General features: G+C 43.3%; 6 protein-coding genes, 1 long non-coding RNA gene and 2 pseudogenes across 13 annotated transcripts; 4 read left to right on the top strand and 5 right to left on the bottom strand.

The window, feature by feature from the left end:
• The first annotated feature begins 4,929 nt into the window (after window positions 1-4,929).
• Window positions 4,930-14,744, top strand: tbp (TATA box binding protein). 2 transcript variants are annotated; one of them, XM_035760722.2, is made up of 8 exons: window positions 4,930-5,096; window positions 5,579-5,786; window positions 5,902-6,224; window positions 6,408-6,495; window positions 10,967-11,058; window positions 11,147-11,314; window positions 11,492-11,586; window positions 13,358-14,744. In XM_035760722.2, exons 2-8 carry the CDS (start codon window positions 5,736-5,738, stop codon window positions 13,435-13,437), a joined length of 897 nt encoding a protein of 298 aa, XP_035616615.1. In that variant the 5' UTR covers window positions 4,930-5,096; window positions 5,579-5,735; the 3' UTR covers window positions 13,438-14,744. The 2 variants fall into 2 exon arrangements, with proteins under 2 accessions (XP_035616615.1, XP_035616616.1); XM_035760723.2 differs by having other exon boundaries at window positions 4,986-5,096; window positions 5,669-5,786.
• On the bottom strand, window positions 14,588-18,670 carry pdcd2 (programmed cell death 2). Its single transcript, XM_035760721.2, has 6 exons — window positions 18,248-18,670; window positions 16,387-16,626; window positions 16,144-16,281; window positions 15,887-15,987; window positions 15,342-15,455; window positions 14,588-15,070 (listed from the first exon to the last, which is right to left on the bottom strand). Exons 1-6 carry the CDS (start codon window positions 18,534-18,536, stop codon window positions 14,912-14,914), a joined length of 1,041 nt encoding a protein of 346 aa, XP_035616614.1. The 5' UTR covers window positions 18,537-18,670; the 3' UTR covers window positions 14,588-14,911.
• A 114-nt stretch (window positions 18,671-18,784) lies between these two features.
• LOC118374346 (rho-related GTP-binding protein RhoU-like) lies at window positions 18,785-45,083 on the top strand. Of its 2 annotated transcripts, none has more exons than XM_052471220.1 (3): window positions 18,785-20,597; window positions 20,967-21,025; window positions 44,278-45,083. In XM_052471220.1, exons 1-3 carry the CDS (start codon window positions 20,348-20,350, stop codon window positions 45,070-45,072), a joined length of 1,104 nt encoding a protein of 367 aa, XP_052327180.1. In that variant the 5' UTR covers window positions 18,785-20,347; the 3' UTR covers window positions 45,073-45,083. The 2 variants fall into 2 exon arrangements, with proteins under 2 accessions (XP_052327180.1, XP_035616617.1); XM_035760724.2 differs by lacking the exon at window positions 44,278-45,083 and adding an exon at window positions 28,499-29,217 and having other exon boundaries at window positions 19,576-20,597.
• LOC127909468 (uncharacterized) lies at window positions 30,238-30,843 on the bottom strand. Of its 2 annotated transcripts, none has more exons than XR_008071310.1 (3): window positions 30,694-30,843; window positions 30,434-30,537; window positions 30,238-30,381 (listed from the first exon to the last, which is right to left on the bottom strand). It is a non-coding gene; the product is annotated as an uncharacterized LOC127909468 (long non-coding RNA). The 2 variants fall into 2 exon arrangements; XR_008071311.1 differs by having other exon boundaries at window positions 30,590-30,735.
• Window positions 45,084-69,580: 24,497 nt separating the features above from the next.
• Window positions 69,581-76,636, top strand: LOC118371005 (ras-related protein Rab-4A-like). 2 transcript variants are annotated; one of them, XM_052471218.1, is made up of 8 exons: window positions 69,581-69,751; window positions 70,270-70,350; window positions 70,531-70,645; window positions 71,102-71,164; window positions 72,297-72,451; window positions 73,308-73,403; window positions 73,968-74,112; window positions 75,337-76,636. In XM_052471218.1, exons 1-7 carry the CDS (start codon window positions 69,736-69,738, stop codon window positions 74,081-74,083), a joined length of 642 nt encoding a protein of 213 aa, XP_052327178.1. In that variant the 5' UTR covers window positions 69,581-69,735; the 3' UTR covers window positions 74,084-74,112; window positions 75,337-76,636. The 2 variants fall into 2 exon arrangements, with proteins under 2 accessions (XP_052327178.1, XP_052327177.1); XM_052471217.1 differs by having other exon boundaries at window positions 69,582-69,751; window positions 75,333-76,636.
• Window positions 76,637-78,690: 2,054 nt separating this feature from the next.
• On the bottom strand, window positions 78,691-86,253 carry ccsapb (centriole, cilia and spindle-associated protein b). Of its 3 annotated transcripts, XM_052471174.1 has the most exons (5): window positions 85,452-86,253; window positions 84,418-84,774; window positions 83,729-84,003; window positions 83,376-83,539; window positions 78,691-80,584 (listed from the first exon to the last, which is right to left on the bottom strand). In XM_052471174.1, the coding sequence occupies exons 1-5, from the start codon at window positions 85,639-85,641 to the stop codon at window positions 80,380-80,382; spliced, it is 1,191 nt and encodes a 396-aa protein (XP_052327134.1). In that variant the 5' UTR covers window positions 85,642-86,253; the 3' UTR covers window positions 78,691-80,379. The 3 variants fall into 3 exon arrangements, with proteins under 3 accessions (XP_052327134.1, XP_052327156.1, XP_052327145.1); XM_052471196.1 differs by having other exon boundaries at window positions 84,418-86,253; XM_052471185.1 differs by having other exon boundaries at window positions 80,445-83,539.
• A 142-nt stretch (window positions 86,254-86,395) lies between these two features.
• On the bottom strand, window positions 86,396-89,584 carry LOC118371006 (actin, alpha skeletal muscle 2). Its single transcript, XM_035756293.2, has 7 exons — window positions 89,418-89,584; window positions 88,316-88,452; window positions 87,821-88,145; window positions 87,531-87,692; window positions 87,188-87,379; window positions 86,908-87,089; window positions 86,396-86,769 (listed from the first exon to the last, which is right to left on the bottom strand). Exons 2-7 carry the CDS (start codon window positions 88,442-88,444, stop codon window positions 86,626-86,628), a joined length of 1,134 nt encoding a protein of 377 aa, XP_035612186.1. The 5' UTR covers window positions 88,445-88,452; window positions 89,418-89,584; the 3' UTR covers window positions 86,396-86,625.
• Window positions 89,585-90,083: 499 nt separating this feature from the next.
• Window positions 90,084-99,097, bottom strand: LOC118371007 (ATP-binding cassette sub-family B member 10, mitochondrial-like; annotated as a pseudogene).
• A 903-nt stretch (window positions 99,098-100,000) lies between these two features.
• LOC118371018 (unhealthy ribosome biogenesis protein 2 homolog) lies at window positions 100,001-142,546 on the top strand (annotated as a pseudogene).
• Window positions 142,547-142,781: the final 235 nt, after the last annotated feature.

Raw genomic sequence — 142,781 nt, 5'->3', positions numbered from 1 at the left:
ACACTTGGGGCTCCCAAGTGGGGCAAGACGCTGCATCTCAGTGCTAGAGCTGTGACTAGTGAGAAACTGGTTCAAATCACAACCAGCTGTGTCACAACCAGCTGGGATTGGGAGTCTCATAGGGTGGTGCACAATTGTCCGAATTCGGCTGGTATAGGCCATCATTGTAAATAAGAATTTGTCCTTACCTGACTTTTTAAAATTAAATCAAGGGTGATGCACCTTGATCTTGTATACCTCGATGACATCCTGGCCCATGGCAGCTCCTTCCAGTCAGCCCTGGGGGCGCTACGGCGTGTGCTGGATAGGGTGGCTGCCGCAGGTCTGAAGCTCCACCCTGAGAAGTGCCACTTCATGAGGAGAGAGTTGTCCTTCTTGGGCCACCGAGTGGGGAAGGAGGGGATCAGCACCATGGAGGACAAGGTGGGGGATGTCAGAGACTGGCCCACCCCCACCGACCAGCGTCAGCTGAAGAGCTTGCTGGGCCTGGCCTCGTACTACAGGAGGTTTGTACGGGGCTTCGCAAGCTTCGCTGCGCCCTTGAACCTCATGCTGGCTAAGGACAAACATGAGCACCACTACTGTGTCACCCGGCGGGAGCTCTTGGCTGTTGTGGCCTCCGTCAAACACTGCAAGTACTACCTGGGTGGCCTGCCCTTTACTGTAAGGACTGACCACTCTGCTCTCCAGTGGCTCATGTCGTTCAGAGAGCCAGAGGGGCAGGTGGCACGCTGGTTGGAGGAGCTTCAGCCGTATGACTTCGCAGTGGTGCACAGGGCAGGGGCACGCCACTCCAACGCCATGTCCCGTCAGCCCTATACTGCAGACGGCTGCCGCCACTGTGAGCAGAGAGGAGGGACGGGAGAGAGCGCTGTGTGCAGAGGAGGGGGTCTATGCCACAGTGTGTCGGGCGAGCGGGCCTGTCTGCTGTGAGCTGCAGACTGTCGACTGTGGCTGAATGGGGGCAGCAGCAGGGACGGGACACAGACCTACAGCCAGTGCTACAGTGGGTAGAAGCGCAGGTGAGGCCACCATGGGAAGAGGTGACAGCGCTCTCACTCGCGACCAAAGGGTTGTGGTCAAAGTTTGAGAGACTGCGACTGGCTGATAGCGTGCTACAGCGGGCATGGAAGGAGTCAGCTACGGGAGAGGAGAGGTGGCGGGTGGTGGTCCCAAAAGCATTGCGGGAGGCTGTGCTCCAGAGTACTCATTGGGGGGTGGGGACTGGACACTTTGGGGTCACAAAAACACTCCGCGAGGGCTTTTACTGGGGGCAGCACAAGAGGGATGTGGAGGACTTTTGTCACCGCTGTGACAACTGCACTGCGAGAAAGGGCCCCCCAGGCCGCTCTCATGCTCAGCTCCAACAGTTCCCAGTGGGGTCTCCCATGGAGAGGGTGGGAGTGGATGTAGTTGGGCCGTTCCCCACCACAGACAGTGGAAACCACTGGGTGCTCATGGTCATGGACTATTTCACAAAATGGCCCGAGGCCTATGCTCTGCCTGACCAGGAGGCAGAGACCATCGTCGGCGCCCTGACAGCGGGGATGTTCAGCAGGTTTGGAGCTGCAGAGTCCATCCACAGCGACCAAGGCAGAAACTTTGAGTCCTGTGTGTTTGCCACCATGTGTGAGAGGCTGGGTATGCACAAGACCTGCACTACCCCTCTCCATCCTCAAAGTGACGACCTTGTGGAGCGCTTCAACAAAACGCTTGGACAGCAACTGGCCATCGTCTCTTCCAAACACCAGCGTGACTGGGACAAGCACCTGCCTATGGTCCTCATAGCATGCCGCTCCGCTGTCCAAGACTCCACCTCCTGCACGCCTGCCCTCCTCATGCTGGGGAGAGAGATCCGCTCCCCTACGGAGATGGCGTTTGGTCGGCCCCTGGATAGCCCTCATGTTCCCCCGGGGCCGGAGTATGCCCGGAGAATCCAGGACCGCCTGGAGACAGCCCACACCTTCGCCAGAGAGCAGCTGGTGAATGCAGGTGTGAGGCAGAAGAGGAACTATGACATGCACACCCGGGGAAGGCACTTTGTGGCTGGGGAGCTGGTCTGGGTCTACAGCCCCCTAAGAAAAAAAGGCAGATGCCCCAAGTTGGACAGTCACTGGGTGGGACCCTGCAGTGTCCTGGAGAGGGTAGGGGAGGTTGTTTACCAGGTGCCCCTTCCTCCCAGGGGGAGAAAGGTGACACTGCACCGGGACAGGTTAGCCCCATACAGAGGGGCCTCTTCTCCCCAAACCCCAGGAACCCCCACAATTCCCCTGTCTGGCAATGACATTCTCCAGGCACCCATCCCCAGGTGCCGCAGACAAGGCTCCAGACAGCCCACTCCCCCTGTCTCCCCCCCTGTGTCACCGCGTGGTTTACGCATTCCCGCTTCCTTGTCCCCCATATCCCTGCCTTCATCCCCTGGTTCCCAGAGGGGCACTCTGCGACCATCACGGCCACGCAGGCAAAGGAGACCTCCTGGTCGCTTCAGAGAGGGTGGTCCAGCGAACCGCACAGACAGCTGTGTGTTATGTGTTAGGCTAGTAGGTGGTTGTGTTGTACTTACCAGTACCCAGTGTTCGCGGGGTCCGACATGCCAATCAACCTGCTATCTGACAATCACAGTAATCCCTTGAAAGTTATGATGCTTGGCATCCTGGCGGTTGGCGGAGTGGAGGGGGGTTGGGGAGGGGGATGGAGCATTGGAAGTTAAGACCAGGTTTAGCCTTTGTTCTCTCTCTTACGTCTGGGCTTCACACGAGAAGGTCACGATTGGCTTGTGGGTTATCTTTCATTTATTTGGCATGGGCTACAGCCAAACAGTAGCCTGTGTAAAGTTGGTTTAATAAACCGTCAATTCGTAAACTCAAACCTCTGTCTGGACAATTGTTACTTTGTGATCTAGTCAGGTCATTACAATATAGACAAGAAAAATACAATAATTTGTGTGTTATTAGTTTAAGCACACTGTTTGTCAATTGTTGTGAGTTAGATGAAGATCCGATCAAATTTTGATGACTCATTAATGCTGAAATCCAGGTAATTCCAAAGAGTTCACATACTTTTGCCACTGTATATGCCATCTTTCCAAACATTGGAAGTGTCTCCTTAGACGATAATTGGGTAAGGCTTGTTGATAAAAGGATATTAGAAGGGTGAGCCGGTTAAGGATCGATTCAGACAAGGTGTTAAAATTGTACGACAAGCGACAGTTTATTCAGAGTGAGAATATCTGGTACACGTAAATACGGCTCTCCCATTCGCTCGCACAGAACAGCAGGAAAAAGAGAGAACCGGTACAATACAATTTATACAAAACAGAAAGTAGGTTGATTCTGGAAGTTCGATTCTTCGGATTGGTTCACACTGGAGGTAGTCTTCTTGCATTGGCTCAGCTGGGCCGTCCGTCACTCTAGAATCCCGCCGTCACACAATGTTCAGCTAAAGGGGGAAATTTGGTGTGTGCGCTGGCCTAGCAGTTATGGGTGTGTGTGCGTGAGTTATCCTGTAGAGGGCCCCACAGGCTTTACTGTGAGTTGTAGCCATGTATTTAGCAGTAGGCTGATCACTTGCATAAGAAAATAGCAATTCTTTACAGGCTTGCAACAATACTTTTAGCCAAATAGGGGTGTTCAGAGAATGAGCTTGGAAAGCCGGGACTGAATCTACTACCACTTGTGCCATAACTGACCAAGGGGCGGTTGTCGATAGTAATGGAATTTAGGTTTACGAGCTTTTTAACTATGCATCTTTCCTTCACCCGCCGAAGCTGTAATGCCGCATTCAGATCCTAGTCAGAACTAGGAAACTGACATTTCAGATTTGCAAACTGGTTGTTGTTATACACGTGCCGCGTTTAATTAATCAGCAAGTTGGACATTTCCTAGTTCCAACTAGTTTTTGAACGCAGCACAACATATATGTTCCAAAAACAACAAGCAGAGAAAACGAACGTTTGCTAAGCGCGTTTTTGAAGCATGTGTCGATACTGATAGGATCGATAGAACGACAATGCTGCTCTCGGATCAGCTTTCTCCATTCAGATCTTACCAATTACCATACCACTAGAATTATTCCACAATACTGAGGAGGGATCAGCTCCAATAAAGATATCACCTATGGCTGCAAATATGGAGTCGGCTTATTCTAACGCTCAACCTAAAATAATGCACTAAATCAAGATCATTGCTCTGAGACCTTGAAGTAGTGGTTCCCCTTGCTCTGCAAGTGCCGGTGGAGCGATGGGTAACGATGCTTCGTGGGTGACTGTTGTTGACATAGCATCATGTGGTTTATTAGCCCCTGTTCCCGCCGATAACTTCAGAACAATTCACTACAAATAAAATTGCCAATGTCTTTATAAATAAAACAAGCCAGTGACGTATAAAAAATGCTTCAAATTAAAACCGAGATGAGTGCAATAAAATAATACAATAGGTTATAGACATACTTACATTAAATTGACAAATTTCATGCTCAATAAATTGAGTTATATTTTGCTACTTGTATACTCTGTTGGCTAATGTGTCTATATTTCATGTGTAGCCTAGTGTAACAGTATAACTTTATACCGTCCCCTCGCCCATACCCTGGTTCGCGCCCGGGTATGGGCGCGAACCAGGCTAATAAACCACATGATGCTATGTTCAGTGAATATATTGTGTATAAAATTACACGGGAGGGCGAAAAATAATCGACCAATAATCGACCAAGATGTACATGCTAAAATCGGTACTGCCCCTATGCAACCGGGGGTAACGCTTCTGACAAAGGCCAGAAACCAGGGATTATTTTTCTGCTGCCACATATGTAAGGGTTGAGGGGTACTGCTGAAACAGGGATTGAATCAAAGAAAATCACGAAAGAAAATGCATAATGCCAACCGTTTTTTCTTGAACAGCAATTTCTGTTTTGAATTTTGGATAACCTTTGCCTTTGCTCCTGCCAGATAAAATAACCCAAAATGTTATGTGAACTTTGACACCGGAAGTGTTTAAGTACCATACCGGATATAACTTTTGAGCGAGTGAGCGCATGAACCAGTGAAAGCAGCGGCTAGGTTTTTAATGTGACATTTTAAGTGCCGTTTTAGGGACCTGGTGAGTATTTGAAAATGTTGACCCATCTCAACTTCACTACTTAGTGTGCAAAACACTTATGACTACATGAGTGTTGACATGGAAGTAGCTAGCTAGCGTAAATACTACGCTAACGTTAGACTGGCCAGCTCTGCCAATCATCAATTCAGTTGCGATTTTTGCGCCAAACAATTTGTACGCGTTCTGTGAACATTGGATTTAATCATTCCAGTGTGTAATGTTAGTGCTAGCTATATTAAGAGGGATTTCGTGCGCCACTATTGCTGTCTGTAGCTAGCTGAAGGTTTGCAAAGGCTACGTTTGTTAACTAGCGTGCTAACGTTAGCGGTCGTTAGTTTTTCGCTAGCTACTGCTGCATAATATGGTCTAGTTGAGTCATGATCAAGTTTCTTGACAGCAGGGTTACTTGGTAGCAATTTCACCGGGCTCGATGCTTAGCTAACTTTATGTATGCTTTTTTTTTTCTTCTAATATTCTTTCAGGTCAAAATTATTTAGCTAAGGGGTTCCCTGCTACGCCCTGTTCCAACACATGACTTTTGTCGGCATTTTCAAATACAGAATTGCTCCTAGTCCTAGGTCTCTGAATTTATTTCCTTTGAGACGGTCAACAAACTGGCCACCTTCATAATTTGAGGACATGGAGCAGAACAACAGTGTGCCTCCTTTCCAGGGTCTTGCCTCCCCTCAGGTAACTAATTTGACTAATACATGTCAGTGAGATGTTTTTGTTGACAACACAGCTTTGCTCACATGTTCTAGATTCAACTAGCCTAATGCAGGGCTTGTTCTCACGTCTTTTACAGGGGGCAATGACACCTGGAATGCCCATCTTCAGCCCCATGATGCCCTATGGCAGTGGTCTGACTCCCCAACCTGTGACGAACACCAACAGCCTGTCTCTCCTGGAGGAGCAGCATCGGCAACAGCAGCAGCAGGCTTCGACTCAGCAGGGTGGGGTGTCAGGGGGCTCAGGACAGACGCCACAGCTTTATCACTCCCAAACGGTCACCACCACCACACTGCCAGGAAACACCCCTCTCTACACCACTACACCGCTAACCCCCATGACACCCATCACACCTGCCACACCTGCCTCTGAGAGCTCTGGGATTGTCCCACAACTACAGTAAGTGTTCTTGAATAATGTGTTAGTCTCAACCACTATGTAGGTACTGCTATAAATCTGCAACACAAGAAGCTAAAAGATTAAGGTGAATAGTGACTGTTTAAATATGATTTTTATAGTGATGTGACCATATCAACAAGGAGAATCTCCCATCCTGATTGCATGGTTTATTTCCTTCTCTAGGAATATCGTATCCACTGTGAACTTGGGCTGTAAACTTGACTTAAAAACAATAGCACTCCGAGCTAGAAATGCTGAGTACAATCCAAAGGTAAGCATATTGTTATTATTAATATGTTGCATACACAGCTTAGCAGATGCTAACCATTTACCGTCGTGTGAATTGACCATGGTAGCAATGGAATGGGAACAGTTTAGAGGTTATTGGAATTTTGGCAACAGTTCATCTGACTCATGACTGAATCCAAACATTTCACTGTTGATTTGATGTCTATTTTACATTTGCTGTACTATAACTAAATCTGAAAATACTCTGAATACATTCAGTAACATAAAAGTTTTTTTTTGAGAGGACTAACTGGTGTCTCCAAGTGGCCACGCACCTCTCCAATGTGCACAATTCCTAAGTAATTTCAATGCACTTTTGACTCAAAGAATCTTCAAATATAAGGTGCTTTTTTAAAATATATTTTGTAGCTCTCCTGGCTGTGCCGTTGAGGAACTAGAGCAGCACACTTGTGGTTGTTTTGTTTGGAACACATTCCCGCCATCACACAATTACTGTTTATGCAATCCAAAAGTGGTCCATTATAAATTGCATTCGGGGTCAGATGGGCATCATTTGAAAACCTGTTCTCTTGTCAATATGACTAGCTAAGTTATAATATAGGACACAATAGTGTTCGGCTTTCACAATGCAATTCAGGGAAACTGATCATTTTGGTGCGCATAGGGATCATGAGTGCATTCAGGTGGGTGTGCCGCGGTGAATTTTCTTCAACAGACATCAAACATGGTGATCATAAACCTTGACACTGTATGAGTTTTTTGATCTGGAAATGTGAAGTGCACATTTGGACTCACAGGTGTTTGGCTTGCTTGTTTCAAATTATATTGGTCACAATACACATGGTTAGCAGATGTTATTGCAAGTGTAGCGAAATGCTTGTGCTTCTAGTTTCAACAGTGCAGTAATATCTAACAATTCCACAACAAAAATCGAATGCATAGCTGTTTATCAGTGCGCAAATCTCCTGTTTTCAACCCGCATATGGGTACGAGTGTAAAGTTAAAGCAGGTGCAGCGAAATGCTTGATTCTAACTCCAGCAGGGTGTGTCCAAAAGTACAATGCTAATACACAAATAATCCCCCCACGGCCTTGACAAAAAAGAATCAAGAAATATCTGAAGAAGCAGTGTCAGTCCGTAATATAAATATGCAGTGTGTGTATGGACAATATATAAGTAATGGTTATGCACATCAGTAGTCAGGTAGCCTAGTGGTTAAGAGTGTTGGGCCAGTAACTGAAAGGTTGCTGGTTCAAATCCGAGAGCTGACTAGATGAAAAATCTGTCTGTGCCCTTCAGCAAGGCACTTAACCCTAATTGCTCCTGTAAGTCACTCGGGATAAGTTTGTCTGCTAAATTATTAAAATGTAGTTAGTGCATTCATAAAGTATTCAGACCCCTTCACTTTATACACATTTTGTTACAGCCTTATTCTAAAATGGGTTATATTATATTTTTTTCCTCATCTACACAATCTTTTATCAAGTTTTATTTCAAGCAAATGTATTACAAATAAAAAAAGATACCGTATTTATGAGACTCAAACTTGAGCTTAGGTGCATCCTGTTACTATTGATCATCCTTGATGTTTCTCCAACTTGATTGGAGCACCTGTGGTAAATTCAATTAATTGGACATGATTTTGAAAATTTTATTTTTACCTTTATTTAACTAGGCAAGTCAGATAAGAACAAATTCTTATTTTCAATGACGGCCTAGGGACAGTGGGTTAACTGCCGCGTAACGACAGATTTGTACCTTGTCAGCTCGGGGGTTTGAACTTGCAACCTTGCGGTTGCTAGTCCAACGCTCTAACCACTAGGCTACCCTACCCCTGATTTGGAAAGGCACACACCGGTCCCAAAGTTGACCATGCATGTCGGAGCAAAAACCAAGCCATGAGGTCGAAGGAATTGTCCGTAGAGCTCAGAGACAGAATTGTGTCGAGGCACAGATCTAGGGAAGGGTACCAAAGAATTAATGCAGCATTGAAGGTCCCCAAGAATGCAGTGTCCTCCATTCTTAAATTGAAGAAGTTTGGAACCACCAAGACTTCCTGGGGCTGGCTGCCTGGCCAAACTGAGCAATCAGGGGAGAAGGACCTTGGTCAGGGAGGTGACAAAGAACTCAATGGTCACTATGACAACTCCAGAGTTCCTCTGTGGAGATGGGGAAAACCTTCCAGAATGACAACCATATCTGCAGCACTCTACCAAGCAGGCCTTTATGGTAGAGTGACCAGATTAAGAGAAGCCACTCCTCAGTAAAAGGCACATGATAGCCCACTTGGAGTTTGTCAAAAGGCACCTAAAGGACTCTGACAAGATTCTCTGGTCTGATGAAACCATGATTAAACTTTGGTCTGAATGCCAAGTGTCAAGTCTGGAGGAAACCAGACACCGCTCATCACATGGCCAATACCATCTCTACGTTAAAGCATGGTGGTGGTGGCAGCATCGTGCTGTGGGGATAATTTTCAGGGACTGGGAGACTCGTCAGGATCAAAGGAAAGATGAACGGAGCAAAGTACAGAGGTCCTTGATGAAGACCTCGGACTGGATTGAAGGTTCACCTTCCAGCAGGACAATGACCCTAAGCATGCAGCCAAGACAATATAGGAGTGGCTTCGGGACAAGTCCTTGAGTGGCCCAGCCAGAGCCCGGACCTGAACCCGATCAAATATCTCTGGAAAGACCTGAAAATAGCTGTGCAGCGACGCTCCCCTTCCAACCTGACAGAGCTTGAGAGGATCTACAGAGAAGAATGGGAGAAACTCTCCAAATACAGGTGCCCCAAGCTTGTAGCGTCATACCCTAGAAGACTCGAGGCTGTAAACGCTGCCAAACGTGCTTCAACAAAATACTGAGAAAAGGGTCTGAATACTTATGTAAATGTGACATTTCATTTTTAAATATTTGCAAACATTTCTAAAAAGCCGTTTTTGCTTTGTCAATATGGGGTATTGTGTGTAGATTGAAGAGACAATTTAATCAATTTTACGTTACAGCCTTATGTTACATTATAGCCTTATTCTGTATACTTCTGGCCCTTCTTTGGACACTGTGTTAACAACCCTCCAGGCAAGCTTCAATGCCATACAAATCTCTTTCCGTGGCCTCCAATTGCTCTTAAATACAAGTAAAACTAAACGCATGCTCTTCAACCGATCGCTGCCTGCACCTACCCGCCTGTCCAACATCACTCTGACTTAGAATACGTGGACAACTTCAAATACTTAGGTGTCTGGTTAGACTGTAAACTCTCCTTCCAGACTCACATCAAACATCTCCAATCCAAAGTTAAATCTAGAATTGTCTTCCTATTTCGCAACAAAGCATCCTTCACTCTTGCTGCCAAACATACCCTTGTAAAACTGACCATCCTACCAATCCTCGACTTTGGCGATGTCATTTACAAAATAGCCTCCAATACCCTACTCAACAAATTGGATGCAGCCTATCACGGTGCAATCCGTTTTGTCACCAAAGCCCCATATACTACCCACCATTGCGACCTGTACGCTCTCGTTGGCTGGCCCTCGCTTCATACTCGTCTCCAAACCCACTGTCTCCATGTCATCTACAAGAACCTGCTAGGTAAAGTCCCCCCTTATCTCAGCTCGCTGGTCACCATAGCATCTCCCACCTGTAGCACGCGCTCCAGCAGGTATATCTCTCTAGTCACCCCCAAAACCAATTATTTCTTTGGCCGCCTCTCCTTCCAGTTCTCTGCTGCCAATGACTGGAACGAACTACAAAAATCTCTGAAACTGGAAACAATTATCTCCCTCACTAGCTTTAAGCACCAACTGTCAGAGTAGCTCACAGATTACTGAACCTGTACATTGCCCACCTATAATTTAGCCCAAACAACTACCTCTTTCCCAACTGTATTTAATTTATTTATTTATTTTGCTCCTTTGCACCCCATTATTTTTATTTCTACTTTGCACATTCTTCCATTGCAAAATTACCATTCCAGTGTTTTACTTGCTATATTGTATTTACTTTGCCACCATGGCCTTTTTTGCCTTTACCTCCCTTCTCACCTCATTTGCTCACATTGTATATAGACTTGTTTATACTGTATTATTGACTTATTATTTGTTTTACTCCATGTGTAACTCTGTGTCGTTGTATCTGTCGAACTGCTTTGCTTTATCTTGGCCAGGTCGCAATTGTAAATGAGAACTTGTTCTCAACTTGCCTACCTGGTTAAATAAAGGTGAAATAAATAAATACAAATTCTAAACATGTGGAAAAGGGAATTTGGAAAGTATTCAGACCCCATGTCGAATACACAGCTCATCCTATATAATAACTAGTGCTGTACATACCTTTTCCAAATCATTGTCAGGGCCCAGGGAAAGGTGAAATGGGACCAAGCTAAAATGCCAACTAGAATGGGCCTGAAAGGCATGTTGCTTCTGGTCCGAGAATGTCCCACCAAGACACTGTTGTTATATTGAACAAATTCGCAACTTTGTCTTACAGCGATTTGCTGCTGTTATCATGAGAATACGAGAGCCAAGAACAACTGCACTTATCTTCAGCTCTGGGAAAATGGTGTGCACAGGAGCCAAAAGGTTAGTATCTTCTTTCAACAAAGAAAAAACACAAAACATATGAGAACATCTATTTTAAAGGCCTCATGCTCCCTCTTCCCCCTCCCAGTGAAGAGCAGTCCCGCCTGGCGGCCAGGAAATATGCCAGAGTCGTGCAGAAGTTGGGCTTCCCAGCCAAATTCCTTGATTTCAAGATACAGAACATGGTGGGCAGCTGTGATGTCAAATTCCCCATTCGGTTAGAGGGACTTGTACTAACTCACCAGCAGTTCAGCAGGTTTGTAAAATTCACTACTGCAATATTCAAGTCTGTAATAGCTGAGGAGATGCATTGTCATACTTGGAATTCTGTCATTTTGTTCATTATTTATAATACTGCGATTGGTATTCCTAAAGTGATTTAGTACTGAGAGCAAAGATCATAAGTAGGCCTAATCGTTTTCTTGTTTTTCAGTTATGAACCGGAGTTGTTCCCTGGGCTAATCTATAGAATGATCAAACCCAGAATTGTCCTGTTGATATTTGTTTCAGGCAAAGTTGTATTAACAGGTGAGTTTTTCTCCTTTTCCTAATGACATACAGTGCCTTGCAAAAGTATTCACCCCCTTGGTGTTTTTCTTTATTTTGTTGTTTTACAACCTGTAATTTAAATAGATTTGGATTTCATGTAATGGACAAACAAAGTCAATTGGTGAAGTGAAATTAAGAAACTAACTTGTTTAAAAATATATATATGGAAAAGTGGTGCATGCATATGTATTCACCCCTTTGCTATGAAGCCCCTAAATAAGAAATTGTGTAACCAATTACCTTCAGAAGTCACATAAGTTAGATTGCTCACAAGTGGACCTTATTTAAGTGTCACATGATCTCTGTTCTGAAAGGCCCCACAACCAAGCAAGTGGCACTATGAAGACCAAGGAGCTCTCCAAACCGGTCAGGGACAAAGTTGTGGACAAGTACAGATTAGGTTTGGGTTATAAAAAATATTCTAAACTTTGAACAGCCCACGGAGCACCATTAGATCCATTATTAAAAAATTGAAATAATATGGCACCAAAAACCTGCCAATAGAGCGCTGCCCACCAAACTCACAGACCAGGCAAGGAGAATAATAAGAGGATAATCAGAGGCAACAAAGATAACACTGCAGGAGCTGCAAAACTCCAGTGGAGATTGGAGTATCTGTCCATTGGACCACTTTAAGCCATACACTCCACAGAGCTGGGCTTTACGGAAGAGTGTCCAGAAAATAATCCATTGCTTAAAGAGAAAAATTAGCAAACATGTTTGGTGTTTGCTAAAAGGAATATGGGAGACTTCTGAAACATATGGAAGAAGGTACTCTGGTCAGATGAGACTAAAATTGAGCTTTTTGGCCATCAAGGAAAATGATATGTCTGGTGCAAACCCAACACCACATCACCCCGAGAACACCATCCCCACAGTGAAGCATGGTGGTGTGGATGTTTTTCATTGGCAGGGACTGGGAAACTGGTCAGAATTGAAGGATAGCGCTAAATACAGGTACCTTCTTGAGGGAAACTTATTTCAGTCTTCCAGAGATTTGAGACTGGGATCGAGGTTCACCTTCCAGCCGGACAATGACCCTAAGCATACTGCTAAAGCAACACTCGAGTGGTTTAAGGGTAAACATTTTAAATGTCTTTGAATGGCCTAGTCAAAGCCCAGACCTCAATCCAATTGAGAACCCATCCAACTTGAAGGAGCTGGAGCAGTTTCGCCTTGAAGAATGGGCAAAAATCCCAGTGGCTAGATGTGCCAAGCTTATAGACACCCCAAGAGACTTTCAGCTGTAATTGCTGCAAAAGGTGGCTCTACAAAGTATTGACTGGGGGGGTTGAATATTTAAAATTAAAAAAATGTTTTAACCTTTATTTAACCAGGCAAGTCAGTTAAGAACAAATTCTTATTTTCAATGACGGCCTGGGTTAACTGCCTGTTCAGGGGCAGAACGACAGATTTGTCAGCTCAGGGGTTTGAACTTGCAACCTTCCGGTTACTAGTCCAACGCTCTAACCACTAGGCTACCCTGCCGCCCCAGTTATGCACACAAGTTTTTTTTTTTTTTTTTGTCTGGTTTCACATTTAAAAAATATTTACTGTTGTGTAAATCAAATGATACATGAAATGATACAACCCCCCCAAAATACATTTTAATTCCAGGTTGTAAGACTACAAAATAGGAAAAATGCCAAGGGGGGTGAATACTTTGGAAAGCAACGGTAGAAAAGGGGAATTTGTCAATTTTTGTCAAATGTAACTTGCGTATTTTCCTATTGTTGCTGCTTATTTCAAGGTGCGAAGGTGAGAGGAGAAATTTATGAAGCATTTGAAAACATCTACCCAATCTTGAAAGGATTCAGGAAGACGACGTAAATATTTGTCTGACGTTATTTTTTTAAAATGTGTTTTAATAGTCACGGGGACACTTGTCCTTTGTTGTGACCCGTTCCTTTGGGACTCTGATTGGACCTGCACAGTTTAATCAACAAAGCAGGGACCATTCCTATTCACCTTAAAGGGATAATTCTGAGATTTTGGCAATGAGGCCTTTTATCTACTTAGTCAGATGACCTCGTGGATACCATTTTTATGTCTCTTTCCAGTATGAAGGAAGTTAAATGAAGTTTCTTGAGTTAATGCTAACTAGCTTTAGCATGCTAGCAGATACCCGTAAATTTCCAGTCACTGCACTAATGCTAGTTAGCATTGGCTCGTGAAAATACCTTTTAACTTCCTTCATACTGGACATGCATGGTATTTATGAGTAGATCTGAATCTGGGGGAGTAGATAAAGGTGATACTTGGAGAAATGCTGTATTTTAGCAGTTTTTTTTTTTTTTTTTTTAAGTGACTTGCTTATTGAATAAGGCAGTCTTGGCTGGCTCTTTAATTTTTCTAAAGTAGGTTTTATTGTTAACCTACAGTTTCTCAGTGCATCTTTGTCCACACATTCCCTACAGACATTTTAAGATTCATCATTTAAATGGTTTTTAGTCTTTTTCATTGTTGTATGAAGAATCTCACTTGGGATTGTATCGCAGCAAGGCTTAACTACCCAATTTGTCATTATTTTAACATTGTTTGGAAGACTGGTACTGAAGGCAAGAAAATGGAACATTAATAATGCAGCCTTAGTCTGCATCTTTGGAATGTTATTAGTCTTATCTGTATGTACCTCATGTCTTATTTCTCATTCAGTTTTTGGTCATGATTGAAGAACCCTCATGTTTTAATGCTATAATTGACTAACTAGCCTAATTCACCATGGATTTTGTTTCATTTTACACACTGTATTTTTGGTCTACCATGAAAGCCCTGTCAGTAATTTGTTTGTTTTAAATGTTATTTTGCTACCTTGTGCACATTTAAATGTTTCCTTACTAATTCTGATCTCCCTCCTTTAGTTTAAAAAGCTTTGTCTTCAGGGTATGGCAAGATTTACATCAATCCAGGGAATGACTGTACATGGATTTGAGATAGCATGACCAGTAATGAATGGACTCAATGTCACATGACATTAACATGCGTTTTAATTTGAGTTTTAATGCTCAAAAAAATGACATTGCATTACAGAAATGTTTTTTAAACCAGTTGAAGCTATGCAAACTACTAGTCCTATGGCAAAACAAATGACATGTTTTTTTGCTTATGGTGATAAAGTAAGAATGTAACAACCTGAAGTAAGATTCCTCAAAACAAAATGTATGAGCGATTTGGAACAGAGTGTGACTGTTTATGCGTAGTTTCTCTAGGAAAGGAAATAGTCACTGAGACAAAAGGACAGTATAACTACGCAAAAACCCCACTAAATATTTTCTTAACTAGGTACATTTGGATTTTAATACAATTATTTCTGTTCTGTGAAATCTTGTTTCCAGATGAATTCAGAAGAGTACTTGTTGCCTTGGTCACAGCTGTCAGCACATGTGTAGACAGCCAAGGTTCCCCAGTCTATACTGGCATCAGTGCTGTCCACTTTCAGATCATTCAGTAGCTGGGGCATGACCTGTTGCGATGCAAAACACTGTCAGCACATTGTCATTTATAAACAGCAAGCCTTAGACGTTGAAACATTAAGGTCTGGTTTTCCGGACCCAGATTAAGTTCTGTCCTGGATCAAAGATCTCCACTGAAAGTGTGGTTTAGTCCAGGATTAGGCTTACGGGGTGTATTCATTAGTTGCTGACCACTGCAAACCATTTACTCTAGGATCTAAACAAAGAAATTGAGGGACCTACCTGAATTTGTTTAATAGAAACGTTTTTTGTTGCAAATACCTGAAATTCAAAGATACGCCTGGAACCACATGAACAATGCGGGATGCTCTTCTCCACAGGAACATGTTCAGACGAAACCCAAAGAGGAGAGCCATCTCTGAAATATCGCAAAACCTACAATAACACAATATTATGGTCTTCAGTAATTTAGGAAACCCAGAACTAAAATAATAATTTAATCAGGTGCTCGATTAAATTCTGAGGGAGATGTATGAGAATATACTAATAAGTCTCCACCCGGCTAAATGGAAACTCAGCCAGAGCATTCGCCGAATGTCACCTCCCCTTATGAAATTCAAAAGCTGTGAATACCTGCGAAATCGTGATTTGTCCAAATGATCATTGACAGAAAAAAATAGTCTTTGCATCTGTCTTGACAGAAGCTACGATACCATCCTAAATGATGTGAGTCTGTCCACAAGCGATTTGTTTCAAGTAAAAAATTAAATATTAATTTCAGAGTTATCTACACGATGGCCAAATATATATTTGAGTAATTCTGATGCTCTTCATGTCTGAGGATTCTGCTTGAAGAGTTATGTTACCTGATGTGGCTCTGATGCAATCCTCCGTTTAAACTTCTGGAACACTTTGCCATCTTCGGTTTCCTGCATGGCCATGTTTTCAAGTTCTGTCTCAGCCAAATCTGTGGAATAGAAATTATGCTTTTATACAACAGAAATTGTAATCATGTATAGACTCTTATTTAGGTTGGGTCCAACGTCAACATTTTCTCTCATCCTCCTTTTGGCGTCTTAATGGATCTGAAAAGACTAGGCATGTAAACGCAATGCAGCCTTACCATCAACTGAGGAGCATTCCACATTATTCTGTGCATCCCCCACCGTTTTACTAGACTCTTCTTTCTGATGTTCCTCAGGCTCTGTGACCAGTTCCAACTCGGGGAACAGGAATGAGGAAGGCACTGCACTGGACGGCACTAAACATGTATTGAAAGTTGAATTTTTATCTTTCAGGCGAGCAGAAAACACAATTTCATCATTATTACAAATAGTGTGACAGTTTATGGTAGCTGTATAATTACCTTGCTTGCAACACTCTTTCTTGTGACAGTGTTTCCAGTCTATGGTCTGGTGTTCTTTGCTGCAGTAGGACACTGCATGGCATTTAGAGCAAACTTTTTGACCAGGACAGCCACAGAGCTTGCATAGTTTAACCCCTGAACCGTGGACACAGGGGTCACGCTCAGTCCAATTGGGGTCTTCATCAGATGGAGGATTGTAGGGATAAAAGTCATTTCTCCTTGGCAACTGGCTACGAAATACTAGAAAAGAGTAATCTCAATGTCAGCTTGAGCAGAATAAAAGCAGAGGAACATCATTAGTTTCAAGTTTGATTAGTTGTATGTACAGGATAAACGAAACGCTTAGTTGCAGGTTCCTTCTGGACAATGCAACAAGAAATAAAATAACATGAACATAAATGTCTCAATAGAATAAACATTTTAGCACAAGTATAATACAGGAAGGGACAATTTAATAGTCCAATATGTATGTGTATTGGGGAAGAGAGGGACTTGGGGGATAAGTGTTTAAATTGTGCAGTATTGGCAATAGTAAATAAGCATTTGCTAGCAGCCATTGTGGTGTGTGTGCGCAGAGTCAGAGCAGGTAGTCAGTCCAGTTCAAGTGTTCAGCAGACTCTGCTCTAATGGCTTGTAGATATAAACTGTCTCTGAGCCTGTTAGTATCAGTCCTCATGCTCCAATACTGTATGCCCAATGGTAAGGGAATGAACAACTCGTGGCTGAGGTGTGTGGGGTCCTTGATGATGCTGTGGGACTTCCTCGGGCATTGTTTCAAGTAGATGTCCTCGATGGGTGGGAACACGGCCCCAGTGATGTACTGGCCTGTCTTCACCACCTGCTGGAAGGTCGTGGACAGAGCAATGTAACCGGTCAGGACACTCTATGGTGCAGCAGTATTTGGAGAGGACCTGGGGTGGCATGCCAAATTTCATCAGCTGCCTTTGGAAATATTGACACGGGTGGTGGTGTTGGTCCATGTCAAGTCCTTGGTGATGTGGATGCCAAAGGAACTTAAAATTGCTGACTACTGCAGTCCTGTTGATGTGGATCGGGCATATTCCTGCCTCTGATTAATATAATCACTCATGTTGCACATCATAACTACACTCAAGGCTCAGCTGGATAAGGAGCTCACTATGGATCCCAGCAGCTGTTTGCAACTACCAAACCACTTCCTCTTGCCAAGAGATGGATCTGGACCTTTGGTAGTGTCAAAGATTTGTTTAACTCGCCTATGGCCAAAGCCTGGAATTTTAAAAGGGAGCAAATGAGTCAGAGCCAAGCAGGAGCTAGCGAGATCCTATTGGTGCGTTGTAGCATGTATTTGCATTTTTCTGTTAGGGAACGCCTACTCTGAAGTGCACGTGTGAAATAACTCAACGTGCACTACTTCTAAACTATTTTTTTTTTACTTTGAAAAAAGGTCAAATCTACTAAACTTAGTCCACCCTGTTTGATTATAGTTTTGAGAACAGAAAACTATTAACGTCAAACGTTTCATCGTTGAGTAAATTGGCATTATGTCGCCCAAAATCCACCTGGCTCCATCTTCCACTGCCGACCACTGGGCTTCCTCTCACTATATTTGGTAGTGAGTGGAAACGCCAACCGGATGCTTCACACATCCAATCGGTGAAATATCTGGCTCATTGCTCCATCTGTGATAATGTGCTTGCCCTCTAACAGGTTTGCAAATTCAAACCCCACTCCAACTGTTGCACCGCTGTAGCTAACTTTACACTGGTGGGAGCGGTGGATAATCCCAGCCTTTTAGTGTGCCCCTCTCCTTCCCTGACCATGTGTCTATGGGTGTGATGCTGATGGGAATGCAATAGCTAGTTTGCGAACAGCCATTTACCTTTCAGACAACGACTGTCGTTTCGTGAATAGCAGTCTGGTGTCTTGCAGCAGAATACAAAAAGAGTTCGGTGAAAACTTCTATCCTGTCCAGTTATTGGAGCGTAAACTTGCATGAGAAATGCGGTAGGAAGATGGCATTTCCCACATTCTAACTCAGGAAGACCTGGGATGTCCAACTGACTCAACCATGCAGGTTTGCCTCCAACTTTGCTGGGGAACTGATGACTCTGTAGTTGCCAGTTTTCGGCCTCCTCCAAAAAGCCAAGAGCAACCCCTGTTTCTGCCATAGTGTTAACTTTACTAATTTACCAAGTAACGTTAATTTGATCGTACTCTTTCAATCGCTGGCTAGCTGTCTGTCACGACAAATTCCAACGTGCGTCACTGTTGTCGCTTTTAAATATGTCCGGAGTGGAACAGTACTTTTGGGAGGCAAACGTTCCGTGTAATTCGCGCTCCTGCCATATCGCCCATTTGCAATTAAAACACTAGAGAGGGAACAGTGTGACGACCTTATTATAGTTGAAGAGTTCAATCGAATAAATGAACACCTTAAAAATCAGTCTCCGGGGACTGATGGTATATCTGCTGAGTTTTACAAACGTTTTATCAACAGTTAGCCCCATTTCTGTTGGAGGTCTTTTCTAAAAGCATTGCATATAATGCTCTCCCAGTTTGACTCGGAGGTCTGATTACATTAATACCTAAGCCCAAGAAATATTTGCTTCTCGATAATTGGCGTCCAATCTGTCTGCTCAATAACGACTACAAAATATGAGCCTCCATATTTGCAAAAAGAAGGAAGGCAATGTTGGGCTCAATTAAAGAAGATACCCAATCTGGCTTCATGAGGAATAGACATATATATAATAATATCCTATCCGACTGGTGTTAGACCTTATTCACTATTCTGATCTAAACTTCCATGATAGCTTCATTGTATTCTTAAACTTTTATAAAGCCTTCATACGGTGGAACTTGAGTTTCTATTTCTCTCCTTTGAGAAATTTGGTTTTGGGGAATTATTTTGTAGCACTATTAAAATTATTCATATGAATGGGACCAGTTCCATTAAATGAAAGCATGGCACTTCTAGATTTGAAAAGAGGAATTAGGCAAGGATGCCCAATTTTGATTGACCTCTTACTGCTTGCAACCCAACTTCTTACCTGTTTTTTTTTTTTTTTTAATCCAGCGATATAAAATGGATATCTATTGTTGACAGATATTATCATGTGAGTTTGCAGATGACACCACTCTATTTTTGAAAGATACCAGGGCTCGAGAGTCCCATAGGGTGGCTCACAATTGTCCCAGCGTCGCCCGGGTTAAGGGACAGTTTGCCCGGTGTAGGCCGTCATTGTAAATATGAATTTGTTCTTAGAGATTTTCAATATAGCGTCTTTCATGTCACAGTCCACAAGATGGCAGACCTGAGCTACTGTTTCATCGCTCAGCCATTTCATCCGAGAGAAGTATTGTTGGTGAGATCAAACAGGCTGAGGGATACAATTGTAAGAATTGTGCCCAATTTATGTAACAATTTAACCATCAATAGTAGAGCATTGGAAACAATTGAACAGACGAAGCCTTATAAATTAGTTCATAAAAAAAAACATTTTTGCACAAAAATAATCTAATTCTACCACCGGAGTAGGATATTTGTGCAATCTACGAGGGGCTTGCTTGTTGCTATTGGTCAATGGTGCAATGTTTTTTCTGACTCAGTGGTTTGATGATGTCATGTTGCTCACGAGTAGAAGGCTGATTTTTTTTTTTTAGAGTCATAGGGCTGAGTAGGTGAGTGGAGTGCAAACTACAACTTTCGAAAATATTCAGGAAATACATTTCTAATCCTACGGGGTGGAAACATTTTCACCTATTGGATTTATTGCTTGAGGAATTTATTTCTGTACAATGGGGGATTGACATCAAGGTGTCTACATCGTCTTTGTAGAAAGGCAAAACTTTTTCCAGCCATGGAACACTACAGAATATAAGGGACAGTTCTTGTGAAAGTCCCGTTGATGTCAAATCTAGGAAACTAATGGTATGGCGTAACTAGGATTAACTGGTTGCTGGACAGTTCCACAAGGCGATGCCACCCCAGGGCGACGGAGATTATAAACCTGTAGCGGTGTCGGCGGCGGTCCCACCGGTTCCTCCTCGGAGGGTTCGGAGCAGAGAGTCGTTTTCGGGCTCCAAGTGTCGGCCCGGTGGCGGAGAGCGCAAAGTGAAGTGTGTGCTTGTCGGTGACGGCGCAGTTGGGAAGACGAGCTTGATTGTCAGCTACACCACAAATGGATATCCAACTAAATATGTCCCAACTGCCTTTGATAATTTTTCAGGTAACTTGATAAATATGTGCCTTTTTAAATCGGGTAGACTATTAGGACCTGTTGTCGTCCTATTGGGTTAGGCAATTAATTGGTTTTATCTGGCACTTTTAACAGCATAGGTGTTACCTGAAAAACAGGTATTGTTTTCTATGAATTCTATATTTGAACTCAGCCTGATTTACAAAAATCTTTTTTTTTTTTGTCAACTGTCTGCTGCCTTACATTGGCAACAGGAACACTATGGTAATTGTTACTCAATAGTTTGTCCATAACAACACTTCTGGCCTTAAAAGTATTTAATTGCGTTGTGGTTACCAATTTATTCTTTGTTATAGTGGCTGATTTAAATGTATAATTTGTTATATTTTTTTCTTTCAGCGGTTGTGGCAGTTGATGGCAAGCCAGTGAAACTGCAGCTTTGTGACACAGCTGGGCAGGTTTGTCATTCAAATACACCTATAGGACAGTTTCATATGATCGCTACAATCCTGGAAGTGTAAAGGATTCATTAAAAATAAACAAGTTGACCTTTTTGCTGTTCCTAAATGTCTCAAACGTCTTCTAACACCCTAGGCAACTACACGTACGGAATGGGTTCAAATGGTCTACTAGTGTAAGGAAGATAAGGGATCTGTCTGTCTAAATTGATGCTCTACAGTAGTGTTTTTGTCCAGTCATGAGTCTGCACCAGAAATGAGCTTACTCAGATAAATACTGTCTTCCCCACATGTGAGGGGGTAACAGGCTTGGGGGGATTACAGAGAGGAAACTTTATAAGTGTAATGAATTGAATCTGAGCCTGGAAAGGAAACACGAGATGGATCTGTTTCTGAGGTGCAGAGCAGGCTGGAGAGAGTCCGCAGTGGAAAACAGCCCAGGAACGCAGGCAAAGAGATCCAAAGCGGTTCTGTCTAGACACAGATAGAGTCCCTGGCTGGAGGCTGAGCTCTGTGGGTTCATAGGTTTCTGCTTTGTCTCTTTGCAGAAAGAGCAGCGAGGCTCTGCGGCGATGGTCTTTTCATTAGACACCAATGATCTTTTCAATTGTTTTGAAATAATGTTTTACAAGACAATGCAAGCTATATCATAGTTATAACTTTGTTATAACATAGTTAAACCTTGGTTACATTGAAATATAATCAAGATGACATTTCCGTTTGCATTAATATTTTGCTTTCATGAAACAGCCCAAAATAATTGTGAAAGCACATGCGCCACCTGCCCGCCCAACCCCATGATGTGCTACAAATATGAGATAATGGCTGAGCCAATTCAACAAAATAATATGTATTACCTTTTCAATGCTCAATGTCACCCTGCTCCTCTGGGCATAACTGTGTCCATGTATTTAGCATACTAAGCATGCAGAAGACTGTCTGAATACCAAATACAGGATCCCTCACTGTCAATGTTTTAGTATTTTATTGGGATCCCCATTAGCTGTTGCTGAAGCAGCAGCTACTCTTCCTGGGGATGTTGTTGACCTTATTGGGTTCCTGATACCGCTAATTAACTCCCAGCCAATCAGAAATGATCTGGAGACCCTTTGCTGCTACCATCTGAGGAAGGAAATGCACTATTAAAATCTCATGAAACAATGGGTACACACAAGCTGGGTGTATCAGAGAAACAGATGAGAGAGAGAGTGATAGAATGCACTTTTGTCAATTAACAACAAAATATAATCTTAGTGGAATGCCACCGTTATCTTGCCTCCTATAGAACTAGATGTATTGGAGATATGCAAACGTAACATGAACGTTGTGTAATAAGTTTGCCAGATAAAATAGCTAAACACATATTAGCGAAGATAAGCACACACTTATACCTGATATAAATTATGTAATCACTCCACTTGGGCTCTTTAACTGGTAATGTAAATGATGTCACTGCTCCATTCAGAGGCTCTATAGCTGGTGATGTAAATTATGTCACTGCTCCATTCCGGGGCTCTTTAACTGGTGATATAAATTATGTCACTGCTCCATTCAGGGGCTCTTTAACTGGTGATATAAATTATGTCACTGCTCCATTCAGGGGCTCTTTAACTGGTGATATAAATTATGTCAGCACTCCACTCACGGGCTCTTTAACTGGTGATATAAATTATGTCACTGCTCCATTCAGGGGCTCTTTAACTGGTGATATAAATTATGTCACTGCTCCACTCAGGGGCTCTATAGCTGGTGATGTAAATTATGTCACTGCTCCACCCAGGGGCTCTATAGCTGGTGATATAAATTATGTCACCGCTCTGTTCAGGGGCTCTATAGCTGGTGATGTAAATTATGTCACTGCTCCATTCAGGGGCTCTTTAACTGGTAATGGAAATGATGTCACTGCTCCATTCAGGGCCTCTATAGCTGGTGATGTAAATTATGTCACTGCTCCATTCAGGGGCTCTTTAACTGGTAATGGAAATTATGTCACTGCTCCATTCAGGGGCTCTATAGCTGGTGATATAAATTATGTCACTGCTCCACTCAGAGGCTCTATAGCTGGTGATATAAATTATGTCACTGCTCCACTCAGGGGCTCTTTAACTGGTGATATGAAGGATGTCACCACTCCACTCAGGGACTCTTGCTGGTGACATAAATGATGTCACCACTCCACTCAGGGGCTCTATAGCTGGTGATGTAAATTATGTCACTGCTCCATTCAGGGGCTCTTTAACTGGTAATGTAAATTATGTCACCGCTCTGTTCAGGGGCTCTTTAGTTGGTGATATAAATTATGTCACTGCTCCACTCAGGGGCTCTATAGTTGGTGATATAAATTATGTCACTGCTCCACTCAGGGGCTCTTTAACTGGTAATGTAAATTATGTCACTGCTCCATTCAGGGGCTCTTTAACTGGTGATATAAATTATGTCACCGCTCCGTTCAGGGGCTCTATAGTTGGTGATTATAAATTATGTCACTGCTCCATTCAGGGGCTCTTTAACTGGTGATATAAATTATGTCACTGCTCCGTTCAGGGGCTCTTTAACTGGTAATGTAAATTATGTCACTGCTCCATTCAGGGGCTCTTTAACTGGTAATGTAAATTATGTCACTGCTCCATTCAGGGGCTCTTTAACTGGTAATGTAAATTGATTTGTAAATGATGTCACCACTCCACTCAGGGACTCTTTAACTGGTGATATAAAGGATAATACCAATCCACTCAGGGACTCTTGCTGGTGATATAAATGATGTCACCACTCCACTCAGGGACTCTTGCTGGTGATATAAATGATGTCACCACTCCACTCAGGGGCTCTTTAACTGGTGATATGAAGGATGTCACCACTCCACTCAGGGACTCTTTAACTGGTGATATAAAGGATGTCACCACTCCACTCAGGGACTCTTTAACGGGTGATATAAATGATGTCACCACTCCACTCAGGGGCTCTTTAACTGGTGATATAAATGATGTCACTGCTCCACTCAGGGGCTCTTTAACTGGTGATATAAATGATTTCACCACTCCACTCAGGGACTCTTTAACGGGTGATATAAATGATGTCACCACTCCACTCAGGGACTCTTGCTGGTGATATAAATGATGTCACCACTCCACTCAGGGGCTCTTTAACTGGTGATATGAAGGATGTCACCACTCCACTCAGGGACTCTTTAACTGGTGATATAAATGATGTCACCACTCCACTCAGGGGCTCTATAACTGGTGATATAAATGATGTCACCACTCCACTCAGGGACTCTTTAACTGGTGATATAAATTATGTCACCACTCCACTCAGGCTCTTTAACTGGTGATATAAATGATGTCACCACTCCACTCAGGGGCTCTTTAACTGGTGATATAAATGATGTCACCACTCCACTCAGGGGCTCTTTAACTGGTGATATAAATGATGTCACCACTCCACTCAGGGGCTCTTTAACTGGTGATATAAATGATGTCACGACTCCACTCAGGGGCTCTTTAACTGGTGATATAAATGATGTCACCACTCCACTCAGGGACTCTTGCTGGTGATATAAATGATGTCACCGCTCCAGGGGCAGACAAAGTGTGGACTATGGTACATGGTCTTATGTATACTAAACAAAAATATAAAGTGTTGTTTTCATGAGCTGAAATAAAAATTCCCAGATATTTCCCATATGCACAAAATGTTTGTTTCTCTCTAATTTTGTGCACTAATTTGTTTACATCCCTGTTATTGACCATTTCTCCTTTGCCAAGATAACCCACCCACCTGACAGGTGTTGCATATCATGACGCTGATTAAACAGCATGATTATTTTTTATTAATTTTATTTATTTCACCTTTATTTAACCAGGTAGGCAAGTTGAGAACAAGTTCTCATTTACAATTGCGACCTGGCCAAGATAAAGCAAAGCAGTTCGACAGATACAACAACACAGAGTTACACATGGAGTAAAACAAACATACAGTCAATAATACAGTATAAACAAGTCTATATACAATGTGAGCAAATTAGGTGAGAAGGGAGGTAAAGGCAAAAAAGGCCATGGTGGCAAAGTAAATACAATATAGCAAGTAAAACACTGGAATGGTAGTTTTGCAATGGAAGAATGTGCAAAGTAGAAATAAAAATAATGGGGTGCAAAGGAGCAAAATAAATTAATTAATTAAATACAGTTGGGAAAGAGGTAGTTGTTTGGGCTAAATTGTAGGTGGGCTATGTACAGGTGCAGTAATCTGTAAGATGCTCTAACAGTTGGTGCTTAAAGCTAGTGAGGGAGATAAGTGTTTCCAGTTTCAGAGATTTTTGTAGTTCGTTCCAGTCATTGGCAGCAGAGAACTGGAAGGAGAGGCGGCCAAAGAAAGAATTGGTTTTGGGGGTGACTAGAGAGATATACCTGCTGGAGCGTGTGCTACAGGTGGGAGATGCTATGGTGACCAGCGAGCTGAGATAAGGGGGACTTTACCAAGCAGGGTCTTGTAGATGACATGGACCCAGTGGGTTTGGCGACGAGTATGAAGCGAGGGCCAGCCAACGAGAGCGTACAGGTCGCAATGGTGGGTAGTATATGGGGCTTTGGTGACAAAACGGATTGCACTGTGATAGGCTGCATCCAATTTGTTGAGTAGGGTATTGGAGGCTATTTTGTAAATGACATCGCCAAAGTCGAGGATTAGTAGGATGGTCAGTTTTACAAGGGTATGTTTGGCAGCATGAGTGAAGGATGCTTTGTTGCAAAATAGGAAGCCAATTCTAGATTTAACTTTGGATTGGAGATGTTCGATATGGGTCTGGAAGGAGAGTTTACAGTCTAACCAGACACCTAAGTATTTGTAGTTGTCCACGTATTCTAAGTCAGAGCCGTCCAGAGTAGTGATGTTGGACAGGCGGGTAGGTGCAGGTAGTGATCGGTTGAAGAGCATGCATTTAGTTTTACTTGTATTTAAGAGCAATTGGAGGCCACGGAAGGAGAGTTGTATGGCATTGAAGCTTGCCTGGAGGGTTGTTAACACAGTGTCCAAAGAAGGGACGGAAGTATACAGAATGGTGTCGTCTGCGTAGAGGTGGATCAGGGACTCACCAGCAGCAAGAGCGACCTCATTGATGTATACAGAGAAGAGAGTCGGTCCAAGAATTGAACCCTGTGGCACCCCCATAGAGACTGCCAGAAGTCCGGACAGCAGACCCTCCGATTTGACACACTGAACTCTATCAGAGAAGTAGTTGGTGAACCAGGCGAGGCAATCATTTGAGAAACCAAGGCTGTCGAGTCTGCCGATGAGGATGTGGTGGTTGACAGAGTCGAAAGCCTTGGCCAGATCAATGAATACGGCTGCACAGTAATGTTTCTTATCGATGGCGGTTAAGATATCGTTTAGGACCTTGAGCGTGGCTGAGGTGCACCCATGACCAGCTCTGAAACCAGATTGCATAGCAGAGAAGGTATGGTGAGATTCGAAATGGTCGGTAATCTGTTTGTTGACTTGGCTTTCGAAGACCTTAGAAAGGCATGGTAGGATAGATATAGGTCTGTAGCAGTTTGGGTCAAGAGTGTCCCCCCCTTTGAAGAGGGGGATGACCGCAGCTGCTTTCCAATCTTTGGGAATCTCAGACGACACGAAAGAGAAGTTGAACAGGCTAGTAATAGGGGTGGCAACAATTTCTGCAAATAATTTTTAGAAAGAAAGGGTCCAGATTGTCTAGCCCGGCTGATTTGTAGGGGTCCAGATTTTTCAGCTCTTTCAGAACATCAGCTGAATGGATTTGGGAGAAGGAGAAATGGGGAATGCTTGGGCGAGTTGCTGTTGGGGGTGCAGTGCTGTTGACCGGGGTAGGAGTAGCCAGGTGGAAAGCATGGCCAGCCGTAGAAAAATGCTTATTGAAATTCTCAATTATGGTGGATTTATCAGTGGTGACAGTGTTTCCTATCTTCAGTGCACTGGGCAGCTGGGAGGAGGTGTTCTTATTCTCCATGGACTTTACAGTGTCCCAGAACTTTTTTGAGTTAGTGTTGCAGGAAGCAAATTTCTGCTTGAAAAAGCTAGCCTTGGCTTTTCTAACTGCCTGTGTATAACGGTTTCTAGCTTCCCTGAACAGCTGCATATCACGGGGGCTGTTCGATGCTAATGCAGAACGCCATAGGATGTTTTTGTGTTGGTTAAGGGCAGTCAGGTCTGGGGTCTTATTACACAGGTACACCTTGTGCTAGGGACAATAAAAGGCCATATGCCGTTTTGTTACACAACACAATGCCACAGATGTCTCACGTTTTGAGGGAGTGTGCAATTGGCATGATGACTGCAGGAATTTCTACCAGAGCTGTTGCCAGATATTTGAATGTTAATTTCTCTACCATAAGCTGCCTCCGTCATTTTAGAGAATTTGGCAGTCCGGCCTCACAACCACAGACCATGTGTAACCACGCCAGCCCAGTACCTCCATATCCAGCTTCTTCGCCTGCAGGGGGGTTGCTCAGGAGTATTTCTGTCTTTAATAAAGCCCTTTTGTGGGGAAAAACTTATTCTGATTGGCTGGACCTGGCTTTCTAGTTGGTTGGCCTATGCCCTCCAAGGCCCACCCATGGCTGCACCCCTTTCCAGTCAAATCCATAGATTAGGGCCTCATTTCTTCATATGAACTGTAACTCAGTCAAATCTTTGAAATTGTTGCATGTTGCGTTTATATTTTATGTTCAGAGTAATTATTTAAATCTATAATATAGTCATGTTCTAGCAATTTAACAATGCTCTTTCTCTACAATTTAGCTATTGGTAGTTTTTCTATTTAGCATTCATTCTAGTGTATTATATGCTGGTCGGCATGAACAGTACCTTCAGTACTAAATTGCATGTCAGTCAGCAACATTAGAGGAAATTCAAATCAACTGTAGGCTACGCTGAAAGAGCTGTCCCTAATCAGAACCGCTACGGCATGTCACGCTAACTGAAACTGATACAGGTGTCATGGGTTTTCAGGATGTGGACACAGATTGTGTGTTCCTGCTTGCCAGAGACACTTTGTCATGAGGCTGAGGCGCCACTAGTTACAGACATGCACATGGTGACATAGCCAATGAGGGCAGGATTTTCCTTCTCTTGGCTATGATGATGCCCTTGTCAACCCTATACACTCTTGGAAAGAAAGGGTTATTCGGCTGTCCCCATAGGAGAACCCTTTTTGGTTCCAGGTAGAACGCTTTTTGGTGTTAGGTAGAACCCTTTTGGGTTCCATGTTGAACCCTCTGTGGAAAGGGTTCTACCTGGAACCATAAAAGGTTCTTCAAAGGATTCTCCTATGGGGACAGCCAAATAACCCTTTTAGGTTCTAGATGGCACCTTTTTTTCTAAGTGTACTCAAAGACCTTTTCACAAGGAGGGCTATTGAGTTGAGCTTGCCCATTCTCGGTTCTGCTTGTTATCATGTGGTGTCATGAACCCCCCTCTCCTCTCCATTCGTCCCTGCAGGATGAGTTTGACAAGCTGCGTCCGCTCTGCTACACCAACGCAGACGTCTTCCTGCTGTGCTTCAGTGTCGTCAGCCCCTCCTCCTTCCAGAACGTAACAGAGAAATGGGTGCCGGAGATTCGCCGGCACTGCCCGCAGGCGCCGGTGGTTCTGGTGGGCACCCAGTCAGACCTGCGGGAGGATGTTAATGTTCTGATTGAGCTGGCTAAGTACAAAGAGAGGCCAGTGGAGCCCCAGGAGGCCCAGCAGTGTGCCGAGGACATGAGGGCCGTGTCATACATGGAGTGCTCCTCACTCACCCAGAAGAACCTCAAAGAGGTGTTTGACGCAGCCATCGTGGCCAGCATCCAGCACTCTGACAGTCAGCAGCAGCATCGACTGAGAAAACGGACTCCAGACAAGATGAAGAAGCTTTCTAAATCATGGTGGAAGAATTACTGTTGCGTGGTTTAGCCTCTATCTGTGTGTGTGACAGGACGGACGCATAGGTTCCAATTTTGCTTCCATGTCAGCACGTTAACAGACTTCAGGGGCAGTAAGGAAAACAGTGACTGGAATATGGATGCAGGTTTGGTCTGGAGTATCTGAGTTATGTGTAGGTTAGGCCTCAATGACCCCATGCTATTTTTGCTTTACCAAGGTGAGCTGCACTGGAGACAGAGCTGACTTCCCTCAAAGAATACTCATTGACTTTCCACTGCCTTATATCCATGATCCTAGGGGGGCAGCTTGTACATGGACGACTGTGGAAGATGAAGCCCCCTTGATAACCAGGAGGGCTTATGTTGTTATATCATTGTTTTATTAACCTGGTTTACTCTGACCTTTCCCATGGTAAGTGTACAGTATGTAAACTCAGATTAATTTAGCATATGAGATTGAGTCAACTTTCCGATGTGGGATTTACCATCTCTTTGATTTAGCAGTGTCTATGGTAAAAATAAAAACAATCTGTGCGGTAATCAGATAATGCGAGGACAGTACTGTGTAACGTTCAGTATTTGAATGCTTGTTCTTCCAGCCCATATTGGAGAGCCTCATTTGGCTTGTTGTCTAATGTACAAACCACTCAGAAACAGAATTTTTGTTTTCAAAAATAGTTTTTCAGGATTTCCAACTGCTGTTTACATTAGGACATGGGTTCGGTCTAAGCTCATATGAGGGTCACAGTCTCTAGCTATGTGCTGGAATTCTAACTAGACTTGTTGACCTTTGGTTCACTTCACCATAGCACCACCTGAGGAGTTTTAAACAAACACCTTACTCTGTACAGGGCCGACTGCAGCTGAGTCAACGTTAACCCTTAACTACCTTACTCTGTACAGGGCCGACTGCAGCTGAGTCAACGTTAACTCTTAACTACCTTACTCTGTACAGGGCTGACTGCAGCTGAGTCAACGTTAACTCTTAACTACCTTACTCTGTACAGGGCTGACTGCAGCTGAGTCAACGTTAACTCTTAACTACCTTACTCTGTACAGGGCTGACTGCAGCTGAGTCAACGTTAACTCTTAACTACCTTACTCTGTACAGGGCTGACTGCAGCTGAGTCAACGTTAACTCTTAACTACCTTACTCTGTACAGGGCTGACTGCAGCTGAGTCAACGTTAACTCTTAACTACCTTACTCTGTACAGGGCTGACTGCAGCTGAGTCAACGTTAACTCTTAACTACCTTACTCTGTACAGGGCTGACTGCAGCTGAGTCAACGTTAACTCTTAACTACCTTACTCTGTACAGGGCTGACTGCAGCTGAGTCAACGTTAACTCTTAACTACCTTACTCTGTACAGGGCTGACTGCAGCTGAGTCAACGTTAACTCTTAACTACCTTACTCTGTACAGGGCTGACTGCAGCTGAGTCAACGTTAACTCTTAACTACCTTACTCTGTACAGGGCTGACTGCAGCTGAGTCAATGTTAACTCTTAACTACCTTACTCTGTACAGGGCTGACTGCAGCTGAGTCAACGTTAACTCTTAACTACCTTACTCTGTACAGGGCTGACTGCAGCTGAGTCAACGTTAACTCTTAACTACCTTACTCTGTACAGGGCTGACTGCAGCTGAGTCAATGTTAACTCTTAACTACCTTACTCTGTACAGGGCTGACTGCAGCTGAGTCAACGTTAACTCTTAACTACCTTACTCTGTACAGGGCTGACTGCAGCTGAGTCAATGTTAACTCTTAACTACCTTACTCTGTACAGGGCTGACTGCAGCTGAGTCAACGTTAACTCTTAACTACCTTACTCTGTACAGGGCTGACTGCAGCTGAGTCAACGTTAACTCTTAACTACCTTACTCTGTACAGGGCTGACTGCAGCTGAGTCAACGTTAACTCTTAACTACCTTACTCTGTACAGGGCTGACTGCAACTGAGTCAACGTTAACTCTTTACAGCTAGCAGAGTAAGGTAGTTATTAATGACTGAGCAAATAATTCAATATGTTTCTGAAAACGAATACACTGGAAAGAGTATGTTAATTGTCCCAAGCAAGCTTAACAATACCATAATATTTTATTATGTTGAAAAAAAGTTGTCAATACCTATTTTCCTATCACTGTGGCATGTGATGTCTATCTCTATCAATACAGTGTTCTGATTTAACCTATAGAGATGAGGTTATTAGAATTTCAAAATGATAACCATAGAATTTGGAATTAGAATACTAAAATGGACATGAACATTCTTAAGATGGTCCAAAGGTCAGCCATTTTGGTCAGCGAGTTGGTCAACTATGGTTTGACAGTGCTGTGATAAGATATGGTGTGAAACAATGAATGTGTAGAATTTATCTGCACTGTGTGTTTGTTAGCTAGCTAGCCAGCCAGTTTTAGAGGAATTTTTCCATTAATTGTTCAAATTAAATGCCAATATGCCAACATTCCATTCAAACAATGCAGTCAAACTACAGCCGTACACTGGCCGAAATCAATTGATGATAGGACTGAGACAAGTTGTAAATGCAACAACTACTGATACTGTATCATAAAAGCACTCACAACTTTCCAAGAAAATAAAATCTGAGACATTTATGGTCAGTTTACATATATTTTAGAGGCTATTTATACAGGCAGTTGGTATAAAACCTGTATAAACTGTATTTATAATTATATGACAATATTATTTGTTGATTATAATTCTATTTCTGATACATGCATCTCCTATGCCTCTACTGCCATTCATTCTAATTACACTGGTTTTGTCACGACTTCCGCCGAAGTCAGTCCCTCTCCTTGTTCGGGCGGCGTTCGGTGGTCGACGTCACCGACCTTCAAGCCATCGTTGATCCATTTTTCATTTTCCATTGGTTTTGTCTTGTCTTCCTCCACACCTGGTTCCAATCCCATCAATTACATGTTGTGTATTTAACCCTCTGTTTCCCCTCATTGTCCTTGTCGGTGATTGTTTGATTGCATGTTATGTGCAAGTTATGTTCTGGTGTGTGACGGGTTTTGAACACACTTTTATTATTTTGTATATTTTGGTTTTCGGAGTTTGTGAGCATTTATTAAACGACTCCTTTTATACCAAGTTCGTTCTCCTGCGCCTGACTTCCCTGCCACCAACACGCACCCCAGTACAGGTTTTGTATTTCTCCCTGACCAATATGGCTACCATTTTGACCCCATTCTGTACCTTTGAGGTTTTATGACATAGCCCCTGTAGTAATGTAATAGGATCTCTATGGTGATAACTGTCACCTCTTTCAGAGATTTGTTTTTCAAGCATTGTAACTCAAGCTCTTCCAGTAGAATGCCAAACTAAACCTTGGGCTAAACAATAGTTTAATGTATGATCAGGTTCACCTCCTTAGATGTGTGATGGACCTCTGAAAGGGAATTATAGTGGAAGACAGACAATGGAGAAGTTAATGTTTTACTGGATCACTCTTAGTCGACCATGCTGCCTCAACGGTCAGTTCAATGTTAATCATAACCATGAATAAATAATATATACAGCTAGTGATTTTATCTCCTCCTTATGAAATACAAGATATATATTTTCAAACTTCTTCCATGTCCAGTTTCTCAGTATTGCAGGGATTACAGTACCAGTCAAAAGTGTGGACACGCCTACTCATTCAAGGGTTTTTCTTTATTTGGACTATTTTCTACATTGTAGAATAGTAGTGAAGACATCTAAACAATGAAATAACACATATGGAATCATGCAGTAACCAAAAAAATTGTTATATCAAAATATATTTTATATTTGAGATTCTTCAAAGTAGCCTTGATGACAGCTTTGTACACTTTTGGCATTTTCCCAACCAGCTTTATGAGGTAGTCATCTGGAATGCATTTAAATTACACATTTAATTTGATTTAACTAGGCAAATCAGTTAAGAACAAATTCTTATTTACAATGACGGCCTACCCCGGCCAAACCTGGACGACGCTGGGCCAATTGCGCGCCGACCTATGGGACTCCCAATCACGGCAGGATGTGACACAGGTGTGCCTTGTTAAAAGTTAATTAATGTGTTTGAGCCAATCAGTTGCTGTGACAAGGTAGGGGTGGTATACAGAATATGGCCCTATTTGGTAAAAGACCAAGTCCATATTATGGCAAGAACAGCTCAAATAAGCAAAGATAAACAACAGTCCATCATTACTTTAAGACATGAAGGTCAGTCAATCTGGAACATTTCAAGAACTTTGAAAGTTTCTTCAAGTGCAGTCGCAAAAACCATCAAGCGCTATGGTGAAACTGGCTCTCACGAGGACGGCCACAGGAAAATAAAAGTTACCTCTGCTGCAGAGAATAAGTTCAGTAGAGTTACCAGCCTCAGATATTGCAGCCAAAATAAATGCTTCACAGAAGAGTTCAACAGACACATCTCAACTGTTCAGAGGAGATCGAATTGCTGCAAAGAAACTCCTATTATAGGACACCAATAATAAGAAGAGGCTTATTTGGGCCAAGAAACACAAGCAATGGACATTAGACAGGTGGAAATCTGTCCTTTGGTCTGATGAGTGCAAATTTTTGGTTTTTGGATCCATCCGTTGTGTCTTTGTGAGATGCAGAGCAGGTGAACGGATGATCTCCGCATGTGTGGTTCCCACCGTGAAGCATGGAGGAGGAGGTGTGATGGTGTGTGGGTGCTTTTCTGGTGACACTGTTTGTGATTTATTTAGAATTCAAGGCACACTTAACCAGCATGGCTACCACAGCATTTTGAAGCGATACACCATCCCATCTGTTTTGCGTTTAGTGGGACGATCATTTTTTTTAACAGGACAATGACCCAACACACCTCCAGGCTGTGTATGGACTATTTGACCAAGAAGGAGAGTGATGGAGTGCTGTATCAGATGACCTGGCCTCCACAATCACCCGACTTCAACCAAATTGAGTTGGTGTGCCATGAGTTGGACTGCAGAGTGAAGGAAAAGCAGCCAACAAGTGCTCAGCATATGTGGGAACTCCTTCAAGACTTTTTGGAAAGCATTCCAGGTGAAGCTGGTTGAGAGAATGCCAAGGTTGTACAAAGTTGTCATCAAGGCAAATGGTGGCTACTTTGAAGAATCTAATTTTTAAAATATATTTTGGATTTGTTTAACACTTTTCTGGTTACTACATGATTCCATATGTGCTATTTCATAGTTTAGATCTCTTCACTATTATTCTGCAATGTAGAAAATAGTAAAAATAAAGAAAAACCCTTGATTGAGTAGTTGTGTCCAAACCTTTGACTGGTACTGTATATCATCAATACGAATGCATTTTACGACGATGCATTTCTTCAAATGCTTCTCTTTGTAACAGTGCAAATCACATGGTGTACTATACTCTTGTACTATACTGAGTGGACAAAACATTAATATTGAGTTGCACCCCCTTTTGCCCTCAGAACAGCCTCAATTCAATTCATCATGGCATGGACTCAACAAGTTGTCACCATGTTGACTCCAGTGCTTCCCACAGTTGTGTCTATGTCATGGAAAGAGCAGGTGTTCCTAATGTTTTGTACACTCAGTGTATTTCCAAGTAAGCTATGACTTCCAGCAAACGTGGAGGTTCAAGGATCTCTGTTCAGGGCTCTGTTGGGGATGGCGCTGTGGTGAAATAACAGCTTGTATTCAGTGTCATGTTAGGACAAAGATCCCGTTTGTCTGTAGTTTGATACCTTTGGAAAAGAAAGAATATTTGGTATACATGCTGGATTTTGTGTTTGTTACATTGGAATGGATTTGTTTCTGGTTTTGCCTCTGAAGCTCTTTTCCTTTGTGAGTTTTGTAATTACGTAGTTATTACAACTTAATGCTTGATTGATCGACCAACTATGGCTCAATAGTGGATAGTTTAATTGTACTAACAGAATCCATATACAGTTGTGCTTAGGTCAATATTGTAGAAATGTAGTTCAATAAGGAGAGTTTATGCAGTTGAAATGGAAATATGAAGAAACAAGTTGATTTGGAAAGCCCTCTTATGCTTTCACTTGTAGTCACAACTCTATGAGCCGTTAGGCCAATTCATCTGGCGTCTGTGTGAGTCACTCAAACGTTCGGTAGCCTGACAGCCTGCTCTTTTTTTCTCAGCCCGCAGCTGGCCCTGCTTAATGACTGAGACATTTTAAGGCCACTTTTTTTGTGATTGTTTCATATTGCAAAGATGTGTGTGTGTGTTGGCGGTGCAATGTGTGTGTGTTGGCGGTGCAATGTGTAGAGGTGTTGGCGGTGCAATGTGTAGAGTTGTTGGCGGTGCAATGTGTAGAGGTGTTGGCGGTGCAATGTGTAGAGGTGTTGGCGGTGCAATGTGTAGAGGTGTTGGCGGTGCAATGTGTAGAGGTGTTGGCGGTGCAATGTGTAGAGGTGTTGGCGGTGCAATGTGTAGAGGTGTTGGCGGTGCAATGTGTAGAGGTGTTGGCGGTGCAATTTGTAGAGGTCTTGCCCAAACATACAAAACCACATGACAAATAACTGCTTCAACTTAGAACAGAATAAATGATGTCTAGATGGTACAGATAACATGTTTTGACGTATGCACACTGATGCCCACAATCACCTATGAAGAAAGTCCCGCAAGACAAGTTCCATAACTTCTTAAAGAGTGGGGGAGAGATACCGGTGGCCTGATAGATTTGCTAGAGTACCTGTACAGCACACCTGCAGAAAAGCCAAACGGTATCCCAGAGTTTCAAACGTGGTGCATAGAGTTGCAAGCAGAACAGAGGGACTTGGCAGATCAAGTAAAGCTGTGACTTCTAAGAGGCTCAAGTCTGGATGGATGTTGAAAAGTAATTGGGCTGCTGGCCAGGTCGTCACTAGCCGGAAGTTATGATCCACTTGTTTCTCTTTGCGTGACAGAGAAAGGCAACAGTGAGGACTTAGTCTGAATACCCCAGACCTACTAATGCTCTTCTTTGAATACAGTGTATAAATACAAGATGGGTGAAATGAGGAAAACATCATATCAAATTGTATTAGTCACATGCGCTGAATACAACAGGTTTCACCTTACAGTGAAATGCTTACTTACGAGCTCCTAACCAACAATGCAGTTTAAAAAAATATGGATAAGAATAAGAAATAAAAGTAACAAGTAATTAAGCAGTATAATAACAATAGCGAGACTATATACAAGAGGGTACCGGTACAGAGTCAATGTGTGGGGGCACCGGGTAGTTGAGGTAATATGTACATGGAGGTAGAGTTATTAAAGTGACTATGCATAGATGATAACAAGTAGTAGCAGCGGTGTAAAAGAGGGGGGTCAATGCAAATAGTCTGGGTAGCCATTTGATTAGGTGTTCAAGAGTCTTATGGCTTGGGGTAGAAGCTGTTAAGAAGTCTCTTGGACCTAGACTTGGCGCTCCAATACCGCTTGCCGTGCGGTAGCAGAGAGAACAGTCTATGACTAGGGTGGCTGGAGTCTTTGACAATTTTTAGGGCCTTCCTCTGGCACTGCCTGGTATAGAGGTCCTGGATGGCAGGAAGCTTGGCCCCAGTGATGCACTGGGCTGTTCGCACTACCCTCTGTAGTGCCTTGCGGTCGGAGGCTGAGCAGTTGCCATACCAGGCAGCGATGCAACCAGTCAGGATGCTCTCGATGGTGCAGCTGAATAACCTTTTGAGGATCTGAGGTCCCATGCCAATACTTTTCAGTCTCCTGAGGGGGAATAGGTTTTTTCATGCCCTCTTCACGACTTGGTGTGCTTCAACCATATTAGGTTGTTGGTGATGTGGACACCAAGGAACTTGAAGCTCTCAACATCCTCAACTGCAGCCCTGTCGATGAGAATGGGGGCATGCTTGGTCCTCTTTTTCCTGTAGTCCACAATCATCTCCTTTGTCTTGATCACATTGAGGGAGAGATTGTTGTCCTGGCACCACACGGCCAGGTCTCTGACCTCCCTATAGGCTCACTCACTGTTGTGTCATCGGCAAACTTAAAGATAGTGTTGGAGTCGTGCCTGGCCGTGCAGTATTGAGTGAACAGGGAGTACATGAGAGGACAGCAGGCACCCCTGAGAGGCCCCTGGGGGCGGCCCGTCAGGAAGTCCAGGATCCAGTTGCAGAGGGAGGTGTTTAGTCACAGGGTCCTTATCTAATTGATGAGCATTGAGGGCACTATGGTTTTGAACACTGAGCTGTGATATATGAATAGCATTCTCACATAGGTGTTCCTTTTGTCCAGGTGGGAAAGAGCAGTGTGGAGTACAAAAGAGATTGCATCATCTGTGGATCTGTTGGGCCGGTATGCAAATTGGAGTGGGTCTAGGGTTTGGTGTTAATGGTGTTGATGTGAGCCATGGCAAGCCTTTCAAAGCACTTCATGACTACAGACGTGAGTGCTACGGGTCGGTAGTCATTTAGGCAGGTTACCTTAGTGTTCTTGGGAACAGGCTATAGTGGTCTGCTTAAAACATGTTGGTATTACAGACTCGGACAGAGAGAAGTTGAAAATGTTGGTGAAGACACTTGCCAGTTGGTCAGCGCATGCTCGCAGTACACGTCCTGGTAATCCATCTGGCCCTGCGGCCTTGTGAATGTTGACCTGTTTAAAGGTCTTAATCACATCGGCTGCGGAGAGCGTGATCACACAGTCTTCCGGTACAGCTGGTGCTCTCATGCATGTTTCAGTGTTATTTGCCTCGAAGCGAGCATAGAAGTAGTTTGGCTTGTCTGGTAGGCTTGTGTCACTGAGCAGCTGTGCTTCCCTTTGTAGTCTGTAATGGTTTTCAAGCCGTGCCACATCTGACGAGTGTAGTACGATTCAATCTTAGTCCTGTATTGACGCTTTGCCTGTTTGATAGTTCGTCGGAGGGCATAGCGGGATTTCTTATAAGCTTCCGGGTTAGAGTCCCGCTCTTTGAAAGCGGAAGCTCTAGCCTTTATCTTCGTGCAGTTGCCTGTAATCCATGGCTTCTGGTTGAGGTATGTACGCACTGTGGGGACAATGTCATCAATGCACTTAATGATGAAGCCAATGACTGATGTGGTGTACTCCTCAATGCCATCGGAAGAATCCCAGAACATGTTCCAGTCTGTGCTAGCAAAACAGTCCTGTAGCTTTGTATCTGCTTCATCTGACCACTTTTTAATTGATCTAGTCACTGGTGCTTCCTGCTTAAATGTTTTGCTTGTAAGCAGGAATCTGGAGGATAGAATAATGGTCAGATTTGTCAAATGGAGGGCGAGGGAGAGCTTTGTATGCATCTCTGTGTGTGGAGTAAAGGTGGTCCAGAGTTTTTTCCCCCTCTGGTTGTACATTTAACATGCAGATAGAAATTTGGTAAAACGGATTTAAGTTGCCCTGCATTAAATTTGCCGGCTCTGGGTGAGCGTTTTCTTGTTTGCTTACAGTGGAATACAGCTCATTCAATGCTATCTTAGTGCCAGCCTCTGACTGTGATGGTAAACAGCTACGAAAAATACAGATAGATAATGTGGTCTACAGCTTATCATGAGATCTCAGGCGAGCAATAGCTCGAGACTTCCTTAGATCAAATAAAATAAAATAAAATGTTATTTGTCACATACACATGGTTAGCAGATGTTAATGCGAGTGTAGCGAAATGCTTGTGCTTCTAGTTCCGACAATGCAATAATAACCAACAAGTAATCTAGCTAACAATTCCAAAACTACTACCTTATAGACACAAGTGTAAGGGGATAAAGAATATGTACATAAAGATATATGAATGGGTGATGGTACAGAGCGGCATAGGCAAGATACAGTAGATGGTATTGAGTACAGTATATACATATGAGATGAGTATGTAAACAAAGTGGCATAGTTAAAGTGGCTAGTGATACATGTGTTACATAAAGATGCAGTAGCTGATATAGAGTACAGTATATACATATACCCTCCATTATTAATCTCATATGTATGTAAACATTATATTAGGTAGCATTGTTTAAAGTGGCTAGTGATATATTTTACATCATTTCCCATCAGTTCCCATTATTAAAGTGGCTGGAGTTGAGTCAGTGTGTTGGCAGCAGCCACTCAATGTTAGTGGTGACTGTTTAACAGTCTGATGGCCTTGAGATAGAAGCTGTTTTACAGTCTCTCGGTCCCAGCTTTGATGCACCTGTACTGACCTCGCCTTCTGGATGATAGCGGGGTGAACAGGCAGTGGCTCGGGCGGTTGTTGTCCTTGATGATCTTTATGGCCTTCCTGTGACATCAGGTGGTGTAGGTGTCCTGGAGGGCAGGTAGTTTGCCCCCGGTGATGCGTTGTGCAGACCTCACTACCCTCTGGAGAGCCTTCCGGTTGTGGGCGGAGCAGTTGCCGTACCAGGCGGTGATACAGCCCGACAGGATGCTCTCGATTGTGCATCTGTAGAAGTTTGTGAGTGCTTTTGGTGACAAGCCAAATTTCTTCAGCCTCCTGAGGTTGAAGAGGCGCTGCTGCACCTTCTTCACGATGCTGTCTGTGTGGGGGGACCAATTCAGTTTGTCTGTGATGTGTACGCCGAGGAACTTAAAACTTACTACCCTCTCCACTACTGTTCCATCAATGTGGATAGGGGGGTGTTCCCTCTGCTGTTTCCAGAAGTACATCAATCATCTTCTTAGTTTTGTTGACGTTGAGTGTGAGGTTATTTTCCTGACACCACACTCAGAGGGCCCTCACCTCCTCCCTGAAGGCCGTCTCGTCATTGTTGGTAATCAAGCCTACCACTGTTGTGTCGTCCGCAAACTTGATGATTGAGTTGGAGCCGTGCGTAGCCACGCAGTCGCGGGTGAACAGGGAGTACAGGAGAGGGCTCAGAACATACCCTTGTGGGGCCCCAGTGTTGAGGATCAGCGGGGTGGAAATGTTGTTGCCTACCCTCACCACCTGGGGGCGGCCCGTCAGGAAGTCCAGTACCCAGTTGCACAGGGCGGGGTCGAGACCCAGGGTCTCGTGCTTGATGACGAGCTTGGAGGGCACTATGGTGTTAAATGCCGAGCTGTAGTCGATGAACAGCATTCTCACATAGGTATTCCTCTTGTCCAGATGGGTTAGGGCAGTGTGCAGTGTGGTTGAGATTGCATCGTCTGTGGACCTATTTGGGAGGAAAGCAAATTGGAGTGGGTCTAGGGTGTCAGGTCGGTTGGAGGTGATATGATCCTTGACTAGTCTCTCAAAGCACTTCATGATGACGGAAGTGAGTGCTACGGGGCGGGGCGGTAGTCGTTTAGCTCAGTTACCTTAGCTTTCTTGGGAACAGGAACAATGATGGCCCTCTTGAAGCATGTGGGAACAACAGACTGGGATAGGGATTGATTGAATATGTCCGTAAACACACCAGCCAGCTGGTCTGCGCATGCTCTGAGGGCGCGGTTGGGGATGCCGTCTGGGCCTGCGTTGACACGTTTAAATGTTTTCCTCACGTCGGCTGCAGTGAAAGAGAGTCTGCATGTTTTAGTTGCGGGCCGTGTCAGTGGCACTGTATTGTCCTCAAAGCAGGCAAAAAAGTTATTTAGTCTGCCTGGGAGCAAGACATCCTGGTCCGTGATGGGGCTGGTTTTCTTTTTGTAATCTGTGATTGACTGTAGACCCTGCCACATACCTCTTGTGTCTGAGCCGTTGAATTGAGATTCTACTTTGTCTCTATACTGACGCTTAGCTTGTTTGATTGCCTCGCGGAGGGAATAGTTACACTGTTTGTATTCGGTCATGTTTCCAGTCACCTTGCCCTGATTGAAAGCAGTAGTTCGGGCTTTAAGTTTCACGCGAATGCTGCCATCAATCCACGGTTTCTGGTTTGGGAATGTTTTAATCGTTGCTATGGGAACGACATCTTCAACGCACGTTCTAATGAACTTGCTCACCGAATCAGCGTATTCGTCAATGTTGTTGTCTGACGCAATACGAAACATATCCCAGTCCACGTGATGGAAGCAGTCTTGGAGTGTGGAATCAGATTGGTCGGACCAGCATTGAACAGACCTCAGCGCAGGAGCTTCTTGTTTTAGTTTCTGTCTGTAGGCAGGGATCAACAAATTTTAGTCGTGGTCAGCTTTTCCGAAAGGAGGGTGGGGCAGGGCCTTATATGCGCCGCGGAAGTTAGAATAGCAGTGATCCAAGGTTTTTCCAGCCCTGGTTGCGAAAACGATATGCTGATAAAATTTAGGGAGTATTGTTTTCAGATTAGCCTTGTTAAAATCCCCAGCTACAATGAATGCAGCCTCCTGATAAATGGATTCCAGTTTGCAAAGAGTCAAATAAAGTTTGTTCAGAGCCATCAATGTGTCTGCTTGGGGGGGAATATATACGGCTGTGATTATAATCGAAGAGAATTCTCTTGGTAGATAATGCGGTCGACATTTGATTGTGAGGAATTCTAAATCAGGTGAACAGAAGGACTTGAGTACCTGTATGTTGTTATGATCACACCACGCCACGTTAACCATGAAGCATACGCCCCTGCCCCTCTTCTTACCAGAAAGATGTTTGTTTCTGTCTGCGCGATGCGTGGAGAAACCAGTTGGCTGCACCGACTCCGATAGCGTCTCTCCAGTGAGCCATGTTTCCGTGAAGCAAAGAACGTTACAGTCTCTGATGTCCCTCTGGAATGCTACCCTTGCTCGGATTTCATCAACCTTGTTGTCAAGAGACTGGCCATTGGCGAGAAGTATGCTAGGGAGTGGTGCACGATGTGCCCGTCTCCGGAGTCTGACCAGAAGACCGCTCCGTTTCCCTCTTTTATGAAGTTGTTTTTTTGGGTCGCCGGCTGGGATCCATTCCGTTGTCCTGGGTGAAAGGCAGAACACAGGATCCGCTTCACGAAAGTCATATTCTTGGTCGTACTGATGGTGAGTTGACGCTGCTCTTATGTTCAGTAGTTCTTCTCGACTGTATGCAATGAAACCTAAGATGACCTGGGGTACTAATGTAAGAAATTACACGTAAAAAAAAACAAAAAACTGCATAGTTTCCCAGGAACGCGTAGCGAGGCGGCCATCTCTGTCGGCGCCGGAAGTCACTCAACTCTCAGATATCGTGCACCAGCTGTTATTTACAAAAATAGATATCTCTTGAGTCCACTCTCAGATCACTCTGGTAGAAGTCTACATAAGAGCAAACAAGACACCCCATGACGTCTTTAACTGGGCCCACATCAGACATTTCTGGTTATCCTCAAAACCCGACCCTGAAATTCTGCATATACACAGTGTGTGCTGTTCAAGAGACTGGACCCATAGTTGTGGCAAACAATTTCAGTATATGTGATTGTTTATGGGGAGTTAGCACAGCTAGTTATTGGATCTGAGAGGCAATGTTTGGGCTGTTAAAGTTACTAGTGGTTGGAATAACCACAAAACAGGTTGTGTGTGTGTGCTCCTTTAATCAATTCCAAATGTTGGATGAGAAAAAGGCCCTGTTCATCATTTCCCTGAGGATTGTAACAGATGGCTGTTCATCATTCCCCTGAGGAGAGTAACAGATGGCTGTTCATCATTCCCCTGAGGAGAGTAACAGATGGCTGTTCATCATTTCCCTGAGGATTGTAACAGATGGCTGTTCATCATTTCCCTGAGGATTGTAACAGATGGATGTTCATCATTTCCCTGAGGAGTGTAACAGATGGATGTTCATCATTTCCCTGAGGAGAGTAACAGATGGATGTTCATCATTTCCCTTAGGAGAGTAACAGATGGCTGTTCATCATTCCCATGAGGAGAGTAACAGATGGCTGCTCATCATTTCCCTTAGGAGAGTAACAGATGGCTGTTCATCATTCCCATGAGGAGAGTAACAGATGGCTGTTCATCATTTCCCTTAGGAGAGTAACAGATGGTTGTTCATCATTCCCATGAGGAGAGTAACAGATGGCTGCTCATCATTCCGCTGAGTAGGAGAGTAACATATGGCTGTTCATCCTTTCCATGAGGAGGAGAGTAACAGAGTAACATATGGCTGTTCATCCTTTCCATGAGGAGGAGAGTAACAGAGTAACATATGGCTGTTCATCCTTTCCATGAGGAGGAGAGTAACAGAGTAACATATGGCTGTTCATCCTTTCCATGAGGAGGAGAGTAACAGAGTAACATATGGCTGTTCATCCTTTCCATGAGGAGGAGAGTAACAGAGTAACATATGGCTGTTCATCCTTTCCATGAGGAGGAGAGTAACAGAGTAACATATGGCTGTTCATCCTTTCCATGAGGAAGAGAGTAACAGAGTAACATATGGCTGTTCATCCTTTCCATGAGGAAGAGAGTAACAGAGTAACATATGGCTGTTCATCCTTTCCATGAGGAGGAGAGTAACAGAGTAACATATGGCTGTTCATCCTTTCCATGAGGAAGAGAGTAACAGAGTAACATATGGCTGTTCATCCTTTCCATGAGGAAGAGAGTAATAGAGTAACATATGGCTGTTCATCCTTTCCACGAGGAAGAGAGTAACAGAGTAACATATGGCTGTTCATCCTTTCCATGAGGAGGAGAGTAACAGAGTAACATATGGCTGTTCATCCTTTCCATGAGGAGGAGAGTAATAGAGTAACATATGGCTGTTCATCCTTTCCATGAGGAGGAGAGTAACAGAGTAACATATGGCTGTTCATCCTTTCCATGAGGAGGAGAGTAACAGAGTAACATATGGCTGTTCATCCTTTCCATGAGGAAGAGAGTAACAGAGTAACATATGGCTGTTCATCCTTTCCATGAGGAAGAGAGTAATAGAGTAACATATGGCTGTTCATCCTTTCCACGAGGAAGAGAGTAACAGAGTAACATATGGCTGTTCCTCCTTTCCATGAGGAGGAGAGTAACAGAGTAACATATGGCTGTTCATCCTTTCCATGAGGAAGAGAGTAACAGAGTAACATATGGCTGTTCCTCCTTTCCATGAGGAAGAGAGTAACAGAGTAACATATGGCTGTTCATCCTTTCCATGAGGAGGAGAGTAACAGAGTAACATATGGCTGTTCATCCTTTCCATGAGGAAGAGAGTAACAGGTGGCTGGACTACCCCATCTGCTAGCCTCATCTATACCGAATGTGCTGGAGATACATTTTGTATAACTGCTTAAGTAAACTCTTAATTTCCCCTCAAATCATATTTTTCTTTCCTTTTTTGTCTGTAACAGCTTTTATCTGTTAACCTTACTGTTCAGGTATGCATCATGTGTAAAGGTCATTGTGTTATTTGAATGGTCAATGCCTGCTTACTCTTGTAATACATTGCATCTGAAACACCATAGGCTCAGTAGGAAACACAAGTCCTTTAATGCAGGCATGTTTTGCCTCTAAACTCCTATCATTGCTATGCAGACGACACACAATTAATCTTCTCCTTTCCCCCTTCTGATGACCAGGTGGCGAATCGCATCTCTGCATGTCTGGCAGACATATCAGTGTGGATGACGGATCACCACCTCAAGCTGAACCTCGGCAAGACGGAGCTGCTCTTCCTCCCGGGGAAGGACTGCCCGTTCCATGATCTCGCCATCACGGTTGACAACTCCATTGTGTCCTCCTCCCAGAGCGCTAAGAACCTTGGCGTGATCCTGGACAGCACCCTGTCGTTCTCAACTAACATCAAGGCGGTGGCCCGTTCCTGTAGGTTCATGCTCTACAACATCCGCAGAGTACGACCCTGCCTCACACAGGAAGCGGCGCAGGTCCTAATCCAGGCACTTGTCATCTCCCGTCTGGATTACTGCAACTCGCTGTTGGCTGGGCTCCCTGCCTGTGCCATTAAACCCCTACAAGTCATCCAGAACGCCGCAGCCCGTCTGGTGTTCAACCTTCCCAAGTTCTCTCACCTCACCCCGCTCCTCCGCTCTCTCCACTGGCTTCCAGTTGAAGCTCGCATCCGCTACAAGACCATGGTGCTTGCCTACGGAGCTGTGAGGGGAACGGCACCTCAGTACCTCCAGGCTCTGATCAGGCCCTACACCCAAACAAGGGCACTGCGTTCATCCACCTCTGGCCTGCTCGCCTCCCTACCACTGAGGAAGTACAGTTCCCGCTCAGCCCAGTCAAAACTGTTTGCTGCTCTGGCTCCCCAATGGTGGAACACACTCCCTCACGACGCTAGGACAGCGGAGTCAATCACCACCTTCCGGAGACACCTGAAACCCCACCTCTTTAAGGAATACCTAGGATAGGATAAAGTAATCCTTCTCACCCCCCTTAAAATATTTAGATGCACTATTGTAAAGTGGCCGTTCCACTGGATGTCATAAGGTGAATGCACCAATTTGTAAGTCACTCTGGATAAGAGCGTCTGCTAAATGACTTAAATGTAAAATGTAAATGTAAACTAAGCCACAGTAACAAGTAGTCTAGATAAAGACCCATTCCCATGTAGAGAAAGGGTATTTTCAGAAAATCTCCAACTGCTCTCTTTCTCCCTCCTAGAATTACAGAATGAATTTGCTCGGTACTCTGTAAACTGTAATGACACAGCACGGCCAGGGCAACATGCATTCTGACACAGGCCAAAAAGGAGGGCATTGCAGACCATTATGGTTTCAGGCACAATTACAACTCAACCAGTTATATGATGTTATATAACCAAGGGAGGAACCAGGATCTTCACAGAAATGTTTTTTTTTTATGGCCGAGGAACTAAAAAAATGATATCGGCCAGACATAACTCACATTGCAAGGCCCCCTAGTTTTGAAGATAGTGTAATACATGTGTTTGCCATGTCATTTGGATGGAGTAAAAAGAACACTGAAGATGTAATAGCTTATTTAACAATTTTTTATTGTTTTGGTTTAGTGTGTGTGTGTGTGTGTGTGTGTGTGTGTGTGTGTGTGTGTGTGTGTGTGTGTGTGTGTGTGTGTGTGTGTGTGTGTGTGTGTGTGTGTGTGTGTGTGTGTGTGTGTGTGTGTGTGTGTGTGTGTGTGTGTGTGTGTGTGTGTGTGTGTGTGTGTGTTAAATGAACAGGTCAAAAGACCTAGCCCAGGGAGACTGGCAGCAGATCATTTGTACTGGCCTTGGCAAACTGCCATCTCTTTCAACCACCACCAACATAATTGGGTCCAGGCTTTTCAATTGTGTGGACAGTGTCCACTTGAAATCATGAAAGAAAGCCTTTAGAATTGCCCTGTCCTCCTTGAGTTCACTGTCCTTAATAATTCCATTTAACAAACAATTAACCACACAAAAATAATGTATTTATTAAGTTATTCTACAGAAGGGAGGCTAATGTAGAGAGCCAATGGCTCTCACGCACTACAATATCGTGTAGGCTATTGTCAACCCTTTGTGATGATGAAAGGAGCTTTACTAACTGCGCTGTTGATCAAACTTCACACTGTTTGAACAGTTTGTTATGCTTTGAGGCCTACAGCTGTGCCTAAATGTGGTAGGAATTACTGTAAGATAGTAAACAAGTACGAGCACCTTGCATGTTTCAAAAGGCAAACATTTCATGTTTACAGCAGGCGGAAAAATAAAAGGCGATTCAAATTCCTTGAACAAACTCAGTATGCTTGTAAACTTCATACCGGTCATTTAAAATCAGTATGTTTGTACACTTCATACCAGTCGTTTAAACTCAGTATGCTTGTAAACTTCATACCGGTCATTTAAAATCAGTATGTTTGTACACTTCATACCAGTCGTTTAAACTCAGTATGCTTGTACACTTCATACCAGTCGTTTAAACTCAGTACGCTTGTACACTTCATACCAGTCGTTTAAACTCAGTATTCTTGTACACTTCATACCAGTCGTTTAAACTCAGTATGCTTGTACACTTCATACCAGTCGTTTAAACTCAGTATTCTTGTACACTTCATACCAGTCGTTTAAACTCAGTATTCTTGTACACTTCATACCAGTCGTTTAAACTCAGTATTCTTGTACACTTCATACCAGTCGTTTAAACTCAGTATGCTTGTACACTTCATACCAGTCGTTTAAACTCAGTATTCTTGTACACTTCATACCAGTCGTTTAAACTCAGTATTCTTGTACACTTCATACCAGTCGTTTAAACTCAGTATTCTTGTACACTTCATACCAGTCGTTTAAACTCAGTATTATTGTACACTTCATACCAGTCGTTTAAACTCAGTATTCTTGTACACTTCATACCAGTCGTTTAAACTCAGTATTCTTGTACACTTCATACCAGTCGTTTAAACTCAGTATGCTTGTACACTTCATACCAGTCGTTTAAACTCAGTATTCTTGTACACTTCATACCAGTCGTTTAAACTCAGTATTCTTGTACACTTCATACCAGTCGTTTAAACTCAGTATTCTTGTACACTTCATACCAGTCGTTTAAACTCAGTATGCTTGTACACTTCATACCAGTCGTTTAAACTCAGTATTCTTGTACACTTCATACCGGTCATTTAAAATCAGTATGCGGTACACTGTCTCAGCAGTCATCCAAAAAGAACTTCTGTAAGCTTGTTATATTATATCCTTCCCAGAAAAATGAGGTGAGGATTCTGACATATTCACTTTTTGAAATTGTAAAGCAGCAGAGTGTGTAGACACAAAGTGCTGCTGGGAAAAGAAGACCAAAAACAGCCTCCCTCTGGTTTATTAAGTTTTGGCCTAGAAACCAGATGTAGCCACCATCAGGTCCACCCCCTCCTCTATGTCCACTGTCAGAGTCATGGCACTGGACCAGAACCAGTCAGAGTCATGGCACTGGACCAGAACCAGTCAGAGTCATGGCAATGGACCAGAACCAGTCAGAGTCATGGCACTGGACCAGAACCAGTCAGAGTCATGGCACTGGACCAGAACCAGTCAGAGTCATGGCACTGGACCAGAACCAGTCAGAGTCATGGCACTGGACCAGAACCAGTCAGAGTCATGGCACTGGACCAGAACCAGTCAGAGTCATGGCAATGGACCAGAACCAGTCAGAGTCATGGCAATGGACCAGAACCAGTCAGAGTCATGGCACTGGACCAGAACCAGTCAGAGTCATGGCAATGGACCAGAACCAGTCAGAGTCATGGCACTGGACCAGAAGCAGTCAGAGTAATTTCACTGGGCCAGAACCAGTCAGAGTCATGGCACTGGACCAGAACCTTTGTCTTGTTTTCCAAATTTGTGAACTGACTCAAACGAGACAACAGGCAAGGTTTTTGAGGGAAAAACGAATCACCTACGTTTTCCTCCTGTAACTTCATAGCTTATGGCTCTCACATCCTCAAAGAATAGACTGCAGCAAACAAACAAGATGAGAAAACAATTGGCAATCTCATTTGCATCCTATAAATATAGTTTTTCCACGACATACACATTGTAAGATCACCATATCTCCATTTTAGCAGGAATTATTTTAAATGAAAGATTATTGGAGAGAGTTGACACAACTCTCACACACTGCTAGGAACTATTGGTTTAATGAAATCCCAGCCTGCATTAAACACATTGAATTACAGTATAATGCTTACTGAGACTGCAGTGTTTTGTCTTGAAAACTCTATCTGATCCTTTTACCCCATATGACCAGCAAGTGGTTTACAATCGGTTGCCCCCATGTTCTTACTGGCTAATACTTTAAGCCACTGAGCCTCCAATAAACTGTCAGTTGGGATCTGATGACCTGGTATTGAGTGACTGATCTTGTGCTGATGAAAGGCAGGTATTGTAAAGGGGTTAAGACATGATGGAACAATGTGAGTTGAATTTACAGTTTGAGCTGAATTTGACCCCAAGATTGGGAGGAATACGTTACAACCTCCTGGAGATGCCTGACATCAACATGTTTAGTTCAGTTTCTATACCGGTTAGTTCCATTTGAACACATTCAATGAACTGATGTGATCAGATGTCCAGATCAAAAGGAGCAAACCTGATAATCTGGGCCTGACCAATAGAAAATGAAGTATGAAAAACCATTTTGAATCAATGGATTACTCAAGCACATTAGTACCTGGGGTCAATAAAACAACACTGAAATGTATATGCATCAATTTCGATATTTCCATGCAGATGCAGTGCCTTCGGAAAGTATTTATATCTGTTGACTTTTCCACATTTTGTTACGTCACAGCCATTATTTTATAAAGTAATTTATTAAATGAATTTAAATTAAATATCCTCAGCAATCTCCACACAATACCCCATAACGACAAAGTGAAAACAGGTTGTTATAATTTTTCACTCATTTATAAAATGAAAATAAACTTATTTACATAAGTACTCAGAAACTTTACTCAGTACTTTGTTGAAGCGCCTTTGCCAGCTATTACAGCCCCAAGTTTTCTTGGGTAAGAATCTACAAGCTTGGCACACCTGTATTTGGGGAGATTCTCCCATTCTTCTCTGCAGATCCTCTCAATCTCTGTCGGGTTGGATGAGGAGAGTTGCTGCACAGCTACTTTCAGGTCTCTCCAAATGTTTGATCAGGCTTAAGTCCGGGCTCTAGCTGGGCTCTAGCTGGGCCACTCATTTTTACATATGGTGTATTTTGTGTAGATCGATGAGTGAAAAACATATTTAATAAATTTTAGAATAAGGCTATAACCTAACAAAATGTGGAAAAAGTCAAGGGGTCTGAATACTTTCCGAAGGCACTGTAAGTATGGTTGCATATGGATGCACACAGAAACAGACATTTGCTTAAAGCAATACCATCTTAAAAATGTTCACATCACTGGCACATTTACTGGAATTTTGAACTCTAAACCATTAATTTTTCAATTCCGGGCCTTTGATCCTATGAGTTGTCACAAGTATCATTGTTTTCCATGGTCTGCACCCAGTTCCTCTATTTTGGTGACTTTGCCCAGCACAGTGTCAGGGGAAGGGAGCTGCAGGCAGCTGTTTTCTGCATAGATAGTGCAATGACCTAACCAGGAGAACGGTGATGGGGCCACGATTGGGCGGCAGGGGCTGCTGCCAGGACACAGACAGGGGCTGCTGCCAGGACACAGACAGGGGCTGCTGCCAGGACACAGACAGGGGCTGCTGCCAGGACACAGACAGGGGCTGCTACCAGGACACAGACAGGGGCTGCTACCAGGACACAGACAGAGGCTGTGTCTGGAGGCTGCAGACAGCATGTATTCCAACACTGCTCACAGAACCCAATCTGTTATCTGCAATGAGGTGGCTAATACAGTCATTCCACTGTCTTTCCACTCTAATTTGGACATGATTATCTGGTGGTAGTTTGTTACAGCAAAATAAAGGGGTGCCTCGGAACCTGGTGGACCAATCAAATCAACAACCTGGATTGTTATGGTAGCTTGTCTATTTCCTGTTTCTGCTGTAAATATGTGTCTACATTTATTCAACAGCATTTTTTTTTAGATATACATTTTCATAAACCCTTTACACCCTTCCCTGGTTTTATGAACATTGATCCACTATGACCTGTGGGGCGAGAAACCTGCTGGGGCATCTCTTTTATGTAACTATAACAAATGTTAGACTTCAGGGTAGCCTAGTGGTTAGAGTATTGGACAAGTAACTGAAAGGTTGCAAGTTCAAATCCCCAAGCTGACAAGGTAAAAATCTGTTGTTCTGCCCCTGAACAGGCAGTTAACCCACTGTTCCAAGGCTGTCATTGAAAATAAGAATTTGTTCTTAACTGACTTGCCTAGTTAAATAAATGTAAAATAATACAATTAACCCACACTTTAAATGGAATATAGAGAGTCTCAGTGTGTGTAATGATGATGTATTGAGGTGAGCCCAGGGGTTGATATCACATGCACGAGACTGATTATACACACAGTTACCCTCTTCTACCAGATAGATGTTTGTAGAGAAAGAGCAGAGAGCACTGCTTTGTCACAGCATGTGATTGACACAATAAAGGGAAGTTTCTGCTCCATCTTGTTAGAAGTGTCACCATTGTGCATTAGACAGGCCTCTGCGTGAACAATCCCTCTGTATGACGGGTTGGGGAGTAACAGATTACATGTAACAAAGACAATAAGATTAAAAGGCCAATGTTTATACTGAGGGGTTGGTCTTTTAAATGCATTACCACAATCATGAATAGATCAGTTGGCTGAAATAAAAGGCTTTGTTGTCGGCAATACCTTAAAGATAAAGATAAATTGGCAAAAAGTTGGAGGGAATGCTAAAGTTGGCCGGTTTTCATCTCTGTTAAAAAAGGGATATTTGTCAAATGGGATTGAATTTAGGAGAGGGAGGAAAAATGTAAAACAAATTGTATGGTTTATTGAAACCATCTATATCTCAGTCAAAACCACTGGATGTAATAATACATTTTGTCTGTGATTATATTCAACGGTCTGTCTGTTAGCTAAAGGGAATTTGTAAGAACCAGGGGAATCCCACAAGTTGAATGTTCTTCATTGCCAGTGAATATTCATATTCATTCAAAACTCACTGTAGCCCCTTGTTTGTGTCATGATCAGTCTTAACAAATTGCATTGTTAAGTCATTACACTTACATCATAAAATGGAGAAATCACAAATGTTTTTGTATTAGAACAGATCACACTGTCAAAAAAAGATGTTTACCCTTGCTGCCTTGAGTCAAGACCAATCTGAATTTCATGTTGAGGTAACTTCATCTAAAGTTATCCAACATAGTATAATAAGATAAACTGACACGTTTGGATTTAATGACTTAGAGTGAACTTGAAACTTTTAGTCATAAGTAGCATTCTTGTCAAATTTGTCAATACAATTATTACAGGTGTGCCCACTTGGGAGTCATCCTCATCTGGGATTTGAACTCTTGACTTTCCTGCTATGCCACCAGCACCAGGTCTGTGGGTATGAAAGCATTTGGCCACAGATGTATTACCAAGAGTACATTAAGCACTTTGCTAAAACACTAAATGTTTGTGTTGAGTCACCTTAAAGTGTTTCCCTGCTACCTTAAAATATTAAGTCAAATCCAATCCAGATTTCATCTAGAGTTAAATTAATCTAAAATGACTTCAACCTGCTCTTACTGAAAAAACACATTTTCAGGTGATCACTTAATCTTATGTGAAGTTAATGTGATAATGTTTGGCAACATGTAAAGCAACATTTGATAACATGAAACTACACATGCAATTAAATGTAAAGTGTTCCAAAAACACATGTTCACATTAAATCATTTGATTGTTCTGCAGGTCATAAAATCATGTAATCGTTTCCAAAGAAGAAAGCTTCAGTTTCATGTTATAGAGCTGAATGCCATTAATTACAAGTCTGTCTTGGGGAATAATATCATTTCAGACTTCAAGGCTATGAAAACAAGTGAATCCACAATCAGTAGGGCACTTGAGATCTGTAAATTGACTTTTTCACCTCTAGAATTTAGATATGTTTTCATGTACCGTCTGACTCCTGCTGAACATCTTTATGATTTACGAGACATTGTTTATTACATTATCATCAAGCCACCGTCATATCTCTGGCCCACTCTTGTGTTTTGGAATGAGATTCAGATAGCGGAAAGCCTGGGACATGACGTAATCTGCCAAGCACGTCCACAACAGATCTGTCCCATGTTTTTGTTTCCACATACTGAATTTTATCTCTGAAACCTGCTCCAGTTCCTTGGTTAGACAGAAGATGAGAAACACTGTTGAAACCTGCTCCAGTTCCTTGGTTAGACAGAGGATGAGAAACACTGTTGAAACCTGCTCCAGTTCCTTGGTTAGACAGAGGACGAGAAACACTGTTGAAACCTGCTCCAGTTCCTTGGTTAGACAGAGGACGAGAAACACTGTTGAAACCTGCTCCAGTTCCTTGGTTAGACAGAGGACGAGAAACACTGTTGAAACCTGCTCCAGTTCCTTGGTTAGACAGAGGATGAGAAACACTGTTGAAACCTGCTCCAGTTCCTTGGTTAGACAGAGGATGAGAAACATTGTTGAAACCTGCTCCAGTTCCTTGGTTAGACAGAGGATGAGAAACACTGTTGAAACCTGCTCCAGTTCCTTGGTTAGACCGAGGATGAGAAACACTGTGGGGAAAGCAGAAGACAACTGAGGTTCATGAAAAAAGCAGCAGGTTATAATGACAGTATTTCAACAAATGCGTGTTCCAATGGCCAATGAGTCTACTGGAGACTAGACACACAGTTTCACATTCAACCCTAGAAATGGTAGAGGTGAGGCTGACAGCAGAGACATTCTAACTGTAATGAATCTCTTCGTCGTCTGAGGTGGAGTAGGAAGGATCGGACCAATATGCAGCGTGGTAAGTGTCCATGTGAATTTATTCAACTGAACACACAAAACAAAATAACAAAGGGAATGAAAGAAACAAAACAGTTCTGTCAGGTGACATGCACTAAACAGAAAACTACCCACAAATCATAGTGGGAACACAGGCTGCCTAAGTATGGTTCTCAATCAGAGACAACGATTGACAGCTGCCTCTGATTGGGAACCATACCAGACCAAAAGCAGAAATACAAAACCTAGAACAAAACATCCATTCTGGTAATGGGGGGTGGAGCCCATAGCATGTGCTACATTGGGACAGAGGGTGATTGACCATGAATGGAGGAAAATGAATATAGGCTGAATTTGTCAGTAAATGAACTTGTCGGTAAATGAACCTCTGATGTCGTAGACCCTCTAATCCCTTCATTTTCGTTGTCAACTGTTTCTATGTGGTCTTCATGCTCCACCAGGCACTCCCCTAATGCTCACTCAACTTTTCCCTTGTTAGATTCTAATTACAGCACACTGGGACTGTTCCCCCAGCCTCACTCCCCCTAATGCTTAATGACATCTGAAAGGTCAATGCGTTCTGCACTGTGACGCGTTTGCATGGAGGAGGCGGCGAGGACTTTGTAGTCTCAACGGCAGAGCAGCACATTTGCTGTGATTTAGGGGTGTCTTGATTCAGACATTTTTATGTGAACCCAAAGGAAGCCTCAGCCTGTTTCCCACTCTCTACAGGAATGCTTAGATAATGTACTCAAGCAGACCAAGCTGCAGTTAGACTGTTATTCTAGATGGTGGAACAAATGTTGAGGATCTGTACTACCGAATAAAGGGAAATGTTACTGTGAAGTTCTCTTTTGGTTGGAAGGTAACTTTGACCTGAGTAGATGGTCAACTCCCTAACGGTCAAGTCTTTCGTGTTTCCCATGGATGTGTGTGGGTGTGTTGGGGGGTGGTTCTATTCTCAGCAAGGGTGACAGGGTGACCTTTAAAGAGGACTCTCATTGATCTAGTAAACAAGAATCGAAAGCTACATCTCATTGAAATCACCACATCTGATGAAGAGAATTACTGGTTCTATTGTTTTCCCAAGCACATTTTGCCTGCTTGAAGCCAGAGTACTACTACAGCACTTCCCCATCTTTAATCTGCCTATCACTGAGTTATTCAGAACGTTCTAATAAGTCAATTTGAAGAGTGTCGTCATGGGGAAACTATTTCCATTGACTATCCTACCCCACTGACAGCACATACCTGTCCTCAGTACGTAAATCCTGATAAACCGTCTCCCATGAGTGTGAATGGGTGCAGGCTCTTTTCACACCGCAGATCACCCATTCTAAAAGGGCTCAATAGGGCCACCAATGAAACAATTGACTTGTGGATCAGTAGGCTGAGAGCTGCAGCTACCCCATTACATATTCACATCTCAGATGAGGGGGCCCTTGCTTGGTCACTTTTTTTGCACAGTGACCGGTGTTCAACTTAATACACATTGTCCATTGCAGGGTGTCATGGTGTCCTTGGTCCTCAGTGCCCCCAACTATCAAACATTTACCAGCCAGCATCACCCAGCTCAAAGCCACTGCCCTTTGATGCTCAAACAATTAACCAGAAAGGGTGGAAGGAGGGTGGGTGAGAGATGAGGGGTTGGTGTGGTAGGCAGACAGGGGAGAGGCCATTCCTGTTATTGTGGAAGCCTCTGCTGGACTTTGTATGAGGCTCTGTCTTGCTGACAAGGATGACACACAAAGTAGATATTCCATCCCCCAGCCCCTTCAAACACGGGGTATGACATGACAGTGACAGGATGGAAATCTACCCAGGCTGGTGTTTACGAATCAGCTCACATGACAACTTCCTGTTTCCTGTCTGACCTCTTAAGATTAGCAGTGCCAGGGTTCCCATCAGGGCCCAGAATGCTCCCAATGACCCTCAGTAGACATGCCAAGTGATCCCAGCTCCCTTTGTGTGTGTTTAGTGAACACTCAAGTCCCACCCCCTTGCCCTCCTCTTCCATGGTTGACTCTTTTGATGCGCTCTGTTCACTGCCTCCCAGGCTGTCCATCCCCCAATATTGATGTGAGGTGGAACAATAGCAAACTCTGTGTACCATTAAGGACTGTGGGGGCATCACTGCCTGAAAGAAGACACTGGGCCTTTCAGAGCAGTAGGAGGGAATGTTTCTTTGATTGTTAATTTCCTTTCTGGTAATGTAACTCTGTGCCAATTTAATGGAAAATACTGCCGGCATCGATTCAAATGGATATGTACTGTACATGTAACAGTATAGCTTCCGTCCCTCTCCTCGCTCGAACCAGGGCTCCTCTGCACACATCAACAACTGAAACCCACGAAGGATCGTTACCATCGCGCCACAAAAGCCGCAGCCCTTGCAGGGCAATGGGAACAACTACTTCAAGGCCTCAGAGCGAGTGACGTCACCGATTGAAACGCTATTAGGGCACACCACCGCTAACTAGCTAGCCATTTCACATCGGTTACACTCACCCCCCTTTTGACCTCCTCCTTTTCCGCTGCAACCAGTGATCCGGGTCAACAGCATCAATATAAAAGCTTAACTTCCGTCCCTCTCCTCACCCCAACCTGGGCTCGAACCATGGACCCTCTGCACACATCAACAACTTACACCCACGAAGCATCATTACCCATTGAGCCACAAAAGCCACGGCCCTTGCAGAGCAAGGGCAACAACTACTTCAAGAGCAAGGGGAACAACTACTTCAAGGCCTCGGAGCGAGTGACGTCACCGATTGAAACACTATTAGCACGCACCACCGCTAACTAGCTAGCCATTTCACGTCGGTTACATACAGTACATGTACTGAGTGCTAAAACTGTTTTGAACCTCTAAGCTACAAGTCTACTGGTCATCATAGCACATCTAATATGTGGGATATTTGTTGTTATGCAATACAAATATCCCACATCTCGTAAGGTCTAAAAATACCAGGCAGACAGTGTATTATAATGGACTGGGAGGTCTGCAGAATGCAGTGACTATGAACATCAAGTCTTATTTGCTTGTATCTGTCTTGAGAATATTTAGCAGACTTATATTTTAGCTGAGTAACTTGAGGAAAGCATTTCAGTCAGACTTCTCTCTAAATCTGGACTGCTGGGGGATCAAGAGGGGATGTACTTCCCTGACAAACTTGTTATGCAAGTAGTTTTCAACTAAATTAGACACTACCGGTTTGGAGTGGTCTTGACGCCAAACCATTTCAAGTCATGGTAACATTACAATATTATTGTCCAGGCATTACAAACTGTGGGCTTTTACAAGCTAGATCAGCTTATGAATACCTGCAGTGTGAGCCATTAAAGAGATGTTGTTGGCAGCAGACATTTCAAGCTGACTGTGCTCCTGTGATCCTAGGTTCCTAGTGTTCTGGGGTCCGTCTCCAGAGCAATCTGTCAAGTTTAAGGACAACTTGCAGTTTCTCTGGAGCCTGTACAAGGAGACCATTCAGGGCGTCTGCGTCACTGTTTGACACTGGTGTTAAGAGGAGTCATTCTTCTGGAGGGTAAATAAGGTTAATACCATTAGAGGTGGCCAGTTTGCCTATGGGAAAGCAGCCCATCATATCCCAGCAGGGATCAGCAATGTCTGCAGGCAGCTCAACTGAGAGCCATCATTATTCATATACTGCCAGGGGTCTTTTAAGGTCTCCCCCAGTTTAAGTAACAAGTACTGTTTTGTTCAGTGTGGTATCGAATGACCACGAGTCATATATCTTGTATGGATGGTGTCTTTCCTCAAATCACTCTCACATGTTAAACATGACCAAAGAAAGATAATTCTTTAGTTAGCTTGGTTGTTTGGAATTTCTGTCACAGTGTTGATACTGTTGACAGTCTGGTCCCTTGTGGTAATGGAGAGCTGGTTGTTTTGGAGGGGCTATTTGTTTAAAGGGACAAAGTCCATTGGTGTGTTTATTTTCACACTATTATTTCAAAAACATTTCTACAGTAACCCTAACCCTAACTACAGAGGGCTTACAGTATTATGTTACAGGACCCAAGTCACAACCAGTTCTACTCTGAAGATCATCTGAATAAGAAATTATATTAGTCAGTTATATTTGTTATATAGTTACATACATCAGACAGGTAAACACAGGTAAAGCAACATAATTTACAACTCTGTCCCATTTCTCTGTTGCTCTTCCATAGCTGGAATATATGATCATACCCACATTTAGATATTAGACCAGAAATAGATGTAACAAGTAGGAGCATATAGACAATGTCCACCATCCAGTCATTACCATGGTCTTTCCAGACCTTCAGTGTGCTCTGCCCCAGGGTCTGACCTGAACACAGATGCTAGCCTCTCACTGATTCACAGAAAGAAACTTCCCATATTTTGGAACAACATCCTGATGACATTTTTAGATTCCAAGGACAGGTCATTTCCCCTCTTCCTGGTTTCTATTGTTTTCTAGTGATACCATTGGTCCTCGGGGGGAGCAGGTTCCATGGTGTTAAACCAGCTTACAAGTTGTGAAAGAGAAGACCTCCTTTTTCATTTTCAGGCTCTACAGTAGCCCGGTCTACTGTATATTGAGACTTCAGAGGCTGTTCTCAGTACGGCAGAAAGTTTGTAGTTCAATGTTACAACATGCTGGTTGTAATAATATTATATGGTTGTACTGTAGCATGAAGTAGGAGCCAACATCATTCATTTCCCCACCTAGAAATAAATAGCATCAAACTATTTTCTGTTGCAATGGGAAAAGATTGTGAAAACATACAACACTAGAAGCTATCCAACGATAGTTTTGTCAAATTAAATACATTACAATTTCCTCAAAACCTAGAGGTGAACTAATTTAATTTTGGATATGTTCATTTTTTTTTACCCCAGTGGCATTGGTAGTCTGCATTCTCTTATCTCAACATATTCGCAGTAGCACTTATCAGATCTCATTGAAATGTCAAACAGATGACCATAACATATACAGTACATTCAGGAGAGTCTGACTAAACAGGAAATCTGACATAGTGACAGTAAGACTTCTTTACACATCCTTAGGCATGATGTAACATACCACTCCTATTCATCTGGGGATAGGCTACCTTGTTTATTGAATACTTGACAAAACAACTACTGTAGAATTAAAGAATTGAATTGGCTACCAATAAACCCATTTTAAATCTCAAAATAACACCTATTGAGGTCCTGTCCTCATCATTTTACATCTGGGTGGGGGGAGGTAAGTGGAGGCTTGGGATGTCTAGTTATAACAGACCTTCATAGGTGTCATTCAGTACATTTTCAAACCATAGGACCCAAGTCCTCAGAATTTAACACACCAACTATGTGAAATCCAAAGGCGTGAGCAGTGTCCCCATGGTGGTTGTTCAACCACTCTTTCCCCCTGCCTTAAGACATTTCTGCTTCTGTTGATTTGACAGAAAAAAGAAAAAAAATTATGGGCCTGGATGTTGCCATAGGGGTCCTTGTGAGTCTTATCTGGGAAAGACTGGGTATGGTGTACAGGAATTTGAAGCAAACTGATTCATAGAATATGAAGGATATAGCTAATCTACTAGTGCACCCTTGTGGTGGTTTGGGTGTCTGCATTAGGAGACTTTATTGCATGCAGTATTTACTTCACTCCAAATGTTGAACCATAAACATCTAAAAACATATAAATATAATAACGTTGACGCTGCCTGAAGAAGATTTTGTCGTCAAACCGTGTTGCATGCGTCCTGATGTCTTGTAAACTATAGGCTATATTTAAGCAATAAGGGCCCGAGGTGGTTTGGTATATGGCCAATATACCACAGTTAACATTCCTAGACACAGCCCTTAGCCACGGTATATTGGACATATATCACAAACTCCTGAGGTGCCTGATTGTCATTATAAACTGGTTACCAACGTAAAATACTTATTTTCCACCATAATTTGCAAATAAATTCATTAAAAAGCCTACAATGTGATTTTCTGGATTTTTTTCCTCATTTTGTCTGTCATAGTTGAAGTGTACCTATGATGAAAATTACAGGCCTCTCTCATCTTAAGTGGGAGAACTTGCACAATTGGTGGCTGACTAAATACTTTTTTGCCCCACTGTATATATATATACTGTACTCTATACCATCCACTGCATCATCAGGCGTAATGAAAGCCAAGATGTCAAAATCTTGAGAGGCCAGAGGCACCTGCCAATTCTTTCAATGCAGTCATCTAAGGGAGGTAGAGGAAAATAATCCGACTTTGTAACGGCATTTACACGACGATAGTCCGTACATAAGGGGGACGTACATAAGCGTTCACATTGCTGTAACGTATGGCGTAACTCCAATCCGTCCTCCTTATCCTCTTGGTCCCAGCCAGGCTTCAGCACCACTGCATACACACAGGAGATGGCGGGCTGGACCGGCTTACCTGAGGAGCTGTCTGGAGAGTCACGCATATGATATGCTTTCAGCATGTTAACATGACACACATGGGAAGAACACCTACATTCTGGGGTCTATATCACATAATTGGTGTCACTGAGTTTCTTTTCCACAAAATATGGCCCAGAAAAACATGCCGACAGAGATGAGCCAGGGATTGGCAAAACTATAACTTGATCCCCTGGTGCAAAAGAAAGACAACCTCATAATATAATTTCATGCATTTTTGAGACGAGGAGAGAGACTTTTTGGCTAACTCACATGCGGCGTGCAGTCTCTCCTGCATCTTACTGACATAATCTAACACATTTTTAGGGGCGCTACTTGGTGTAGGAGATAAGATATGCTCCTTCAAAACTTTTAGCGGACCCAGGGGGTGTGTCCAAACACAAGGTCAGCAGGGCTGAACCCTAAGGACTCTTGTGTTGTTTCCCTAATAGCAAATACAACAAAGGGCACCTCCTCATCCCAATCGGTACTTGTATCCATGCAATACTTACGTAGCTTCGCCTTTAGCATCTGATGCCAGCGTTCGAGGGCCCCTTGACTCTCCGGATGATACGGATTGGAGACCTGATGGGAAATACACAGAGTTTTTAATACATTAGAGAACAGTTCACATAAAGTTGGTTCCCTGATCAGTTTGGATTACTACAGGGAGTCCAAACAGAGAAGAACTTCACTTGTGCCTTCACCACAGTCGTAGCCATTATAGTACGGAGAGGGATAGCCTCTGGGTATCGAGTAGCACTGCACATTATTGTAAGTAAGAACTGGTTACCTGACCTAGTTTTCAGAAACAGACCTACACAATCAATTATCACTCGTTCAAACGGTTGCCCCACCACAGGAATCGGGCAGAGCGGTGCACAAGGAACTGTTTGATTCGCTTTCCCAGTGAGTTGACATACATGACATGTTCTAAAAATTGGACCACGTCAGACTTCAACCTGGCCAGAAAAAATGTACAAGGACTCGGTTATAGGTCTTCATGATCCCCAAATATCCTAACCACGCCTGGTCATGGGCGAGTGACAGCACTTACTGTTGGAACGGCGTAGGAACAACCACTTGACTCCAGTCACTAATGGTGTCATGAGCTGCCCATTTACGCATCAAAACTCCTGCTTCCGTAAAGTAGGCGGTCTCCCTAGTTTTAGCTTCCTCAATGGAAATTACCAAAGCAAAACTTGCGAAAGACCGGTGTCTCCCTTTTGACATTCAATCACCTTCTCGGGGGTAACAGACAAAAGAATGTAATGTAATTGGGGCGCGATTTCGCTTTTCCCTGCCTTAGTTTAAGGGGGTAAAAACCATAGGCCTTGCAGAAAGAATACTCGGTACCTTGTCTTCTAGCTCACCATTCTCAAAATTGGAACTAGACAAATCCACCACATTTCCCAGCTTGCGAGATTGTGCCCTCATTAACACACAAGCAGAAAAAACATTGGGAAATGCTTGAACCAATTTATCATCTGCAGTTTTGATTTCTGGGTTGTCTACTACTTCTAACACAGGAGTGACATTACCACCAGCGATATTGTTCCCCACTAGCAATGTGACTCTTACTGGCAGTGTAGACACTCACCAACACGGAAACGTCCTGATAACAAGTCTGACTAAGTGGACCCAGTGTAAGGGTACAGGTACAGTTTTTGTCTCTATACCCTGAAATGTGACATGCGAGCCACAATACGTTTCAGGAGACCAGGGTAAGCATCAGTAATGATTACTGACTGTGCTGCCCCAGTGTCTCGTAAGATTTGTATGGGCTTTTACATTTACATTTTACATTTAAGTCATTTAGCAGACGGTCTTATCCAGAGCGACTTACAGATTGGTGCATTCACCTTATGACATCCAGTGGAACAGCCACTTTACAATAGTGCATCTAAATCTTTTAAGGGGGGGGGGGGTGAGAAGGATTACTTTATCCTATCCTAGGTATTCCTTAAAGAGGTGGGGTTTCAGGTGTCTCCGGAAGGTGGTGATTGACTCCGCTGTCCTGGCGTCGTGAGGAAGTTTGTTCCACCATTGGGGGGCCAGAGCAGCGAACAGTTTTGACTGGGCTGAGCGGGAACTGTACTTCCTCAGTGGTAGGGAGGCGAGCAGGCCAGAGGTGGATGAACGCAGTGCCCTTGTTTGGGTGTAGGGCCTGATCAGAGCCTGGAGGTACTGAGGTGCCGTTCCCCTCACAGCTCCGTAGGCAAGCACCATGGTCTTGTAGCGGATGCGAGCTTCAACTGCAATCCAGTGGAGAGAGCGGAGGAGCGGGGTGATGTGAGAGAACTTGGGAAGGTTGAACACCAGACGGGCTGCGGCGTTCTGGATGACTTGTAGGGGTTTAATGGCACAGGCAGGGAGCCCAGCCAACAGCGAGTTGCAGTAATCCAGACGGGAGATGACAAGTGCCTGGATTAGGACCTGCGCCGCTTCCTGTGTGAGGCAGGGTCGTACTCTGCGGATGTTGTAGAGCATGAACCTACAGGAACGGGCCACCGCCTTGATGTTAGTTGAGAACGACAGGGTGTTGTCCAGGATCACGCCAAGGTTCTTAGCGCTCTGGGAGGAGGACACAATGGAGTTGTCAACCGTGATGGCGAGATCATGGAACGGGCAGTCCTTCCCCGGGAGGAAGAGCAGCTCCATCTTGCCGAGGTTCAGCTTGAGGTGGTGATCCGTCATCCACACTGATATGTCTGCCAGACATGCAGAGATGCGATTCACCACCTGGTCATCAGAAGGGGGAAAGGAGAAGATTAATTGTGTGTCGTCTGCATAGCAATGATAGGAGAGACCATGTGAGGTTATGACAGAGCCAAGTGACTTGGTGTATAGCGAGAATAGGAGAGGGCCTAGAACAGAGCCCGGGGGTCACCAGTGGTGAGAGCGCGTGGTGAGGAGACAGATTCTCGCCACGCCACCTGGTAGGAGCGACCTGTCAGGTAGGACGCAATCCAAGCGTGGGCCGCGCCGGAGATGCCCAACTCGGAGAGGGTGGAGAGGAGGATCTGATGGTTCACAGTATCGAAGGCAGCCGATAGGTCTAGAAGGATGAGAGCAGAGGAGAGAGAGTTAGCTTTAGCAGTGCGGAGCGCCTCCGTGATACAGAGAAGAGCAGTCTCAGTTGAATGACTAGTCTTGAAACCTGACTGATTTGGATCAAAAAGGTCATTCTGAGAGAGATAGCGGGAGAGCTGGCCAAGGACGGCACGTTCAAGAGTTTTGGAGAGAAAAGAAAGAAGGGATACTGGTCTGTAGTTGTTGACATCGGAGGGATCGAGTGTAGGTTTTTTCAGAAGGGGTGCAACTCTCGCTCTCTTGAAGACGGAAGGGACGTAGCCAGCGGTCAGGGATGAGTTGATGAGCGAGGTGAGGTAAGGGAGAAGGTCTCTGGAAATGGTCTGGATAAGAGAGGAGGGGATAGGGTCAAGCGGGCAGGTTGTTGGGCGGCCGGCCGTCACAAGACGCGAGATTTCATCTGGAGAGAGAGGGGAGAAAGAGGTCAGAGCACAGGGTAGGGCAGTGTGAGCAGAACCAGCGGTGTCGTTTGACTTAGCAAACGAGGATTGGATGTCGTCGACCTTCTTTTCAAAATGGTTGACGAAGTCATCTGCAGAGAGGGAGGAGGGGGGAGGGGGAGGAGGATTCAGGAGGGAGGAGAAGGTGGCAAAGAGCTTCCTAGGGTTAGAGGCAGATGCTTGGAATTTAGAGTGGTAGAAAGTGGCTTTAGCAGCAGAGACAGAGGAGGAAAATGTAGAGAGGAGGGAGTGAAAGGATGCCAGGTCCGCAGGGAGGCGAGTTTTCCTCCATTTCCGCTCGGCTGCCCGGAGCCCTGTTCTTTTGATCAGCTTGTTCTCCAGTTAAGGAAACACAACCGGCAGAGATAAAACGGAGCATAGATAGGATCCAGTTTCCCAAATGCTGAATCAATAACTCGGTCCAACGGATAAGCCAGACTGGACTAAACCCATGCTTTTTAATTTAGGGGATGGTAATAGGGACTGTTACGGGTTATTTTTCAAAACCAGGCAGTCCCAAATCACGTGACCCTTTTGGTGACAGTAAAAATATTCACGGAATTCGTGCGACGGCTTAGGGTCATTGGAGTAAAAGCCACCCGAACAAGGCACTGATGAAGTAATCGTTCGGCCTTCAAAACAAGGTGCACCAAAGACAGTCTTGCGTGTCAAAGCATACTCATCTGCCAACACTGCTGCCTGGGCCAATGTTGACACTTGGTTCATTTAAATGAACTACAATTCTATCAGGCAGGTTGCTTCTAAAATCCTCCAACAGCATCAACTCCTGAATATCAGCAAATGTGTTAGTTTTGCTGGCTGAACACCAGCAATTAAACAGACTCTTTGTCCCTTGTAAACTCAAAAGTACGATGAAAGGTTTTTTTTGTGGTTACTGAAGCGCTGCATATAAGCTTCAGGCACCAATTCATAAGCCAGCAACACAGTTGTTTTAACTATATCATAGTGTAAACTGTCTTCCAGGGAGAGAGCGGCTACTACTTCCTGGGCTTTCCCAGACAATTTACGTTGCAACAGGAGCGGCCACACGTTCAAACGTAGAGAAATAGGAATCAACTTCCGTCTCCCGGAATGGAGGGACTAAAGCAATATTTTTACTTACAACGAAGCGGGCTTGATGATGGGCAGGTTGTGGAGTCGCCCTGGAGCCAGCGTCTAGCTCCTGTTGTCGGATCCTAACCTCCTTGTCGGCTTCCATTTAAATTTTCCTAATTTCTAAATCAAACTCCATTTGTCTAACGCGCTCTTTATCTTTTTGCTCCATTTCCAAATGGGCCAGCCTCACCTTTAGCCTATCGGTCCCGTCTGAACACCCGAAGCAGAAGATAAAGGGTAGAATTGGGGCAATGTAAAAGGGGTATGAGCAACCACTTCCTCCGTGGCGTCCGCTGACTTGGCATCGAAAGGTCTACCAGTCTCCTCTCCTGAAGCCTCCCTCTCACCTTTCAATGAGAAAATTTGTTTTCTCACTAAACCCTCCCCGATTTGCACCAAAAGCTCAGACATAAGGGCTTTCTCGGGGACGAAGAGTCCATAATGGTCAGCTATAGCGCAAAGGTCTACTTTACACAATCCCACCAACCGATCAACAGGGGCGCTTCAATAAACTGGGAGACGGCTGAAGCAGCCATGGTACACAGCAGCCTATTAAACACACGCAAACAAAACAAGTCAGCCAAACTCACAGCCTACCATCACACCTCAATCATCAATCACAGGGAGCTCAGAGCAGCGGGATCCGGTGGGTTTAAAGATGCCATTGTGTTACCTACACCTCTTGGAAAGGGGAACGCAACACCCTGCTACAACTCAACTCCCCATAGAGTGAAAGAGGTATGTGATTGTAGGTGTGGGTAAGGATGACAGATGCAGAGAATATTGCCGTTAACAGGGGATTTATTTCCATAAGGTAATAAATGGAGAGCGCCAATCTGCAACGGGGCCGACCAATCAGCTGCTTGGAATCCAGGAAGCCATCCTGAAACACACACACACAAACACATTCAAACCCAAAACAGCACAGAAACTGGGGAACGTAACAATATATAATACTGGATTAAATAATGATGTAGTAATAACTGCTGACTCACTTCTCTCCACTGATCTCCACAGTGACCTGCTCAAAGGGTTCCAGGACTCTGCACACCTCCTCCACCACCTCCCATTCCTCTTGGGTTAGAGCATCAACAGCTGTATTGACAATTGTCAGGGTAGAGATGATGGCATCCTTTTACTCAATAAACCACTTCACCATATAACATGTTGAATTCCACCTTGTAGTGCAGTCTTGTTTAGGCCTCAGCTCAGGCATCCCCATCTGTCGTTGTGTAGACTTTAGTTTTTCAGCACTTACTGTGCTCCTGTGGAAGTATTCCACAGCTGCTTTCACTTAGTCCACAGTGGGCTTCATCACCTTCAGAGCATTTCTTACAATCAAGTTGATTGTGTGGGCAAGACATGGATGATGGGTCCATTTAAACATTTTCATGGCTTTGGTTATGGTAACTGCTTTGTCGCTAACACAACAGACCACTTTTCCATCTACTTGCCATTCTCTGGCCACTCTCAACAGTTCCTCTGCCAAGTTCTCTGAGGTGTGTCTGTCGCTGAACTCAAAGATGTCCAGAAGACCGCTAGACATCGAAAAATCTTCAATAGAGTGACATGTAACTGACCTGTAAGAAGTGGTTACCCTTGATGTCCAGCAGTCAGTGGTAAGGCAAACTGCAGTAGCTTTTTGAATCCTTCCCGCACTGAAGCCTGTGTGCTCTCGTACAGTTGTGGAATAAGTGATTTTGAAAGGGTTTTCCTGCTTGGAATTGTGTACATTGGATTTAGACTATTGCTTTAATTTCTAAAACCTCTCTCCTCCATGATCGAAAATGTCTGGAAATCGGTGGCAATCATTTTAGCCAATGCAATATCAATTTGGCCTTGTTTTGCTACAGACATAGACATTGGCATAAACTGGTCCATAGAAGACTGTGTTGCTGTGGGTCGTGGAGTAGGCCTACTTGACTGAGTGGATACATCTCCACGTGTGGAGGTGCTGGCTCCACCAGTATGACTAGCAGGCCTGCTAGTTTCTCGAAGCTCCGCTACAGCTAGCTTCACAGTTGGGTGCACAGTTCGCATATGCTGGTGTAGGTTGTGCGTAGAACAGGCTTTATATGAGATTTTGTTTTGGCGAATTCTACACTGTGCTCTAACATTGTCTACATTATTAAAATGCATCCAAGTGCCACAGTGCTTCCGACTCATTTTCCAGCTGTTGTTTTCACAGCTGTCCTTCCTCTCTATCCTCGGCTGCTAAGTGTGACTGTGAGTGAGTTGGCTCGGCCCTCCGTCACCTCACATATCTTTGGTTCATTGGTTGACACTGCGTGTCTGATTGACAGGGACAACAGGTGAGGCTGTTAGTCTGAGCAGACAGTCAGAACGAATGTGTGCGCATGAGCATTTATGCCTATATTAAAAAATATATATTCTTTGAATTAGTTAATTCTATTAATTTAAATCTTTTGATTATTCATATCTTAATTTGTTAAATTTTTTATAAATAGATTAGGCTCTTCTGATATGCGAGCCGGCTCCTAACGTTTACCTACAAGAGCCGGCTCTTAGAGCCGACTCGTTCGCGAACTACCCATCACTACAGCAGACTTTATTTATTCTTCAATGCGCTTCCCTTTGATGTTCAGTGTCGCTGGACTATTATTGCCCTGCCAGAAGTATTTGGGTTGACATTTTAGTTAAAGGGAGGTTGCTTGCAAGTTTATTGTGTGTTGTTATTTGAACTGTATTGACATGTGGCCGAGGAGATTTTGGACACTTTAAGGCCTCTGTTTTGTCTATGAACACCCACACACACACCCATTCATACCCTCTGCACTCCACTGGGAGGTAATACAGATTATTGCAAATCCTCCATTGTTGTTTACTGGGTCCGTTCTTGTCAATTGTTTCTATGAAGTTTCCATTAAATTGCTTTGCCATTATTATTGTATGAAGTATTATTGGTGGGGTTACCCCTGTGCTGTGATGTGTTTTCTATATGGTGTCTTTTCTCTCTACTGGCTATCTGGCAAACAGGCTACAGTCTAGGCAGTCTCTTCTGCTGATGTGTGTGTGTGTGTGTCTGGTAGTGGTGCTCTATCCTAATCTTTTCCTTTCGGCAGGGTTAATACCTGCATGGCGCCTGAACAAAGTCTTTATTTCAGTGTTTATTTCTTTCATCACATTCCCAGTGGTCAGAAATTTACATATACTCAATTAATATTTGTTAGCATTGCCTTTGAATTGTTTAACTTGGGTCAAACATTTTGGGTAGCCTTTCACAAGCTTCCCACAATAAGTTGGGTGAATTTTGGCCCATTCCTCATGACAGAGCTGATGTAACTGAGTCAGGTTTGCAGGCCTCCTTACTCGCACACGCTTTTACAGTTCTGCCCAAACATTTTCTATAAGATTGAGGTCAGGGCTTTGTGATGGCCACTCCAATACCTTGACGTTGATGCCCTTAAGCCAATTTGCCACAACTTTGGAAGTATGCTTGGGGTCATTGTCCATTTGGAAGACCCATTTGCGACCCAGCTTTAACTTCCTGACTGATGTCTTGGGATGTTGCTTCAATATATCCACATAATGTTCCTGCCTCATAATGCCATCTATTTTGTGAAGTGCACCAGTCCCTCCTGCAGCAAAGCACCCCCACAACATGATGCTGCCACCCCCGTGCTTCACAGTTGGGCTGGTGTTCTTCGGGTTGCAAGCCTCCCCCTTTTTCCTCCAAACATAACAATGGTCAGTATGGCCAAACAGTTCTATTTTTGTTTCATCAGACCAGAGGACATTTCTCAAAAAAGTACGCTCTTTGTCCCCATGTGCAGTTGCAAACCGTAGTCTGGCTTTTGTATGGCGGTTTTGGAGCAGTGGCTTCTTTCTTGCTGAGCGGCCTTTCAGGTTATGTCGATATAGCACTTGTTTTACTATGGATACAGATACCTTTGTACCCGTTTCCTCCAGCATCTTCACAAGGTGCTGAACGCGTCTCCTTCCTGAGCGGTATGATGGCTGCTTGGTCCCATGGTGTTTATACGTGCGTACTATTGTTTGCACAGATGAATGTGGTACCTTCAGGCGTTTGGAAATTGCTCCCAAGGATGAACCAGGCTTGTGGAGGTCTACAATTTTTTAAAATCTGAGGTCTTGGCTGATTTATTTTAATTTCTCCATGATGTCAAGCAAAGAGGCACTGAGTTTGAAGATAGGCCTTGAAATACAGGTACACCTCCAATTGACTCAAATTATGTCAATTAGCCTATCAGAAGCTTCTAAAGCCATGACATACTTTTCTGGATTTTTCCAAGCTGTTTGAAGGCACAGTCAACTTAGTGTATGGTAACTTCCGACTTCCACTGTACCACTATAGGCTATATATACCACTGAAGACTGAACTTCTACTTATATGTATTCTTTGCATATATTATCTGTAAATGGTTTACTATAGTTTTCTGCATCGTATTGGCAGCCTACTTGTTTTTATTTTGTAGACAATATCAATTTTATTCTGAGGCAAACATTATGCCTAGGTCTATACAGAAGCTCATGTACAATCTGATTCAATCATACGTGAACCATTAGATAGGTATAACTTGTGAAGTAATATTTATATAATTGCCTTTGCATTTCACCTTCAATGTACATGTTCTTTACTCTGTAGGAATAGGGCAAACCATACAAGAAAATGACCTATAAACAAACAAACAACCTGTTCTGCAGTATAAACTGTGTGGCATCGAGCCCTGAATGCTGATTGGCTAACAGCCGTGGTATATTAGACCACAAACAACCTGTTCTACAGTATAACATGTTTACCACCAAGCTTCTCTTCTTATGAGAAGCTGCAAGCAGCAGGTTCTTTGTGTACTGATCAATCTTCATAGCTATCCTTTATTATAGATAGGCTGAACTAGACATCTAACTATAACATAGACCGAGACTAGACAAGCTAAATATCTAAGTTCATTATATATTTAGGTCTAGGCCAACTAAATCAAACCAATCATACAAACTAGACATCTAACTTGTCTTTAGTATATCAGTATATAGACCAACATACTTGGCCTCCAGCCCTAGATCCAGACCAACTAGACTTAAGATCGTGGCTGTTGAAAGACAGTCTGTTTGTGCCATCATACCGATGCTTTGTCACTCATGTCATGCCAAACATGTGTGGCTTGACAATGATAGCAGATCTGAGACCAGGCTAGCTCTAATCAAGACAAAATGCTAACAACATGTCTAGCTAGACAATAGATCTAAAAACCAATAGTAATAGTTGAATAAAGCACATACATTTTCTGAATAAAATGTACCTATTCCAGTTTAAAATATAGGTCTGGGTGTTAGAAATATAAGTAATACACAAGTAGCCTAATCCGATTCCTCTAAAATAGTAATACATTAAGTTAAATGTCTTTCAACACAACTGTAGTTGCTATAATATATAGATATTTTTATGTTGATTGATGCTACTTTTATTTTGAAAAAGCGTTCTACGGGAAGTGAGAGTGAAAATCCAGTAGGATTCACGGATATCATTAGGGATTTTCCTTCAATTATTATTTTTATTTCGAAGCTGCTTTGCCTCAAGAAAAACAAGTGGACATAACTATTTTAACTAGATAACAAAACACAACCCTGGCCATGTCTGAGACATACGGTAGGACATCTTCACTAGTACAGTAAGGTCGCATTACAATAGATATCCAGAGGCGACGATGGAGCAGGTGTAACGTCATGGCTATGTCTCTATCAAAACAAATAGCCTATGCTAGCTAGCAAACCTTAGCGTTTCCTGTTTACTCGTTGATGGGGGTATAGCTTTAGCTAGATAGCTTGCATCTCTGTCAAATGTCATCATTAGCTAATTGGTTTCTTATCTAGACAATCCTCTACATTTCAGAGAGCGACAGTAGCTAACGTTAATTAACTAACGTTAAATGTCGGCGAAAAAGTAGCTAGCTATACATGAAGCAAAAAGAATGCGTTAGTTCAGCTAACGTAAGTTGTAGCAAGCTGATTAAGCCAGGTGCTGTGCTGCTGGATGATTGGCATTGCCAATGCGTTGTTTGTGTACACATGTTAACTAGCTAGCTATCCAACTAGCCTAATTAATATGCATGATCTAATGATTACAATGAATATGAATAAAAATGAAGTTTGTTTTCCCTCTTCTAGACTTCCTGTTCAAATTCCTAGTGATTGGGAATGCCGGAACTGGAAAATCATGTCTTCTTCACCAGTTTATTGAGAAGAGATGTAAGTCCTGTCCAATGCCTGGATTGTACTGACATGTTCTTCCGATCTAGCTAGCTTTAACATGTATTTTAGGTACAAGCTACACTTTTAGGTTTAAAGAGATTTGAATCAATAAATATGTTGTGATCAAATTACGTGTTGTGCTTTTATTAAAATGAAACAATTTAATTTAAATCACAGTCAAAGACGATTCGAATCACACCATTGGAGTGGAGTTTGGCTCAAAGATAATCAATGTGGGGAACAAATATGTCAAACTCCAAATCTGGGACACTGCAGGACAAGAAAGATTCAGGTATGATACAAGACAGCATTTCACATACCTACTCATACTGTGGCAGGGCATCAGACATTTTATTCAAACCAGATTGGACCGTTTCATCTCCAGCTGACCATTAGAGAACTGGTGCCAGATCCTTAGAACAGTAAGGGAATAAATAATGGCCGATATGGCCATTATTTATTTTAGAGCTGCTAAAATGCTGATGTCGGGGAGTTACTAATGTGGAGTGCAGCTAAAATTCTGAAGCACTCCCTACTACTGAGCACCATGTAGGATTTTGTTTTGTGACTTGGATGGCACCTGATCTTCTTTGGAGGACCGCACTAAATGCTGTTATGTATAGCTAGCGAAATTTGGAGTAGGAGATGGATAATGTCAATTTAATAAATGCAGTTCTGATGTGTAAAATGTCCCAGTTGGTACAATGATGTATTTCAAAGTGATGTTACAATTGCTATTCTCTCCCAGATCTGTGACGCGGAGTTACTACAGAGGCGCTGCAGGAGCGCTGCTTGTGTATGACATCACCAGGTAAGAGGAGAAATAATACATGCTTTATTATGGGTTACCTTCAAGGAGTATACTGTTTTGGAGCTGTCATCCATCTTTGTGAATAAACAACACATGTTTCTAAAAAGACATATTGAATTTAGTACACAAGCATGACTCACAAATATTGAATTTAGTACATGAGCACGACTCTAGGGGACCTAAACTCAGCAAAAAAATAAACATCCTCTCACTGTCAACTGCGTTTATTTTCTGCAAACTTAACGTGTAAATATTTGTATGAACATAACAAGATTCAGCAACTGAGACATAAACTGAACAAGTTCCACAGACATGTGACTAAAATAAATGGAATAATGTGTCCCTGAACAGAGGGGGGGTCAAAATCAAAAGTAACAGTCAGTATCTGGTGTGCCACCAGCTGCATTAAGTTCTGCAGTGCATCTCATTTAGGACAGTCTGAGCACTGATGGAGGGATTGTGCGTTCCTGGTGTTGCCATCCTGTACCTGTCCTGCTGGGGTGATATTCGGATGTACCGATCCTGTGCAGGTGTTGTTACACGTTGTCTGCCACTGCGAGGATGATCAGCTGTCCATCCTGTCTCCCTGTAGCGCTGTCTTTGGCATCTCACAGTACGGACAATGCAATATATTGCCCTGGCCACATCTGCAGTCCTCATGCCTCCCTGCAGCATGCCTAAGGCACGTTCACGCAGATGAGCAGGGACCCTGGGCATCTTTCTTCAGTAGAAAGGCCTCTTTAGTGTCCTAAGTTTTCATAACTGTGATAATTGCCTACCGTCTGTAAGCTGTTAGTGTCTTAACGACCGTTCCACAGGTCATTCATTGTTAATGGTTCAAGCATTGGAAACAGTGTTTAAACCCTTTACAATGAAGATCTGTGAAGTTATTTGGATTTTTACTAATTATCTTTGAAAGATCGGGTCCTGAAAAAGGGACGTTTATTTTTTTGCTGGGTTTAGATATATGACTCATTGTTAGCACATTGGCTCCTGTCATCTTTTTTTGGAAAACACCGTTCTATTCTTTCTAAAGTCAAATTTGATTCATTTAAACAGAACCATCTCATCTGTGTCTTCACTGCTCTCGTCCTCTCAATCTATTTTATCTATCTTGCCTCATCGTCCTCAGCCGGGAAACCTACAACGCCCTGACCAACTGGCTGACAGACGCCAGGATGCTGGCCAGCCAAAACATTGTCATCATCCTGTGTGGTAACAAGAAGGACTTGGATGCAGACAGGGAGGTCACCTTTCTGGAGGCGTCTCGCTTTGCTCAGGAAAATGGTGCGTTTTAGTATGAATGATGATCCCTCTTAACACTGATATCCAACGGCTGAATGTATCAAGCGTCTGACTGGGAGTGCTGATTTAGGAGCAGGTCTTCTCTGTCATTTTATTCATTGTGTTTAAGACTACTCTAAAACGCTTGTTACGTATCACCCAAAAAAGTAGCTCCTACCCTCTAGACACTGCTGTAGATCTGAACATCTTGGAATTCCACAGACACCAAGGTGAAGCGATTACCATAATTTGAGTGTTTTCCATGCCCCACTAGAGGTCACTGTAGGACATCACTGTGTGAACTAGTGCACACAGAACTTTTGCAGTTTCATGTCCTCCACTGCTAAATGCTGATTTAGGGCTCTATTCAATCCGTATTACAGAAGTTCAGTGTTGCAGCGTGATTAAAATTTAAAGGCATTATCAGTGACTGTATTCATGGTAAACACTGCCTATGTCCGCTCCAGGTAGAGTCACTTTAACTCTGCCTGCATGTACATATTACCTCGACAAACCGGTGCCCCCGCACATTGGCTCTATACCCGTATCCCCTGTATATAGCCTCGCTATTGTTGTTTTACTGCTGCTCTTTAATTATTTGTTACTTACATTTTTTATTTTTTTACTCATCTAGTTCTTACTTAACACTTATTTTTCTTAAAACTGCATTTTTGGTTAAGGGCTTGTAAGTAAGCATTTCACTGTATTTGGAGCACATGACAAATAACATTTGATTTGATTTGAATCCATTGTGCATTCCGTATCACTTCAGCTTTACTTATTGAATAGAGCACTGGGTTTAATATCCATCAAGGATAGTCAATGTTAATATTGTGTTCCCCTGTCTTGTCTGTTTCAGAGCTGATGTTTCTGGAGACCAGTGCTCTGACAGGGGAGAACGTGGAGGAGGCCTTTGTGCAGTGTGCTAGGAAAATTCTCAACAAGATAGAGTCGGGTATCTCTCGGCTATCAGTGTCTTCTCACCTTAACCAACAGCAATGAAAGCATAGTTTACCAGCTGAACTGTTTCAGCTCAGGGAATTTATTTCAACCTTCTCTCTCTCTCTCTCTCTCTCTCTCTCTCTCTCTCTCTCTCTCTCTCTCTCTCTCTCTCTCTCTCTCTCTCTCTCTCTCTCTCTCTCTCTCTCTCTCTCTCTCTCTCTCTCTCTCTCTCTCTCTCTCTCTCTCTCTCTCTCTCTCTCTCTCTCTCTCTCTCTCTCTCTCTCTCTCTCTCTCTCTCTCTCTCTCTCTCTCTCTCTCTCTCTCTCTCTCTCTCTCTCTCTCTCTCTCTCTCTCTCTCTCTCTCTCTCTCTCTCTCTCTCTCTCTCTCTCTCTCTCTCTCTCTCTCTCTCTCTCTCTCTCTCTCTCTCTCTCTCTCTCTCTCTCTCTCTCTCTCTCTCTCTCTCTCTCTCTCTCTCTCTCTCTCTCTCTCTCTCTCTCTCTCTCTCTCTCTCTCTCTCTCTCTTTGAATCTCTCTCTCTCTCTTTGAATCTCTCTCTGTCTCTCTTTTCTCTTCCAGGAGAGTTGGACCCGGAGCGGATGGGATCAGGGATCCAGTACGGAGACGCGGCGCTGCGACAGCTGCGCTCCCCTCGCAGGGGACAGGCCGAGAGCGCCCAGGAATGTGGCTGTTAGTGAACAAGCTCAGTGTGCCCAGATCCAAGGTGAGAGACTGCTGCCTACTGCAAAGGATTCTGGTCTGGGACTTGTCCTGGCGTTATCACACTAGTAACTCAATTAATAGCTCAGTTTAGTGACATCCAAACTGCCGCCTCTCAAAATAGCAGGCACAGATAAAGTTGTGATCGTAGATGTTGCTTTTCACATGTTATATAAGAGGCCATTCAAAAGTCTTCTCCATTTCACAGTTGAGGCTGTTTCATTGCATGGGGCATTTTGAGATGCAAATCCATGAGCTTTAAAGATTTGTCCATAATTCACCAAATGCTGAAAGACTGCTAGTTTGATCTCCATTATTGTTGTCGGTTTCATCTGTTAATTCAAGCTCATCACATGCCCCCTCGGAGACGGGTTCGAGCCCTTAACTACTTCATGAACCCCTCTCTATATCTGTCCGTACATTAAAATGGGGATCAGAACTCAAATAAAATAAAACATTGGCAGAATGCTGATACATGTTCTTCCCAAATGGTTACCCTGAATAGTTTGCACTGTTTTATTTTCTGTTCCTCCAAGGTGATCTCTGAAACTACTTCAGGGCTAAGTGTAAGTCTGTATCCCAAATGTAACTCCCTATGTCTGGAGCCTCTTTTTGGTACTGTGTCTCCTCCTGTGGTAATGGGGGGTTGGATTGAGGCCAGGGGGCTGTTTTTAGGTATCTCACAGAGGGAGGAGCCATCTATCTATTTCGGTCCTCCAGCTCCCAAGTGGCTAATGTGTCGGTGATACAGAACCATAGCCATCCAAACCGACTCCACCTCTTTTGGTAGAGGGGAGGGTAAAGGTCATGAGAATGACGAGCCTCCCTACTAAGAAGCTGTCTGTATGCGGCTCCACACAACTGGGGTCGATACAGTGTTCCCTCTGGGCAGATATATATTTAACCCGAGATTCTCCTGACTCCTGTTGGGTAAAGGGTCTCTGAAGTGCCTTATTTGGGTGTTGTAGTATTTCACAAAAAAATGCCAGGCATAAATAGAGGGGTACAATGTCTGCAGACAGGAATCATCAATTAGCTTGTTAATTACAGAGCGTAGAGTTGAGTAACTGCCAAGTATTGCCAGCCCGCAGTTGTAACTCTGTTAATTGCACATTGACACAGATGTGTATTAGCTAAAGGGGCTAATAAAGGGGCTACAAGATCCCTACTCACCTGTGTGCCTGGGTGTGTATTGGATTAAAAGCTCTCTGTCCTTGTTTCCAGGCAGGTTGTTGAAGACTCAGATGACAGATGTAGGGAACATGATACATCGTGGCGGAGCAACTCTTCCCTGACCTTTTTCTAACTTCCCAACTTCCGGATGTTCCATCAGTGATCCATAGAGAGTCCCGGATTTTTGGCCCCAATCTGGAATGCTGAGCTTGTTCCTGGACCCCTCAGACACAGGCAGAGATGCCCCTGTTCCAATCTCCTCTAAGAGTGGACCAAGCCCTTCAATCATCTAGGCTGTATTCGTAATGCGTCTCTAAGTCGGAGTGCTGATATTATTTATTTTTCCTCTTAGATCATAATGAATAAGACAACATGGACAAGGGGACCTGATCCTCGATCAGCACACTTAATCAGAGACGCTAAATGATTACGGGCCCTGGAATTTTACTTACACCCCTGTACTGCTGCCCTATCCCTACCCACAGCATCTTGCATTATGTACAGTACTATCTGTATAAAGAATATATCATTTAAGTACCTCAAAGCATGTTTTATGGACTGAATATCACAGTATTTCATTATTAGCTGAAGAATAATCTATCAATTATGACATCACATTTCCTTTGTCATGTTACGGTGAGAATTATCAATTAGCACTGTCTCATGCCTGCTGGTGTCATCGACCTGTTGTTTGTCATGTTACGGTGAGAATTATCAATTAGCACTGTCTCATGCCTGCTGGTTTCATCGACCTGTTGTTTGTCATGTTACGGTGAGAATTATCAATCAGCACTGTCTCATGCCTGCTGGTTTCATCGACCTGTTGTTTGTCATGTTACGGTGAGAATTATCAATCAGCACTGTCTCATGCCTGCTGGTTTCATCGACCTGTTGTTTGTCATGTTACGGTGAGAATTATCAATCAGCACTGTCTCATGCCTGCTGGTTTCATCGACCTGTTGTTTGTCATGTTACGGTGAGAATTATCAATCAGCACTGTCTCATGCCTGCTGGTGTCATCGACCTGTTGTTTGTCATGTTACGGTGAGAATTATCAATCAGCACTGTCTCATGCCTGCTGGTGTCATCGACCTGTTGTTTGTCATGTTACGGTGAGAATTATCAATCAGCACTGTCTCATGCCTGCTGGTTTCATCGACCTGTTGTTTGTCATGTTACGGTGAGAATTATCAATCAGCACTGTCTCATGCCTGCCATTCCATTGACCTGTTTGTCATGTTCTTTGTGTTGATATTATTAGTTGTTTTCCCTAATTGTTATGACTCATGCTTTTAAAAATGTATTCTCAATAATATAGCTACTCTTTTTTTTTTTAATAAAGTATATCAAAATTGTGTAAATTGTGACAAGGTGATTCCTCTTACTTTATTACGTGTGTCTGTAATATCCATTTCGAATACTTGGTAACACTAAAAATGAAGTTGATGTTCTACCTGTAATAAAACTGTAATTACTATAGTAAGTCTACCTGTGTAACACTAATTACTATAGTAATATTCTACCTGTATAATAACACTTCCTATAGTAATATTCTACCTGTGTAATAACACTAATTACTATAGTAATATTCTACCTGTGTAATAACACTTCCTATAGTAATATTCTACCTGTATAATAACACTTCCTATAGTAATATTCTACCTGTGTAATAACACTAATTACTATAGTAATATTCTACCTGTGTAATAACACTAATTACTATAGTAATATTCTACCTGTATAATAACACTTCCTATAGTAATATTCTACCTGTGTAACACTAATTACTGTAGTAATATTCTACCTGTGTAATAACACTAATTACTATAGTAATATTCTACCTGTATAATAACACTTCCTATAGTAATATTCTACCTGTATAATAACACTTCCTATAGTAATATTCTACCTGTATAATAACACTTCCTATAGTAATATTCTACCTGTATAATAACACTTCCTATAGTAATATTCTACCTGTGTAATAACACTAATTACTATAGTAATATTCTACCTGTGTAATAACACTTCCTATAGTAATATTCTACCTGTATAATAACACTTTCTATAGTAATATTCTACCTGTGTAATAACACTAATTACTATAGTAATATTCTACCTGTGTAATAACACTAATTACTATAGTAATATTCTGGCTGTGCAAAAACACCAAATACTATAGTAACATTCTACCTGTGTAATAACACTTACTAGTAATAGTAATTCATTACAGGTAGAATGTTATAGTAAGTCTACCTGTGTAGATCATGAAGGACAACAACCACCCAAGCCATTGCCTGTTCACCCCGCTATCATCCAGAAGGCGAGGTCAGTACAGGTGCATCAAAGCTGGGACCGAGAGACTGAAAAACAGCTTCTATCTCAAGGCCAGTAGACTGTTAAACAGCCATCGCTAGCATTGAGTGGCTGCTGCCAACATACTGACTCAACTTCAGCCATTTTAATAATGGACAAATTGGATGTAATAAATGTTTCAATTGTCACTTTGAACAATACCACTTTATATAATGTTTACATACCCTACATTACTCATCTCATATGTATATATTGTACTCTATACCATCTACTGCATCTTGCCTATGCCGTTCGGCCATCGCTCATCCATATATTCTTATTCATTCCTTTATACTTGTATGTGTATAAGGTAGTTGTGAAATTGTTATGATTACTTGTTAGGTATTACTGTGGTCGGAACTAGAAGCACAAGCATTTCACTACACTCGCATTAACATCTGCTCACCATGTGTATGTGACCAATAAAATTTGATTTGATTTAATAAAACTATAGTAACAGTCTAATTAGTCATATCTGTGTAATCGTATAGTTATGGAGTTGTGCAGTTTTTGTTATTAAATAGGTGGATAAGCTGGCTCACAGACAGGAAGCTAATGCACGGTGATCTACTTACCTTTTGACACCTTGCACCAAAGTTAATATTGACACGTCATTTCATTCAATGACCTTTTTCCCAATGTTCAATGACCTTTTTCCCAATGCAGATCGGGACTTTTCAGTTCCCTGTTAGAAATGGCAATCTCCAGAATGTCATTCCTCTGCTTAGATTGACCGTTTGCTGGAGCAAGATCGCGATATATTAGTATGTTTCCCAGAGAAGGCACTGACAGTTACAGTACAGAAAATGCACATCACTACTACATGATGGTATGTCCTCTCCCCACCTTCCCTCTTTGCCCCCTTAATGTAACACATGAGCATAGTAATGGATGGCATTGTCCATATTTTTGTTAATTGACATTCCAACATTAGATATAATTTGAGGCATATTTGTGGTTTTGCTGACAAATTGTTGAGTATCCAGGCGAAATATGCCTTTCAATCTCATTACTGTAACAAATATTTTCTGGTAGATGTTTTCCAAGTCACACATTTCAGTAAAAAAAAGTAGTTTATTCATTATTTTAAGCATAGCACACAATATCAAAATGCAATCTGATCTCAGTATCAGTACCATTAAATGTGTAAAAGCGTAAACATTTAAGTTTGAACATACAAAATAACACTGAAACAAGAAAATAGTGGTGAGATTTTGAATCTGTTGGAGCTGGAAATGAGCTCCCTCCTTACAGGTTGTCTGTGATCTAGACTCACGAGTCCTACTGGCTTTATTCCAAGTAATGTAGCCTCACATAAACATATTCACTTCAGCACCGACAGGTCATTATACTGACAGGAAGATGTCTCAAAGCTTTGAGTAAATCTAGACCTCCATGTAATGGCTGCAGTAAATTGTATTGTTCTATACTTCACAACATGGACATTTTGTGTACTGCAGCTTACTCACACAGATATCAGTGAATCAATTGTTATCCGGTGCTGGTAGATTATTACATTTCATGCATCCTGTGGTTATGATCACTGTAATCGAAAGCATTGACCCTGTTATAGCTATTTGAAACATAATATTAGTTATTTACAACTTATTGCATATATTTATTGCACATTATTTAATCCAAATTAGTTCTAAACGTTGTTTTATGGTCTTTTACAATAAAACCTGTGGTGTTAAAACATAATACTGACAAATAAAATGAATATATGACAACAGAAGACCATAACATAATACTGAACCACCCAAAAAAATAGATTTGACCATGAGAACATCCACATACACTAAATTTTGACCTTCATTATCTACAGTATGTACAGAACATTGTCACTGAGGTCAATGTGCTATTGAGGTCACTTTTGGGAGAGGTTTATCAATGACATCTATGCTGTGTCCAGATTTTCCTACCTTTCCAACGTACCTGTACCATACTGGGGTATACGGTATTACTTGCAGTGCACACAAGGAGCGCTATTTCTTTCCAAACTTAAAAAAGAAGGCAAAAAGCTCATTTAGGCAGCAGGGATCTTGATACAGGAGGGAATTGATTGTTTCAGTTGTAACCAATAAGAGTGATCTTGCAGGTCAGCAAATCAAATGCATAGCTGGAGTCCTGAGCTGGAAATAATTTATTTGGCACGTTAGTTAACTTTTAATTAGTTATAAGCAGTAACGTAGCACGTGCCCTCTGCTAGATGGTTTTGAAAATCATACTGTCTGTATTTCAAAATAACCCGGTATACCGCCTAAGCCTAATGCCTCCTGAGAGTAACCCTGGGGGATGGGGCCTGGCGGTGTAATAAGCTGAGACCAGGACTATCGAGTGTCATTCTGTGTATAAATACCTTTGGACGGTGATATTGGGATTTCACAAACGGAGGACTATTTACTGCACATTGTTACTGCAAGATAAACAATTCCATCATTCAGAGGATTTTGTGCATGACCGTTGTGAAACTTGAATTAAGTTAATGCATGATTTGGATGCAATACTTTACAGTACCAGTCAAAAGTTTGGACACATCTACTCATCAAGGGTTTTTCTTTATTTGTATTATTTTCTACATTCTAGAATAATAGTAAAGACATCAAAACTATGAAATAATACATATGGAATCATGTAGTAACCCAAAATGTTTTAAACAAATAAAAATATATTTTATATTTCAGATTCTTCAAAGTAGCCACCATTTGCCAAGAGTGTGCAAAGCTGTCATCAAGGCATTCTTTCAACCATCTTGAAGGAGTTCCCACATATGCTGAGCACTTGTTGGCTGCTTTTCCATAACTCTGCGGTCCAACTCATCCCAAACCATCTCAATTGGATTGAAGTCAGGTGATTGTGGAGGCCAGGTAATCTGACGCAGCGTTCCATCACTCTCCTTCCTGGTCAAATAGCCCTTACACAGCCTGGAGGTGTGTTGGGTCATTGTCCTGTTGAAAAACAAATGATAGTCCCACATCACATGGGATGGCGTATTGCTTCAGAATGCTGTGGTAGCCATGCTGGTTAAGTGTGCCTTGAATTCTAAATAAATCACTGGCAGTGTCACCAGCAAAGCACCATCACACCTCCTCCTCCATTCTTCACAGTGGGAACCACACATGCGGAAATCATCCATTCACCTACACTGTGTCTCACAAAGACACAGCGGTTGGAACCAAAAATCTCAAATTTGGACTCAGACCAAGAGAGATTTCCACCAGTCTAATGTTCATTGCTCGTGTTTCTTGGCCAAAACAAGTCTCTTCTTATTGGTGTCCTTTAGAAGTGGTTTCTTTGCAGCAATTTGACCATGTAGGCCTGATTCACGCATTCTCCTCTGACCACATGATGTTGATGTCTTACTTGAATTCTGGGAAGCATTTATTTGGGTTGCAATTTCTGAGGCTGGTAACTCTAATGAACTTATCCTCTGCAGCAGAGGTAGTAATTCTGGGTCTTCCTATCCTGTGGCGGTCCTCGTGAGAGCCAGTTTCATCATAGCGCTTGATGGTTTTTGCAATTGCACTTGAAGAAACCATTGACTGACCTTCATGTGTTAAAGTAATGATGGACTGTCGTTTCTCTTTGCTTATTTTAGCTGTTTTTGATATAATATGGACTTGGTCTTTTACCAAATAGGGCTATCTTCTGTATACCAACCCTACCTAGTCACAACACAACTGATTGGCTCAAACACATTAAGAAGGACAAATATTACACAAATGACCTTTTAAGAAGGTACACCTGTTAATTTAAATGCCTTCCAGGTAACTCCCTCATGAAGCTGGTTGAGAGAATGCAAAGCTGTCAAGGCAACTTGTGACTACTTTGAAGAATCTCAAATATAAAAGATATTTTGATTTGTTTTACACTTTTTTGGTTACAACATGATTCCATGTGTGTTATTTCAGTTTTGAAGTCTTCACTATTATTCTACAATGTAGAAAATAGTAAAGATAAAGAAAAACCCTGGAAGGAGTAGGAGTGTACAGTCGTGGCCAAAAGTTTTGAGAATGACACAAATATTAATTTTCACAAAGTTTGCTGCTTCAGTGCCTTTAGATATTTTGTAATGTGTTAATATGTTACTACAAGCATTTCATAAGTGTCAAAGGCTTTTATTGACAATTACATGAAGTTGATGCAAAGAGTCAATATTTGCAGTGTTGACCCTTGTTTTTCAAGACCTCTGCAATCCGCCCTGGCATGCTGTCAATAAACTTCTGGGCCATATCCTGACTGATGGCAGCCCATTCTTGCATAATCAATGCTTGAAGCTTGTCAGAATTTGTGGGGTTTTGTTTGTCCACCCACCTCTTGAGGATTGACCACAAGTTCTCAATGGGATTCAGGTCTGGGGAGTTTCCTGGCCATGGACCCAAAATATTGATGTTTTGTTCCCCGAGCCACTTAGTTATCACTTTTGCCTTATGGCAAGGTACTCCATCATGCTGGAAAAGGAATTTTCGTCACCAAACTGTTCCTGGATGGTTGGGAGAAGTTGCTCTCGGAGGATGTGTTGGTACCATTCTTTATTCATGGCTGTGTTCTTAGGCAAAATTGTGATTGAGCCCACTTTTGGAGGATGGCCTGGTGTCAAGAAGGGCAGCAAAGAAGCCACTTCTCTCCAGGAAAAACATCAGGGACAGGCTGAGAAGCAACCCCACATGAATGGTCTCAGGATGCTTTACTGTTGGCATGACACAGAACTGATGGTAGCGCCTTGTCTTCTCCGGACAAGCTTTTTTCCGGATGCCCCAAACAATCGGAAAGGGGATTCAAAAGAGAAAATTACTTTACCCTAGTCCTCAGCAGTCCAATCCCTGTCACTTTTGCAGGATATCAGTCTGTCCCTGATGTTTTTCCTGGAGAGAAGTGGCTTCTTTGCTGCCCTTGACACCAGGCCATCCTCCAAAAGTCTTCGCCTCACTGTGCGTGCAGTTGCACTCACACCTGCCTGCTGCCATTCCTGAGCAAGCTCTGTACTGCCCCGATCCCACAGCTGAATCAACTTTAGGAGATGGTCCTGGAGCATGCTGGACTTTCTTGAGCGCACTGAAGCCTTCTTCACAACAATTGAACAGCTCTCCTTGAAGTTCTTGATGATTCGATAAATGGTTGATTTAGGTGCAATCTTACTGGCAGCAATATCCTTGCCTGTGAAGCCCTTTTTGTGCAAAGCAATGATGATGGCACGTGTTTCCTTGCAGGTAACCATGATTGACAGAGGAAGAACAATGATTCCAAGCACCACCCTATTTTTGAAGCTTCCAGTCTGTTATTCGAACTCAATCAGCATGACAGAGTCATCTCCAGCCTTGTCCTCGTCAAAACTCACACCTGTGTTAATGAGAGAATCACTGACATGATGTCTGCTGGTCCTTTTGTGGCAGGGCTGAAATGCAGTGGACATGCTTTCTGGGGATTCAGTTCATTTGCATGGCAAAGAGGGACATTGCAATACATCTGATCTCTCTTCATAACATTCTGGAGTATATGCAAATTGCCATCATACAAACTGAGGCAGCAGACTTGGAAAATTAATATTTGTGTCATTCTCAAAACTTTTGGCCACGACTGTACTGTATGAACATTAAAAAGTTTTAAAAGCTGTGAGAAAAGCATGGTGAATGCAAACTTTGGAAACAAAATAATTCTTCATGTTTTCTATTTGATTTCAAATACCATATTCCCCGTCCTGTGTTAATCAAAAGTATTGCACTCTATATCTATCAGGACCTGGCAGAAAAGCAGCGCATGTACTCTGTCATCCAGGGGTCAAAGTCAGGTTTGGTTATGGTCACTTTCTCCAGCTCTGCAGACCGCACTCTCCACTTGTCCACTTTCTGCACCTGCTTCTCAACCTCCCGTCTGGTTTTGGCCCGTAATGCAGACTGGTGGATCTGAGGACCACAAGAGTTAGTGAAATTAAGTAAAGGAATACTATGGGCCAGTTACCAGAAATTCTCTATTGAACATTCCTTTTAGGTCTGGACTAGGCTTAATCTGGGTCTGACAAACCACCCCATTGACCTACTACACTTAAACACTTGACAGACCTTTTGGAATTTGCATTGGCTGTGAGTAATCACCTCCTTGGTTGATGCAGCTGGACCCACATTGTGAGTCTTCTTCCTAGCCATCTCAGCTGGCTTATCACCCCCTCCATACAGGGCAAATGGGTGCCTGTTTTTCTTGTCAGTCTCTTTGGGCTTCCGTAGCTGGCTCCATGCCCTGGGGTGCTTTCTGGACTGTTTGGTTTTAGTTTGGGCCTCTGGCTTCTTCCCTGACTCAGGGGCAATTAATCCTTGTCCCAGCTTCTCTTCCTCTGTCTCTCCACAGCCTACGTCCACAGAACCCTGTACATCTAGGAAGGGATGAGGAATACTCATGAGTTCAATAATTGTTTTAGTATACCTTAGTTTTTAATATGTGCAAGTGTTGTAGGAAGAAACAGTTAACAGTGTGATATAAATATTTTTTTATCTTTCCATGTTAACTTATCAGTATGAGAGTCCTATTGTTTCATTATTTATTTATTTATTTTATTTTAACATTATTTGACCAGGCAGAGACCATGTACAACAAAAACACGAGTCTTTGGTAGCTGTTAGCTACTAGATTTAGCTAACAGCTAATTCCCATCTGCATAAACATCTTTAATACATAGGTGAAATTGTGCAAGACATTGTAAGAAAATTCCTGAGGATATATGTATAACGAAACAAACATTTAAATAGTTGATAATAAAACTGTAAACATTGACCTTAAACATGTTTACCAATGGGTGGTGAGTTCTCCGGAGTTGCAACTTCTTGCAGTTCTTCTGAAATGGGGATCTTCTGTTCCAATGGTTCTTTTGGTGGAATCTTTCTCGCACATTCTCGTTGTGAATCTTCTTTTAGGACCAATGGCTCAACTTTATTCTTTTGAGGAGTGGACCTGCTGGATTCCGAGTCACTGTCATTGTTCCAAAACCACGGATTATGAGTTTGTTCCAAAAGCCTTCTCGTCAGTCTGTACTTTATCATCTCCTCATAACACTTTGCGTAGGTTTCCCATTCCGGGTCCTTGAATCTCTTCATATACTCCGTTCGGATCCTCTTTGTAACCATTCTTAATTTCCGTTTGTTAGACCCTTATCAAAAATAAAATGTTTTGAATTAATTCCTGTCTTGTTACAATGTAAAACTGTTACATAGTAGCGAGCAATACCAGACTATACCTAGCCTAATCATCCCGCGCCAGACATTTAAACCAAAACATAGGGGGTGTAGTACGAATCCTAGAGAGAAGACGCCAATGGCTGAACAGCTGTGTGATGCAAAGTTGAAGCACCCGTTAATGCGCCGCCCTCTTAAAAAACGTCGTCATACAGAGGACGTTCTTCAAACGACTCTTCTAGATTTTATGCCATAATATTTTCAGTGTAGAGAAATTGGTGTTTTTTTTATCATTAATTCTTATTTGAAGCTCTAGCCAATTAGCCATAAAGCGTGTTGTAATGTAATCGTTATTGCATTGCATTCACTATGTAATTAATTATTAAACTGGTATGACATGATTATTATTGGAAAATTAAGCTGATAATAGCATATCAATCTCCATATTCTATTGTCAGAATGCACTAAGTAGGAAAATAAAACGACTATATAATGTAGGTAATGTAGCTTACACAGCAACGAATGCAAAATGTGCAAGATAACTAGATTATGCACGCTGTAGCCTATGCGATTTAATTCTGCACAGAACTATAGAATGTCTGAAACTGTATTGCAAATCGTAGGTTTGAACATTCTAATGTATTATACTTACAGCATATAGAGTTACTGGCTCGGGTTTCACGGAAGCAAAACACAACAGATGGTGTTTCGTGTGCTGTAATCATAGGCTTGCTACGTCTAAGCCCCGCCCGGAGTTGAGATCCATTTAGAATGCAATTTCCTCCCAACAGGTGGCCGAATATATGAGAATAGGGTGAGAATGCACAGACCAAATGAAACATGGTATAACATGAGTCTGATCAGATGCATTTAAATAGGTGGTAAATGTTGCCTAGAATACAGGAATGTTGTGGCTAAAATGAATGTCTGCAGAATGCGCTGAGTAGCTCTTCTCCCGGAGTGCTGGTGCGCAGGGTTTTGCTCCAGCGCTAATATGAGCAACTGATTAGTAACCTGCAATCAGTGTGCTAGATAGCTAGAGCAATGTTTGGTCAAAATCGTGGATAGGCTGACCTGTCTTTTCAAAAGAATGGATGGGGCGGGCGCTTTGAAGAGTTTGAAATGTGTGAAAGATTTGCTCTAAAACTGTGTTCAATTATTTGCCCATGTATTCTAAATGAAGAATATGTCATTGGAATATGAGATTAGTGTCAAATCTGTGTTGCTGCGAAGTTTAAAATACCCGTGAAGGAGCAAGCATAGCACATTCAAGCGAAGGAATAGCCGAGAGTCACCTTTCACTCTCTCCAAGCCAAATCAAGAGTCTTAAGACTCCACGCAAGTCAGTTTGCATGCAGTTTTATCGCGTGCGCAAACGTCCGAATGTGTGAAATTGGATAACAATGAATGTGGTTGACCTTGATATTTCCAATAGCCTATTATCTCACAGTGCCATTGCATTCAGAATGAAAATCCTAAATTTCCCATGCAGTCTACCTGTGCATGTGCACTAGTAGGCAAGCCTATTGGTTCATTGCATGATGATCATGGTATGTCTTTTCTAACATAGGCTGTTGATTACAAAACAGAAATGTATGAAAATACCAAATAATGGACTTTAATAACTTAGTATTTATGTACATTCACGTTCACATGTTGAATAATAACATGGTATGTTTCGTTCTTGTTGATGTTGGTTGACATTTGCAGATTTTCTCCCCAGGTAACATGGTTACAAAATAAAAGCGTGGCAAAAAAAGTCCAGTAACAACATGAAGTTTCTCTTCGCGATCCAGAGAAAGCAGACACTGGAGACGATGATAGGTTTAGAAGCACTTGCGGTGGACAATGCTGGGGCCTGCCTCGTCGTATTCCTGCTTGGTGATCCACATGGCCTGGAAAGTGGACAGGGAAGCCAGGATGGAGCCACCGATCCAGACGGAGTATTTACGCTCAGGGGGGGCGATGATCTATAGAGAATGAAGTTGAGTATTAGATTTTAAATGACATGACATATTAATATTGTATTGTTGAGATCTATTTTATTTTTCCAAAAAGTTATTTTAAATGTCAGAATATTGTCATTGGGTTGTCGATTATATAATTACCTTGATTTTCATGGTGCTGGGGGCCAGGGCAGTGATCTCCTTCTGCATACGGTCAGCAATACCAGGGTACATGGTGGTACCGCCAGACAGCACGTTGTTGGCGTACAGGTCCTTACGAATGTCAATGTCGCACTTCATGATGCTGTTATAGGCGGTCTCGTGAATACCGGCAGACTCCATACCTGTTCAGATCATATCATATTAGAAACATAATCTCTTTAATTCGACCAACATAGCAGGCATATATATTACCCCTACTCGTTATACGATGATTACGTACCAATAAAGGAAGGCTGGAAGAGGGTCTCTGGGCAACGGAAACGCTCGTTACCGATGGTGATGACCTGACCATCGGGAAGTTCGTAGCTCTTCTCCAGGGAGGAGGAGGAAGCAGCAGTGGCCATCTCGTTCTCGAAGTCAAGAGCCACATAGCACAGTTTCTCCTTGATGTCACGCACGATCTCACGCTCGGCTGTAAATGAAGAAGTATTTTTGCTCAGAAAATGGAACAAATTATTGCAATTATGCACAGCCAAATGCGAACGTCTTGTGCGTCTTTTCTCATTTGACAGATTACGCATGGCATTCTCATGGTTACTAAAACAAGGCAAACGAAATCTCACCAGTTGTGACGAAGGAGTAGCCACGCTCAGTGAGGATCTTCATGAGGTAGTCAGTCAGATCGCGACCAGCCAGATCCAGACGCATGATGGCGTGGGGAAGGGCATAACCCTCATAGATGGGCACGTTGTGGGTCACACCATCACCGGAGTCCAGCACAATACCTTGAACATAAACCAAAACGTCAATATTCATCTGAATGAACTCATAATAAAGAGACATGGTTGGCTCCACGTAGCCGATATGTTGTTTCAGGTTAATTATTTAGATGCGTAAACTCTGCATTCCTTACCAGTGGTACGACCGGAGGCGTACAGGGACAGCACAGCCTGGATGGCAACATACATGGCGGGGACGTTGAAGGTCTCAAACATGATCTGGGTCATCTTTTCACGGTTAGCCTTGGGGTTCAGGGGGGCCTCAGTGAGCAGGGTGGGGTGCTCCTCGGGGGCCACACGCAGCTCGTTATAAAAGGTGTGGTGCCATATCTTCTCCATATCATCCCAGTTAGTAATGATACCGTGCTCGATGGGGTACTTCAGAGTGAGGATACCTCTCTTGCTCTGAGCTTCATCTCCTACGTAGGAGTCCTTCTGACCCATACCGACCATGACACCCTGGAGGAAAGAGGAGACTCGTTGGTTTATATGGGGACGTAGCCTATTCCAAGTCAAAACATTAAGTGTGAACGCATAGATGGACAATACAGGATTTACTGGGTGGGGTGGGGGGGGGGGGGGTGCATAATATGGGCCTGTTGCAAACATCATTGGAGAGCAGATCTTACCTGGTGACGAGGGCGACCAACGATGGAGGGGAAGACAGCCCTGGGTGCGTCATCACCGGCGAAGCCAGCCTTCACAAGGCCGGAGCCGTTGTCGCACACAAGAGCAGTAGTCTCGTCGTCGTCACACATCTTGGGTTCTTAATAATACAAGTAAAAATGTATGTTAATTTTTCTGCTTGGCGCACGCACGTCGGAGCTGTGTAACACATCACAGAACAAGATAGCGCACGATGCACACCGAAACTGTATGTCCAACTTATTATGTATTGTACAAACCACAAATGACAGCTAACACACAGGACTTGTTTAGATAATCATAACATTTACTCATGCTACTATGTCGATATTATTGTAATGAAACAGGCAGGGAGCAGGTCTCGAACCCTCCTTCTAGACCGAAGTCCAGCGCACTATCGACTGTGCCGTGCCGCAAAAGCATTCTCAAGCGACAAAGTCGATATCCGCGTTTATAAACCCAGGGTCGTTACACTACTCCCTCCTTTCAAAGAGAGCGTCCTCGCTCTAGTTTGCGACTCTTCGTCTTACAGGAACGCGCTCACCGGTCAAGCACCTGCACTGTCGTTTGACACGAATGTAATGAAACAAGCAGGGAGAAGATCTCGAACCCTCGATCTTCTAGCCCGAGAGATTCACCCATTGATGTTGTCGCCCGCTGAATTGCCTACTGGACATGTTCTCCTTATTGTATACCCATGTTATAGGCCTACACTAATTTTTTCTATGAGTGTAATGATCTCTGCAATTAGTTTTTCTCAACTCCATGAAACTCAAATTTATTTCACAACAGAAAATAAAGGTAGGCAAGTATATTAGGCTTCTACAAACAAGTGTTTACCAAATAATCTGATAGAAAGGAAAATGTGTATTTGATCACTGTTCTACCTTTCCCCATGTTGTAGCCTATACCATTCCATTAGTAATTTCTTCAGGTGAAGAGCCTGTGACATCACTATCTGTATCTTGTGTAATATTAATTGGTCCCGCAGATGTAAAATAAAAACAAATAAGAGTATTTCCATTGAAATTAATCCATAAATAGTAGATCCAGTCTTTGAGGTTTGTGTTGATTCCAGGTTCTTACCTTGTCTGTCTCAAATGAAGCTCAGAACACGGAAAACAACTGCTGCTGGATCGAGCTACAGTGGCACTTCCAAACTTATATACTCACCGCGTTCGGCCTATTTCCCTTACCCACCATTGGGAATGTCTACGTATTCCATTGGACATATACCCAGCCGTCATCCATATTAGGTTCTTCGGGGTGACAGGGGGAGACTTCGAAGGCAGGTTACAGGGCTCCCCGGTTTCGAAGTGAGCTGCAGGGCTCTCCATGTATGGGACTGTTGTCCTGATTCCAAGCCACGGTGCCAGAGCCGTATATGGAGAGCCTGTGATTTGTAAGACACCCTCATGGCATAGCAAACTTTAACTGCAAACAGGATCCCGGTTGGAAAGCCCTTCCCTTATCAAGGACCGCAACCTTATAGCCATATAGGAATGACAACACCAAGGAAAGAAGGTCGTTTACGTACTTGTTCTGTCAAACTACTGCAGGCTGATTACAAAAATGTGAATGCTCCTTTGAGAATGGAATTCCTTTCATATAATTTTAATGCAATTGCACAGCCGTTTTAACAATGGGTTGGTCTGTAATTTTTGCTAGTTTGATCTTTGGGATTTTACTCGGTTTAGAGCTCTAGATCACAGTGGGTTATCGAAACAATGACAGATGCCCCATTGACTCAGGCCTTTTGTAGCATACGTTTAATGAACTATTTCCATGATGCTATTTGCTAGTTGCATGCATACAAAGTTATCATTTTTTTAAATGTAGATTTTGTTAGAAGACCAAATAAAGGTATTATTATTCCATCAGTGTATTTATGGCCAGCATCAGACTGAAACAGATCATAACAGCTATACTAAGCATGTTATGGTAAGCAGCATAGTATGTTATTTATTGGGTTTAAAACCAGTTCTAGTAATACATTTATTATACAGTATATATATATATATTTTTTTTAAAGAAATAGTCCAGGTCACCTGCTCACAGCAACACCCCAGTCAAATCATTTGTTGACAGACCACAGGAGGCCAGGGTTAATTCCGTGTTGCCATGACGACCCTGTCTAAACCGTTAGCAGTGTAGCCAGACCACATGACACGATAAACTATCCAATAATCTCATATCTAACCTTAGAATGCTGTCTTTATGAAAATGAATAGCTGCTGAGCATGATTTTCTATTGAAATTCGGTGAAAATGAGTCATTCCATTCACTTGATCTTATATATTGTGTTGTACAAAATAAATAAAGCGTTTTTTTAGTAGCTCTACATCTGAGGCTGGTTTGGTTTGACAAGGTCTGCAATCCCAGCTGCTGCCACTCAACTGTCTGCCCCAGCAGGTGATGCCCCAGTTTAGCCACTCAGAAGACCACTCCAGCCTGATCTAGAGAACCTTACACTCTTAGAAAAAAAGTTCTAAATAAAATCAAAAGTGGTTCTATTGCTTGTTAGTATATTATGTATTATGGTACCCCTAAAGGTTTTAATACAGAAGCCCAATTAACCAATTTTCTTGAACTGCCTAGAACCTTTAGGGGTGCCATATATGAAGCAAGTGATATAAACTTTTCTATAACCTTTTTTATATGAGTGTAATAGGGCAAGGATAAACTAGGGCTGGGATTCAATCCAATCACCTCATGAGCTTAGTTCAACTGTCGTACCCCATCAAAACCCAAAATATAATATTTGTATACCTCACAGTTAGTAAACAATGTAAATGTCAACAAACAGCCTCAAAATATGATTAAACTATAGTGTTGATGTCATGGATGGCTAGTCTTTGCATCCATAGCTCTGTCTATGAATTTGAGAGTGGTTACATTTCTCCAGGGCCATCTCTCAGATTTTTACCAAAACCGAGATGGGGTGTCTGCTTTATTGTTTCAATTAAGGATTCTAGCTTTAATGAGGTTTAGAGTTCTCTTCTAGTCACATTAATTTGGTGCCTCTGTTTTCATGACAGATAGACTGCACTTCATGGCCTGACCTACATTACATGGCCAAAAGTATGTGGACATCCCTTCAAATGAGTGGATTTGGCTATTACAGCCACACCTGATGCTGACAGGTGTATAAAATAGAGCATACAGACATGCAATCCTCATAGACAAACATTGGCAGTAGAAAGGTCTGTACTGAAGAGCTCAGTCACTTTCAATGTGGCACCGTCATAGGATGCCACCTTTCCAACAAGTCAGTTTATCCCATTTCTGCCCTGCTAGAGCTGCCCCAGTCAACGGTAGGTGCTGTTATTGTGAAGTGGAAACGTCTAGGAGCAACAACAGCTAAGCCCCAAAGTGGTAGGCCACACAAGCTCACAGAACGAGACCGCAGAGTGCTGAAGCGCGTAGGGCATACAAATCGTCTGTCCTCGGTTGCAACACTCATTACTGAGTTCCAAACTGCCTCTGGAAGCAACATCAGCACAAGAACTGTTCGTCGGGAGCTTCTTGAAATGGGTTTCCATGGCCAAGCAGCAACACACAAGCCTAAGATCACCATGCGCAATGCCAACTGTAAAGTTTGGTGGAGAAGGAATAATGGTCTGGGGCTGTTTTTCATGGTTTGGGCTAGGCCCCTCAGTTCCAGCAAAGGGAAATCTTAACGCTATAGCATACAATAACATTCTAGACGATTCTGTGCTTGGGGAAGGCCCTTTCCTGTTTCAGCATGACAATGGCCCCGTGCATAAAGCGAGGTCCATACAGAAATGGTTTGTCGAGATCGGTGTGGAATAACTTGACTGGCCTGCACAGAGCCCTGACCTCAACCCCATTGAACACCTTTGGGATGAATTGGAGCCAGGTGTAATCAGCCAACTTCAGTGCCTGACCTCACTAATGCTCATGTGGATGAATGGAAGCAAGTCCCCAAAGCAATGTTCTGTTATATCAGCAAAGGGGGGACCAATTCCATATTAATGCCCATGATTTTGGAATGAGATGTTTGACCAGCAGGTGTCTACATACCTTTTATCATGTAGTGTATTAGGATTAGGCAAAAATACAAGGAATTGTTTTGGATAGCCCAGATATCCGAACTGAAATTATGCTGTACAAAAATATAAATGCAACATGCAACAATTTCATAGATTTTACTGAGTTACAGTTCATATGAGGACATCAGTCAATTTAAATAATTTCATTAGGCCCTAGTCTATGGATTTTGCATGACTGGGCAGGTACGCAGCCATGGGTGGGCCTGGCTCCCTAGTGGGTGGGCCTATGCAGTCAGCAGGCTATTTGCGGGGACTTGCTTCCATTCATCCACATGAGCATTAGTGAGGTCAGGCACTGAAGTTGGCCGATTACGCCTGGCTCCAATTCATCCCAAAGGTGTTCAATGGGGTTGAGGTCACGGCTCTGTGCAGGCCAGTCAAGTTCTTCCAGCCAATCAGAATGTGCTTTTCCCCACAAAATAACTTTAATGCAGACAGAAATACTCATCTGATGTGGAGGTCTGCGGTTGTGAGGCCGGTTGGACATAATGCCAAATTATCTAAAACGACATTGGAGGCAGCTTATGGTACAGAAATTAACATTCAAGCATCTGGCAACTGCTCTGGTGGACATTCCAGCAGTCAGCAGGCTATTTGCACGCTTCTGCATCACTTGAGACATCTGTAGCATTGTGTTGTGTGACAAAACTGCATATGGCCTTTTATTGTCCCCAGCACAAGGTGCACTTGTGTAATGATCACACTGTTTAATCAGCTTATTGATATTCAACACCTGTCAGGTGGATGGATTATATTGGCAAAGGAGAAATGCTCACCAATTAGGATGTAAACAAATTTGTGCACACAATTTGAGAAAAATGCTATTTTTGTGCATATTGGAATATTTCTGGGAATTTTTATTTGAAGTATGTGACCAACACTTTATATATTGCATTTATATTTTTGTTCAGTGTAGTTCAGGTAAAATTCTAACTTTTTAAAAACACACTACACACATGGATTGGAGAGAGAGAAAAAAATCAATAGGGTAATAGCACCCTCTTTTGGTATGAGGAAATATTTTCAGAGAATATGTGATGACTGAGTATGATATAAACCTGTCATGTAATGTCAGAACTGCATCTGCTGTATTAGTAGGGCTATTAGTGGGGGTTAATTTGAAAAAGTATTCACAGAATATCAATTAGAGATTTTATATAGATATGAGTAAAAGTGATGTAGGAACCAGGCAACTCCAGTCCACGGGGGGCCAGAGTGGTGTCACACTTTTCCCCCACCCTTAGCAAAACACAGCTGATTAAATTAATTACATTCTAAACTGAATATCATGATTAGTTGATTATTGGAGTCCGGTGTGTTAACTAGGGCAATACATAGATTTGAATTAAATTTTACCTGCTGAATGTTAGATTGTTCAGACATGTTCACCAAACTGGTAGCAAAGTCCCAAAAGCACCTTTGAATAGCAGAATATTTTCATGGATAGGCACATAATTTTCATAACTGATCAGTGGCGGTTCATTCCTTGCTTTAGCACCTAGAATATAAGATGTTATTTGGTTATCATCTACATTTATGACAATGTAGCTTGTATTTCAGTTCTCTGTATGTTTGCCGTGTCTTGGAAATAAATCTGCCTAATTGACAATATTTACGTGACATACTTCAGAGTTTTAATGTCCTTATTTTCAGGAAAAACTAACCTCTTTGAGGATCCGCAATGAGTTGGGTGTCCTCAAGAAGAGAAGCCAACCCCATTGACCATCTCAAAATGAATCCCAGCAGTTATGAGATATCTGCAGTACTCACATTCCAAAATCATCCATGATCTATTTGATATGCACATGCAGCTTCATCTGATTCACACACACTGACGTACTGAGGAGTGTAGCAGAGCACATCACCACACAGCTACTGTAAAGGCACTTTCTCTACATTTAAACAACTCCCCTGTCCTCTGCTCTTTTCAACGCTTGCTTTTGCCCCTCTTGGAAGGAGGCTAGTTTCTCCATCAGCTTCCTGAAGAGGCCTTGGTAGTTGCCGAGGAGCTGTGCGTGCTGACCACACTCCACCACACACCGTTGGCCCAGCACCGCCACGGCGTCAGCGTTCTGGATGGTGGCGAGGCGGTGGGCGATGATCAGCACCGTTCTCCCATCCATGAGCCGCTCCAGAGCCTCCTGGACCAGGAACTCATTCTCTGCATCCAGGGCACTGGAGAATAGGGGAGGAAACATTGTTATTTAAAAAAAAAAGTAAGTTAAAATTAATTGATTCGAATTAGATCAGAGGTCCATTGAGTTCTCTTTCAAATACTTGTTTCGGTCTCTCGCTATTGGGAAGCGAGAGACCTTACTTGTTATCAGATAACCAGGGTTAACGCAAGTAACCTCAAGTTATAGCTCACATGATATTGTTGGGTTGTTTGACATCACCCAGCTTATTGACCTTGCTTAACTGTACAAAATGAAGAGAAAGAGGCTGAAATAAAACATGTGATGTGATTATGCACATCGCTTACCTTGTAGCCTCATCAAGTAGAAGTATCTTGGGGTTCTGAAGGAAGACGAGGGAAGTAAACATTACTTTAGCTCATATAACTAAAAACATCCATTGTTGACACATGCAATTGGGTGTAATTAAATTACCTTGAGCAGAGCCCTTGCAATAGCAATTCTCTGTTTTTGACCACCTGTTGGTTCAAGTAAAATAAGTCATTCCATTCCAGCTGTTAAAGAAGCTGATGAAGAACTCCATAACAAAACCCATATCTGTCTGTAGTCAGATCATTCAGGGTTGAGAATGTCCAATGAAGTCCAACACCATCATTAGGAAATCTATGCATTTGTTTCACCTGACAGTAGAACACCCTTCTCTCCCACCACTGTGTCAAAGCCTTCGGGGAAACCTCAGACATACTCGTAGGCGTTGGCGATCTGTCCAGCCCGGTGGATTTCCTGAACTGTGCCCGTGTTAAAGTCGGGCGCTCCATAGGCAATGTTCTCAGCGATGGAACAGGAGAAGAGTGCAGGTTCCTGCAGACCCACAGAGTACAGGGACAGACCACACCTCACAACAACAGCTCAGCCACAACAATGGGAACATGTGGTCAACTAATAATGCCATCATGTGAGCGATTACCTGACGAACAGTTCCAATGTGACTCCTCAACCAATAAGGATTCAAATCTCTCACATCATGCCCGTCAATAGTGATCACACCTACAGAGCAAAACAGGGATCTCAAAATCAGAAGACTTGATGAAATGTAAGACACATGCACACAGTGACATCAAATCACATTTTATTGGTTACATACACATGTTTAGCAGATGCTAATGCGAATGTAGGGAAATGCGAGCAGCTTCATGCTCTTACAGCATGAAGCTGCTGTAAGAGATGGCTGCAGTCCTCACCTGAGTCATAGAGCCTGAGCAGCAGGGAGACCAGGGTGGATTTGCCCGATCCGCTGGGGCCTACCACGGCCATGACAGAGCCTGGAAGATAGGGGCATCTTTGCGGGTCGGGTAGGCAAAGGACACATGCTGGACCTACAGATTACCCTTTAGTTGCTCAATGCTGTCTCAGTGTGGTCTAGAATTAGAGGGGAATGATGCTGACCATTAAGGGGGAAATCAAGCTTCCTGTCCAGTATCTCCCACAGCCGTGGCCCTGCTCCACAACCCTTCATCAGCTCAAAGTAGAACGAGCTCATCCCTATTCAACCAAACAGACAATTAAACAAATGTTTAGATGAGCTAAGCAACTGAAAATCCGTTTTTTATGTAAGTGTGATATGTTCATTTATTAATGAGCTGGGGTTTTCCTCAGAATGCATGGATTGGAAATGAGACAATTATATGCACCCTACCTGCAATTCTAATGCCCATCCAGAAGGCGTACATGAGGAATGAAGAGAGCTTTCCCACAGTTATGTGGCGGCAGGGTAGCCTAGTGGTTAGAGTGTTGGACTAGTAACCGAATGGTTGCAAGTTTGAATCACCGAGCTGACAAAGTACAAATCTGTTGTTCTGCCCCTGAACAGGCAGTTAACCCACTGTTCCTAGGCCGTCATTGAAAATAAGAATTCTTAACTGACTTGCCTAGTAAAATAAAGGTAAAAAGATAAATGTGCTCGGTGGCCATCAATAGCCCTCCCTTATACAGCACAGAGAGGATGATGATGTTGCCACTGAGTCCTGTCTAAAAAAACAACATACAAAAGCAGTTACAACCCAATAGCCCCTGAAGGAACATAGGCCAGGGTCAGAAAAACACAAGCTTCCATCACAGATCAGACAACTGTGATTCCTGTCTTTCAAAAGACCAAAGGGGTGGAGTACACTTCAATTGACGTGATTGACAAAATGTCAACCATCTCTTTAGGGAAAATTGGGAGACATTGAATGGCTGAATGCTCACCACTCCAAAGAACCCGGCCAGCAAAACAGCTTCCTGTTTGGCCAGGTAGAGAATGTAGTTGGCCTTCTCTGTATACTTGGCCACTTCTGTCAGCTCCTTACCAAACACACAAACTGTCCTCATGTTGCTGATACGCTCTTCTGCCAACTACAAGAGGACAGAACAACAGAGTATCAGTTTTGCTTTACGAAACAAAGTCCTAGGAATACAGTAAACAAGGAAGAAACTCAAGTGACTTGCTAAATGTTAATTTCCTTGTTGTGACAGAAATAACTTTGATCAAAACAGACAGTCAACAATCTACGTAGAGTAACCAGAACAATGGAGCCGTTTAAATCGGGTGTACATGACACGATTTTGGCCATAATTTAGCGGTTCCAGTTTTCGAGATGCGTTTGAGTAGGCATGGGGCCGTCACCTACACTCGTTTAATGTTTGCAGGTCAAAGACGCAATCTGAGGGCTACCGATCTCGTCTTTAAGTAGTCACATAGGTCCCAATATTTTCAAATATATTTGATTTTATCGGCACAGGTTCGGCAATGCTCTTGCAAATCAACAAGATTTGAGAGCGGTGATCAGCAATGGCAAATGAGAGCTCACTAGAGAAACCAGTGAGATTACGTTTTGCATCACATAATGTGTACTCTCGAGCAGGAGCAATGGCTACTAATAGTATGCGTTTGTACTTGCATTTAACCAAAGCGAAAGTGTCAAATCGTTACAGGTCTGAAGTTCACAAGAAATGTTATTCAATTCAACTCTGTATGGCAAGAGTGAATGTCTGACTGAACGTTTACAAGGCTGCTTTGAGCCATAGCTCATCACTATTTTAGTGTGTGCGCTACAATGTTGGCAAGACAAACAACTACAGATAGTTATTTCATGTGAGAGGCTCAGCGATGTTAGGATTTTAAAAGTTGTGTAGTGTCCACCCGAGGAAAGCCGTACCTGAAGGGATGAAAAAAAATCACATCTTCCTCATGACAATAAACCAGTTGACTTACATTCTGATGTGACTCACAATCTTAGAACTGACACCAGTACAGAGAAAAGAAACCAGTTTACCTGTTTCTCACCACCATGCTGATCCCAGCTGCTGCCTGCGCGAGAGCGCGGAGCCCGCCGGAGAGGTTGTCAGTGAGGGAGTGCCCGATGACAGCCGTGTTGGCAGACAGGCGATTAGGTTAATAAGCTCCCCGGTACGGGTCTTATCAAAGAAACCTGCCTCAGAATCGAGGAAAATAGGGATACGCGTAGATTTCTTACAATATGTTGCCCTGCAAGAGTCATAACCTAATTGTGTAACACATTTCCTCTGTATGGCATCAAAGTGTAAACAGTCATGAAAATGTTCAGAGATAGTAGGTTTAGTTCCCTCATAGTCAGTCACCTGTGTAATCGTTATGGAAACCTCTGCATGCACTGGAAGCAAATGGTGACACACACCTGAGATTTGCATGAGGTAGACACGGGCTGCATTGGTAGCGCCCCCACAGAGAAACACCCCTAAGAGCGTGATACACCGAGAGCAGAGGGAGGCACTGAAGTCCTCCGAGGAGCTGGAGTAGATGGTGTCAATGACTTGGCCCAGAAAGAAGGGCCAGCACTGGAAACCCACAGCCGCTGTGGAGGATAGCGTAGATAAAATTACTTCATTATTGTTAAACAAGTATATACTTGTTGAACAAGTATATAAACTGTCATGACAACAAATAGGGCCTAAGTAAGGAATAAAGGTTGTAATGAAGTCAACCCTACACAGGCACAACTTAGTGATAACAGTGTTATTTCAGTGCCACGTTTGTCATTTTAGAAGTTGTCCATGTTGTACAGTGAAGCAGTGACATGCCCTACCCGACAGACGCAAGTTGGAGTTTGTTTTTCTTTCTGTTGATTGCAGATCTTTGCTGTCAACTTCTTGTGTTGCTTGTTCAGAGTCTGTGGAGGAGCTGTATTTGGCTAAGTTTACCGTGGTTGTCCATGAGCTCCTCAAATGCAAGTGGAACACAATGCACGAGAGAGGTGCATCTCCGCTGGGGTGAAAGCGAAGCGCGTGCCAAAGGTTCGAACCTTTTCCTTTTCCACTTTACCTCTCGCCCACGGGACGTCTGGCATTCTAATCAAACTAGTCTGTCTATGTGTACGGGATTGAACCTTGCGTTTGAAAAGAACAGCAACAGTCCCATTCTGCAAGACAGTTAGCGAGCGTCTAAGAGACAGAACAGCAAGAACAATGACAACTCAAGTGCGCTAGCGTTAAGGAGACCTCTTTCTGAAGCTATTTCCTGTTTCCTGGTTTTCAAACGTAAATGAACCATGTGTATGTGTTTCCAATTAAACAAAACTTAATTGATTAAAGTCAAAATAGTGGGAATGAAATGGTGTGTGTTTTATTTGCATTATCTAAAACATTTTGATGAATGGACGGAGGTCGTTCATAACTAAAACTCTGCTAATGCGATTTCCTCTTCCGAGGGGTATTCCAGTAAAATGGTTTAACAAATTCAGTATTTGGGTGATTCTACATCTTCGGGCACTTTATCCCGGCAAGCTTTCACGAATGAAAATGTATTGAACACCATTTTACCAGTGTTATAATCATCTTTGCTTTGTCTAGAAATAATATCCGATGATAGCTGCGATCGTATTATTCAGGAATGTATATATTTTCATTTTTCTCAGACAGCCATAGACAAATGTAATTTCCATCACATTATTAAACATCCATTTTAGTTTCAAATGAAATATCATACAATTATTTTACAACACATTTCTTATACATTTGTTCATTAACTTGCACTGAATATTATTTTAAGTGCTTTTTAAGGTTTTCCTAAAATTAATCATTCAACATAACGCCTGAATGTATAAACTTGCCTTTGTGACAGCTGAAAATATTTATTTATCATAAAAAAAATATATATATATTTCCACCCAAACTTTTAGTGAGATTATGAAAACAACTATATGATTTCCCTATCTAAAACAAATCAATCAATGTAAATTAGACATAGTATACTAATTTACCTAAAACATATGGGTGTGGTGGAAATGACAAGGTGTGGTGGAAAAGACATCTATGTAAAAAATAACAATATTTTATTGCAAACATTTTAAACAACAACCACTGTAAAACATGTAATTAACTTAAAGAAAAAGTAACATTCCAAAAGTGGGCAGAGCGCAAGGACATAGGCCAGTGTTTTTGAAAGATGAGCCCAGATTGCAGAGGGGTCATCCGCATAGAAGAGCTCAGTAAGCAAAGTGAAACGGTATCATTTGTGGTATGTCCAACACAGGTGTGGAGGGTCACCTGCATGTGAGAATCACCAAAGTGAACTGCCTGGATTTCACTGGTGTATTTACACAGGTAGTTCTCTCAGTGGCACAACTTTGATTTTAGAAGTGGGGGGAAAATAATAATTATAATTAGTTTCAATCCAGTCGGATAAACATTCCAAACAGCCTACCCGACCGCTCGGAGGTGTCTGCATGGTCCTAAAGCACACCGTTGCCTCATTTTGTATTAAATTCAAATGATAAAACTGAAGGGGACAAAAATGCAATTTCAGAATGTGAGGGGGACATGTCCCCCCCGTCCCCATCCCCAGTGAAAGTTGCGCCCCTGAGTTCTCTGCAAAGTCAGTATGCACAATGATCTCCTCTTTCTGCAGATTCTCTTAATTCTCTCAGTTTGGAGTATTGGTGTCGAATGTTGTACATATGTTTCCCCAACTTCTGTTTCAATCATTTGGAGAAGTCCTCCAGTAGAATATGCAGTGTGTCACACACCTTTTCTTATACTGTCAAATGTACAGTGAACTTCTCCATGTTTCCCTTCTTTGTTTTTCCTTCTCTCTCTCTTCAGCTTTGTTTTTCCACTCAAACCACCATGTCTGCTCACCAGCATCAAATTCAGATGTTATAAGCTCTTTGGCTTGGCAAAGGGAGCACTCTCTATACATACACTCTTAATTCAGGTTCTCACAGCACAAAGACTCAATAAGGTTCCCATTTTTGCTGAAACTTTGTAATTTTGTGACTTTGCAACTTTGTGACTTTGTGATACTGTAGTTTGTCCGCCATGAACTGGACATTGGCTTGGGTTTTGCATGTGGCATGTGTCCCTATCCTGGACTGTTGACTTGACAACCCAAAAATACGTCTTTTAAAGAATTCATGGTAGGACATTTTAATGTCTGAATTTTCCCTCTTAAAATCCTGATAAAGGTTCTGAATTGTGCCATTCAAGAAGCACTTCTGCTTTTTTTTTCTTGTTCCTCGTTAGTGTGTCCTTTTCCCCTGTTGTTGCTCTACTGCTCTACTGGTTGGCCTGTTTCCCTCAATGCTTTTGCTGAAAATCTAAATTCTCTGTTTGCAGCTTTGACCAGGCCATATGTAACAGTATAATTTTAAACCGTCCCCTCGCCCATACCCGGGCGCGAACCAGGGAACTTCTGCACACAACGACAACAGTCACCCTCGAAGCATCGTTACCCATCGCTCCACAAAAGCCGCGGCCCTTGCAGAGCAAGGGGAACTACTACTTCAAGGTCTCAGAGCAAGTGACGTAACGGATTGAAACGCTATTTAGCGCACACCGCTAACTAAGCTAGCCGTTTCACATCCGTTACACTCACCCCCCTTTTGACCTTCCTCCTTTTTCCGCAGCAACCAGTAATCCGGGTCAACAGCATCAATGTAACAGAATAACTTTACATCCGTCCCCTCGCCCATACCCGGGCGCGAACCAGGGACCCTCTGCACACAACGACAACAGTCACCCTCGAAGCATCGTTACCCATCGCTCCACAAAAGCCGCGGCCCTTGCAGAGCAAGGGGAACTACTACTTCAAGGTCTCAGAGCAAGTGACGTAACCGATTGAAACGCTATTTAGCGCACACCGCTAACTAAGCTAGCCGTTTCACATCCGTTACACATACTTTCTCAGGATGTTGCCTCTGAGCATTTTTGAAGCCACTTGTTTGTCCTTGGCACTGCACATTTTTTTATACTTTTGCTTTAACTCTGCAATGATGGCATTTTGAAACAATAAAATCCTTCCCAAGTTCTTCGGAGTTCCCTTCATTTTTCTGTTTTATCTTTGTCTTTAGGGAATCTTATCTCTCCATTTTCTTCATCAGTTGATTCTCCGGCTACCTGGATAAAGCACTAAATAAACTTCAGTTAGTGCTAAATACGGCTGCTAGAATCTTGACTAGAACCAAATAATGTGATCATATTACTCCGGTGCTATCCTCCCTACACTGGCTTCCTGTTATTAAGACAAGGGCAGATTTCAATGTTTTACTGCTAACCTACAAAGCATTACATGGGATTGCTCCACATACCTACACGTACGCTACGGTCACAAGACGCAGGCCTCCTAATTGTCCCTAGAATTTCTAAGCAAACAGCTGGAGGCAGGGCTTTCTCCTATAGAGCTCCATTTTTATGGAATGGTCTTCCTACCCATGTGAGAGACGCAGACTCGGTCTCAACCTTTAAGTCTTTACTGAAGACTCATCTCTTCAGTGGGTCATATGATTGAGTGTAGTCTGGCCAGGAGTGTGAAGGTGAACGGAAAGGCTCTGGAGCAACGAACCACCCTTGCTGTCTTTGCCTGGCCGGTTCCCCTCTCTCCACTGGGATTCTCTTTCTCTAACCCTATTACAGGGGCTGAGCCACTGGTTTACTGGTGCTCTTTCATGCCGTCCCTAGGAGGGGTGCGTCACTTGAGTGGGTTGAGTCACTGATGTGATCTTCCTGTCTGGGTTGGTGCCCCCCCCCTGGGTTGTGCTGTGGCAGAGATCTTTGTGGGCTATACTCGGCCTTGTCTCAGGATAGTAAGTTGTTGGTTGAAGATATCCCTCTAGTGGTGTGGGGGCTGTGCTTTGGCAAAGTGGGTGGGGTTATATCCTTCCTGTTTGGTCCTGTCCGGGGGTATCATCAGATGGGGCCACAGTGTCTTCTGACCCCTCCTGTCTCAGCCTCCAGTGTTTATGCTGCAGTAGTTTATGTGTCGGGGGCTAGGGTGAGTTTGTTATATATGGAGTACTTCTCCTGTCTTATCCGGTGTCCTGTGTGAATTTAAGTATGCTCTCTCTAATTCTCTCTTTCTCTCTTTCTCTCGGAGGACCTGAGCCCTAGGACCATGCCTCAGGACTACCTGGCATGATGACTCCTTGCTGTCCCCAGTCCACCTGGCCGTGCTGCTGCTCCAGTTTCAACTGTTCTGCCTGTGGTTATGGATTCCTGACCCTTTCACCGGACAGGCTACCTGTCCCAGACATGCTGTTTTCAACTCTCTAGAGACAGCAGGAGTGGTAGAGATACTCTAAATGATTGGCTATGAAAAGCCAACTGACATTTACTCCTGAGGTGCTGACTTGCTGCACCCTCGACAACTACTGTGATTATTATTATTTGACCATGCTGGTCATTTATGAACATTTGAGCATCTTGGCCATGTTCTGTTATAATCTCCACCCGGCACAGCCAGAAGAGGACTGGCCACCCCTCATAGCCTGGTTCCTCTCTAGGTTTCTTCTTAGGTTTTGGCCTTTCTTGGGAGTTTTTCCTAGCCACCGTGCTTCTACACCTGCATTGCTTGCTGTTTGGGGTTTTAGGCTGGGTTTCTGTACAGCACTTTGAGATATCAGCTTATGTACGAAGGGCTATATAAATGCATTTGACTTGATTTGATCATACCTTTTTTGTATTTCTCAGTTTTCCTGTTACGCTTTATCAAGTTTGGCATTTGTCATGCAAAGATCTCTATGTTTTTGAGCGACCTCTTCCAACCTTTTCCCTTCCAGCATGTATTAGACTTCTCATTCCTGTTGCAGACGATGAGGAAGGGGTATCAGGGCGTGCATCAGGGGCAGGTAAGTTAGGGGGCAGGTATGATGGCCTCGTGTTCTGGCTGCAGGTCATCTGGTGACTAAGGTGTTGTGTTGCCTGATGGGTAGGTCTCTATTGCAACTGTTCTCTTTAAAGTCTGTCTTCTATTCCGTTGGTTGGATTTCTATAGCCATGTCTTGCTTCTTTGTACTCTCTTTGTAAGCTCGAAGATAGATATCACTTCTCCCTTTTTTTTCTTCCAGTATCTCTTCCTGTCTTTTTGCAGATGTTCCTGGTATCGTATAGGATCATTTTTAAAATGTTGTTTCTATATCTGTGACCTCTGTGCTGTTTTATGTGGCATCTTCTAAAAACAAAGAATAATACTCAAGTTTTCCAATTGTGCACACCTTGGATAATTTTCTATATTAAAGTAATTTATAACATGATTAAATAAGCCTAAAGTTTTTAAAAAGTAAAAAGTAATAACATAATAGATTTTTGTAATTTCCACCATGTTCTGTCATTTCCATCAGAGTTAAGTTTGTGATGGAAATGTCTGTGATGGAAATGACGCTTCTGCTGTTTTTGGAGAAAAATTACAGACTGCTTAGCATGCTTTGGGCAACTACGGGAACTTCTATGTCCTCAGGGTCAATTTTGTGGATTTTATAAAAAAATATATGTTTTTATTCTTTATATGTTAAGTTCACACGACAATCTCCCCATATTGTTTTCAACATCTCTCTATCAAGTATTTTAGCTAATTTTCAGATGCATTTTATACCTCAATTTCACTGTTTTGCCCTTGTCCTTGACCCAGACTTTTGAGCAAAAAAAAAATTCTATGAGAAAACATGAATAAAACACATGATGTAATGTTATCTTCTAGAGAAAGAGTCAATAAAATCACATCTATATCAATATGTATTGTGAGTAGGCCCTTTATATTGTTATTTCCACAACATATTCTCGTCCTTTGGTAGTGGTGTCATTTCCACCACTGAGGGCAAACTCCTCTTTAATAAAGATTTGTCAAGAGAATATCTTTAACGTTTGTTTGCGGACCACCATTTTATCATAGAAGATGAAGAAGAACACCATTTTCTAACAAGCACATAATTGTGCATTTTATTAAAATGAGCAGCGTTTGAATTGTTCAGACATTGCCTCATCTGCACCATCCTTTCTTGATCAAATAGGTTCATGTGATTCTCGTTTGTTCTTACTAGCTTCTCCTTCAGTTTTGTTACAACCTCATGACACACTACATATGAATGACATTCACGTGTATTTATTGACTTCTTTGACCTGACAGGTCATTTTGACAGATGTCAGCATTGCAGCAACAATCTTATACCTTAGTTATAGTTATATAGTAGCTCATCAGGTTTCTCTCTATGTTTTCTGCCTATGTTTTCTCTCTGGCTGATACAGAGAGACTCATCCATGCTTTTATTACAAGCAGGCTTGACTACTGCAATGCTCTCCTGTCTGGTCTACCTGAAAAAAGCCATTGGTCAACTGCAAAATATACAGAATTCTGAAGCAAGGGTACTGACCAAGACCAGACAGAGAGCACACATTACACCGGTTTTCCAGGTCTGCACTAGCTGCCTGTGAGATTTGGAATTCATTTTAAGAATCTTCTATTGGTTTTTAAATAAATCCACGATTGTTCACCTCAATACATGTCAGACATGCTTTTAAGTTATGTACCCAGTAGGTCCCTCAGGTCCTCAGGCACTGGACTTTTAACTATCCCAAATCCTAGAACCATTACAAAAAAAGATTGCAGTATTTGCATGAGGTAGACACGGCTTCCAAAATAACACTGTTTTATTTGCTGCAGTAAGTTTGCAATGTAAGAGTGCAGTAAAACTGCTGTTCAACTGCAGTACACTACATTTATTATTGAAACGCACCTTGAAACACACCTTTTTAGCTTTGCTTTTCCTTAAGAGGCTTTTTAGCCATTCCATTCGTGTTATTCTTTAGTTTTTATCCTCATGTTTGTTTTGTAGTAAATGTTTCAGTTTTTATTTTTATTTTCATTGTCATTATTCGTTTTTCCTGTGAAGCTCATTGTGTTGCATTCTATGTCTGAAATGTGCTGTAGAAATAAGGCTTGATTTGATTTGATTGGGTATTGGCTACGTTTTATATGTAAAAAAAATCAGATTACAAGTTTATTTGACCAGTACACTCCAGGCATGGTACATTTATATTTCACAATCATGAGGATACTTCCTATTTCAAGCCCATTCACCAGCTCCATTATTCCAAGTTGTCATAATTTAACTTTAAGGAAACGACTCCCTCTGCTGGCCAAATAAGATAACATTCCTTTTGTCTCAGAACTGTATTGACTCAGGTCAATCTCTCCCTTTCCACAGGCCTTGTTTCATGTACAGTATGGCTTCCATTTACTCTGGTATTCACATTAAGCTGAAAAAAAACCAAGACACCCTGGGTAGAAAAACTGAACCATGCCCATTTTACACTGATGATACAACTGTTTTATTAAATGCCATGATTTCAACAACAACAAAAAATATCTCCAGGTTATAATTGAAAGGATTCAGGAATTGCCTCAGAGACCTCCTCAGCATCTGTCTCCACTGTGCTGAGCTTCTGTAAGGGCATCCTGCAAATCACAGACCCCCTGACACAGGTGTTTGAGGTCCTTCTTCTTACCCTGAGCAGGTACCTCACTGTCCAGAGGTAGCAGGCCAATGTCAACCGTGTGTTTGTCCAAGTCACAACACACATGCTCCCGCACCTCCCCCTGCTCAGGGACCTACTGACCATCAGGTGATGGCCGAGAATGACCCATGTGTTGGCCAGCACCTGAGTAGGGACATCCGTGGTAAGGTGGACACCATCTGGCAGTCTGTCCTGTTCCTGCCAGACCACCTCCAGGCGTATAAGGAGGAGCCAGGAATGAAGAAAGGGTTGGCAAGGAAGGGCCTACTCTCCCTAATCCACTCAGTAAGTACAAAGCTCTGTGACTCCACTCTCCGTTACGGGGTCAGGTGGAGTTCCCTCCCGCTGCTCTTCAGGTTCTCACTGGTCGCCTACTGTAAAGGAGAGGATAATAAAGAACACAGTTAATCACCGCCGTGGATTTCATAAACGTGGTGACTCTCAAAGACACGTTTGATGGTGAAAACTGCAGCTTAGCTCTGCTGGCTTTGGAGAACCTCTTGAATTTATGCTTGACAGGAGACATTTACAATGTGTTGGCTGACAGGATAAAGAACAAGGAGGTTCAGTTAATTTTTTTATAGGAAGGTGGTTAAGATGTTGTTTGACAATGCCAATCCCATTATATCAGCATGGTACCACTGTCTAAAAGCCCTGCTCAGTCTCAACCACCTGATCATAGAGCCGGACGTGGACGAGCTGCTGTCGGCCGGATGGATCAACTCCGACTGCACAGAGCCACGGGTTAGGAAGGCACACGAGGCCCTCATCTCCTCTGTTCTCCTGACCTACGCCAGGCTGAGGAGCTCCTGGCTGTCATCTGCCGCCCAGCAGTGGATGAGTTCCGACAGCCTGTTCCTCCAGTGGCAGTACAAAGGATGCTTAGCAGTGGATGAGCGCCGACAGCCTGTTCTTCATAGGACGCTTACAGTGGATGAGCTCCGACAGCCTGTTCTTCATAGGACACTTACAGTGGATGAGCTCCGACAGCCTGTTCTTCATAGGACACTTACAGTGGATGAGCTCCGACAGCCTGTTCTTCATAGGACACTTACAGTGGATGAGCTCCGATAGCCTGTTCTTCATAGGACACTTACAGTGGATGAGCTCCGACAGCCTGTTCTTCATAGGACACTTACAGTGGATGAGCTCCGACAGCCTGTTTTTCATAGGACACTTACAGTGGATGAGCTCCGATAGCCTGTTCTCCATAGGGCACTCAGCAGTGGATGAAATCCGACAGCCTGTTCTCCATATGACCCATCTCTTGCAAAAACTGCTCACTCTCCAACAAATTAAGAAAGTTATCCTAAGCATGAGCTATGGGACAGGCTAGAGCTTCAGAAGTCCTCCGCAGAGCAGTCAAGTACATTGTGGGGAGAGAAGATCCTCAACTTGGCCAGCAGAGTGACCAACTATGGGACTGCCAGGTCAGTAGTATGGATGCCTAGTTACCTAGTTACCACAAACCTACCAATGATCTCGCTATACCTCTCAGAGGACGAAGTACTTCATATAGCTGAAGTTCTCCTCAGCTCCCTACTTCAGAAGACACTAGAGGACACCACTGAGAGGCTGTCTGTCTCTCTCATTTCCAAACATCTGCTTGAGAGCCTCATTCTGGTCGAGTTACCCATTACTCACTCTGCTGTGGTCAGATTGTGGGGATTCTTCACAGCACCCCAGACATGACCCCAGTCCATCCAGCACTCATGAAGTTAAGTGAAGTCAGTTGTTCAACAGCTGAAGACAAAATAAGTGCAGTAACTCAGTCTGACGGTGATGTCATTGAGCCCCTTCTGCTTTGAAGAGACTGGAGGCCACATACTGAGCTCTAGTATGACTGGAGCCTCTTTAACCCTATCTGAAAGTCAAGCCGATAACCTTTTAAGCTTACTTCAAGTCACCGATGCTCTTAACCCAGATCGAATGTCATCTGAAGACTTTTCAGGGCTCTTTTTGTTCTTAATTCCTCATGGTCACAGGCACACAGCTACATAATGACGTGAAGCCTTCAATGACAAGACATCTGCCGAATCAGATCTTCAGTCTCATGGGGTCACTTCTGGCAGGGAATAATTCCCATTGTGTTTTAAAGATTGTGCATGGGAGTAGCCTCTTGGAGGCAGCTTTGGCAGCTCTCCTTTCACACTGCAGTAAGGGCCTATCAAACTGTGGACAGCTCTGCTTGGCTGACTTTCTTAAAAACCATCTAGGATTTCATCCAGTCCCTGATTCTTTTTATAATCCACAGAAAGAGCCGTGTCTGTCTCAACCAATAGAAATGCACAGGTGGTCGTTATGGCTTTGTCTACTGTCCCAGGAAACACTGTTCTCTGTACAGCTCCTGCTTGCATCTTTGAACACACTGTGCCAGGCCATGACCTCCAGCCTCAGCAAAACCAAGCAGCTAGATGAGACCCTGAGCCACTTGCTGGGGAAGAACACTGCTGTCATGGGCCCTGCCATCCAGGCCTGCTTGACAGACAGTCTGCTAGGCCAGACCTTCTCTGTGGATGCGATGACCGGGATGGTGAAGAGCGAGCTGACCTGCGCTTGCCTACAGGATGAGCCTAGTAAGGGCATCACCCAGGAGAGTCTAAGTCACATGGGTCTCTATAGGAACTTCAGTCAGCAGATCCTGCGAGAGCTGTGCCCATCCTAGCACCCCATGGACTTCCTGGTCTCATCGCTCCACTTCTTTTCACTCTCTCATTACACAACAATGCACGTTTCTTTTTCATTTATAGATTGACATTGACATTTTAGTCATTTAGCAGACACTCTTATACAGAGCCACTTACAGTTAGTGCATTCATCTTCAGCTAGGTGGGACAACCACATATCACAGTCATAGTAAGTACTATTTCCTCAACAACGTAGCTATCAGCAAAGTCAGAGCTAGTAAAAGAAAAAGAGATCAGACTTGGTAGTGTGTTCTGAGATTGTAGTGTGTTCTGAGATTGTAGTGTGTTCTGAGATGGTAGCGTGTTCTGAGATTGTAGTGTGTTCTGAGATGGTAGCGTGTTCTGAGATGGTAATGTGTTCTGAGATTGTAGTGTGTTCTGAGATTGTAGTGTGTTCTGAGATGGTAGCGTGTTCTGAGATGGTAATGTGTTCTGAGATGGTAGTGTGTTCTGAGATGGTAATGTGTTCTGAGATGGTAGCGTGTTCTGAGATGGTAATGTGTTCTGAGATTGTAGTGTGTTCTGAGATTGTAGTGTGTTCTGAGATGGTAGCGTGTTCTGAGATTGTAGTGTGTTCTGAGATTGTAGTGTGTTCTGAGATTGTAGTGTGTTCTGAGATTGTAGTGTGTTCTGAGATGGTAGCGTGTTCTGAGATGGTAATGTGTTCTGAGATGGTAGTGTGTTCTGAGATGGTAATGTGTTCTGAGATGGTAGCGTGTTCTGAGATGGTAATGTGTTCTGAGATTGTAGTGTGTTCTGAGATTGTAGTGTGTTCTGAGATGGTAGCGTGTTCTGAGATGGTAGCGTGTTCTGAGATGGTAATGTGTTCTGAGATGGTAATGTGTTCTGAGATGGTAATGTGTTCTGAGATGGTAATGTGTTCTGAGATGGTAATGTGTTCTGAGATGGTAATGTGTTCTGAGATGGTAATGTGTTCTGAGATGGTAGCGTGTTCTGAGATTGTAGTGTGTTCTGAGATGGTATTGTGTTCTGAGATGGTAGCGTGTTCTGAGATGGTAGCGTGTTCTGAGATGGTAGTGTGTTCTGAGATGGTAGCGTGTTCTGAGATGGTAGTGTGTTCTGAGATGGTAATGTGTTCTGAGATGGTAATGTGTTCTGAGATGGTAGCGTGTTCTGAGATTGTAGTGTGTTCTGAGATGGTATTGTGTTCTGAGATGGTAGCGTGTTCTGAGATGGTAGCGTGTTCTGAGATGGTAGTGTGTTCTGAGATGGTAATGTGTTCTGAGATGGTAGCGTGTTCTGAGATTGTAGTGTGTTCTGAGATGGTATTGTGTTCTGAGATGGTAATGTGTTCTGAGATGGTAATGTGTTCTGAGATGGTAATGTGTTCTGAGATGGTAGTGTGTTCTGAGATGGTAATGTGTTCTGAGATGGTAGCGTGTTCTGAGATTGTAGTGTGTTCTGAGATGGTAGTGTGTTCTGAGATGGTAGCGTGTTCTGAGATGGTAATGTGTTCTGAGATGGTAGTGTGTTCTGAGATGGTAATGTGTTCTGAGATGGTAGTGTGTTCTGAGATGGCAGTGTGTTCTGAGATGGTAGTGTGTTCTGAGATGGCAGTGTGTTCTGAGATTGTAGTGTGTTCTGAGATGGTAGTGTGTTCTGAGATTGTAGTGTGTTCTGAGATGGTAGTGTGTTCTGAGATGGTAGTGTGTTCTGAGATGGTAGTGTGTTCTGAGATTGTAGTGTGTTCTGAGATTGTAGTGTGTTCAGAGATGGTAGTGTGTTCTGAGATTGTAGTGTGTTCTGAGATTGTAGTGTGTTCTGAGATTGTAGTGTGTTCAGAGATGGTAGTGTGTTCTGAGATTGTAGTGTGTTCTGAGATTGTAGTGTGTTCTGAGATTGTAGTGTGTTCTGAGATTGTAGTGTGTTCTGAGATGGTAGTGTGTTCTGAGATGGTAGTGTGTTCTGAGATTGTAGTGTGTTCTGAGATTGTAGTGTGTTCTGAGATTGTAGTGTGTTCAGAGATGGTAGTGTGTTCTGAGATTGTAGTGTGTTCTGAGATTGTAGTGTGTTCAGAGATGGTAGTGTGTTCTGAGATTGTAGTGTGTTCTGAGATGGTAGTGTGTTCTGAGATGGTAGCGTGTTCTGAGATGCTCACCTGTACATTGTAGGATTTCCTGCTCCTGATAATAGCTCTAATAACCCTCCAGTAAATGTCCAAGTAAATTTCCTGTAGCATCAATGACAGACCGTCCAGTAAATGTCCAAGTTAACTTCCTGTACCATCACTGACAAACATGGGTGACTAAAACAGACATCATTCAGAATTTCACAGAATATCTCTTGAAAACAAAATAATAATAAAATACAATGAATAACGAAGTTTCTTGCCAGCTGCCTGATTCCAGAAACCTGCTAAGAGGCATTCTGACTCATTGCGTCTCAGATGATGTCTGCCTTGGTAGTAAGTATTCACTGTGACTTTTGATGTGCTGTGTTATTGAGGACTGTTCATCCAAATAAATGAATGCTGCTGAAAAATATTATTTGAGCTAGAATCATGCAAAATCTAGTTATGGTAACGGCACAATGTGTCCTCACTTACAACCCTGCTTCCATGCTTCAAGAGGGACAAAACAAAACATTGGATTGGCTTTGGCATTGACTTAACATGGAATTGAAGGGTAAATGTGTTTCCTATTTAGCGTAGAAACCCCCTTAGGGCATTGCAAAAAGAAACACAGTGTCGTGTCTTTGGCTATGCCGGATTAAGTGATATGACATGCTATTCTATAAAATAATTTCTCCGTAATTAATATGACCTGATTGAGCTAATCATGTAAATGTAATTAACTAGAGAGTCGGGCACCACAAAATAATATTTATAGAGCTGTTATCTTCCGAATAAACTCTTAAAGACCTAGTAATATTTTACATCAATAGCAGTCAATATTAGTCATCATCTTAATTCAGTCTCATCTGAAAGTTGTAAATTCTGGGTTATCTGCATGAACCCTGGAGAACAAATTGAATCAGCAATACAAAATTGGGTTTAATTATTTATTTACTAAATACCTAACAAATCACACAGCATTACACATACACATATTTAAATCATAACTTAATTACAAATGACATCATAAAGGAAAATGTCCCTAGCGGATGGAACAGATATGACAGCTGGTTACACAAAAGAAAAGGGGCTGGGTTTGAGTGAAAGAACGGGAAGACTGAGGGACACAGGGAGAAGCTGTGCTATCATAAATAGAGTATCTTATGCATTCTAAATTACCGCCCATTTGGAAAAGGAAAATGCAATAAATATTTACTCTGAGCTGCGCTTCGGTAGGTTGGTGGTAGATGGAAGGCCGTGTTGCCCAACCGAGTCATTTGTCCTTTGAAGAATGTCTCTGCTGGTAAATTGAATACGTTGTAGTAACGTCGTTGTGTGGTAGCCGGGATGCTCTGTCTGTTCCTTCCTAACCCTCGTTTTCAGCGGTTGTTGCTAACTCAACGGCTAGGAGGTATCACTTCTGTAGTGAATAAGAGTTCAAAGTTCATACCATTCGCAACCAAAGCTCACGCTGATGTTGGCTTCGTTCTGTAGTTATTATCTGAACCGTTCTGACATCGGACCGTCGTCCTCACGTCCTCGGAACAGGAGGTTATATTGTATATAGGAAGGGAGAGGAGGGCGTGTTTGAAAAGTTTTATAGCCCATGTCCCTTCACAGGGGCAGGCCACTGATTGAGCAGAGCCCTATCTTATGAAAACCCAAATCTCACATTTTAGAAGCTAAAATCACATTTCATCACATCATGAATAATTTCCTATTCAAACATTTAAATTGAACAACAATTCCATGTGAATCCGATAACTCTGATGTGTAGACTTTCCACTGTAGAGTTTGTCATCTTATCATTGATGAGAATGTCTCAGATGAAAACCAAACTGACATCATATTCATTAAGTACCACCACATATGTTCAATTGGTCGGATTACCAGAATATAGTTAATTTCCCCCAATTTATGATGTTCCCAGAATCTCTATGTTAACCAAAGGGTTTGCAAATGTAACATCAGTAGGGTAGAGAGAGGAAAAGGGGGGGAAGAGGTATTTATGACTGTCATAAACCTACCCCCAGGCCAACGTCATGACAACAGTCTGGCAGTCCGTTACAAAGCATGTCACGCTTCTCCTGCTTTGCACTGTCTCCCATGTCTTGGATGTGATTTGGGGGAAGAATTGGTTTAGCTGGGAAAGCCAATTTTGGCCTGCAGCAGTAAGTGTCTCCCTCCCTGTCTGTTTCAGTGTGCAGCAGGGAGAGTGACTACCTGTCCCGTTTAATCAAGCTGAATCTGATTTCATTTATTTGATATGGCCCACTCTCACCTCACTGCAACTCTGCAGGAAGAACTAACATTAGGTGTTACCACACACAACTACAATCCCTCACTGTGTCCACAAGACTTACAAACAGGAATGTTGTCTTACTCCAATTGGTGTTCCAGTATTTCTGTTTTTCTCTGTTCGCTCTCTCTCTGGGTGACATTTAGTACATTGAGAACCCACACAGGATGGAGTACTTCTCTCTATTTCTGTCCTTTGTCTCTGGTTCAACTCCCATTGTCCTCTCTTCTCTCAGTTTCTAGTGAAGGAGTCTGGCAAGCAGACAACCCTGACCACTGCTCTGACCATGCCAGTGCCGGACACTCTGCTCCGTCATGGGGAGGAGATGCTCTCCAACCCCCATGACGTGACCCTGGTGCTGGGAGCCCTGCAGTTTGTCCCCCTTGAACATCTGATCATGGAGGTCTACCACACTACCTTTGAGTCCATCCACGAGGCTCTGTTTGCAGTCATCCAGTGTCTCCCGCAGGTTAGTGGCCTAGGTTCGATACATGTCACTTCATGCATCTTTTTATGTTTTTACCCAGTCCTTGGGTGTAAGAATGGTTCTTTCTGGGGATGTTTTTAGTGGATGTCATTGTGATTATGAAACTTATATTTGATTCCTTTATTTTATCTCTCAATATTCCCTTTGTCCATGGAGTTCTTTGATGTATTTTGGAGGACGTCTTGTTCTGAATACCACTACAGCAGAGTACATTTTGCCTGGGGTTTGATAACACTATGGCAGAGCACATTTTACCTGGGGTTTGATACCACAACAGCAGAGGACATTTTGCCTGGGGTTTGATAACACTATGGCAGAGCACATTTTACCTGGGGTTTGATACCACTACAGCAGAGGACATTTTGCCTGAGGTTTGATACCACTACATTTTGCCTGGGGTTTGATAATACTACAGCAGAGCACATTTTGCCTGGGGTTCGAAAACACTACAGCAGAGCACATTTTGCCTGAGGTTTGATACCACTACAGCAGAGTACATTTTGCCTGGGGTTTGATAACACTATGGCAGAGCACATTTTACCTGGGGTTTGATACCACTACAGCAGAGCACATTCTGCCTGCGGTTTGATACCACTACAGCAGAGCACATTCTGCCTGCGGTTTGATACCACTACAGCAGAGCACATTTTGCCTGGGGTTTGATACCACTACAGCAGAGCACATTCTGCCTGCGGTTTGATACCACTACAGCAGAGGACATTTTGCCTGGGGTTCGAAAACACTACAGCAGAGCACATTTTACCTGGGGTTTGATACCACAACAGCATAGGACATTTTGCCTGGGGTTTGATAACACTATGGCAGAGCACATTTTACCTGGGGTTTGATACCACTACAGCAGAGGACATTTTGCCTGAGGTTTGATACCACTACATTTTGCCTGGGGTTTGATAATACTACAGCAGAGCACATTCTGCCTGGGGTTTGATAACACTACAGCAGAGCACATTCTGCCTGTGGTTTGATAACACTACAGCAGAACTGGTTTGCCTGGGATTTGATAACACTACAGCAGAGCTGGTTTGCCTGGGATTTGATAACACTACAGCAGAGCTGGTTTGCCTGGGATTTGATAACACTACAGCAGAGCTGGTTTGCCTGGGATTTGATAACACTACAGCAGAGCTGGTTTGCCTGGGATTTGATAACATCACAGCAGAGCACATTTTGCCAGGGGTTTGATAATACTACAGCAGTGCACATTTAGCCTGGAATTTGATAACATTACAGCAGAGCACATTTTGCCAGGGGTTTGATAATACTACAGCAGTGCACATTTAGCCTGGAATTTGATAACATTACAGCAGAGCACATTTTGCCAGGGGTTTGATAACACTACAGCAGAGCACATTTTGGGGTTTGCATCACTTCTCTGAAGTACAACACAAGGAGCCCTGTTTTGTGCACTTCTAATCTCTGGTTGGGGATTAGTTTCATATTCACAAGTAGGGTCTTCTGATTTTCCTTTTACCCAGACACCCTCAGGGTGTGAAGATCAATCATTGTCAGTGCTGTGGATTCCTTCTTTTCCCTCCTTCCCCTGAACCACAACTCAAGCCATGCTTCTCGGTAATCGAAAACCCTAGCACGTTAATAGTCCATGTACAGAGTGTCTGATTTGTGTTTAATTTGCTGTTCACGATAGAAAAAAACAGTACTTCCGTTATTGTGTCATAAACAATGGAATACAAGGCTTAGACAGGTAGATGGAAACAGCGGTTGCATGCTAAGGTGCTAGCACAGACATTGTGCACCGCAGCAAAGGGAATATTAGAGTTGCTGTCTTGGCAAGCGAAATGGTTGGCATACCTAGTGTTTTATCCTGCAGCCAGGAAATCAATTTTTATGTAATTTGGTGCAAACATCAGTGTCCACTGATCCACGGTGTGGACTGACTCTTAGAAAGATTTAGTCTTGTTCATAATAATAGTTCTCGCTGAAACAAAATTTGAATCATACCTTTTCACTACCAAAATCACATTAACTTTATTCAATTTACAATACTTTGACAATAGCAAGCAACTCTATGCTATATGGTTTTTCATTCTCAAGCCCTTGTAATCTCTCTGTAATGATGCGTCTCCTGAAGGCTTCCCTTCTCCCTGCAATGATGCGTCTCCTGAAGGATTCCCTTCTCCCTGTAATGATGCGTCTCCTGAAGGCTTCCCTTCTCCCTGAAATGATGCGTCTCCTGAAGGCTTCCCTTCTCCCTGAAATGATGCGTCTCCTGAAGGCTTCCCTTCTCCCTGAAATGATGCATCTCCTGAAGGCTTCCCTTCTCCCTGAAATGATGCGTCTCCTGAAGGCTTCCCTTCTCCCTGAAATGATGCGTCTCCTGAAGGCTTCCCTTCTCCCTGAAATGATGCGTCACCTGAAGGCTTCCCTTCTCCCTGAAATGATGCATCTCCTGAAGGCTTCCCTCCTCCCTGCAATGATGCGTCTCCTGAAGGCTTCCCTTCTCCCTGAAATGATGCGTCTCCTGAAGGCTTCCCTTCTCCCTGAAATGATGCGTCTCCTGAAGGCTTCCCTTCTCCCTGAAATGATGCGTCTCCTGAAGGCTTCCCTTCTCCCTGAAATGATGCATCTCCTGAAGGCTTCCCTTCTCCCTGCAATGATGCGTCTCCTGAAGGCTTCCCTTCTCCCTGAAATGATGCGTCTCCTGAAGGCTTCCCTTCTCCCTGCAATGATGCGTCTCCTGAAGGCTTCCCTTCTCCCTGAAATGATGCGTCTCCTGAAGGCTCCCCTTCTCCCTGCAATGATGCGTCTCCTGAAGGCTTCCCTTCTCCCTGAAATGATGCGTCTCCTGAAAGCTTCCCTTCTCCCTGCAATGATGCGTCTCCTGAAGGCTTCCCTTCTCCCTGAAATGATGCGTCTCCTGAAGGCTTCCCTTCTCCCTGAAATGATGCGTCTCCTGAAGGCTTCCCTTCTCCCTGAAATGATGCGTCTCCTGAAGGCTTCCCTTCTCCCTGAAATGATGCGTCTCCTGAAGGCTTCCCTTCTCCCTGAAATGATGCGTCTCCTGAAGGCTTCCCTTCTCCCTGAAATGATTAGTCTCCTGAAGGCCTCCCTTCTCCCTGCAATGATTCGTCTCCTGAAGGCTTTTGACACTGTGTAGGTGTTGCCTTGAGAGGCCTCATACTGTTGGTCTGTGCCAGATGGGTGCTTAAGTGGAGGCAGATGTGCTCTGGAGAAGGGCACGTCTTTGGCGTGAACACTGGAGGATGTGTGGAAATGATTACCTCGCCAACTGATGACTCATAGGAACATGGTAGCTCCTGAGGCTGAGAATTGAGGGCATTTTTTTCTCTTTCTCTCTCATTGGGAGACTGATAGCACGTGTCACCTTCCTCTCCTCGACCCATACCAAAACAATTACAGACCTCCAAGAACAGGGTCTAACAACCGTCTGACAAATATAGACCCACACAAATGCTTCAGTTTGATTATGTATTACATTTGTTTCATCAAATGTAAAATGCTTTAAAAGCATGTTATAGCTAAATGTAATAGAATCTAAATGTCTTTCAAATGCAAAGTTGTCGAAGTTGAACTTTTTGTAACGTGGCCCTTTTTTGGAATATGCCCAGGTGAAAGTTATGCAGTCTTACCTCAACTGTTTGTACCGCCTGGAGGCCTCCTCATTCACGGGGGGAGACAGAAGGGTGAGGCTGAGAAAGGTAAGGCCATCGGTTCATTTAATCATTTATTCACTCACTCAGCCACTACTTCGTACGTTAATCCAAGTATTCACCCATTAACTCAATCTCAATTGATAGGAATGACATTGGCATTTACAGGAATTGTGTGCATCCTATATATTATTCAGCAGTTTCTATTTTCCTGCTGGTTCCCATTAAAGAACAGCGACCAACCATCTTCATGTGTACTAAATATCTTCATGTGGACTAAGTGTCTTCATGTGGACGAAATGTCTTCATGTGGACGAAATGTCTTCATGTGTACTAAGAGTCATGTGCACTAAATATCTTTATGTGGACTAAGTGTCTTCATGTGGACGAAATGTCTTCATGTGTACTAAGAGTCATGTGCACTAAATATCTTTATGTGGACTAAGTGTCTTCATGTGGATGAAATGTCTTCATGTGGACGAAATGTCTTCATGTGGACTAAGTGTTATGTGGACTAAGTGTCTTCATGTGGACGAAAAGTCTTCATGTGGACTAAGTGTCTTCATGTGTACTAAATGTCTTCATGTGGACTAAATGTCTTCATGTGGACTAAGTGTCTTCATGTGGACTAAATGTCTTCATGTGGATGAAATGTCTACATGTGTACTAAATGTCTTCATGTGGACGAAGTGTCTTCATGTGTACTAAATGTCTTCATGTGGACTAAATGTCTTCATGTGGACTAAATGTCTTCATGTGGACTAAGTGTCTTCATGTGTACTAAATGTCTTCATGTGGACTAAGTGTCTTCATGTGTACTAAATGTCTTCATGTGGACTAAATGTCTTCATGTGGACTAAGTGTCTTCATGTGTACTAAATGTCTTCATGTGGACTAAATGTCTTCATGTGTACTAAATGTCTTCATGTGGACTAAATGTCTTCATGTGGACTAAGTGTCTTCATGTGGACTAAATGTCTTCATGTGGACGAAGTGTCTTCATGTGTACTAAATGTCTTCATGTGGACTAAATGTCTTCATGTGGACTAAATGTCTTCATGTGGACTAAATGTCTTTATGTGGACTATATGTATTTTTCAGCCTAAAGAGAACTCTTAATCATCACACCCCTTGACAAATATACTGTATGACACAGACAGCCTGTTGTTTTAGAAATTGACATGATATTTAGCCTGGGTTCCTCCCAAGGGAGTCCTCTGTATAAATATGCTGTCTGTGTCAAACAACTCCAGCATGCATAGGGGATGTGATTTTCGTGAAAGAGGTCATCTTAATGGGAGATTTTAACATTAATTATGAAGACAAGTCATGTGGGGAAACCCTCAAACAGATCACTAATACCTTTGACTTTATACATCTAGTTAAAGGGCCAACCAGGGTGACTTGTTGTTCTAAAACAAAGATTGATCTGGTGTTCAGAAATAAACCAGAGAGAGTGACTAAATCATTCAATATGGTTACTGGGCTATCTGATCATAATTTGACACTTATGACCAGAAAGCTTTCTAAGAGCAGGCTTAAACTCTCCTGTTAGAAAGCCGGATCAACTAAGAATACCTAAGAGTGTGTAACGATTCTCGTCCTTGTCTGATGAGGAATATGAAGGATCGGACCAAAATGCAGCATGTTAATTTTATTAATCTGAACACAAAATAACAAAGGTAAAACAGCGATAAAAAACGAAACAGTCCTATCAGGTGACAAAACAGGAAACAACTACCCACAAACACAGGTGAAAACAGGCTACCTAAGTATTGTTCTCAATCAGAGACAACGATAGACAGCTGCCTCTGATTGGGAACCATACCAGGCCAAACACAGAAATACAAAACATAGAACAAAACAGAATGCCCACCCCAACTCAGGCCCTGACCAAACCAAAAATAGAGACATAAAAAAGGAACTAAGGTCAGAACGTGACAGAGTGAATTAAATCATTTTGAAAACGCAATTAAGGGAATTAACTGGAATGATCTCTTGTCCTATACAGATGTGGAAGCTGATTATCAGGTTTTTATATCCACAATCCAGACTACAATAAATGGCTTCCTAAAGAAAAGAAAATCCAAACCTGGCTAAATTAATTCTCTTCCTTGGCTACATGGAGAAATCTGGAAACTAACGATGAAAGATCATGCTCTAAAAAGAGCCCTGAAGTTCAAATTAGAGCATGACAGATGTAGGTTTACCATGTTGAGAAATAAGGTGATGAAAGAAATCAGACAGGCCACTTTTTGATCAACATAATTGGTGAAGCAAAGGAAAATTCTAAATTGATCTGAGAGAATCTAAAATCTGAACCCCCACTGGGTTCAGCAATAGTGAAGGACACTCAAGCTGTCTTCATCATAAGGGAGGTTTCTGAGCCAGAGGTGAAAAAGGTGATTATCTCACTAAAGAACTCTAAAGTCAAAGATGTGTTTGGGCTGGACTCTACCTTTCTTACAAACTACAATGAGTCACTCATTGGCCCCATTACTAAGGTCACCAACATATCTATTGGTCAGGGGGTGTTTCCAAAGGTCTTGAAGTCGGCCATAAAAATGGCCATCATTAAATCATGCAACCCTGCTGATGTAAGAACTACAGGCCCATTAGTATATCACCTGTGGTGTCCAAGGTGCTGAAAAGTGTGTAGCAGAGCAACTGATTGCCCACCTCAACAACAGCCCCTTCACATTACCCGCCATGCAGTCCAAGATGGACAAAGAGTAGTTGCGGCTGAATTTCTAGACCCAAGGAAAGCTTTTGATACTGTTAACCATGTGGTTCTCATCACAAAACTGTCCAAGTTCAACTCTTCCCCCGATGCCTTGAGATGGATGAAATTATACAGAGAAGGCAGAACTCAGTGTGTCAGAGTGATGATGTGGGTGTGCCCCAAGGGTCAATACTTGCCCCTCCTGTTCAGCCTGTACATGAATGATCTGCCTTATGTCTGTACTGGGTCTGAAGTTCAAATGTATGCAGATGATACAGTGATATATGTGCATGCAAAGAGCAAACAACAAGCTGCATGAGAACTCACTACTGTAATGGTGTAGGTGACAAAGTGGCTCAGTGACTCATGTTTGCATCTCAATGTGAAAAAAACAGTCTGCATGTTCTTCACAAAGAGGACAATTGATGCCACTGAGCCAGATGTCTATGTGTCAGGGGAGAAGCTCCAGGTGGTATCTGATTTTAAGTACCTTGGCATCATACTTGATTCCAATCTCTCTTTTTTAAAAAGGTAACTAAAAGTTCAACCTAGCTTTTGTTGCTTTCCATGTTGTCTGTTGTCTGTAGGTGTGGAAAAACTTTGTTGCTATTATGGACTTTTGTTTTGTTGCTTCTGCTATTGTGCTATTTCTCTGTCTGCATGCTACGTGTTGCTTGTTCTATGTTTCTCTGTCTGCGTGATATGTGTTGCTTGTTCTATGTTTCTCTGTCTGCATGCTACGTGACGCTTGAGTTTCTCTGTCTGCATGCTACGTGTTGCTTGTTCTGTTTCTCTGTCTGCGTGATATGTGTTGCTTGTTCTATGTTTCTCTGTCTGCATGCTACGTGTCGCTTGTTATATATTCCTCTGTCTGCATGCTACGTGACGCTTGAGTTTCTCTGTCTGCATGCTACGTGTCGCTTGTTATATGTTCCTCTGTCTGCATGCTACGTGACGCTTGAGTTTCTCTGTCTGCATGCTACGTGTTGCATGTTCTATATTCTATGTCTGCATGCTACGTGACGCTTGAGTTGCTCTGTCTGCATGCTACGTGTCACTTGTTCTATGTTACTCTGTCTGCATGCTACATGTTGCTTGTCTGCATGCTATGTGTCGCTATGTTCCTATGTCTGCATGCTACGTGTTGCATGTTCTATATTTCTCCATCTGCATGCTACGTGACGCTTGAGTTTCTCTGTCTGCATGCTACATGTCGCTTGTTCTATGTTACTCTGTCTGTATGCTACATGTTGCTTGTCTGCATGCTATGTGTCGCTATGTTCCTATGTCTGCATGCTACGTGTTGCATGTTCTATATTTCTCCATCTGCATGCTACATGACGCTTGAGTTCCTCTGTCTGCATGCCATGTGTAGCTTGTTCTATGTTCCTCTGTCTGCATGCTACGTGTTGCTTGTTCTATGTTTCTCTGTCTGCATTCTACGTGTTGCTTATTTTCTCTGTTGCTCTGTCTGCGTGCTACGTGTTGCTTGTTCTCTGTTTCTCTGTCTGCGTGCTATGTGTTGCGTGTTCTCTGTTTCTCTGTCTGCGTGCTACGTGTTGCTTGTTCTGTTTCTCTGCATGCTACGTGTCGCTTGTTCTATGTTCCTATGTCTGCATGCTACTTGTTGCATGTTCTATATTTCTCTGTCTACATGCTTACATGACACTTGTTATATGTTCCTATGTCTGCATGCTACGTGTTGCATGTTCTATGTTTCTCTGTCTGCATGATACATGACGCTTGAGTTCCTCTGTCTGCATGCTACGTGTCGCTTGTTATATGTTCCTCTGTCTGCATGCTACGTGTTGCTTGTCTGCATGCTACGTGTTGCTTGTTCTGTTTCTCTGCATGCTACGTGTTGCTATGTTCCTATGTCTGCATGCTACGTGTTGCATGTTCTATATTTCTCTGTCTGCATGCTACATGACGCTGGAGTTCCTCTGTCTGCATGCTACGTGTCGCTTGTTCTATGTTCCTCTGTCTGCATGCTACGTGTTGCTTGTTCTATGTTTCTCTGTCTGCATGCTACGTGTTGCTTATTTTCTCTGTTTCTCTGTCTGCGTGCTACGTGTTGCTTGTTCTCTGTTTCTCTGTCTGCATGCTAGGTGCTGCTTGTTTATGTTACTCTATCTACATGCTACGTGTTTCTTGTTCTATGGTTCTCTGTCTGCATGCTACGTGTTGCTTGTATTAAGTTTCTCTGTCTGCATGCTACGTGTCTCTTGTTCTATGTTACTCTGTCTGCATGCTACGTGTTGCTTGTTATATGTTACTCTGTCTGCATGCTACGTGTTGCTTGTTCTGTTATTCTGTCTGTATGCTCCGTGTTGCTTGTTCTATGTTCCTCTGTCTGCATGCTACGTGTTGCTTGTTCTATGTTTCTCTGTCTGCATGCTACGTGTTGCTTATTTTCTCTGTTTCTCTGTCTGCGTGCTACGTGTTGCTTATTTTCTCTGTTTCTCTGTCTGCGTGCTACGTGTTGCTTGTTCTCTGTTTCTCTGTCTGCATGCTAGGTGCTGCTTGTTTATGGTACTCTATCTGCATGCTACGTGTTGCTTGTTCTGTTATTCTGTCTGTATGCTCCGTGTTGCTTGTTCTATGTTATTCTGTCTGCATGCTCCGTGTTGCTTGTTCTATGCTTCTCTGTCTGCATGCTACGTGTTGCATGTTCTATATTTCTCTGTCTGCATGCTACGTGTTTCTTGTCCTTTGTTGCTCTGCATGTGCTCACGGCTCATTGTTTGTGTCAGAGTTTACCAGAATTGGACCCAGAAGCAGACCAGGACAAGGTGACTATAAAGATGGTGAGTATTTATTAATCAATGAGAACGTGGAGGTAGATAGTTCCGGGTGGAGGAGCGGGCAGCGGAGGTGGGTTGATGGGAGTGGATAGGCAGATCCAATGGATAACAACACACTGGTGATGAGCAGACAGGGATGGGGTATGTGTTCTGGGTGGAGGAGAGGGCAGCGGAGGTGGGTTGATGGGAGTGGATAGACAGATCCAATGGATAACAACACACTGGTGACGAGCAGACAGGGATGGGGTATGACAGGGATGGGGTATGACAGGGATGGGGTATGACAGGGATGGGGTATGACAGGGATGGGGTATGACAGGGATGGGGTATGTCAGGGATGGGGTATGTCAGGGATGGGGTATGTCAGGGATGGGGTATGACAGGGATGGGGTATGACAGGGATGGGGTATGACAGGGATGGGGTATGACAGGGATGGGGTATGACAGGGATGGGGTATGACAGGGATGGGGTATGGGTTCCGGGTGAATGGCTGTAGACAAAACAAATGGCGGTAAGTTAAAGGAAAGCAAGACGTACAAAACAATAAAACAAAACAAACTCTATAAACTGGAGGCTGGTTCGTGGGCACAACATACTGTTCATGGCTAACGATCCGGCAGGGAATGGATGTCAGGTCAGAGCTTTTGAAGGGGAGAGGTGATGATCAGGACAGGTGTGCAGATTACTGATGGGATACAGGTGCGGGTGAACATCGATCTCCCAACAAGCTAATTTGCCCGGCAACCAGACAGGGTGCATTCCAGGACACAGGAAACACACTCCAGGACAGAAACACAGGCAAACACAGACTCAGGAAGCGGGATTCGTGACAGTACCCCCTCCTCTGACGAACGCCACCGGGCGGACTACCTGGAGCGCCAGGGTGGAGGCGGTAGAAGTCACGAAGCAGGTCGTCATCAAGGATCTGACGCCGAGGAATCCAACTCCTCTCCTCTGGACCATATCCTTCCCAATCCACAAGATATTGGAAACCTCGGCCCCGCCGTCTGGAATCCATTATGCGGTGCACCGTGTAGGCAGGACCACCTCCGATCATCCGAGGAGGAGGAGGACGAGGAGGCAACAGAGGACTGAGGAGAACCGGCTTGAGGCAGGAGACATGAAAGGTGGGGTGTACTCGAAGCGTTGCCGGCAATTTGAGTCGGACCACAACAGGGTTAATGATTCTCTCCACCACAAACGGACCAATGAACTTTGGTGACAGTTTCCTCGACTCAGTCCGTAGAGGAAGATCCCGTGTAGCCAACCAAACCTTATCTCCGATGGTATAAGCGGGAGCAGGAATACGGCGACGATTCGCCTGGATCTGATACCGGACAGAAACTCTAAGGAGGACCCGATGCCAGGTCCGGTGGCAACGACGAATGTGGGCCTGGACAGAAGGAACCGAAAGATCCCTCTCCTGAGAAGGAAACAAGGGAGGTTGGTATCCGTACAGGCATTGGAAGGGGGACATCCCAGTGGCAGATGAAGGAAGGGTATTATGGGCATACTCGACCCAGGGTAATTGAGATGACCAAGAGGTGGGATCAGAGGAGACAAGACAACGCAGCGTGGACTCCATCTTCTGGTTGGCTCTCTCCGCCTGACCATAAGATTGTGGGTGAAATCCAGAAGTGAGACTGACTGTAGCTCCAATGGCCAAACAGAAGGATCTCCAGACAGCAGAGGTAAACTGAGGACCACGGTCAGAAACAATGTCACTGGGCAAAATGAGCAAACTTGCTGAATCTGTCCACAATGGTCAGAATGACCGTGTTCCCAACAGAAGGGGGCAATCCCGTGACAAAATCCAGGGCCAGATGCGACCAAGGTCACCGAGGAATAGGTAGGGGGTGAAGAAGCCCAGAGCTGGGCCGATTGGTACTTTTGTTCTGAGCACAAACAGGACATGCGGCAACAAACCTCTGGGTATCTTCTCCCATGGCAGGCCACCAAAATTGCGTGCGGATTACTGATGGGATACAGGTGCGGGTGAACATCGATCTCCCAACAAGCTAATTCGCCCGGCAACCAGACAGGGTGCGTTCCAGGACACCAGAAACACACTCCAGGACAGAAACACAGGCAAACACAGACTCAGGAAATGGGATTCGTGACAGTTTGTCTGTATTGTTATTGTAATTGTTTTTAATAACCTGCCCAGGAACTGGGGTTGGAAATTAGCCGCCTGGCTAAAACCAGCACTTTTACTGAAACGTTGATTAATGTGCACTGTCCCTGGAAAAATACAAATAAACTCAGTCGTGCTGCCACCAGGCTAACCAGTCCTGTTAGTAAGGGCAGGAGTATTGCAGGATAAAGGAGAATATGATAGGTGTGTTTTATCATGTTATATTATGCTATTTCACACATGAAACTGGGCCTATTTCACACATGAAACTGGGCCTATTTCACACATGAAACTGGGCCTATTTCACACATGAAACTGGGCCTATTTCACACATGAAACTGGGCCTATTTCACACATGAAACTGGGCCTATTTTAAATCAGCAGAGCTCATCCAGTGGAAAGAGAGAAAGGAAAAAGTATGGTTTCGCCTTTAGTAATGTTATATGTCTGTAGCTGGTTGTATGCCTTGCTGGTCCCCGAGGACTGGATCAAAAGCAATGTGAGGGAAATCTAACATTCCCACTGAGGATGACAGAACTGTCGTAGGAGACATGAAAAGCACAGTGAACAGCGGGAGTCCAGTACAAGCTTGTGGATGGACACCTTTTAAAGTCCTGCACTGCTGCAAGCATCCCTGATGAGTTGAATCAGTGTTGAGGAGCTGTATTCAGCTTTGTGATCAACATATTCAGAGATACATTATGTTTTCCTGTTTCTAAAAGGAGCAACATAATCTCAACATCAAAGCCTTCCTGACGTTGTTGACGAAAAGGAAATAATGACATATTCAATTATGCAACAGTAATTGTCTTCAGATGGGGTTTATTTTTAGAAATCATATATAACACGTTGTAAGTGTTCGTCTTCCTCAGCCAAAGGAGGCCAACTCTGTACACATCTAGGCAGACCTCCACTGTTCCAGGCACAGGAGGAAGGGTCAACAAGAGGAGATGGAGAGGACCAGCTTGTTGATTTGAACTAGCATATAAGGCTCAGTGCATCATGTCCTGGCTGGCCCTGTGTTTAACAACACCTCTCACCCTGACAACAGTGGCCATATTTCTCCTCTGTTTGTTTTCAGCAAGTGAGCTGTGCTTTACTGTACATCTAATCAGTCAAGAGAGGAAAGCAGGGATGGAGAAATTGTTCCAGCCTGGCCTTTGTGTTCTCTAATGGGCTATACTGTTTGTTTTATGCAGACTGTGAGCATAAACATTAGTTTATACACAATTAGAATGATTAAATAGCTTTTGTTGTTTTATTCTGCTCTTAGCTATCATGATTAATGTCTCAGCTTATACAAAACCCTGTTGTTATTGTTCTGCTCTGTCACAATGCAATGAAAATATATTCATTCTCAGCCGCACCCTGGAGATTTGATTCAAATGCTGTGCTGTCATCAGTTATATCCAGCCCATGTCTGTGTCAGGAGCACAGTGCACTCTGAACACCCACTGTGCTGCATCAGTTATATCCAGCCCACGTCTGTGTCAGGAGCACAGTACACTCTGAACACCCACTGTGCTGCATCAGTTATATCCAGCTCACGTCTGTGTCAGGAGCACAGTGCACTCTGAACACCCACTGTGCTGCATCAGTTATATCCAGCCCACGTCTGTGTCAGGAGCACAGTGCACTCTGAACACCCACTGTGCTGCATCAGTTATATCCAGCCCACGTCTGTGTCAGGAGCACAGTACACTCTGAACACCCACTGTGCTGTCATCAGTTATATCCAGCCCACGTCTGTGTCAGGAGCACAGTGCACTCTGAACACCCACTGTGCTGCATCAGTTATATCCAGCCCACGTCTGTGTCAGGAGCACAGTACACTCTGAACACCCACTGTGCTGCATCAGTTATATCCAGCCCACGTCTGTGTCAGGAGCACAGTGCACTCTGAACACCCACTGTGCTGCATCAGTTATATCCAGCCCACGTCTGTGTCAGGAGCACAGTACACTCTGAACACCCACTGTGCTGCATCAGTTATATCCAGCCCATGTCTGTGTCAGGAGCACAGTGCACTCTGAACACCCACTGTGCTGCATCAGTTATATCCAGCCCACGTCTGTGTCAGGAGCACAGTGCACTCTGAACACCCACTGTGCTGCATCAGTTATATCCAGCCCACGTCTGTGTCAGGAGCACAGTGCACTCTGAACACCCACTGTGCTGCATCACTCAAAAGTCCCCATTTTGTAGAAGTTGTCCCACTTCTAAAGTTCTGTCTGAAATAAAGGTTTAACCGTCAGTGTTTGGCGTGGTCTAGATTTCTAAAAGCTCTCCTCTTCTATTCCCCAGCCCCTGAGACCGATGCAGTGGTGCTTTTGAAGTGTACTCGCCTGGTGGAACGCATGTACTCCCACAACGCTACCACAGCCGAGGGCTTCACTATCCTCTCCTCCTTCATGGCAGCACAGTACGTCAGTGAGTTACAGAAGATCTTTGGTTTTCTCTCATCATCAAGGACAATGTTGATTAGTAGAGCTGGGCAATATGAACAAAAATCCATTAAATTGACTGAATTATCACGGTAACGATCAATTGAACGTTAAGTTTGTAACATTTTCTACAGATGTTTTTAAAAATATTACCCTTAAATCCACAACGACTACTTTGAATGCTGTAGCTATCAATTGTTCCAATCACCCATATTACAAAACTTAATTTATTTCAAATTTCAGATTTCTCTTGTAGGACCCTAAAGGTTATTTGTTATAGTGAATGATATCAGCAGAATATCCACGATGAGTTGTCGGTTTGTTCAGTGTCGATAAGTTGTCGGTTTGGTCAGTGTCGATGTCGATAAGTTGTGGGTTTGGTCAGTGTCGATGTCGATAAGTTGTCGGTTTGGTCATTGTCGATGTCGATAAGTTGTCAGTTTGGTCAGTGTCGATGTCGATAAGTTGTCGGTTTGGTCATTGTCGATGTCGATAAGTTGTCGGTTTGGTCATTGTCGATGTCGATAAGTTGTCGGTTTGGTCAGTGTCGATGTTGATAAGTTGTCGGTTTGGTCAGTGTCGATGTCGATAAGTTGTCGGTTTGGTCAGTGTCGATGTCGATAAGTTGTCGGTTTGGTCAGTGTCGATGTCGATAAGTTGTCGGTTTGGTCAGTGTCGATGTCGATAAGTTGTCGGTTTGGTCAGTGTCGATGTCGATAAGTTGTCGGTTTGGTCAGTGTCGATGTCGATAAGTTGTCGGTTTGGTCAGTGTCGATGTCGATAAGTTGTCGGTTTGGTCAGTGTCGATGTCGATAAGTTGTCGGTTTGGTCAGTGTCGATGTCGATAAGTTGTCGGTTTGGTCAGTGTCGATGTCGATAAGTTGTCGGTTTGGTCATTGTCGATGTCGATAAGTTGTCGGTTTGGTCATTGTCGATGTCGATAAGTTGTCGGTTTGGTCAGTGTCGATGTCCATAAGTTGTCGGTTTGGTCAGTGTCGATGTCAATAAGTTGTCGGTTTGGTCAGTGTCGATGTCGATAAGTTGTCGGTTTGGTCAGTGTCGATGTCGATAAGTTGTCGGTTTGGTCAGTGTCGATGTCGATAAGTTGTCGGTTTGGTCAGTGTCGATGTCGATAAGTTGTCGGTTTGGTCAGTGTCGATGTCGATAAGTTGTCGGTTTGGTCATTGTCGATAAGTTGTCGGTTTGGTCAGTGTCGATGTCGATAAGTTGTCGGTTTGGTCAGTGTCGATGTCGATAAGTTGTCGGTTTGGTCAGTGTCGATGTCGATAAGTTGTCGGTTTGGTCAGTGTCGATGTCGATAAGTTGTCGGTTTGGTCAGTGTCGATAAGTTGTCGGTTTGGTCAGTGTCGATGTTGATAAGTTGTCGGTTTGGTCATTGTCGATGTCGATAAGTTGTCGGTTTGGTCAGTGTCGATGTCGATAAGTTGTCGGTTTGGTCAGTGTCGATGTCGATAAGTTGTCGGTTTGGTCATTGTCGATAAGTTGTCGGTTTGGTCAGTGTCGATAAGTTGTCGGTTTGGTCAGTGTCGATGTCGATAAGTTGTCGGTTTGGTCAGTGTCGATAAGTTGTCGGTTTGGTCAGTGTCGATGTCGATAAGTTGTCGGTTTGGTCAGTGTCGATGTCGATAAGTTGTCGGTTTGGTCAGTGTCGATGTCGATAAGTTGTCGGTTTGGTCAGTGTCGATGTCGATAAGTTGTCGGTTTGGTCAGTGTCGATGTCGATAAGTTGTCGGTTTGGTCAGTGTCGATGTCGATAAGTTGTCGGTTTGGTCAGTGTCGATGTCGATAAGTTGTCGGTTTGGTCAGTGTCGATGTCGATAAGTTGTCGGTTTGGTCAGTGTCGATGTCGATAAGTTGTCGGTTTGGTCAGTGTCGATGTCGATAAGTTGTCGGTTTGGTCAGTGTCGATGTCGATAAGTTGTCGGTTTGGTCAGTGTCGATAAGTTGTCGGTTTGGTCAGTGTCGATGTTGATAAGTTGTCGGTTTGGTCATTGTCGATGTCGATAAGTTGTCGGTTTGGTCAGTGTCGATGTCGATAAGTTGTCGGTTTGGTCAGTGTCGATAAGTTGTCGGTTTGGTCATTGTCGATAAGTTGTCGGTTTGGTCAGTGTCGATAAGTTGTCGGTTTGGTCATTGTCGATAAGTTGTCGGTTTGGTCAGTGTCGATGTTGATAAGTTGTCGGTTTGGTCAGTGTCGATAAGTTGTCGGTTTGGTCAGTGTCGATAAGTTGTCGGTTTGGTCATTGTCGATGTCGATAAGTTGTCGGTTTGGTCAGTGTCGATGTCGATAAGTTGTCGGTTTGGTCAGTGTCGATGTCGATAAGTTGTCGGTTTGGTCAGTGTCGATGTCGATAAGTTGTCGGTTTGGTCAGTGTCGATGTCGATAAGTTGTCGGTTTGGTCAGTGTCGATGTCGATAAGTTGTCGGTTTGGTCAGTGTCGATGTCGATAAGTTGTCGGTTTGGTCAGTGTCGATGTCGATAAGTTGTCGGTTTGGTCAGTGTCGATAAGTTGTCGGTTTGGTCAGTGTCGATGTCGATAAGTTGTCGGTTTGGTCAGTGTCGATGTCGATAAGTTGTCGGTTTGGTCAGTGTCGATGTCGATAAGTTGTCGGTTTGGTCAGTGTCGATGTCGATAAGTTGTCGGTTTGGTCAGTGTCGATGTCGATAAGTTGTCGGTTTGGTCAGTGTCGATGTCGATAAGTTGTCGGTTTGGTCAGTGTCGATGTCGATAAGTTGTCGGTTTGGTCAGTGTCGATGTCAATAAGTTGTCGGTTTGGTCAGTGTCGATGTCGATAAGTTGTCGGTTTGGTCAGTGTCGATGTCGATAAGTTGTCGGTTTGGTCAGTGTCGATGTCGATAAGTTGTCGGTTTGGTCAGTGTCGATGTCGATAAGTTGTCGGTTTGGTCAGTGTCGATGTCGATAAGTTGTCGGTTTGGTCAGTGTCGATGTTGATAAGTTGTCGGTTTGGTCAGTGTCGATGTTGATAAGTTGTCGGTTTGGTCAGTGTCGATGTCGATAAGTTGTCGGTTTGGTCAGTGTCGATGTCGATAAGTTGTCGGTTTGGTCAGTGTCGATAAGTTGTCGGTTTGGTCAGTGTCGATGTCGATAAGTTGTCGGTTCAGTGTCGATGTTGATAAGTTGTCGGTTTGGTCAGTGTCGATGTCGATAAGTTGTCGGTTTGGTCAGTGTCGATGTCGATAAGTTGTCGGTTTGGTCAGTGTCGATGTCGATAAGTTGTCGGTTTGGTCAGTGTCGATGTCGATAAGTTGTCGGTTTGGTCAGTGTCGATGTCGATAAGTTGTCGGTTTGGTCAGTGTCGATGTCGATAAGTTGTTGGTTTGGTCAGTGTCGATGTCGATAAGTTGTCGGTTTGGTCAGTGTCGATAAGTTGTCGGTTTGGTCAGTGTCGATAAGTTGTCGGTTTGGTCAGTGTCGATGTCGATAAGTTGTCGGTTTGGTCAGTGTCGATAAGTTGTCGGTTTGGTCAGTGTCGATAAGTTGTCGGTTTGGTCAGTGTCGATAAGTTGTCGGTTTGGTCAGTGTCGATGTCGATAAGTTGTCGGTTTGGTCAGTGTCGATAAGTTGTCGGTTTGGTCAGTGTCGATGTCGATAAGTTGTCGGTTTGGTCAGTGTCGATGTCGATAAGTTGTCGGTTTGGTCAGTGTCGATGTCGATAAGTTGTCGGTTTGGTCAGTGTCGATGTCGATAAGTTGTCGGTTTGGTCAGTGTCGATGTCGATAAGTTGTCGGTTTGGTCAGTGTCGATGTTGATAAGTTGTCGGTTTGGTCAGTGTCGATGTCGATAAGTTGTCGGTTTGGTCAGTGTCGATGTCGATAAGTTGTCGGTTTGGTCAGTGTCGATGTCGATAAGTTGTCGGTTTGGTCAGTGTCGATAAGTTGTCGGTTTGGTCAGTGTCGATGTCGATAAGTTGTCGGTTTGGTCAGTGTCGATAAGTTGTCGGTTTGGTCAGTGTCGATGTCGATAAGTTGTCGGTTTGGTCAGTGTCGATAAGTTGTCGGTTTGGTCAGCTCTAACGATTAGGCTATTATTATACAGGTTGGAAACAACATGCCATTTCAGATCTTCTCTCATCATCCCAACAAGCCCTTACATCTTTACATTTACATTTACATTTAAGTCATTTAGCAGACGCTCTTATCCAGAGCGACTTACAAATTGGTGCATTCACCTTATGACATCCAGTAGAACAGTCACTTTACAATAGTGCATGTAAATCTTAAGGGGGGTGAGAAGGATTACTTATCCTATCCTAGGTATTCCTTCTGAAGGGAATACACTCTATCTGCAAATTGAATTCAAGGATTTTTATTTGATCCATGGCTGTTTGTATTGTGGTGTTACACTATACATGGGACCATTTAGAGCTACTAAGGCAAGTCCTCTGGACTTCTCCGATTTGAAGGAGAGAGAAGTCAACATTTAATTTCCTCCATAATCTTGTGTCCCGCCCTGCGCCAACTTGTCCTCGAAAGGACTGTACTTACTGTAAAGTCTAGTAGACCGTTTTTCCGTCGATGTGATGCCATTATGTGATGCCATTATGTGATGCCGTCTGAGTATGTCTCAAACACTGTCTCAGTGTTTATTTTCCATGGAACATGCAGTGAGGGAAGTTGCATGAGGATTACCTTGGAATGTAAAAATCCATGGGAAACTCTTTGAGTAAGGATCTAACAAAGGATTGATTAAAGAAATAGTTTAACACTGTCATGGTTCTTTCCAGGTAGACTAAGTGCTTTTGTTGTCCAGTTTCCAGCTGGCAGTACATTGTATTCCTACCAGGCTTTCAAAACTGCCTCGGCTGAGTACACAAACAAAGGTGTAAGGAAAAGGCAAAACACAGATCGGCCATCTCACACCGACATTATGACGGTTACATTCTAATACCCCTTCCCCAGGTTCAAACGCTCAGTCAAATTCAAACCATTTTTTTGGGGCCTGCCTTTCAAAGATAATGTCTACTTTTTTAAAGATATTTGAAGATGTGCATGCTTTCCCCTGAGAGAATAACTTCACTGGACTGCTTGTCGACTTCTATCTGAAACATCCTGGTTGGTACTGCCTCTCCCCAGCCTTCCCTCCACTCCTCTCTCCTCCACACCCTCAAGGTGACTCTGCAACCAGACATCATGAGGCACCTGACAGAGGGAGTCTACAGGATCCTGGACCTCTGTGTTGAGCAGGAGGTAAGGTTTCTGAATAACATCCTCCAGATGGGTCTCAGATGTCTGGTTGCACGGTAGTTACACTCCTTACCATAAAACCCAGTGGCAAGGAGAGGAGAAATATACTGCCTGGGACTCTCCTCTACCTTCCCCCTTTCCAAAAAGATTGTCTTTATTGTAGGCACATTTTTTCTTAACAAAACAACTGCTTAAACATGTAAATTGTATTTTTTATGTCATATTGTGAAAAATAACAAATCATTTGTTGGTCTGCTGAGGATGAGAATAGATGATTGTAATACCAAAAGCAAATTGTGAAAAGTGATTTCTAATGCTTCTAGGTGATTCTGGAAATGGTTTAAACCTGTATATATAGTGGAGGTGAATGTCATTAACATAGCTTTATCACATGCATTCCTTATGAAACCGTGTGCCTGAAACTTTCCCTTGTGATTAGTTGTTGTTATTAACTACCAGACAAGGGAAGCTTAGGAGAAATCTGTATTATACTTTGGGTGAGCTTTCACAGATGAATACAGAAATAGGATAATTTATTTTCACATATATTGAGCAGAATGACATAGATCTGGTTTTCAGTGGAATGTCATTATGGATATTCCACTGTTGTCTAACATGATCATTTTCCAAAAGGGCTAATCAAGCGAATGTAAACCCTCCAGTAGGAGTCAATATAATCATTTTGCAAGGGTTGTTTTCTTTTCTTCTGCTTCAAAATAAATATGTGTACCCTCAAGTGTAAACACGAGACATTTCTTAAGTGTTTGTTGACTGAATGTCTTCAGTCATAACATTTTCAACCCCTTTGTTAAGTCAAGCCTAAATAACTTTAGGAGGAAAAAGGTGCTTAACAGGTCACATAATAATTTGCAATAATAGTGTTTTGACATGATTTTTTAAATGACTACCTCATCTCTGTACCCCACACAAACAATTATCTGTAAGGTCCCTAAGTCGAACAGTAAATTTCAAACACAGATTCAACCACAAACACAAGGGAGGTTTTCCAATGGCTCGCAAAGAAGGGCACTATTGCTTGGCAAAAAAACAAAAAAAGACATTGAATATCCCTTTGAGCATGGTGAAGTTAATTACATTTTGGATGGTGTATCAAGACTCACTACAAAGATACAGGCATCCTTTCTAACTCAGTTGAAGGAGAGGAAGGAAACTGCTCAGGGATTTCACCATGAGGCCAATGGCGACTTTAAAACAGTTACAGAGTTTAATGGCTGTGATAGGAGAACTGAGGATGGATCAACAACATTGTAGTAACTCCACAAAACGAACCTTATTGACAGAGTGAAAAGAAGAAAGCCGTGTACAGAATACAAATATTTCAAAACATTCATCCTGTTTGCAATAAGGCACTGAAGTAGAACTGAAAAAAAATTGGCAAAGAAATTAACTTTATATCCTGACTACAAAGCGGTATGTTGGGGGCAAATCCAACACAACACATCAGTGAGTACCACTCTTCATATTTTCAAGCATGGTGGTGGCTGCATCATGTTATGGGTATGATTGTCATCGGCAAGGACTAGGCAGTTTTTAGTTTAAAAAGAAACAAATAGAGCTAAGCACAGGCAAAATCCTAAAGGAAAACCTGGTTCAGTCTGATTTCCAACAGTCACTGGGGAGATGAATTCACCTTCAACAGGACAATAACCTAAAACACAAGGCCAAATATAGACTTAGGTTGCTTACCAAGACGACATTGAATGTTCCTGAGTGTCCTAGTTACAGTTTTGATATAAATCGGACTGAAAATCAAATCAAAGTTTATTTGTCACGTGCTCCGAATACAACAGGTTACAGTGGAATGCTTACTTACAGGCTCTAACCAATAGTGCCCCCAAAAATTATTAGGTGAACAATAGGTAGGTAAAGTAATAAAACATCAGTAAAAAGACAGGCTATATACAGTAGGGAGGCTATAAAAGTAGTGAGTCTACATACAGACACCGGTTATTCTATATAGGTAGTATGTACATGTAGATATGGTTAAAGTGACTATGCATATATGATGAACAGAGAGTAGCAGTAGCATAAAAGAGGGGTTGGCGGGTGGTGGGACACAATGCATATAGCCCGGTTAACCAATGTGCGGGAGCACTGGTTGGTCGGCCCAATTGAGGCAGTATGTACATGAATAGTTAAAGTGACTATGCATATATGATTAACATAAAGTAGCAGCAGCATAAAAAAGAGGGGTTGGGATGGGACACACTGCAAGTAGTCCAGGTAGCCATTTGATTACCTGTTCAGGAGTCTTATGGCTTGGGGGTAAAAACTGTTGAGAAGCCTTTTTGTCCTAGACTTGGCACTCCTGTACAGCTTGCCATGCGGTAGTAGAGAGAACAGTCTATGACTGGGGTGGCTGGAGTCTTTGACAATTTTTAGGGCCTTCCTCTGACACCGCCTGGTGTAGAGGTCCTGAATGGCAGGCAGCTTAGCCCCAGTGATGTACTGGGCCGTACGCACTACCCTCTGTAGTGCCTTGCGGTCAGAGGTCGAGCACTTGCCGTACCAGGTAGTGATGCAACCAGTGATTCTCTCGATGTTTTGAGGTTCTCAGGACCCATGTCAAATCTATGGCAAGACTTGAAAATGTCTCTCGAGCAATGATCAACAACCAACTTGACAGAGCTTGAATAATTTCAAAAGAAATGTGTGCAAATATTGTACAATCCAGGTGTGCGCAGCTGTTAGAGACTTACCCAGAAAGACTCCCAGCAGTAATCGCTGCCAAAGGTGATTCTAACATGTATTGACTCAGGGGTGTGAATACTTAAGTAAATGAGATTTCTGTATTTCACTTTCAGCACATTTGCAAACATTTTTAAAAATATGTTTTCAATTTGTCATGATGGGATATTGTGTGTAGATGGGTGAGAAACACATCTATTTAATACATTTTAAGTTCAAAATGTGGAATAAGTCAAGGGATGTGAATACTTTCTGAGGGCTCTGTATATCCCCTTGAGAGGTTGAGCACCCATGTTTAAATAAACACATATTTACCTTATAAAGTCATTACCTGAAAGTTCATATTTTTTGTCTTAGACTATGTTTATTCAAAAGTTAGATTTCTGTCAGGATCGACAATTTACAATGTCTGAATCTACCAACTCGCCTGGCAAGGTTTCCTATAATATTCGCAGAAGCTCTTTTATTTAATTAAACTGATAATTTAATTAGAGTGATGGCCACTGCAGTCAGTGCCAGAAGGCAGATGATGGCTGATTAAAGAGCTGACACAATACTTGCTGGCCAGTGATGTCCAGGTGAAGTGGAAAGACTTCTGCTTGAAATAATAAAGCAGGGCATTTCTGGCTCCCTCACACATTCCCTCCTGACTTTGCTAAAATGAGCGTTCTGCTGGCTGCTTTCGCATTCTCTGTTCTTCTAAAGTCATAAGCCCGATGTTGCCTCACAACAGAAAGAAATTAGAACATGAACTGTCTGCTGGCTCTCAACAGGGTTGCTGGGTGTCAGCAGGGTTTATTGGGTGTCAACAGGGTTGCTGGGTGTCAGCAGGGTTTATTGGGTGTCAACAGGGTTGCTGGGTGTCAGCAGGGTTTATTGGGTGTCAACACGGTTGCTGGGTGAGAACAGGGTTTATTGGGTGTCAACACGGTTGCTGGGTGAGAGCAGGGTTTATTGGCTGTCAACACGGTTGCTGGGTGTCAGCAGGGTTGATTGGGTGTCAGCAGGTTTTATTGGGTGTCAACACGGGTGCTGGGTGTCAGCAGGGTTGATTGGGTGTCAGCAGGTTTTATTGGCTGTCAACACGGTTGCTGGGTGTCAGCAGGGTTGATTGGGTGTCAGCAGGTTTTATTGGGTGTCAACACGGTTGCTGGGTGTCAGCAGGGTTGATTGGGTGTCAGCAGGTTTTATTGGGTGTCAACACGGTTGCTGGGTGTCAGCAGGGTTGATTGGGTGTCAGCAGGTTTTATTGGCTGTCAACACGGTTGCTGGGTGTCAGCAGGGTTGATTGGGTGTCAGCAGGTTTTATTGGGTGTCAACCGGGTTTATTGGGTGTCAGCAGGGTTTATTGTGTGTCAGCAGGGTTTATTGTGTGTCAGCAGGGTTTATTGTTTGTCAGCAGGGTTTATTGGGTGTCAGCAGGGTTTATTGGGTGTCAGCAGGGTTTATTGGGTGTCAGCAGGGTTTATTGGGTGTCAGCAGGGTTTATTGGGTGTCAACAGGGTTTATTGTGTGTCAGCAGGGTTTATTGGGTGTCAACAGGGTTTATTGTGTGTCAGCAGGGTTTATTGTGTGTCAGCAGAGTTTATTGGGTGTCAGCAGGGTTTATTGGGTGTCAGCAGGGTTTATTGTGTGTCAGCAGGGTTTATTGGGTGTCAGCAGGGTTTATTGTGTGTCAGCAGGGTTTATTGGGTGTCAACACAGTTGCTGGGTGTCAGCAGGGTTTCTTGGGTGTCAGTAGGGTTTATTGTGTGTCAGCAGGGTTTATTGGGTGTCAGCAGGGTTTATTGTGTGTCAGCAGGGTTTATTGGGTGTCAGCAGGGTTTATTGGGTGTCAGCAGGGTTTATTGGGTGTCAGCAGGGTTTATTGGGTGTCAACAGGGTTTATTGTGTGTCAGCAGGGTTTATTGTGTGTCAGCAGGGTTTATTGAGTGTCAGCAGGGTTTATTGGGTGTCAGCAGGGTTTATTGGGTGTCAACAGGGTTTATTGTGTGTCAGCAGGGTTTATTGTGTGTCAGCAGGGTTTATTGGGTGTCAGCAGGGTTTATTGGGTGTCAACAGGGTTTATTGTGTGTCAGCAGGGTTTATTGGGTGTCAGCAGGGTTTATTGGGTGTCAGCAGGGTTTATTGGGTGTCAACAGGGTTTATTCTGTGTCAGCAGGGTTTATTGGGTGTCAGCAGGGTTTATTGGGTGTCAGCAGGGTTTATTGGGTGTCAACAGGGTTTATTGTGTGTCAGCAGGGTTTATTGGGTGTCAACAGGGTTTATTGTGTGTCAGCAGGGTTTATTGTGTGTCAGCAGGGTTTATTGGGTGTCAGCAGGGTTTATTGGGTGTCAGCAGGGTTTATTGGGTGTCAACAGGGTTTATTGTGTGTCAGCAGGGTTTATTGGGTGTCAACAGGGTTTATTGTGTGTCAGCAGGGTTTATTGGGTGTCAGCAGGGTTTATTGGGTCTCAACAGAGTTTATTGTGTGTCAGCAGGGTTTATTGGGTGTCAACAGGGTTTATTGTGTGTCAGCAGGGTTTATTGTGTGTCAGCAGGTTTTATTGTGTGTCAGCAGGGTTTATTGTGTGTCAGCAGGGTTTATTGGGTGTCAACAGGGTTTCTTGGGTGTCAGCAGGGTTTATTGTGTGTCAGCAGGGTTTATTGTGTGTCAGCAGGGTTTATTGTGTGTCAGTAGGGTTTATTGTGTGTCAGCAGGGTTTATTGGGTGTCAGCAGGGTTTATTGTGTGTCAGCAGGGTTTATTGGGTGTCAACACAGTTGCTGGGTGTCAGCAAGGTTTATTGGGTGTCAGCAGGGTTTATTGGGTGTCAGCAAGGGTTTATTGGGTGTCAGCAGGGTTTATTGGGCGTCAACACGGTTACTGGGCGTCATCAGGGTTTCTTGGGTGTCAGTAGGGTTTATTGGGTGTCAGCAGGGTTTATTGGATGTCAGCAGGTTTTATTGGGTGTCAGCAGGTTTTATTGGATGTCAGCAGGTTTTATTGGGTGTCAGCAGGGTTTATTGGGTGTCAGCAGGTTTTATTGGGTGTCAGCAGGGTTTATTGGATGTCAGCAGGTTTTATTGGGTGTCAGCAGGGTTTATTGGGTGTCAGCAGGTTTTATTGGGTGTCAGCAGGGTTTATTGGATGTCAGCAGGTTTTATTGGGTGTCAGCAGGTTTTATTGGATGTCAGCAGGGTTTATTGGGTGTCAGCAGGGTTTATTGGATGTCAGCAGGTTTTATTGGATGTCAGCAGGGTTTATTGGATGTCAGCAGGTTTTATTGGGTGTCAGCAGGGTTTATTGGATGTCAGCAGGTTTTATTGGGTGTCAGCAGGGTTTATTGGGTGTCAGCAGGGTTTATTGGGTGTCAGCAGGGTTTATTGGGCGTCAACACGGTTACTGGGCGTCATCAGGGTTTCTTGGGTGTCAGTAGGGTTTATTGGGTGTCAGCAGGGTTTATTGGGTGTCAGCAGGGTTTATTGGGTGTCAACAGGGTTTATTGGGTGTCAGCAGGGTTTATTGGATGTCAGCAGGTTTTATTGGGTGTCAACAGGGTTTATTGGATGTCAGCAGGTTTTATTGGGTGTCAGCAGGGTTTATTGGATGTCAGCAGGTTTTATTGGGTGTCAGCAGGGTTTATTGGATGTCAGCAGGTTTTATTGGGTGTCAACAGGGTTTATTGGATGTCAGCAGGTTTTATTGGGTGTCAACAGGGTTTATTGGATGTCAGCAGGTTTTATTGGGTGTCAACAGGGTTTATTGGATGTCAGCAGGGTTTATTGGATGTCAGCAGGTTTTATTGGGTGTCAACAGGGTTTATTGGATGTCAGCAGGTTTTATTGTGTGTCAACAGGGTTTATTGTGTGTCAGCAGGGTTTATTGGGTGTCAACAGGGTTTATTGGATGTCAGCAGGTTTTATTGGGTGTCAGCAGGTTTTATTGGGTGTCAGCAGGGTTTATTGGATGTCAGCAGGGTTTATTGGATGTCAGCAGGTTTTATTGGGTGTCAACACGGTTGCTGGGTGTCAGCAGGGTTTATTGGGTGTCAGCAGGGTTTATTGGATGTCAGCAGGTTTTATTGGGTGTCAGCAGGGTTTATTGGATGTCAGCAGGTTTTATTGGGTGTCAGCAGGGTTTATTGGATGTCAGCAGGTTTTATTGGGTGTCAGCAGGGTTTATTGGATGTCATCAGGGTTTATTGGGCGTCAACACGGTTACTGGGCGTCATCAGGGTTTCTTGGGTGTCAGTAGGGTTTATTGGGTGTCAGCAGGGTTTATTGGATGTCAGCAGGTTTTATTGGGTGTCAGCAGGTTTTATTGGATGTCAGCAGGTTTTATTGGGTGTCAGCAGGGTTTATTGGGTGTCAGCAGGTTTTATTGGGTGTCAGCAGGGTTTATTGGATGTCAGCAGGTTTTATTGGGTGTCAGCAGGGTTTATTGGGTGTCAGCAGGTTTTATTGGGTGTCAGCAGGGTTTATTGGATGTCAGCAGGTTTTATTGGGTGTCAGCAGGTTTTATTGGATGTCAGCAGGGTTTATTGGGTGTCAGCAGGGTTTATTGGATGTCAGCAGGTTTTATTGGATGTCAGCAGGGTTTATTGGATGTCAGCAGGTTTTATTGGGTGTCAGCAGGGTTTATTGGATGTCAGCAGGTTTTATTGGGTGTCAGCAGGGTTTATTGGGTGTCAGCAGGGTTTATTGGGTGTCAGCAGGGTTTATTGGGCGTCAACACGGTTACTGGGCGTCATCAGGGTTTCTTGGGTGTCAGTAGGGTTTATTGGGTGTCAGCAGGGTTTATTGGGTGTCAGCAGGGTTTATTGGGTGTCAACAGGGTTTATTGGGTGTCAGCAGGGTTTATTGGATGTCAGCAGGTTTTATTGGGTGTCAACAGGGTTTATTGGATGTCAGCAGGTTTTATTGGGTGTCAGCAGGGTTTATTGGATGTCAGCAGGTTTTATTGGGTGTCAGCAGGGTTTATTGGATGTCAGCAGGTTTTATTGGGTGTCAACAGGGTTTATTGGATGTCAGCAGGTTTTATTGGGTGTCAACAGGGTTTATTGGATGTCAGCAGGTTTTATTGGGTGTCAACAGGGTTTATTGGATGTCAGCAGGGTTTATTGGATGTCAGCAGGTTTTATTGGGTGTCAACAGGGTTTATTGGATGTCAGCAGGTTTTATTGTGTGTCAGCAGGGTTTATTGTGTGTCAGCAGGGTTTATTGGGTGTCAACAGGGTTTATTGGATGTCAGCAGGTTTTATTGGGTGTCAGCAGGTTTTATTGGGTGTCAGCAGGGTTTATTGGATGTCAGCAGGGTTTATTGGATGTCAGCAGGTTTTATTGGGTGTCAGCAGGGTTTATTGGGTGTCAGCAGGGTTTATTGGATGTCAGCAGGTTTTATTGGGTGTCAGCAGGGTTTATTGGATGTCAGCAGGTTTTATTGGGTGTCAGCAGGGTTTATTGGATGTCAGCAGGTTTTATTGGGTGTCAGCAGGGTTTATTGGATGTCATCAGGGTTTATTGGGTGTCAGCAGGTTTTATTGGGTGTCAGCAGGGTTTATTGGATGTCAGCAGGTTTTATTGGGTGTCAGCAGGGTTTATTGGATGTCAGCAGGTTTTATTGGGTGTCATCAGGGTTTATTGGATGTCAGCAGGTTTTATTGGGTGTCAGCAGGTTTTATTGGATGTCAGCAGGTTTTATTGGGTGTCAGCAGGGTTTATTGGATGTCAGCAGGTTTTATTGGATGTCAGCAGGTTTTATTGGGTGTCAACAGGGTTTATTTTGTGTTAACAGGTGCCAGTTATGGGCCCAATTGTGTGAGTGAATACCCCTTATTTATTAATAGGTAGGTGCTTATATTGTACAAATGTGTATTAATAATTTAAAAAGTATGTTTTATTGTCACATACTCCTGATAGGTGTAGTGAAATGTGTTTAACAGGGCCAGCCATAGTAGTACGGTGTCCCCTACACACGTGTGAATTGGCAGTTTTTTTTGCATATCCCAAATCTCCCTTAGACACTCTCGGAGAGAGGGGTCACAGCCAGGGTCTTCCATTATCAATGCAACCCTCTGATCTCACTGGTAAGCCATTATCAAAGGTGACTCTCTGATCTGACCCCCTGATCTCACTGGTAAGCCATTATCAACGGTGACCCTCTGATCTGACCCTCTGATCTCACTGGTAAGCCATTATCAACGGTGACACTCTGATCTCACTGGTAAGCCATTATCAACGGTGACACTCTGATCTCACTGGTAAGCCATTATCAACGGCGACCCTCTGATCTGACCCTCTGATCTCACTGGTAAGCCATTATCAACGGTGACACTCTGATCTCACTGGTAAGCCATTATCAACGGCGACCCTCTGATCTCACTGGCAAGCCATTATCAACGGTGACCCTCTGATCTGACCCTCTGATCTCACTGGTAAGCCATTATCAACGGTGACACTCTGATCTCACTGGTAAGCCATTATCAACGGTGACCCTCTGATCTGACCCTCTGATCTCACTGGTAAGCCATTATCAACGGCGACCCTCTGATCTCACTGGTAAGCCATTATCAACGGTGAACCTCTGATCTGACCCTCTGATCTCACTGGTAAGCCATTATCAACGGTGACCCTCTGATCTGACCCTCTGATCTCACTGGTAAGCCATTATCAACGGTGAACCTCTGATCTGACCCTCTGATCTCACTGGTAAGCCATTATCAACGGTGACCCTCTGATCTGACCCTCTGATCTCACTGGTAAGCCATTATCAACGGCGATCCTCTGATCTCACTGGTAAGCCATTATCAACGGTGAACCTCTGATCTGACCCTCTGATCTCACTGGTAAGCCATTATCAGCCAGTCTCCTTAGTGACCCTCCATAGTGATCTGACCCTCTGATCTCACAGTCAACGGTGAACCTCTGATCTGACCCTCTGATCTCAGGCTCCTTAGTGAAGCAGGCGTTATACAGCCCAGGCTCCTGACCCTCTGAGTAAGCCATTTATACAGCCAGGCTCCATAGTGCAGCAGGTGTTATACAGCCAGTCTCCTTAGTGAAGCAGGCGTTATACAGCCAGGCTCCATAGTGAAGCAGGTGTTATACAGTCAGGCTCCTTAGTGAAGCAGGCGTTATACAGCCAGGCTCCATAGTGAAGCAGGCGTTATACAGCCAGGCTCCATAGTGAAGCAGGTGTTATACAGTCAGGCTCGTGAGGCATA

This window comes from Oncorhynchus keta, chromosome 2, assembly GCF_023373465.1.
Source record: "Oncorhynchus keta strain PuntledgeMale-10-30-2019 chromosome 2, Oket_V2, whole genome shotgun sequence".
NCBI classification, from domain to species: Eukaryota; Metazoa; Chordata; class Actinopteri; order Salmoniformes; family Salmonidae; genus Oncorhynchus; species Oncorhynchus keta.
Note: the sequence above shows the minus strand (reverse complement) of the source record. Positions and strands in the feature narration are given on the sequence as shown.

What these genes read in the sequence shown, in the direction of transcription:
- tbp (XM_035760722.2), top strand. Translation starts at nt 5,736, where the DNA reads ATGGAGCAGAACAACAGTGTGCCTCCTTTCCAGGGTCTTGCCTCCCCT. An exon ending in GTGTGCACAGGAGCCAAAAG is followed by an intron (nt 11,059 to 11,146) that starts GTTAGTATCTTC and finishes TCCCCCTCCCAG; the next exon opens with TGAAGAGCAGTCCCGCCTGG. An exon ending in AGGCAAAGTTGTATTAACAG is followed by an intron (nt 11,587 to 13,357) that starts GTGAGTTTTTCT and finishes GCTTATTTCAAG; the next exon opens with GTGCGAAGGTGAGAGGAGAA.
- pdcd2 (XM_035760721.2), bottom strand. Translation starts at nt 18,536, where the DNA reads ATGGCAGAAACAGGGGTTGCTCTTGGCTTTTTGGAGGAGGCCGAAAAC. An exon ending in CGACAGTCGTTGTCTGAAAG is followed by an intron (nt 16,627 to 18,247) that starts GTAAATGGCTGT and finishes ACTCTTTTCTAG; the next exon opens with TATTTCGTAGCCAGTTGCCA. An exon ending in GGAATGCTCCTCAGTTGATG is followed by an intron (nt 15,988 to 16,143) that starts GTAAGGCTGCAT and finishes TCTATTCCACAG; the next exon opens with ATTTGGCTGAGACAGAACTT.
- LOC118374346 (XM_052471220.1), top strand. Translation starts at nt 20,348, where the DNA reads ATGCCACCCCAGGGCGACGGAGATTATAAACCTGTAGCGGTGTCGGCG. An exon ending in TGCCTTTGATAATTTTTCAG is followed by an intron (nt 20,598 to 20,966) that starts GTAACTTGATAA and finishes TTTTTCTTTCAG; the next exon opens with CGGTTGTGGCAGTTGATGGC. An exon ending in TTTGTGACACAGCTGGGCAG is followed by an intron (nt 21,026 to 44,277) that starts GTTTGTCATTCA and finishes TCTGATGACCAG; the next exon opens with GTGGCGAATCGCATCTCTGC.
- LOC118371005 (XM_052471218.1), top strand. An exon ending in CCAGTTTATTGAGAAGAGAT is followed by an intron (nt 70,351 to 70,530) that starts GTAAGTCCTGTC and finishes TTTAAATCACAG; the next exon opens with TCAAAGACGATTCGAATCAC. An exon ending in GCAGGACAAGAAAGATTCAG is followed by an intron (nt 70,646 to 71,101) that starts GTATGATACAAG and finishes ATTCTCTCCCAG; the next exon opens with ATCTGTGACGCGGAGTTACT.
- ccsapb (XM_052471174.1), bottom strand. Translation starts at nt 85,641, where the DNA reads ATGTTTCATTTGGTCTGTGCATTCTCACCCTATTCTCATATATTCGGC. An exon ending in AGCCAGTAACTCTATATGCT is followed by an intron (nt 84,775 to 85,451) that starts GTAAGTATAATA and finishes ATTTTTGATAAG; the next exon opens with GGTCTAACAAACGGAAATTA. An exon ending in GGAGAACTCACCACCCATTG is followed by an intron (nt 84,004 to 84,417) that starts GTAAACATGTTT and finishes ATCCCTTCCTAG; the next exon opens with ATGTACAGGGTTCTGTGGAC.
- LOC118371006 (XM_035756293.2), bottom strand. Translation starts at nt 88,444, where the DNA reads ATGTGTGACGACGACGAGACTACTGCTCTTGTGTGCGACAACGGCTCC. An exon ending in CGCCTCCGGTCGTACCACTG is followed by an intron (nt 87,693 to 87,820) that starts GTAAGGAATGCA and finishes TTTATGTTCAAG; the next exon opens with GTATTGTGCTGGACTCCGGT. An exon ending in CTACTCCTTCGTCACAACTG is followed by an intron (nt 87,380 to 87,530) that starts GTGAGATTTCGT and finishes CTTCATTTACAG; the next exon opens with CCGAGCGTGAGATCGTGCGT.